Source organism: Aethalodelphis obliquidens, unplaced genomic scaffold (assembly GCF_003676395.1).
Source record: "Aethalodelphis obliquidens isolate GAN/ISIS:26980383/991018 unplaced genomic scaffold, ASM367639v1 scaffold68, whole genome shotgun sequence".
Lineage (NCBI taxonomy): Eukaryota > Metazoa > Chordata > Mammalia > Artiodactyla > Delphinidae > Aethalodelphis > Aethalodelphis obliquidens.
The window spans coordinates 4,337,176-4,472,490 of record NW_020838012.1 but is presented as its reverse complement, the minus strand read 5'-3'; the positions used below and the strand labels follow the sequence as shown (position 1 = coordinate 4,472,490).

The 135,315-nt window shown below is 36.8% G+C and overlaps 4 protein-coding genes across 11 annotated transcripts in view; all 4 read left to right on the top strand.

Annotated features, from left to right (window-relative positions):
• Positions 1-10,119: 10,119 nt before the first annotated feature.
• LOC113611165 (solute carrier family 7 member 13-like) lies at positions 10,120-12,667 on the top strand. Its single transcript, XM_027089783.1, is given in 3 exon segments — positions 10,120-10,285; positions 10,288-10,725; positions 12,483-12,667. Coding segments are annotated over 3 exon segments (789 nt in total).
• Positions 12,668-48,135: 35,468 nt separating this feature from the next.
• Positions 48,136-59,594, top strand: LOC113611163 (solute carrier family 7 member 13-like). The gene is made up of 4 exons (XM_027089782.1): positions 48,136-48,922; positions 53,389-53,520; positions 56,179-56,540; positions 59,307-59,594. The coding sequence occupies exons 1-4, from the start codon at positions 48,256-48,258 to the stop codon at positions 59,592-59,594; spliced, it is 1,449 nt and encodes a 482-aa protein (XP_026945583.1). The 5' UTR covers positions 48,136-48,255.
• Positions 59,595-75,182: 15,588 nt separating this feature from the next.
• LRRCC1 (leucine rich repeat and coiled-coil centrosomal protein 1) lies at positions 75,183-110,606 on the top strand. Of its 7 annotated transcripts, none has more exons than XM_027089697.1 (19): positions 75,183-75,414; positions 77,721-77,926; positions 78,238-78,303; positions 82,630-82,797; positions 84,770-84,945; positions 85,046-85,108; positions 89,500-89,696; positions 89,972-90,119; positions 91,071-91,219; positions 96,844-97,048; positions 97,563-97,702; positions 99,126-99,327; positions 99,868-100,053; positions 100,806-100,980; positions 101,843-102,006; positions 104,636-104,844; positions 104,937-105,074; positions 107,586-107,721; positions 109,541-110,214. In XM_027089697.1, exons 1-19 carry the CDS (start codon positions 75,326-75,328, stop codon positions 109,661-109,663), a joined length of 2,940 nt encoding a protein of 979 aa, XP_026945498.1. In that variant the 5' UTR covers positions 75,183-75,325; the 3' UTR covers positions 109,664-110,214. The 7 variants fall into 7 exon arrangements, with proteins under 7 accessions (XP_026945498.1, XP_026945493.1, XP_026945492.1 ...); XM_027089691.1 differs by having other exon boundaries at positions 75,266-75,414; positions 96,907-97,048; XM_027089696.1 differs by lacking the exon at positions 75,183-75,414 and adding an exon at positions 81,000-81,132 and having other exon boundaries at positions 77,814-77,930.
• A 17,561-nt stretch (positions 110,607-128,167) lies between these two features.
• The window catches only part of E2F5 (E2F transcription factor 5), a 28,827-nt gene continuing 21,679 nt past the window's right edge, over positions 128,168-135,315 (top strand). The window contains exon 1 of one of the 2 annotated variants that reach the window (XM_027089702.1): positions 128,168-128,677. In XM_027089702.1, the coding sequence (XP_026945503.1) occupies positions 128,447-128,677 (231 nt within the window). In that variant the 5' untranslated portion in view covers positions 128,168-128,446. The remainder of the gene's footprint in view (positions 128,678-135,315) is intronic. The other variant, XM_027089703.1, reaches the window with a different exon arrangement.

Genomic DNA, 135,315 nt, shown 5'->3' with positions numbered 1-135,315 from the left:
AAAAAAAAAATTCCAATGGCATCTCACAGAAATAGAACAAACTCCTATAATTTGCATGGAACCACAAAAGACCCCGAATAGCCAAAGCAATCTTGAGAAAGAAAAACAAAGCTGGAGTCATCATGCCTCCTGAGCAGTATCATATTGGCATAAAAACATATAGATCAATGGAACAAAATAGAGAGTTCAGAAGTAAACCCACACATATATGGAGAATTAATTTATATATTAAGCTATCATTCAGCCATAAAAAAGGATGAAATCTTCCCATTTGCCATGACATGGATGGACCTTGAGGACATTATGCTAAGTGAAATAAGTCAGTCAGAGAAAGACAAATACCATATGCTGTCACTTATATGTGGAATCTAAAAAATGAATAAACAAACTCATAAATACAGAGAACAGATTGGCGGTTGCCAGAGAATAGATTGGTGGGGGCTGTGTGAAATAGATGAAGGTGGTCAAAAGGTACAAACTTCCACCTATAAGTAAGTCATGGGGACAGACTGTAGTTAACAACAATGTATTGTATATTTGAAAGTTGATAAGAGAATAGATCTCAAAACTTCTCATCACAAGAAAAATATTGGTAACTATGTGTGGTGATGGATGTGAACTAGACTTACTGTGGTGATCATTTCACAACAAAATTGCCGTACACCTGAAACTAATATAATGTTGTGTTTCAATTACATGTCAATTAAAAGAAGAAGAACAGAATGCTTTGGCATATTTTTTACTGGTTACTTTTTCCCTCCCCCTGCTGGAAGCATAAGGGGATTTTTCTCTGATACTCATTGTGGGGACCTAGTAAAGTTCTTGAAAGTAAAACTCACAAAAGTGTGATGGCCCTCCTATGACTGGACCCCCTGAAGTTTTCCTCTCCCAGACTTGTCCACATGAAACTTCTAGCAATTCGTCGACTACATTTTAGTTTTTCCTACCCTAATACTGGTCCTTGCAGAGGTCTCTGCTGGTGAATTTCTGCTCTTGTAAGTTGTGATTCTCTGTATCTTCCTGTCTGTTTCTCATATTTTGGGCTCAACAGTTTTCCCGGTGACCTCACTTCTCTGAGAGATCTAAAAAGAGTTGTTAATTTTTCAGTTTGTTCAGCTGTAAAGAGCTATTGTTAGGACAAACTGAAGACTTCTCTGCTCTTTAGATGTCACACTAGAAACCAGAGCTCTTGAGGTAATATTTTAATTACCTTCCTGAGCTCCTTCGTCTGGGTGTTAATTTATAGTCCAGAGTCTCTTTCTGCTCTACTGAACTGTTCAAATAGCTCAAAATCACCATCCTCTATCTCCTGCTAGCAGCAATGTTTTACATAGATTTTCTGTATAAATCTATTCCCTGACAGGATAAGGGCACATAGGAACCTTCAGCTCAAGCTCACTGCTTCCCTTTTGTCCCCAAAGCTTCCAAGCCCTGAGAGGAGAATGTATATCATCCAGATCCTAATAAACTGGATAGTATGCTTCCTGGCTCTCCTAAGAGACCCACACATATCCTTGTCCAGACTCCTCTACTCCCTATTTTTAAATTACCATATCTGGTTTTGGTATCAACAATTCAGAGAAAAGAGAAAAACAGTCCACATTTCACTCCCACCCCCATCTCCAGCCATAGATGCTTCCACATGCAACTTTTATTATGAAAACAAAATGATTTAGAAAAAGGAGAAGGATAGGGTCTGAGTAACTCTAAAATTTGTTCTATTTGTGCCATCCCATGCTTTAGGAAGGAAATATATCAACAGACCAGACCAAGAATAAGGGCCTTAAAACACATGCCTTCCTAAAGTTCAGTATGTATTCCTCATCTGACTATGAAATGACATTAACAACAGAATTTACTTTTGTGTCATCAACTGTGCCATCCTCTTTCTCACAGATGGGATATAGGTACTGGCACAAAAGTCACAGACATAGGCACTCTGTTAGAACAGTGTGCATTCTTTCTGCATGAAATGATCCCAGGTGAGGATAAAAATTTCCTGACCATCTTCCCCACTCTCAAGCCATGGATTTTAAACAATGCCAGAAGAATTGAAGTTCTACTGTGTCTAGAATTTTTGTCTATTTTGTATACTGATATGTACAGAGCACCTAAAACAGTGTACATTTTAGGCACTTCACAAATATTTGTAGAATGGCAGAGAAGGCATTGGTTTAATATACCAAAACTTGGAGGCAGGGTTCTGGAGGTATAGCTCAAAGAAGCACTCTAATAATGTAAAAAAATCCATATTAATAAAAAGTCTGATTCCATTTTGATGTTTGACTGTTGACAGATTTTAAGTTCCACTACTCCCTTTCCTTTTCTTCCCTACATCTAGACAAGCTGATAAGAAAGCCTGCTGTTTCCTCCACTGGCACCAATAGGAACTTAAAATCACATGAGCACCATCCCATTCAAATGGGAACTCTCACCTCAGCCCTACTTCCTCACCACCATAGAACACCAAGTTAGTAGCTCCTGTCTGCCCTCTCAAAACATTTTTGGACCTGCTTGGGATCCTACCCTGCCTCCTCATGAGAGCCTCCTTATGAGAATAATGAATGCTTCCATATCCTCTTAGTGCATGTATGTCATCATTAGTTTTGATATCTGAACCAAATCTTGGATGGCAGGGGTAGTGTGTGCATCCCATCTCAGTGGGGTAACTACATCTTTTAAGATTAGTTTTTTATCTTTAAAAAACATGTTAATTTTATATTCTATCCCATAATATTTGCATGTTTAAAATAAATGCTTCAAGATAAATTTTGAATGCTTAAATAAATGCTTCAAAATTTTTCCCCAAAAAGAGTACTTTGAGTGAAATTGACACCTAAGGAAGATGAATAACATTCATCCCATGGCTTCCCATGACCTATTCCCTGGCATACAGATATTTGAGCAATGAGTATTTCAGTTGGAGAGGTATAGATGCAGTCCTATTCCATTAATTTATAAATGACAGAAACTAATGCCAAGAAAACAAAAGAAATTTCTAAGGTTACTCAGTCAGCCTGAACAAAGATCCTTTGACTCCAGTATGTCAAATATTTCCAAAATCTAGTTTATTGTTTTTATTTTGATATATATCTAACATTCATCTAATGCAATCAAGGAGTTTGTACAAGTTATTCAGAAGCACAGTCAAGCATAAACACCGATTACAAATTACTATTTTAGGAATTAAAAGTATCGAGACAAAGGGTGAGTTACAAGTAAACGGCTACCAAAAAGCAATCACCATCTTTTCATATACTTGTTAGCCATTTGTATGACTTCATTGGGAAAATGTTTATTCAAGTTGTCTGCCCATTTTCAATTGGATTCTTTGATTTTTTGCTATTAAGTTATATGAGTTCCTTATATATTTTGGATATTAACCCTTATTAGGTAGATGGTTTGCAAATATTTTTCTCCCATTCCATAAATTGCCTTCTCATTTTGCTGGGTGTTTCTCTTGCTGTGCAGAAACTTTTTAGTTTGATGTAGCCCCACTTGTTTATTTTTGCTTTTGTTGCTTGCCCTTTTGGTTTGAGCTCAAAAAATCATTGGTAAGATCAATTCAAGGAGTTATTTTCTGTTTTCTTTTAGTTTTACAATATCAGGTCTTATGTTTAAGTCTTTGATCCCTTTTCAAGTTAATTTTTGTGAGTGGTGTAAGATAGGGGTCTAATTTTGCATGTGAATATCCTACTTTTCCCAACACCTTTTATTGAGAGATTGTCCTCTCCCCGTTGAGTATTCTTGGCTTCTTTGTCAAATACTAGCTGGCTGTACATGAATGCATTTATTTCTGAGCTCTCAATTCTGTTCCATTGGTCTATGTGTCAGTTTTTTACACTAGAAAAAGAAGTACAGACTATTCCCAAAGGGTTTTGCTTGTAACTGTAGTAATATGTCTAGAGATCTTCAGAATACTGTTCTCACAGCCAAGATTTGAATTAAAGTCTGTTTATTGAGTTGCAATAACCTGTGCTCACAGGCCATTGTTATTGTGCCACTTGTGAGAGAGAGGAGAGTGAGGTTAATGACACACTCATGGCTGTGAGTCAGACTTGAGTGCTCCATCAGTCCTAATCCAGTCCCTGCACAAGGGGAGGTATCGCTGAGATTGGATAAACACAGGACCCATGAAAAAGTCACCAAGAAAAAATAAGCCAATTCTTATGGTTTATATTGTTGTTTCTTGGCTTCTTGTGGATTATGGATTTATTTATTTGTAAGTAAAATCATAAATATATATAAAAACATATACATAAAATACATTAAAATTAGTTAATTTAAGTGAATAGCTGGGTGAACTTGACAAATTAATTTCTTAATTTCCTCATCTATTGGTACTGTATCACAGGTGGTTGATTTGATTTAAAGAGTTAATATGTGTTAAACACAGTTCCCAGCACATAGTAGGTATCATGTAAGTATTAGCTATTATTAGTATTACCATGTTGAAGCTCACAACCAGTATATAAAAAGTCTTGGTTTATATACGTCTTCTTCTCTAAACAGGAGTTCCTGGAGGATAAAGATCATTAATTCAACAGATTTACTGAGACATACTGTGTTACCCCAAGCTGGGCCAGACGCCAGGGTAAAATGGTGAACAATATCCAGACCTTGGCTTAGTCATTCCTGCACATGCACTGATTCACACTGTACCAGGCAAAAAGCAGATGCTCAGAAGAGTGTGCCCTAAGTCAATAAGTAGCTGAAAATACAGAAAAAAGTAAATAATGCTGAAAAGATGAATCATGCCCCTATGTGGGACGCCGCCAGGAAGGAGCTGGATTCTTGGTCCAGAAGAAGGCAAAATTACATTGTTGCATATTGCTTGCACTACCCAGGAGTGCCGCGTAAGGCGCCACGCGTACATCCCGTGGATTGTAGGCGTAGCAATGAAGTGTCACGTGTACTGACACACACCAATCCAGGGCTGTTGTGTGGACCTACTGGCCAATATAAAGCCTGCCATATTCTACTGCGTAGGGTCTTCCTTCCATCTTTTTTCAACCAAGCTGTGCTCCAATAAAGTGTGATACGAGAAGAATCTTGCGTGTGGCGACTCGTTATTCTGCTGGTCGGAAGCGGCCCACCGCAAGTGGTGCCGAAACCCGGGAACTTCGTTGCGCCCTGCATGGAGGACCGATTCAGAACTCGACACACGGAGTGAACCGGTAATTTTATCGGTACGTAGCTTTTGTGCCTTGCACTATCTTGTTGTGTGTGTAATGGTGTAAATCTTTTAGTGAAAGTCAGTAAAAGTACATAATGGACAATACTAATGTTAACCCCACGGCAAATTTTCATGCCCCGATACAGACACTTTTACGGGATCGGGGGTTGATGTTATCTCACAAGACTATTGGCCGCTTACTGAATGATATAGATCAAGCAGCGCCATGGTTTGGAGTTTCGGGTACTTTGACTATCCCTTCATGGGAGAAATTAGGAAAGGATTTACACCGTTTTCATGAGGAGGGTAAGCTGTGCTGTGGGACTTTCCCTTTGTGGAATTTAGTTCGATCTTGCCTGAAGGAGGGAAAGTGTACAGACATAGTGAAACAAGCGACGCAAGTTTTGCGGTCATATCAAGATAGTGCTTCCGAAGCAGGCAGTCATAAGGCTACAGATGATAGGCCTACAAAAGTAGAATTAGGAGATAATAAGGAGGAAGTGTGTGTTAAAAAAAAGTTAAAATATAGACAACCAGACGCCCAAGAGACTGGGCGAAAACCATTGTATCCGCTATTGTCTGGCTTGCAAGCCATGTATTTATCAGATGATGAGGAGCTGGATCCCGGCGACGCTGCGGATTTGGCAGAAGCTGCTGCAAAATATGAGGAGGAGCATTATGGCCCTTTTGGGGCTTTGCCCCCTGCCTTAGGGAGTGTTGCTCAACCTAGGCGTTCTGCGCTTTCCATTCCTTCCCCAAAATGTACTTTTATTCCCCGCGAGGCTTGGTTCCAAGTTCCTTCTTCTTTGTCCAATGCATTTCCAGTATTTGAAGACCCGGCTACACGCCAGCGATATTATGATATGATAGATCATAAATTAATTAGAGATCTTGCAGAAGCTTCCAAACGAGATGGCATCTCTGCTAATTATACTATTATGCTTTTGCAACGGCTTACAAGAAATGCCTTGACCCCTACTGATTGGCAAGATATTGCTCGTGCGTGTTTAACGATGGGGCAATATTTAGACTGGAAGTCTATTGTTTCTGATTTGGCTCACAGCCAAGCGAGGGAAAATGCTGCCAATGGGCAGCCTGCCTAAAATGTAGATATGTTATTAGGACAAGGACAGTGGATAAATAATCAGACTATGTTCCCTGTACAAGTTTATAATCAAATAAATGAGATTAATATGCATGCTTGGCGAGCCCTCCCAAATAAAGGGGAGGTGTCAGGGAATTTAACAAAAATAATACAGGGAGGCACAGAGCCATTTTCTGATTTTGTAGCCCGAATGATGGAAGCGGCGGGAAGAATTTTTGGTAATGTGGATGAGGCGATGCCTCTAGTAAAACAACTTGTTTATGAACAATGTACAAAAGAATGCCGCCGAGCTATTACACCTTTTAAAGGAAAGGACATTGAAGTGTGGATAAAAGCTTGCAGGGAGATTGGAGGCCCTTTGTCTAATGCAGGGCTTGCCGCTGCGGTAATGGCAGCTGCTAAAGGCATGCAAGATCCTGTGCGGTCTGGGAATTGTTTCCATTATGGAAAACCAGGACATTTAAAGAAACAATGTAGAATGTTAGGAGTTAAACCTAAGACGTCCCAGTCGGCACGCCCTCCTGGGACATGTCCAAGATGCAAGAAAGGGAAGCATTGGGCTAATGAATGCAAATCTGTGAAAGATATTAATGGCCAGCCTTTACCGCCTCTAACTCAATCCAAGAACTTTCAATCAACCTTTGGTGATGCCCAGTCAAAAAACGGGTTAATGGGCCCACGGTCTCAGGGCCCGAAAATGTTTGGGGCCCACGAAAATGTAAACTTGCAGCCACCCAAGCCCCGCGGCAAGCCACGGCAGGTTCCACAGGGCTGGACCTCCGTGCCACCTCCCGAATGGTATTGACAACCAATATGGGCATTCAGCCTATAGATTCAGATATGCATGGACCATTACCCAAGGGCACGGTAGGATTAGTGTTGGGCCGTTCTTCCTGTACCTTGAAAGGTTTGATAGTTTCCCCAGGGGTAATTGATTCTGATTATACAGGTAATATAAAAGTGTTATGTCAATCACCTAGGGGAATAATAGTTATTGCCCCTGGTGATCGTATTGCACAACTTTTAATTTTACCCTCTTGCCATGATAAATATCCCTCTTTGCCCGCTGAACGGGGTTCTCATGGATTTGGGTCATCAGGCATTGATTCAGCTTTTCTTTCCTTGTCTCTTGATAATCGGCCAATGATGACTTTATGGATTGAGGGCCATAAATTTGTAGGCCTTGTAGATACTGGCGCTGATCGCAGTATTATTACCCAACAAGATTGGCCAAAAGCATGGCCCCTTCAACAGTCTTCACAAACTCTACAAGGTTTGGGATATGCTAAAACACCTAATCTTAGTTTAAAATTGTTGACTTGGAAATTTGAAAAGCATAGTGGTTGTTTTCAGCCTTTTGTAGTAGATGGATTGCCTTTTAATTTGTGGGGTCGAGATGTTCAATCTCAAATGAAGTTGACATTGACCAATGACTATTCTGAAGCAGCCCAGAAAATAATGCTGAAGCAAGGTTATGTTCCCGACAGAGGCCTAGGCCGGCGGTTACAAGGTATACAATCCCCTTTGGAATTGATTCAAAAAAGAGACCGGGCAGGCTTGGGTTTTTCTTAAGGGCCACTGAGTCTATGATTCCTATTACTTGGATGACTTTTGACCCTGTTTGGGTTCCTCAGTGGCCTTTATCCCGAGAAAAGTTATTGGCAGCCACACAATTGGTTACAGAACAGATACATTTGGGACATTTAGAGGAGTCTACTTCCCCTTGGAATACCCCTATTTTTGTAATTAAGAAAAAATCTGGTAAATGGCGATTACTACATGATTTGCGCGCCATCAATCAGCAGATGCAATTAATGGTATAATAAAGCAGACGTCGCTAGCATTAGAAAATCAAAATCGTTTTAATACACATTTACATGCTGGCATTTTGTCTTTAAATCAACGGATGGATTTGCTGGAGGATGCCTTTGAAGAATTGTATGATATGCTTCAGCTTGGTTGTGTTGCTAAATTTAATCATCTTTGTGTTACTCCCTATAAAATTATAGGACGCTTGAACCAAAGTAAATTGATTGGAGAATATTTAAAAGGAAATTGGTCCGAAGAAGCAGAGAGACTGCTGTTTGAACAACGACTACAGATTATTCATCTTAATACTACCGAGTTACACCCTGTTTCTTTTGGGAATTTTGCTTCATGGCTATCCTCTACTTTTCTTTTCTTTAAAGAATGGGTAGGCATGGGGGCTTTTGGCATCCTTTGTACAGTGGGGATCGCACTGTGCCTGTGGTTGGTGTGTCGTCTGAAACGTAAGTCACATACGCAGAAGATCATGTTGATGCAAGCCTTGGTGGCCATTGAAAACGGCCAGCCTGCCGGTGCCTGGATCTCCCTGCTAAACAAGTCCTAATGGCTGCCCCTGCACAGGATGGCCATGAGCCATTGCACTCCTAGTGGGAGCCTCTGCTTGAAATCAGCCCTTGCACCCCGCGCTGTAAGCAGCATTGCACTATGGGAGGGTGATTTCTGCCGCCCATGACGATAGCCCTTGAACAGCCATGTCCCCTTGGGGGCAAGACTTGTACGGGCGATCGTCGTGTGGTCTAAGGACATAAAGGAAAAGGGGGAGATGTGGGACGCCGCCAGGAAGGAGCTGGATTCTTGGTCCAGAAGAAGGCAAAATTACATTGTTGCATATTGCTTGCACTACCCAGGAGTGCCGCGTAAGGCGCCACGCGTACATCCCGTGGATTGTAGGCGTAGCAATGAAGTGTCACATGTACTGACACACACCAATCCAGGGCTGTTGTGTGGACCTACTGGCCAATATAAAGCCTGCCATATTCTACTGCGTAGGGTCTTCCTTCCATCTTTTTTCAACCAAGCTGTGCTCCAATAAAGTGTGATACGAGAAGAATCTTGCGTGTGGCGACTCGTTATTCTGCTGGTCGGAAGCGGCCCACCGCACCCCTACTAGATAATTAACCAGGGAAATGTAAAACCCTACATATGTGTACTAAGTGACCTGTTTGTCAAAAACTGAGTCTAATTTGCAACTAACTACAAAATGTTTTTAAAGGACCTTAGAGAAGCTGAAGCACTCTGTATATAATGCAGATAGTGAAAATTAAAATAACCAAATTATGAAACTAACATTTATGGATCCCTAAGGTATGTCAGGTATACTACCAGGAGTTTTGTATTAGTATTTGCGTCATCAATAAATTACCTTATTTAATTCTATTAAAGAAAAAAATAAGGATTATCAGTCCCATTTTTCAAAATAACAAAATTGAAAGTCATTGAGTGACATAGATGTGCTAGTAAGTGGCAGATGTGTGTGTGATTCAAACCAAGATCTGCTAACAAGTGGCAAACATGTGATTCAAACCTTGGATTTTTTGTCATTCTTTAACTTCCTTATGGTACAAACTTTAAAAATTACTTGTTTAAGGATCAAAATTAACGAGGTTACATATCCATAGAAGAAACCTGACTTGGAATTTTTCATCTCATTCCCAATTAGCTGTGTCTAAAATGTTTAATTGTGCATAACTGTTTAAATGCTTAACATGTAAAACATAACTCTACTATTATCTCAGACACTTTAGTTCAATTTACTCACAAGTTAAATTTTTTATTATGTTAAGGGCTGTGACAAAATCTATTTGAGTAAGAGAGGAGAAGGAAAGTAAAGCACTTAACTATAAGAAGATCGGCTGAAGCCTTTCACAAGTATGAACAGAGTAAAAACTGTGAATTTATGTTAGCTTTTAAATTTAAGTTTCAGACTTAAGAAAATGAAGATGGGAGAAAGTACTCAGCTTCAACAGGTAAAAAGGTATTTCCATGCAACGATTTTTTATTCAGTATCATAATGGGTGCAGGAAGATTTGCTGCTCCTAAAGGGGTGTTAACATACTCTTCACTCAATGTGGGGGTCTCCCTAAGTATTTGGGCTGCTTGCACCATAGTGTCTATGATGGCTGCCCTTAGTCACGCAGAGCTGGGGACCATATTCCCTAGAAGTGGAGCACAGTATTATTCCTAAAGAGATCTCTTGGACCCTTTATTGCTTTCTTCTATCTCTGGATCAATCTATTTAGTACCCCAGCAGGAGCTGCTGCACGTGGCTTTTTACTAGCAGGGTATATAATGCAGCCTTTCTACCCTGGATGTTTTGCTCCTGAGATGCCAAAGAAATGTTTACCATTGGCCATTTTATGGTGCTTGGGAATTCTGAATGATCGAGGAGTGAAGGAGGTGACTTGGTTTCAGACTGTCAGTACAGTTGTGAAAATGACAGTACTCTGCTTCGTATCTCTAACTGGAATCGTGTTACTGGTGAGAGGAAGAAAAGAGAACTTAGGCAGGTTTGAGAAAGCTTTCGATGCTGAAGTTTCAGATGCCTCACAGATTGCTGAAGCCTTCTTACAAGGATTATATGCATATTATGGCTGGGGAGTCCTTGTTCGAATAGCAGGTAAAGTCATTTTCTTAAATTATAAAAAACACCACCACACTATAAACATACAACAGTTAATCAGCTTAATTCTAAGAAAGGAATACTACATTGTTTTAATATAATGTGTTTCTCTCTTGCTTTTATCAGGTGAGTGGGTGGAAATGCATTAAACTCTCTACAAATGTGTCTTTCCAGCTTTGGAAAGTGAAATATTTTCCAGGTGTTTACAAATGGAAACATAGAAGTGACAGCTTAAGGACTCCAAGACAATTGCATTTTTTTACTGAACAAATATTTTAATAGTTTACACTTTGTAGTTATAACAACACTCATCAGAGAAAAATTTTAAATACAGAAGATATAAATTAAAATAAAGATTACCTGTAACCAATTATCTTGTATGTACACACATGTGGGGGTCACACTGCACATATACCCTTATAACTTTATTTTACCTAAAGCACATAGTGAGAATTCAAAATATTATTAAATATAAATGCTTTTAAATGAATACACAGTATTCTATCATATGTAATTTGACCATTTTTCAAACTTTTTCCCATTGTTGGATCCCAGAGTTGTTTCTAGTTTTCCACTTTAAAATTTTATACTTATTGTTCCAATCAGCATCCTTTTATGTAAATCTTTGTGGGTTTCTCATTGCTTTATTAGAAAAAATCTTGAAGTAAAATTAATAAGTAAAGCATACAAATATTTAGAAATGTCTTGAGAAATATTGCCAAATTGTCTTCCAGAAAGGCCCTACAAATATATCTATTAGTTGAATTAAAATGACTAGACTTGGCTTCATCAAACCTTGTTCATTCTTTAGTCACCTAAAGTTGTGAAAATCAAATTTCAGTGTTATAACTCATTTTTATTCAATTTCTAATGGGTGGGAAGGGTTTTGCAAATGTTCATGACCATTTATGTTTCTTCCTTGTAAGACAGGTAAATGGTTTTCCCAGTTTGTTTGCTTTTTATTTTGTTCATAAGATTTTAAAATTTCAGTTTTAAAGACTAGAATTTATTTATGTTTATTTAGTTATTTATATAATACCTACAAGTATCAAACTATCCATCTTTTAATTTTTCATTGTTTTCATACTTGAAAAGTCTTTCCCCATCTCAAGGTTTAGATAAATATATATCTGTGCTTCTTTCTCTAAATCTTTATGGTCTTATTTTGCATTTTACTTTTTAATACTTATGAATTATTTTGAAGGAGTTGCATACTGTGAGTTAATAATATAATTTTGTATTTTCCAAGTAAACATATATGTCAATTTTGGTGTTGGCAATATACATTCAAGTTTAATTTAAGGTTTAACTAGTCTAGAATCTTAATCCAAGGAGTGAAAAGAGCAGGAGAGTCTACCCTAAAGTCCTAGAATATTGTGACCAGATTAACAGATGAGCTATTCCAGCCCTTCATTAACACGTACTTGTAGTTCTATTGAATACAGTGATGGCCGTAAGGTAAGGGAAGATTTGCTCCAGTCCTCCTGGCCTAGAATCCAGGTTTTCAGAGTTATTTTCTTATCCAAAAAAGCTCATGTTGAGTATATCAGAGATACAACATTAAAATCCAGAATTTAGCAAAATTCTGTTGCTACTAGAATCAATAATTTGCCCAAGCTTGGTAAATAAGCATTCAACAAAAATGAACTCTTGTTGTGTGCAGTCGTTTCTTTACTTACTATGTGTTATATTGAAGCCACTTTCAAAGATTATATAATTAGCCATTTTTTATGTGTGGCACTTTTTTTTTGCAGGAGAGCTGAAAAGCCCTAGTGAGAATATCCCCAAATGTGTGATTACTGCACTTATCCATGTGGCACTGATCTACTTATTGGTTAACATTTCCCACCTAGCCGTCCTGACTCTGAAGGAAATCATGTCCTCAGGTATGGCTACACAGAACCAGAGGGAAGACACTCTGTTTCATTCTACTGAATAAAGGGAGTTTCTAATGTACAGTGGATTTTTTGCATACTTTAAGAGAATTATGCTAAATTAGTTCATGTCTGGTTATTTATTTATCTATTTATTTAAATGTAAAAGTTCAAAAGGTCAAGCAATCTCTTTTGAGCATATAGTAAAGGGTAAAGTTTAGGAGCAAAAATATGGAAAACACCAAGAATTGTAAAAGGAAAAAAAGCAGAACACAATGGAAAGAATAGAATAGAACAGAATAGAATGGAATAGAATAGAATAGAAAATATGAGAATACTTATCAAAATCCCTTGGAATATACTTAATAAGGTGCATATGGGTGCTCTGGGATAGCATTTACCTCCAGGAAATATAACTCATACTCTGTCTCTAGGCATATCCCCAAAATCTATACAGACCTTGAGTACTTAACTTTTCTTATTACTGAAGTAGAAATGAATCCTTCCACAATATATATATATATCTATGTAGAGATATATAATTTCAGTTTACCATAAAAATGATTCAAATTTTCAGAATTTTTAAGAATTACTACTTTATAGTAAAGAAACTAATTTTTTGCTCTAAAAATAGACAAACTGAAAGAGCCTCAATTCTCAATTGAACTTAATATACCTAAACAAATATATTAATAAAGTATATATGTTTAAAACTTTACATTTCCAGTTATCATAAGGCCCTAAAGATAAAAGAAAATCAATAATAGGCTCTCATTATAAAGAAAAATAATGAAAATAAAAATAAGGCCTATACTACATCCAAGCTTGAGGCTCCTCAGTTATCTCAACTCTAAAATGACACTATTTACAATAGCCAAGACATGGATGCAAACTAAATGTTCATCAACAGATGAATGGATATAGAAGATGTGGTAGATAGATAGATAGATAGATAGATAGATAGATAGATAGATGATAGACAGACACACTGGAATATTATTCAACCATAAAATAGAATGAAATATTGCCTTTTGCAGTAACATGGATGGACCTAGAGATTATCATACTGAGTGAAGTAAGTTAGACAGAGAAAGACAAATATATGATATCAGTTATATGTAGGATCTAAAAATCAATACAAGTGAATTTATTTTACAAAACAGAAACAGACTCACAGATATAAAAAACAAACTATGGTTACCAAAGGGGAAACTGGGGGGAGGAATAAATTAGGAAAATAGTATTAACAGATATACATCACTATATATAAAAGAGATAAACAACAAGGATTTACTGTATAGCACAGAGAACTGTATTCAATATCTTATAATAACCTATAATGGAAAAGAATCTGGAATATATATATATATATATATTCCAGATTTTATATATATAACTGAATCATTTTCTGTACACCAAAAAGTAACATGATATTCTAAATCAACTATACTTAATTTTTTTAATATAAAAAATAAAATGAGATGAGTATATTATTTGGTCATATCACTCATTAGTAGTAATAACAAATGTGAAAATATATGTGAAGGTACTCTGGAACACCTATTGCACAATAATATTCTGCTTCAGAAAGATCACAGATTAATTAAAACAGCCATATATTTGAAATAAAAAGACCTAACTGCAAAAATCACCTTTCAGATATTGCAGCTTTTTTCACTTGGTAAGGATTCAATAACTCTTGGTTTCAATTCTCATGTCAGTAAAATAGGGAGAAAAATTGTTGCCCTTTGTATTGCATAGCATAATTAGAGTAAGAAAAATCACTTTATAGAATCTACAAAATCAAGTTATGTGAATTATAGTGGTTAAAACACAAGGAAAAAATACTCTGTGGTGATCCTAAACATCCAAAGGAAAGTAATATTTTTCAGTGAAATTAGCCCTTTGATGTTAGAAAATAAAACCTGTGACTTCCCAAATTTTATAGAGTAGAAAGATAGTAAATAGTTTCATTTTCATTTAAAAATTTTAGACAAGACATGTTTACATTAGTAGACTCAGTTTGAGTCAGAGGGTGAAAACCCACAGAACTATCTTCGAAATGTAGTGAATTCAGTAGGACACATACAGATTAAGCCCATATCTTTGCTAGCCCGAGTTTACGGTCCAGTTTGGGGCTATCATCAAACCAGTCAATTTTCAACAAGTATGCCCTTGAAGTAAGAGTGTCAGAGAGGAGCTAGATAAACTCTTCACACATCCCTAGCTGACTGGGGAACTGCAGGGGAAAACCACGAGTGTCAGGAAGTTAGTAAAAGCCAAAGCAACTTGAAAACTGGCTGAACTTTGAATGTGCTTCCCAACATGGACACAGATTGACTGTGAAAGTATGGAAGCCTTATGGATTTGAGATGTTTGAGCATAAATTCTGCTCAAATCATTAACTGACCACTAAGCTATGCAGCTAACAGTAGCAACCTCTAGGAATCCAAACATGAAAATTAAAATTAAGAATTAAAATATGAGAAGACATAGTAGCTTCACACCATGAAGAAAACAGGATTTATGAGTTTACCAGGCAAGTTACAAAAACAACAACAACTCAGGAAAATGTATGAAGAAATAATGGTTTGGAAATTCTGAAAACTGATGAAAAACATTAATAAATAGATCCAAGAAACTCAATGACCCCACAATAAATACAAAGAGGATCAAACCTATACCTATAAAAGCCAAATTGTGAAAGCCAAAGCAAAGCAAAAGAGAAAGCAGCAAGAGAAAAACTACTCATTGTATACAGGGAAGTGATAATACAATTAACAATTGACTTATTTTTAAAAATGGAGGCCAAATAGCAGTGGAATGACAGTTAAAGTGCTGAAAGGGAAAAAAAAAGCCTGTCAACCAAAAATATGATATCAAGTGATAATATACTTCATAAGTGAAGGCAAAATAAAGACATCACCAGAGAAACAAAAACTGAGAGAATTCATTGCTAGCAGACTTACTGAAGGAAATTCTTCAGGCTGAAGAAAGTAATCTGAATGAAAAGGAAGGAAGAAAGAGAACCAGAAACAGTAAGTATATGGGTAAATATAAAAGACTCTATATGTGTGTATACACATTTTTCTTTGAATTTTAAAAAAATACCTAAGATTATTTTAAGCAATAACTCTGAAACTTAAGTGTAGGGTATATAAAATGTATAGATGTAATATATATGACAATAATAACACAAAGAAAACAGAAGGAAATGAGCTATAGTGGAGTAAATTTGCCATATTTTACTGAAATTAACTTGAAATTGATTTTGATGAAATTAAAGGTGCATGTTGTAATTACCAGACCAACCACTAAGAAAATAACTCAACAAATCAACAGAGTAATTAAAATGTCACATTAAGAATATCTGTTTAGGGACTTCCCTGGTGGTGCAGTCATTAAGAATCCACCTGTTAATGCAGGGGACATGGGTTTAATCCCTGGTCCGAGAAGATCCAAAATGCCGTGGAGCAACTAAGCCCATGCACCACAACTACTGAGCCTGTGCTCTAGAGCCCACAAGCCCCAACTACTGAGCCCGTGTGCCACAACTACTGAAGTCCATGTGCCTAGATTCCGTGCTCCACAACAAGAGAAGCCACAAAAATGAGAAGCCCGTGCACCGCAGTGAAGAGTAACCCCCACTCACTGCAACTAGAGAAAGCCCATGCACAGCAATGAAGACCCAATGCAGCCAAAACTAAATAAATTAATTAATTTTAAGAAAAGAATATCTGTTTAGGGAATTTCCTGGCTGGAATAGTTAGACTCAGCACATTCACTGCCAGGGACTAAGTTTGATCCCTGGTTGAGGAACTAAGATCCCACAAGCCATACGGTGCAGAAAAAAAAAAAGAATACCTGTTTAACACAAAAGGAGGCAGTAAAGGAAGAATAGAAGAACAAAAAGACATAAAAACAAATAGCAAAATGACAGATGTAAATACAACAATATCAATAATATTAAATGAGAATAGGTTAAACACTGCAATATAAAGGCAGAGACTGTCACACTGGTTAAAATCATCAATCAAACTATATGCTGTCTAAATGAGACACACTTTAGATTCAAAATCACAATTAAGTATAAAGTAAAAGAATGGAAAAAATTTATACATATAAACATTAACTGTAAGAAAGCTAGGAATAGTAATATTAATAAGAAACAAAATAACTTTAAGACAAAAATATTGCTAGAGACAAAGAAAGGCATTTCATAATGATAAAAGGGTCAATGTATAAGGAAGATGTAACAATTATAAATGTATACACGCCTAATACCACAGCCCCCAAATACATGAAGCCATACTAATGTAACTGAAAGGAGAAATAGGCAATTCAGCAACTATAGATGCAGATGTCAGTATATCACTCAATAACTAGATAGAAAGTCAATAAGGATATAGAAGATCTGAGCAGCACTATCAATCAAACTGATCTAATTGACATTTATAGATCACTCCACCAAACAGAAGCAGAGTATACATTTATTTCAAGCACTTATGGGACATTGTCTAGGATAGACCTAATTCTAGGATATAAAACAAGTCTCAAAAAATTTGAGAAGATTTCTATCACACAAAATATTTCCTTCAACAGCAGCAGAAACAAAACAGAAACAAACAACAGAATGTAATTTGGGAAATCCCACATATTTGGAAATTAAACAACACACTTCTAAATAACCCATGGGTCAAGTAAGAAATCACAAGACTCTCAACAACTATGAAGATTTAACCCTGATTGAAAGCTTACAAGTTAGTCTGGCACAGTTTCAGGGAGGCTGGAAATGGAGACAAAGACAATTTATTTTTCATAACAATAGCAGTAGCTAGAATGTCATTTTTATGCTGGTTCCCAAACCTCAATTCCCACAAGACAAAGCAAAGAAGGCCAGGTGATACTTCCACATGACAGTAGAAGATCCCCAAACTTAGGGAATCCAAATCTTTTATAATATCTTTTATAAGTCTTTCTTCAGAAGGTAGGTTCCAGGAATGGCTCTAAAAGACAAAAGATCATTATTGTCCTTCCATTCCCATATTTTTCAGAGTCTAAATGTTCCCTCCTGGGCTCCCACAATTGCCACTGTAATAGAACTTAGCAAAGCAGGTACTCAACCAAGCAGTCATTATCCTTGTAATCTATGACCATGTCAATCCAACAAGAGGATTCAGGTGGGATGTAGCTTATACTTTTTCATGCAAAACCAAAATGTCACCGGGCCAGGCTAGCAATGTTCTTGAATATGCCATTTCCATTTGATAAGAGAGATTTTTTGGGCTCTTCATATCTTTTTAATAATTGAATACAATTTGATTCATCCCAAAATGAGAATATTAGGCTGGAAAGTCACAAGGCCTCTATGAGTCAGGTGTTCAGTTTTACAATATCCCAGTATCAAGCTAATATTTTTTTCAAAAGGAGTTTACCTGGTAGCTGTGTCAAGGAGGAAACAAGCCAAAAACCTCAAGGGCTACCTCCAGCTATAAGGTGCCTCTCTGCCAGGAAATGCAATAAAAAAAAATCATCAATCACAGAGACTTCTAGGTCAAAGGAGTAATTATGGTTGCGGATCCCGAAAGGTAGAAAGTGTGCCATAGTTTGCTGGGCAGCTTTCAATACCGCCTGTTGATTTGTTCCTCCACTCAAAGGATACTGATCTGTGAATTAGCTAATACAGAAGACCAAGTAGAGTGCCCAAGTGAGACACATATAATCTACAACTCACAAAGTATCCGTAAGGTGCTGGGCTTTCTTTTAGTAGTAGGGGACCAGAGACAATATTTTTCTAGACTACCAGAGAGACTGAGTGTTGTGAATTTACCCACATGTTCCCCAGAAACCTTACTTGGCAAGCAGTACCGTAAATATTGTTGGGATTCATCAGCCTGTTGGTAGAAGTGTAACAATACCAACTCAGATCTGTTTAGACTGAGGCTTTTGACTTGCCCACCAACTGGACATGAACAATACAGTATAAACTGTGGATATCGGACGGCAGACAATACAGTATAAACTTTGGATATCTTGCAAAATCCTGAACACCAACTGGTGGCAAATATCAGGGGAGTTTAGGAATCCCTAGGGGAATACTCTGAAAGTATGTTGAGCAAGTGAGATAGCAAAGAAATGTTGGTAATGTTTGAGACAGAATACCAGCTGGCATCAATCTATTCAGTGATTTTTTCCATTACAGTCACAATGTCTGGAATAACCACAAATGGGGCTATAGGGGGAACAATTGAGCATTTGGTAATAATCCACTGTAAAGCTCCAGCTCCCAGTAGCTTTTGTCACTGGGCATAGTTATATTGAGATATTGCGTCTTTTACCACCCCCCCTGCTGCCTTTAAGTTTTCAATCAGGTCTGTGATCTTTCTCCTACTGAGATTCTATGTTGTTTTGTTGAACCACACAAGGAGGAAGAAGGAGAGGGTTTGGAAGGAACACACATGTCAAATACTCTCCACTTGCATCTCTACCTGAACAGGAGAATTGCCTCTGCACTTTTTGATCATTTATAGTACAAGCATCTAAAATATCAATACCAAAAATATATCCAAAAGTGGAAGCCATGATAATACAGTACTTTGAATTTGCCAAAAGTGCTTTATTCACAAAGGAATTTCTGTGGGTAGAGGGCTTCACTTCTGCACTGTGAATTCTATCCAGATCCCCTTAGCTGAATCTAGCCCTCACTCCCCATTCCTGGGTTTGTTGGTACTTGGGAACCCATATCTAAAAGCCTTCATAAAGTTTCCCAGTATATTTGGATGGGTATAGCCTCAGGGCAGGGAGACCTCAGTCACACCCCTAATCATCTTTCTCCTCAAGACACCTGAGGTTAAGGGAGAGAAGAGGAGAGACCATGGAAAAAGAGAGTGGCTTTGTGCCACTAAGATACATTTTTTAATCTCGAATTAACAAAACTGCCTCCAGAAGACAGAGAATATTGGAATAGATTTATATTAAGAAAACAAATTGAATTAATAATTTAAAATCTTCCCACAAATCAAATCCCAGGCCCTAGTAGCTTCTCCGATGAATTGTATCAAACATTTAAGAAAGAAATAATGCCACTCCTAAACAAACTCTTTCAGAAAACAGAAGAGGAAACGCTTCCCAATTTATTTTATGGAACAAGTATTTCTATGATACCAAGCCAGAATAATTCTTTTCACAAAGAAAGAAAATTACATACAAATGTTATATACAACATGTATTGTTCTATGAACTACAATGCAAAAATTCTTAAAAACATTGGTAAGTTGAATCCAGAAACATATAAAAAAGGATTATACACCATGAACAAGTGAGGTTTACCATTGGTTGGTTTAACATCCCAAAATCAATTAATGTTTTACTAATATGGTAACTAACAAAGATCACATTATAATATTGAGATTCATAAAAAGCATTTGACAAAATGGAACACACCATGATTTTTAGAATATTTTGGAAAAAAAGTAGGGATAGAAGGGAACTTCCTCATTTACATAAAAAGCAGTTTCAATGCACTACTACTACTCCTTTGTCTTTGCGACAATTACAATTTAATGTTTGCTAAGTTAATTAATTAAAAATACTATACAGTACCAACATTTTGTCAGTTACATAATTAGTGGTTTTTCTTTTTTTTTTTTTATAATCCTCTTTACTGGAGTATAATTGCTTTACAATGGTGTGTTAGTTTCTGCTTTATAACAAAGTGAATCAGTTATACGTATACACATGTCCTCATACCTCTTCCCTCTTGCGTCTCCCTCCCACCCACCCTAACCCACCCCTCTAGGTGGTCACAAAACACCGAGCTGATCTCCCTGTGCTATGCGGCTGCTTCCCACTAGCTATTTTACGTTTGGTAGTGTATATATGTCCATGCCACTCTCTCACTTTATTCCAGCTTACCCTTCCCCCTCCCCGTATCCTAGAGTCGATTCTCTAATAGGTCTGTGTCTTTATTCCCATCTTGCCCCTAGGTTTTTCATGACCTTTTTTTTTTTTTTTTACATTCCATATATATGTGTTAGCATACGGTATTTGTTTTTCTCTTTCTGACATACTTCACACTGTATGACAGATGCTAGGTCCATCCACCTCACTAAAAATAACTCAGTTTTGTTTCTTTTTATGACTGAGTAATATTCCATTGTATATATGTGTGACATCTTCTTTATTCATTCATCTGTTCATGGACACTTAGGTTGCTTCCATGTCCTGGCTATTGTAAATAGAGCTGCAATGAGCATTTTGGTAAATGACTCTTTTGACTTATGGTTTTCTCAGTGTATATGCCCAGTAGTGGGATTGCTGGGTCACATGGTAGTTCTATTTTTAGCTTTTTAGGGAACCTCCATACTGTTCTCCATAGTGGCTGTATCAATTTACACTCTCACCAACAGTGCAAGAGGGTTCCCATTTCTCCACACCCTCTTCCGCATTTATTGTTGGTAGATTTTTGATGATGGCCATTCTGACTCATGTGAGATGATATCTCATTGTAGTTTTGATTTGCATTTCTCTAATGATTAATGATGTTGAGCATTCTTTCATGTGTTTGTTAGAAATCTGTATATCTTCTTTGGAGAAATGTCTATTTAGGTCTTCTGCCCATTTTTGAATTGCGTTGTTTGTTTTTTTGATATTGAGCTGCATGAGCTGCTTGTAAATTTTGGAGATTAATCCTTTGTCACTTGCTTCATTTTCAAATATTTTCTCCCATTCTGAGGGTTGTCTTTTCGTCTTGCTTATGGTTTCTTTTGCTGTTCAAAAGATTTTAAGTTTCATTAGGTCCCATTTGTTTGTTTTTCTTTCTATTTCCATTTCTCTAGGTGGTGGGTGAAAAAGGATCTTGCTGTGATTTATGTCATAGAGTGTTCTACCTATGTTTTCCTCTAAGAGTTTGATAGTTTCTGGCCTTACATGTACGTTTTAATCCATTTTAAGATTACTTTTGTGTATGGTGTTTGGGAGTGTTCTAATTTCATTCTTTTACATGTAGCTGTTCAGTTTTCCCAGCACCACATATTGAAGAGGCTGTCTTTTCTCCACTGTATATTCTTGCCTCCTTTATCAAAGATAAGGTGACCATAGGTGTGTGGGTTTACCTCTGGGCTTTCTATCCTGTTCCATTGATCTATATTTCTGTTTTTGTGCCAGTACCACACTGTCTTGGTTACTGTAGCTTTCTAGTATAGTCTGAAGTCAGGGAGCATGATTCCTCTAGCTCCATTTTTCATTCTCAAGATTGCTTTGGCTCTTCGGGGTCTTTTGTGTTTCCATACAAATTGTGAAATTTTTTGCTCTAGTTCTGTGAAAAATGCCAGTGGTAGTTTGATAGGGATTGCATTGAATCTATAGATTACTTTGGGTAGTAGAGTCATTTTCACAATATTGATTCTTCCAATCCAAGAACATGGTATATCTCTCATCTGTTTGTATCATCTTTAATTTCTTTTATAGGTGTCTTATAGTTTTCTGCATACAGGTCTTTTGTCTACTTAGGTAGGTGTATTCCTAGATATTTTATTCTTTTTGTTGCAATGGTAAATGGGAGCATTTTCTTAATTTCACTTTCAGATTTTTCATCATTAGTGTATAAGAATGCAAGAGATTTCTGTGCACTAACTTTGTATGCTGCTACTTTACCAAATTCATTGATTAGCTCTAGTAGTTTTCTAGTAACATCTTTAGGATTCTTTATGTATAGTATCATGTCATCTGCAAACAGTGACAGCTTTACTTCTTTTCTGATTTGGATTCCTTTCATTTCTTTTTCTTATCTGATTGCTGTGGCTAAAAATTCCCAAACTATGTTGAATAATAGTGGTGAGAGTGGGCACCCTTGTCTTGTTCCTGATCTTAGTGGAAATGGTTTCTCTTTGTCACCATTCAGGATGATGTTGACTGTGGGTTTGTCATATATGACCTTTATTATGTTGAGGTAAGTTGACTTTATGCCTACTTTATTGATTTTTTTTTTTTATAAACGGGTGTTGAAATTTTGTCGAAAGCTTTCTCTGCATCTATTGAGATGATCTTATGGATTTTCTCCTTCAATTTGTTAATATGGTGTGTCACATTGATTGATTTGCTTATACTGAAGAATCCTTGCATTCCTGGGATAAATCCCACTTGATCATGGTGTATGATCCTTTTAATGTGCTGTTGGATTCCCTTTGTTAGTATTTTGTTGAGGATTTTTGCATCTATGTTCATCAGTGATACTGGTCTGTAGTTTTCTTTCTTTGTGACATCTTTGTTTGGTTTTGGTATCAGGGTGATAGTGGTCTCGTAGAATGAGTTTGGAAGTGTTCTTCCCTCTGCTATATTTTGGAAGAGTTTGAGAAAGATAGGCGTTAGCTCTTCTCTAAATGTTTCATAGAATTTGGCTGTGAAGACCTCTGGGCCTGGGCTTTTGCTTGTTGGAAGATTTTTAATCAGTTTCAATATCTGTGCTTGTGATTGGTCTGTTCATATTTTCTATTTCTTCCCGGTTCAGTCTCGGAAGGTTGTGCATTTCTACGAATTTGTCCATCTCTTCCAGGTTGTCCATCTTATTGGCATATAGTTGCTTGTAGTAATCTCTCATGATCCTTTGTATTTTTGCAGTGTCAGTTATTACTTTTACATTTCTAATTCTATTGATTTAGAGTCTTCTCCCTTGTCTTCTTGATGAATTTGGCTAATGGTTTATCCGTTTCATTTATCTTCTCAAAGAACCATCTTTTAGTTTTATTCATCTTTGCTATTGTTTTCTTCATTTCTTTTTCATTTATTTCTGATCTGATTTTTATGATTTCTTTCCTTCTGCTAACTTTGGGGGTGTTTTGGTCTTCTTTCTCTAATTGCTGTAGGTGTAAGGTAAGGTTATTTTTTGAGATATTTCTTGTTTCTTAAGGTAGGATTATATTGTTATAAACTTCCTGCTTAGAACTGCTTTTGCTGCATCCCATAGGTTTTGGTTCATCGTGTTTTCATTGTCATTTGTTTCTAGGTATTTTTTTAATTTCATCTTTGATTTATTCAGTGATCTCTTGGTTACTAAGTGGTGTATTATTTAGCCTCCATATGTTGTTATATTTTACAGGTTTTTTCCTGTAATTGATACCTAGTCTCATAGCATTGTGGTTGGAAAAGATACTTGATATGATTTCAATTATCTTAAATTTACCAAGGCTTGATTTGTGACACAAGATATGATCTATCCTGGAGTATGTTCCATGAGCAGTTAGGAAGAATGTGTATTCTGTTGTTTTTAGATGGAATGTCCTATAAATATCAGTTAAGTCCATCTTGTTTAATGTATCATTTACAGTTTGTGTTTCCTTATTTATTTTCATTTTGCATGATCTGTCCATTGGTGAAAGTGAGGTGTTAAAGTCCCCGACTATGATTGTGTTACTGTTGATTTTCCCTTTTATGTCTGTTAGTATTTACCTTATGTTTTGGGGTGCTCATATGTTGGGTGCATAAATATTTACAATTGTTATACCTTCTTCTTGGATTGATCCCTTGATCATTATGTAGTGTCCTTTTTTGTCTCTTGTAATAGTGTTTCTTTTAAAGTCTATTTGTCTGATATGAGAATTGCTACTCCAGCTTTCTTTTGGTTTCCATTTGCATGGAATATCTTTTTCCGTCCCTTCACTTTCAGTCTGTATGTGTCCCTATGTCTGAAGTGGGTCTTTTGTGGACAGCATATATACGGGTCTTGTTTTGGTATCCATTCAGCCAGTCTATGTCTTTTGGTAGGAGAATTTAATCCGTTTACATTTAAAGTAATTATCAATATGTATGTTCCTATTACCATTTTCTTAATTGTTTTGGGTTTGTTATTGTAGGTCTTTTCCTTTTCTTGTGTTTCCAGCCTAGAGAAGTTCCTTTAGCATTTGCTATAAAGCTGGTTTTGTGGTGCTGAATTCTCTTAGCCTTTGCTTGTGTGTAAAGCTTTTTATTTCTCCATCAAATGTAAATGAAGCCCTTGCTGGGTAGAGTAATGTTGGTTTTAGGTTTTTCCCTTTTATCACTTTAAATATATCTGGCCTCTCCCTTCTGGCCTGCAGAGTTTTTGCTGTAAGATCAGCTGATAACCTTAGGCTAATTTCCTTGTATGTTATTTGTTGCTTTTCCTTTGCTGCTTTTAATATATTTTCTTTGTATTTAATATTTGTTAGTTTGATTAATGTGTCTTGGTTTCCTTGTTTCTTCTAGGATTTATCCTGTATGGGAGTCTCTGCTCTTCCTTTGCTTGGGCAACTATTTCCTTTCCCATGATAGTGATGTTTTTGACTATAATCTCTTCAAATATTTTCTCAGACCCTTTCTCTTTCTCCTCTTTTCTGGGGCGCCAATATTTCAAATGTTGGTGCGTTTAATGTTGTCACAGAGCACTCTGAGACTGTCGTCAATTCTTTTCATTCTTTATTCTGTTCTGCAGTAGTTATGTCCACTATTTTATCTTCCAGGTCACTTATCCGTTCTTCTGCCTTAGTTATTCTGCTATTGATCCCTTCTAGAGAACTTTTAATTTCATTTATTGTGTTGTTCATCACTATTTGTTTGCTCTTTAGTTCTTCTAGGTCCTTGTTAAATGTTTCTTGTATTTTCTCCATTCTATTTCTAAGATTTTGGATCTTTACTATCATTATTCTGAATTCTTTTTCAGGTAAACTTCCTATTTCCTCTTCATTTGTTAGGTCTGGTGGGTTTTTGCCTTGTTCCTTCATCTGGTGTGTGTTTCTCTGTCTTCTCATTTTGCTTAACTTCCTGTGTTTGGGGTCTCCTTTTTGCAGGCTGCAGGTTCGTTGTTCCTGTTGTTTTTGGTGTCTGTCCCCAGTGACTAAGGTTGGTTCAGTGGGTTGTGTAGGTTTCCTGGTTGAGTGGACTAGTGCCTGTGTTCTGGTGGATGAGGCTGGATCTTGTCTTCTGGTGGGCAGGGCCACATCCAGTGGTGTGTTTTGGGGTGTCTGTGGCCTTATTATGATTTTAAGCAGGCTCTCTGCTAATGGATGGGGTTGTGGTCCTGTCTTGCTATTTCTTTGGCACAAGTTGTCCAGCACTGTAGCTTGCTGTTCGTTGAGTGGAACTGGGTCTTGGCATTGAGATGGAGATGTCTGGGAGGTTTTCACCATTTGATATTACGTGCAGCTGGGAGGTCTCTTGTGGACCAGTGTCCTGAAGTTGGCTCTCCCACCTCAGAGGCACAGCCCTGATGCCTGGCTGGAGCACCAAGGGCCTGTCGTCCTCATGGCTCAGAATAAAAGGGAGAAAATACGGAAAGAAAGAAGAAGATAAAATAAAATTTAAATAAAGTAAAATAAAATAAAATAATTAAAATAAAAAATAATTATTAAAAAAAAGAAAGAAGAGAGCAACCAAAGTAAAATACAAATACACCAATGATAACGAGTGCTAAAAACTATACTAAAAATTAAAAAATTAAAAAAAAAAATGGACAGCCGGAACCTTAGGACAAATGGTAAAAGCAAAGCTATACAGACAAAATCACACACAGAAGCATACACACTCAGAAAAAGAGAAAAAGGGAAATATATATATATATATATATATATATATATATATATATATCTTTGTTCCTCAAGTCCACCTCCTCAATTTGGGATGATTCATTGTCTATCCAGGTATTCCACAGATGCAGGGTACATCAAGTTGAGTGTGGAGATTTAATCCGCTGCTCCTGAGGCTGTTGGGAGAAATTTCCCTTTCTCTTCTTTGTTCGCATAGCTCCCGGGGTTCAGCTTTGGATTTGGACCCTCCTCTGCATGTAGGTCTTCTGAGGGCATCTGTTCCTCTCTCATACAGGACAGGGTTAAAGGAGCAGCTGATTAGAGGGCTCTGCCTCACTCAGGCATAGGGGAGGGAGGGGTACAGAGTTCGGGGCGAGCCTGCAGTGGCAGAGGCTGGCGTGACGTTGCACTAGCCTGAGGTGCACTGTGCGTTCTCCCGGGGACGTTGTCCCTGGATCCCGGGACCCTGGCAGTGGCGGGCTGCACAGGCTTCTGGACGGGAGGTGTGGAGAGTGACCTGTGCTTGCCCACAGGATTCTTGGTGGCGGCAGCAGCAGCCTTAGCATCTCATGCCCGTCTCTGGGGTCCGCGCTGTTAGCCGGGGCTTGCGCCAACCTCTGGAGCTCCTTTAAGCAGTGCTCTTAATCCCCTCTCCTCGCCCACCAGGAAACAAAGAGGCAAAGAAAAGTCTCTTGCCTCTTCGGCAGCTCCGGACTTTTTCTGGACTCCCTCCCAGCTAGCTGTGGTGCACTAACCCCTTTAGGCTGTGTTCACGCAGCCAACCCCAGTCCTCACCAGGGGATCCGACCTCTGAAGCCCTAGTCACGGCTCCCAGCCCTGCCCGCCCCAGCGGGTGAGCAGACAAGCCTCTTGGACTGGTGAGTGCCGATCGGCACCAATCCTCTACGCGGAAATCTCTCCGCTTTGCCCTCCGCACCCCTGTTGCTGTGCTCTCCTCCACGGCCACAAAGCTTCCCCCTCCGCTACCCACGGTCTCTGCCCACGAAGGGGCTTCCTAGTGTGTGGAAACTCTTCCTCATTCACGACTCCCTCCCACTGGTGCAGGTCCCGTCCCTATTCTTTTGTCTCTTTTTTTTTCTTTTTCTTTTGCCCTACCCAGGTACGTGGGGAGTTTCTTGCCTTTTGGGAAGTCTGAGGTCTTCTGCCAGGGTTCAGTAGGTGCTCTGTAGGAGTTGTTCCACATGTAGATGTATTTCTGATGTAGTTCTGAAGTATTTGTGGGGTGGAAGGTGATCTCCACGTCTTACTCTTCCACCATCTTGAAGCTCAGATGCTCATCTTTGTCTCCATTTTAATTATTCCCTCAGACTTAATCCCCATAAACTATGTGGGATTCACAGATTGGATTCAGCTTGGGCTAATGATGATAGGTTTGTTTAAACTGAGATTCCAGGAGTCCCACCTATCCAGACCTTATAAGGTAAATCAAACCTGAAAAAAATTCCCTTCACCTTTCTAAAGAGCATTTTGCACTTTTACTTTTTTCTTACATCTGCATGTAAAGCCTTTCGAGCCCATTTTAGGAACATTTGATCTAAAGAATAGATTTTATATTTACTGGTTCATAAGCTTCTTAAACCATTTTCAATTTGAAATCTCAAGAGAGAAAACATAGGACTGGCCCTTGTTAGTAAAGGCAGAGGATCCTTAGGCTTTTTTATATTATAATGCAACTAGTGAAATTTGAGTCCACAGGGACCATATGTGGGGTGTATGATGTTTGTACTAGATCTCAGGGGAAGAGATGGACCAATGTCCAGGGCCAATGATTATTTGAGTGTCCTCTTATTGGTACCAACTTAGATAACCTTGTAGGCTTGCCTAGGACTTTTCAGGCTTCTGAACTCAAATGTCTATAAGTGTATAAGTCTCCAGCTTTAATGGCCAATATAGAAGAGCTATACTCTAGATATTTGTGAAGGAGTATAATTGCAAACTCATTCATCTTTCAAAAGCTTACCTCAGAGACAGAATATGTATGAAGGACTGACTGAGGGATAAGTATTCTGTCAATTCCTCAAACCACCAAAACCTCTCTATATATATTAACTATATCTGAAATGCTTCATAGCATTTGGAAGAATTTTTCCATAGCCTCTGGAAGAATTTTTTTCTTCTAATTGTTTACTACAGCCCATCCATCTATATTGTAGATTTAACCAATGTTGTGTTTAACCAAACAACCTCTGGCAACTCATTCCTGTACTTACTGAAAGGAGATTAAGTGATATATTTTTACGTTATGCAACTGTCTCTCTAAATGTAGACCCATTGAAGAAAATTCTTCCTAATATTTGTATCAGAAATACTTGTGTTTCTAGGCAGATTATTAGTTTTCTTTACAGACACTGACACTGACAATCAGCCTCTATATACCGGCACCAAATTGAATCTCGGAGACAGAGTTTGGGTGAAGTAGAAAAGAACAGCTTTATTGCTTTGCCAGGCAAAGGGGACCACAGCAGGCTAATGCCCTCATAGCTGTGTGTGCCAACCTGGGGGGTTTGTGAGAAGTCTTATAGTCAAGGGGTGGTGTTGCTGATAAGGATCAGGGTACCTGCAGGGCATGAATTCCTTCAATCCAGAGATCCTCTGGCATCAGGTGGTCTAGTGATTCTCAAGGTTATGGAACTGTGACCTTCTCTCTGGAATGAAGAATACTTCATCACATAGTTAACATCTTCCATTTGGTGGGGGTTTTAGTTCTGCAGAAGAGCTCAAAGGTATTGTTATGTATATCCCTTGAGGAGGAACCAGGACCCTGGCCTAAGCTTGCACTATTGTTTCTTTTTTTATTACTATTTTTTACTGAAGCATAGTTGAATTGCAATGTTGTGTTAATTACTGCTGTACAGTAAAGTGACTCAGTTATACATTTATATACATTCTTTTTCATATTCTTTTCCATTATGGTTTATCATAAGATATTGAATATAGTTCCCTGTGCTATAAGGTAGGACCTTGCTCTTTATCCATTCTCTATATACCAGTTTGTATCTGCTAATCCCAAACTCCCACTACTACCCTCTCCCACTCCCTCCCCCTTGGCAACCACCAGTCTGTTCTCTATGTCCCTGATTTTGTTTCTGTTTCATAAATATGTTCATTTGTCTCATATTTTAGATTCCATATATAAGCGATATCACAATATTTGTCTTTCTCTTTCTGACTTACTTAGTATGATAATCTCCAGTTTCATCTATATTGCTGCAAATGTGGTATTATTTCATTCTTTTTATGGCTGAGTAGTATTCCATTGTATATATGTACCACATCTTTAACCATTCATCTGTTGATGGACATTTAGGTTGCTTCCACGTCTTGGCTATTGTGAATACGAATAGTGCTGCTATGAACATAGGGGTGCATTTGTCTTTTTGAATTATAGTTTTGTCTGGATATATGCCCAGGAGTGGGATTGCTGGATCATATGGTAACTCTATTTTTAGTCTCGTGAGGAACCTCTACAGTATTTTCCACAGTGACCACACCAACTTACATTCCCACCAACAGTGTAGGAGGGTTCCTTTTCTTCACACCCCCTCCAGCATTTGTTATTTGTAGACTTTTTAATGATATGGCCATTCTGACTGGCATGAGGTGGTACCTCATTGTAATTTTGATTTGCATTTCTCTAATGATTAGCGATGTTGAGCATCTTTTCCATGTGCCTATTGGCCATCTGTATTTCTTCTTTGGAGAAATGTCTCTTTGGGTCTTCTTGCACTATTGTTTCTTGACTGCTCCTCCCTTGTCTCTGAATCCCCTCCCTTTCCTGATTAGCAACTGTTTAAACCTGCCCTTTGGAACTCAGGGAAGGTCATGGGGGCTAAATTAAGCCTATTTCCTACAAACAGGAACCAGGAGACAGAGAAAGGCTTTTGTGCCCAGGAGTCCCACAGGGTCCTGCTTGGTTTCAATACTTAAGCTTTGTAAGATCATGCTTCCCTTTTCATGCAACCTGCTAGAAAACTTAAAGCTGAGTTAGTGGTTTGTCACTAACTTGTAAAATGGCTTATGGCATGCATATCTTGCCATATATCTTTTATTATTTCTAGGCTTATAAGTTATTTTTAATGAGGTAGGTTCCAAACAATCCTTGTTTTATCAATAAGCTGTATTCTAAAAGCAATCAAGGGGCCCCTTTTATTATGTATTAAGTTGGCCAAAAAGTTCATTCGGATTTTTCCATAACATTTTATGGAAAAACCTGAACGAATTTTTTGGCCAACCCAATACCTTGTATAAGATAAAAGGAGGTAGCAGAATACCCACAGGAATATCTCAGCAGAACACTAAGGTACAGGGTTGGACTAGAAATTTTAAAAAGACAACCAAGACAGTTTATAGCTAAGATTTTCAAACTAAACTGTGAAAAAGAATAACTCTGGGACTTCTTGTATAAATTCAGATTCCTAGACATCACCCCTGGGGATTCTAATGCTTAGGGTGAGGAACAGAAATCTATATTTCAAAACTGAAGAAAGGAAAGATAATGATAATCTTGCATCTGAGTCATTTAATGACTCAATAAATATGTACTAAGCAACTACAATGTGGAAGACACTACTCTAAACACTTTAAAGCTATGTAGATAAATCGGCCATTAATTATGCCATCAATAGATTCATAGTTTAATAGGAAAGAGAAGAGAGTTACACAAAATATAGTAACAGACAGTAATCAACAACATTTAATTAAGCATTTTATTGTTTGCAGGTACTATTCTTTAATTACATATAATAGTGTGTGTTTGTATATTCTTTAATTGTCCAAATTAAGATATACAAATTTGAAAGGTGTGCATTGTTAAGACCCATTTTAAGGGAAAGTGAGGATCAGAGAAAGTGAATCCGAACCCTGTGGTCATTTTACAATAAAAATGTACCCCAAATGAATTATGTATATGTTATATATTAGGTTATATATTAGGTTGAGGTGCAGAAAATATTAATTTTGATATTGCCTGAAAATAGAAAATTTTTATGGTGAAAAAATGCTTTATGGTAATAGTCTGGAATGTTTCATGATGTCTTCATTCAAGAGATCTGAATGGGCAAGTGGCACGGACTTATGAAAAAAATCAAAGGGTCAGCAAATTGGTGAAATTATTAAGTAAAAGCCTTCAGTTCTGCTATTTCACACCCCAAGGAGGTTCTCAGCAGATTATTTTCTCTTATATAAAAAGGAGGAAGACCTGGTAATATTTTTGTATTAATAAAACCAACTTCCTCAGTAGCAAACAAATGTCTGTGGATAAAATGTTTTATGTTATTATTTGTAATAACCTCCAAGGCCACTCTAATACAAATTTATGTTTGTTCTCAGGTACGTTTGCCATTTGTATTGGAACCATGGCCATGTCTTTGTTCTTGGTTTTGACACCCATTATCAAGTCTCCTAAGATGCACCATATCTATGTTCTTTTTATCCTCAGCGAACTTTTGTTTTATTTGCCTTTTGTTCATTTTAATTTGGGTCTACGTGTTTCAACAAGGTAACTTGCTTTTTACAGTTACTATTAAACGTTTCGCCTGCTGATGACGTTGATGAATATATTTCAACAGAAGGAAATTTACAGAAAAATCCACCTACAACTGCAACCAAAAAAGAATAAATTATGCATATTTGACAAATGATTGGTTTATTTAAAGCATCTTTCTTCTTTTTATGTATGAATTCCATACAGTTTATTTTTCTGGCCTTCACACAAAATCTTTTAATTATGTGTTATCATCAAGATTTTGATTAAAATTGTATTCTATGACAGTCATGATCTAAAGGATTACAAAGATAAAGTAAAATTATATTTGATCATACAAAATGAAATCAATGTCAAAAACAGGAAAATTTGCTTCCCAACAAATCCTTCCCTAAAATGGACCTCTAGAGTGAAAGTGCCTAAGGACCGTGAACATCATGACATACACAGGCTGGATACTGTACTGTTGCCTTGCCACCCAGGCTGTGTGGGCTCCTCCAGAACCCAGTGATGTGGGCTGGAGACTTCCCTACTTAGTTTACATCAGCTGTCTTTGAAATGTTTCTCACCAGCCCAAGAAAAGCAGGAAATCAGTTTAGCAGAGGGAAATAAACAGATGGACACAGTCATTTATTTTGAGGGGAACTCTGTGCTGTTTGAATTAAAGTAATGAGCACTTTATGATGCAGTGAAGCTGTTTTTGCATTTCATTTGAGTAATTCAAGATGTAAACAGAGCCCCATGGCAGATGAGCAGTACCAAAATTCCTCAGCTTCTGGATATTCTAATAAAAGATTAGGGAAGGGAACATCCTCCCTCTTACAGAAGTTAATAATAATAATAATAGTAATAAAGATGGTGATGCTCTCAATAATAGCATCTTCTTATCAACCATTATTATGTACAGGCCCCATGTAAGATACTTCTGTATATGGTATCTTTAATCCTCATCATACCTCTGCATGTTCCTACTTATAGATGACAAAACTGAGTCCGAGAAACTGGGAAATTTGTTATGGTTTCAGAGCCGGTAAGCAGTGGAGCTGGGATCTGAACAAACTTCCCTATTATTCTAAAACTCTAAACTCTTTCTGCTGCACCACAGACTGAGGAGGTTCTTCTGTCACCCATTCCCCCACTTTAGCATGTTTGCTTTGTTTTTTTTGTTGTTGTTGTTTGTTTGTTTTTTAACATCTTTATTAGGGTATAATTGCTTTACAATGGTGTGTTAGTTTCTGCTTTATAACAAAGTGAATCAGTTATACATATACATATGTTCCCATATCTCTTCCCTCTTGCGTCTCCCTCCCTCCCACCCTCCCTATCCACACCTCCAGGTGGTCACAAATCACCGAGCCAATATCCCTGTGCCAGGCGACTGCTTCCCACTAGCTATCTACCTTACGTTTCTTAGTGTATATATGTCCATGCCTCTCTCTCGCCCTGTCACAGTTCACCCTTCCCCCTCCCCATATCCTCAAGTCCGTTCTCCAGTAGGTCTGTGTCTTTATTCCTGTCTTACCCTACGTTCTTCATGACATTTTTTTTCTTAAATTCCATATATATGTGTTAGCATACGGTATTTGCCTCTCTCTTTCTGACTTACTTAACTCTGTATGACAGACTCTAGGTCTATCCACCTCATTACAAATAGCTCAATTTCGTTTCTTTTTATGGCTGAGTAATATTCCATTGTATATATGTGCCACATCTTCTTTATCCATTCATCCGATGATGGGCACTTAGGATGTTTCCATCTCCAGGCTATTATAAACGGAGCTGCAATGAACATTTTGGTAAATGACTCTTTGAATTTTGTTTTTCTCCGGGTATATGCCCAGTAGTGGGATTGCTGGGTCATATGGTAGTTCTATTTGTAGTTTTTGAATGAACCTCCATACTGTTCTCCATAGTGGCTGTACCAATTCACATTCCCACCAGCAGTGCAAGAGTGTTCCCTTTTCTCCACACCCTCTCCAGCATTTATTGTTTCTAGATTTTTTGATGATGGCCATTCTGACTGGTGTGAGATGATATCTCATTGTAGTTTTGATTTGCATTTCTCTAATGATTAATGATGTTGAGCATTCTTTCATCTGTTTGTTGGCAGTCTGTATATCTTCTTTGGAGAAATGTCTATTTAGGTCTTCTGCCCATTTTTGGATTGGGTTGTTTGTTTTTTTGTTATTGAGCTTCATGAGCTGCTTTTAAATTTTGGAGATTAATCCTTTGTCAGTTGCTTCATTTGCAAATATTTTCTCCCATCTGAGGGTTGTCTTTTGGTCTTGTTTATGGTTTCCTTTGCTGGGCAAAAGCTTTGAAGTTTCATTAGGTCCCATTTGTTTATTTTTGTTTTTATTTCCATTTCTTTAGGAGGTGGGTCAAAAAGGATCTTGCTGTGATTTATGTCATAGAGTGCTCTGCCTATGTTTTCCTCTAAGAGTTTGATAGTTTCTGGCCTTACATTTAGATCTTTAATCCATTTTGAGCTTATTTTTGTGTATGGTGTTAGGGAGTGATCTAATCTCATGGTTTTACATGTACCTGTCCAGTTTTCCCAGCACCACTTATTGAAGACGCTATCCTTTCTCCACTGTACATTCCTGCCACCTTTATCAAAGATAAGGTGTCCATATGTGCATGGGTTTATTTCTGAGCTTTCTATCCTATTCCATTGATCTATATTTCTGTTTTTGTGCCAGTACCATACTGTCTTGATTACTGTAGCTTTGTAGTATAGTCTGAAGTCAGGGAACCTGATTCCTCCAGCTCCGTTTTTCATTCTCAAGATTGCTTTGGCTATTCGGAGTCTTTTGTGTTTCCATACAAATTGTGAAATTTTTTGTTCTAGTTCTGTGAAAAATGCCAATGGTAGTTTGATAGGGATTGCATTGAATCTGTAGATTGCTTTGGGTAATAGAGTCATTTTCACAATGTTGATTCTTCCAATCCAAGAACATGGTATATCTCTCCATCTATTTGTATCATCTTTGATTTCTTTCACCAGTGTCTTATAATTTTCTGCATACAGGTCTTTTGTCTTCTTAGGTAGGTTTATTCCTAGATATTTTATTCTTTTTGTTGCAATGGTAAATGGGAGTGTTTTCTTGATTTCTCTTTCAGATTTTTCATCATTAGTATATAGGAATGCCAGAGATTTCTGTGCATTAATTTTGTATCCTGCCACTTTACCAAATTCATTGATTAGCTCTAGTAGTTTTCTGGTAGCATATTTAGGATTCTCTATGTATAGTATCATGTCATCTGCAAACAGTGACAGTTTTACTTCTTCTTTTCCAATTTGGATTCCTTTTATTTCCTTTTCTTCTCTGATTGCTGTGGCTAAAACTTCCAAAACTATTTTGAATAATAGTGGTGAGAGTGGGCAACCTTGTCTTGTTCCTGATCTTAGTGGAAATGCTTTCAGTTTTTCACCATTGAGGATGACGTTGGCTGTGTGCTTGTCATATATGGCCTTTATTATGTTGAGGAAAGTTCCCTCTATGCCTACTTTCTGCAGGGTTTTTATCATAAATAAGTGTTGAATTTTGTCAAAAGCTTTCTCTGCATCTATTGAGATGATCATATGGTTTTTCTCGTTCAATTTTTTAATATGGTTTATCACATTGATAGATTTGCTTATATTGAAGAATCCTTGCATTCCTGGAATAAACCCCACTTGATCATAGTGTATGACCCTTTCAATGTGCTGTTGGATTCTGTTTCCTAGTATTTTGTTGAGGATTTTTGCATCTATGTTCATCAGTGATATTGGCCTGTAGTTTTCTTTCTTTGTGACATCCTTGTCTGGTTTTGGTATCAAGGTGATGGTGGCCTTGTAGAAGGAATTTGCGAGTATTCCTCCCTCTGCTATATTTTGGAAGAGTTTGAGAAGGATAGGTTTAGCTCTTCTCTAAATGTTTGATAGAATTCGCCTGTGAAGCCATCTGGTCCTGGACTTTGGTTTCTTGGAAGATTTTTAATCACAGTTTCAATTTCAGTGCTTGTGATTGGTCTGTTCATATTTGCTGTTTCTTCCTGATTCAGTCTTGGCAGGTTGTGCATTTCCAAGAATTTGTCCATTTCTTCCAGGTTGTCCATTTTATTGGCATAGAGTTGCTTGTAGTAATCTCTCATGATCTTTTTTTATTTCTGCAGTGTCAGTTGTTACTTCTCCTTTTTCATTTCTAATTCTATTTGTTTGAGTCTTCTCCCTTTTTTTCTTCATGAGTCTGGCTAATGGTTTATCTATTTTGTTTACTTTCTCAAAGAACCAGCTTTTAGTTTCATTGATCTTTGCTATTGTTTTCTTCATTTCTTTTTCATTTATTTCTGATCTGATTTTTATGATTTCTTTCCTTCTGCTAACTTTGGGGTTTTTTTTGTTCTTCTTTCTCTAATTGCTTGAGGTGCAAGGTTAGGTTGTTTATTCGAGATGTTTCCTGCTTCTTAAAGTGGGCTTGTATTGCTATAAACTTCCCTCTTAGAACTTCTTTTGCTGCATCCCATAGGTTTTGGGTCGTTGTGTCTCCATTGTCGTATGTTTCTAGGTATTTTTTTTATTTCCTCTTTGATCTCTTCAGTGATCACTTCGTTATTAAGTAGTGTATTGTTTAGCATCCATGTGTTTGTATTTTTCACAGATCTTGTCCTGTAATTGATATCTAGTCTCATGGTGTTGTGGTCGGAAAAGATACTTGATACAATTTCAATTTTCTTAAATTTACCAAGGCTTGATTTGTGACCCAAGATATGATCTATCCTGGAGGATGTTCCATGAGCACTTGAGAAAAATGTGTATTCTGTTGTTTTTGGATGGAGTGTCCTATAAATATCAATTAAGTCCATCTTGTTTAATGTATCATTTAAAGCTTGTCTTTCCTTATTTATTTTCATTTTGGATGATCTGTCCATTGGCGAAAGTGGGGTGTTAAAGTCCCCTACTATGAATGTGCTAGTGTCGATTTCCCCTTTTATGGCTGTTAGTTTTTGCCTTATGTATTGAGGTGCTCCTATGTTGGGTGCATAAATATTTACAATTGTTATATCTTCTTCTTGGATCAATCCCTTGATCATTATGTAGTGTCCTTCTTTGTCTCTTCTAATAGTCTTTATTTTAAAGTCTATTTTGTCTGATATGAGAATTGCTACTCCAGCTTTCTTTTGGTTTTCATTTGCATGGAATATCTTTTTCCATTCCCTTACTTTCAGTCTGTATGTGTCTCTAGGTCTGAAGTGGGTCTCTTGCAGACCCAGCATATATATGGGTCTTGTTTTTGTATCCATTCAGCCAATCTGTGTCTTTTGGTGGGAGCATTTAGTCCATTTACATTTAAGGTAATTATCGATATGTATGTTCCTATTCCCATTTTCTAAATTGTTTTGGGTACGTTATTATAGGTCTTTTCCTTCTCTTGTGTTTCTTGTCTAGAGAAGTTCCTTTAGCATTTGTTGTAAAGCTGGTTTGGTGGTGCTGAACTCTCTCAGCTTTTGCTTGTCTGTAAAGGTTTTAATTTCTCCATCAAATCTGAATGAGATCCTTGCTGGGTAGAGTAATCTTGGTTCCAGGTTTTTCTCCTTCATCACTTTCAGTATGTCCTGCCACTCCCTTCTGGCTTGAACAGTTTCTGCTGAGAGATCAGCTGTTAACCTTATGGGGATTCCATTGTGTGTTATTTGTTGTTTTTCCCTTGCTGCTTTTAATATGCTTTATTTGTATTTAATTTTTGACAGTTTGATTAATATGTGTCTTGTCTTGTTTCTCTTGGATTTATCCTGTATGGGACTCTCTGTGCTTCCTGGACTTGATTAACTATTTCCTTTCCCATATTAGGGAAGTTTTCAACTATAATCTCTTCAAATATTTTCTCAGTCCCTTTCTTTGTCTCTTCTTCATCTGGAACCCCTATAATTCGAATGTTGGTGCATTTAATGTTGTCCCAGATGTCTCTGAGACTGTCCTCAGTTCTTTTCATTCTTTTTTCTTTATTCTGCTCTGCAGTAGTTATTTCCACTATTTTATCTTCCAGGTCACTTATCCGTTCTTCTGCCTCAGTTATTCTGCTATGGATCCCATCTAGAGTATTTTTAATTTCATTTATTGTGTTGTTCATCGTCGCTTGATTCATCTTTATTTCTTCTTAGTCCTTGTTAAATGTTTCTTGCATTTTCTCCATTCTATTTACAAGATTTTGGATCATCTTTACTATCATTATTCTGAATTCTTTTTCAGGTAAACTTCCTATTTCCTCTTCATTTGTTAGGTCTGGTGGGTTTTTGCCTTGTTCCTTCATCTGGTGTGTGTTTCTCTGTCTTCTCATTTTGCTTAACTTCCTGTGTTTGGGGTCTCCTTTTTGCAGGCTGCAGGTTTGTAGTTCCCGTTGTTTTTGATGTCTGTCTCCAGTGGCTAAGGTTGGTTCAGTGGGTTGTGTAGGCTTCCTGGTGGAGGGGACTAGTGCCTGTGTTCTTGTGGATGAGGCTGGATCTTGTCTCTCTAGTCGGCATGTCCACGTTTGATGGTGTGTTTTGGGGTGTCTGTGGCCTTATTATGATTTTAGGCAGCCTCTCTGCTAATGGGTAGGGTTGTGTTCCTGTTTTGCTAGTTGCTTGGCATAGGTTGTCCAGCACTGTAGCTTGCTGGTCGTTGAGTGAAGCTGGGTGCTGGTGTTAAGATGGAGGTCTCTGGGAGATTTTCACCATTTGATATTATGTGTAGCTGGGAGCTCTCTTGTTGACCAGTGTCCTGAAGTTGGCTCTCCCACCTCAGAGGCAGAGCCCTGACTCCTGGCTGGAGCACCGAGAGCCTTTCATCCACACGGCTCAGAATAAAAGGGAGAAAAAGTAGAGAGAATTAGTAGAAGTAGGAAGAAAGAAAGAAAGAAAGGGGGGAAGGAAGGAAGGAAGAAAGACAGAAAGAAAGAAAGAAGAAAGGAAGGAAAGAAGGCAAGAAGGAAAGAAAGGAGGGAGGGAGGGAGAAAGGAAGGAAGGAAGGAAGGAGGGAAGGTAGGAAAAAAGACAGAAAGAAAGAAAATACAGTAAAATAAAATTAAGTATAATAAAGTTATTGAATTAAAAAATAATTATTTAGGAAAAAAAAAAGGGACGGATAGAACCTTAGGACAAATGGTGGAAGCAAAGCTATACAGACAAAATCTTACACAGAAGCATACACATACACCCTCACAAAAAGAGGTAAAGGGGAAAAAATCATAAATCTTCTCTCAAAGTCCACCTCCTCAATTTGGGATGATTCATTGTCTAAAGGAGGGAAGGAAGGAAGGAAGGAAGGAAGGAAGGAAGGAAGGAAGGAAGGAAGGAAGGAAAGAAAGAAAGAAAGAAGGAAAGAAAGAAAGAAAGAAAGAAAGAAAGAAAGAAAGAAAGAAAAGTATAATAAAGTTATTAAAATTAATTATTAAGAAAAAAAATTTTTTTTAATTGATGACTAGAACCCTAGGACAAATGGTGGAAGCAAAGCTATACAGACAAAATCTCACAGAGAAGCATACACATACACACTCACAAAAAGAGGTAAAGGGGAAAAAATCGTAAATCTCTGGGGTCCGCGCTTTTAGCCGCGGCTCGCGCCCGTCTCTGGAGTTCCCGCTGCTTAAAGCCGCGCTCTTAATTCCCTCTCCTCGCACACCAGGAAACAAAGAGGGAAGAAAAAGTCTCTTGCCTCTTCGGCAGCTCCAGACCTTTTCCCCGACTCCCTCCCCGCTAGTCGTGGTGCACTAACCCCTTCAGGTTGTGTTCACGCAGCCAACCCCAGTCCCCTCCCTGCACTCCGATCAAAGCCCGAGCCTCAGCTCGCAGCCCCGCCCGCCCCGGTGGGTGAGCAGACAAGCCTCTCGGGCTGGTGAGTGCCGGTCGGCACCGATCCTCTGTGCGGGAATCTCCCCGCTTTGCCCTCCGCACTCCTGTTGCTGTGCTCTCCTCCGCGACTTCGAAGCTCCTCCCTCCTCCTCCTGCAGTCTCCGCCCGCGAAGGGGCTTCCTAGTGTGTGGAAACATTTCCTCCTTCACAGCTCCCTTCCACTGGTGCAGGTGCCGTCCCTATTCTTTTGTCTCTGTTTTTTCTTTTTTTTCTTTTGCCCTACCCAGGTACGTGGGGAGTTTCTTGCCTTTTGGGAGATCTGAGGTCTTCTGCCAGCTTTCAGTAGGTGTTCTGTAGGAGTTGTTCCACGAGTAGATGTATTTCTGGTGTATCTGTGGGGAGGAAAGTGATCTCCGCGTCTTACTCTTCCACCATCTTCCCAGCACCCCCATGCTTTGTTTTTATTTGAACTTAATTGGAAAGCATCTTTCTCTTTCAACCAGAATAATACTCCTTATGTATATGTATGTACATGGTACATATGTAAAACACAACCAGCACAAGATACCTAATGCCCAGAACTTTCACGCTTTAACTCTTCTTATCTGTAACTAAAGCCTTACTTCCCCAGTAATGCATGCTGATCTCAGTCTCCCAAGACTGAAGTAGATGTCCCTCTTTGTGCACTGATGCTTCTGAGCTTATTATGTCATAATCCACACTCTCTTTTAATTATCTACCTACTTTTTTTCCCTAAAGACAGTGAGCTCCTCTACGGGAGGGATTGTTCCTTAGTCTTTTTTTTTTTATTTCATTCATTTATTTAAATTTGTATGGTCACCCCCTCAGACAGCGTGTGGATAAGAATAGACATCTTATAAAATAAATATCTGAATGCACAGACAAATGAGTGAATAAGTGAACGGACTGTAGGTGTACATCCCTATAGGGGGCATCTCCCCTGATATTCTGCTTCAGTTTGGGTTCTTGGCAACACCTCAGAAGTATTCCATTATTGATTTTATTTCTACTTTTTTGCGTGACTGAGGCTGGAATGCCATATAGAGATAGTACCAAAGAAGAATCTACACTAGTTCTTACCAAATATTTATTTTCTTTCACCCCTTGACTGACTTCTCTGAAACTTCTTTTGTCAATATGACCCTACCAGTGTCAACATAAATGTTCCCATTTGTATTTATCACGATGCTCACTGGTGACCTGACACCACTGTTCTAAACATAATTGCAAACCACTTTTAGCGATGGCATTGAAATGATTAATACAAAATGAAAATTATATCCTAGAGAAGGCAAATACGTATCAGAGAACCTAGGTTGAGAAAAAAAATGGGCAATTAAGGATAAAATTGGATCTAGCATATATACTTGGACTAGCTTACTACAGGAATAATATATGGAGAGCCTTGTGATGACCTAGTGAATGATTAATAAATCAGAGCCCAACTCTTCTTTTCAAATTTTGTCTCAGTGAGGTTTTCGATAAAATGTGTCTGGCAAAGAAATTCACAAATAGCAGGTGTCTGAAGGGCATGTAGTCTATCTTTTGTTTGAAAGTTGATTCAAATACTCTAGGATACAGGGTTAAAAAGTTGATGTTTTATAATGATAACTAAGGAGTCTGGTCTTTAAAACACAGTTCAAAGGAAAACACCACATATGACACTTTTTGCACACTCTAAATAGTTTACAGGCACACGGCTGGTAGACTGAAGGTGGTCTTGCAGATTCTGGACAGCCCAGGAAGGTATGTTTGGCTATGCAGAGGACAAGTGGGCTGGTGCACCAAGGGTGCCACTCTAGGAGAGAGACCTGATGGTCTGCCACCTCACATTTCTACAGAGAGGTTGGAAAAGGGTAGAGATCATTCAACTGTGTAGAAAGACTCTGAGCTTGGCAGTTAAGGTGTCAATCCAGCAGACATGAACAAATACAAATTAGTCCCAGGACTTCTCTGGTGGCGCAGTGGTTAAGAATCCGCCTGCCAATGCAGGTGACACGGGTCCGAGCCCTGGTCTGGGAAGATCCCACATGCCACGGAGCAACTAAGCCCCTGCACCACAACTACTGAGCCCGTGTTCTAGAGCCCATGAGCCACAACTATTGAAGCCCACGCACCTGGAGCCCGTGCTCTGCAAGAAGAGAAGCCACCACAACGAGAAGCCCACGTACCACAGCGAAGAGCAGCCCCCGCTCACCGCAACTAGAGAAAGCCGGCACGCAGCAACAAAGACCCAATGCAGCCAAAAATAAAATATAAATAAATAAATTTTAAAAAAAATTAGTCCCAAATACAGCAGTTTATTGCTCCTCACCCCTATATCTCATTGCTTGTTAAAAAGAAAAAGATGTTTAGGGTTGATATGGAATTAAATGTTCAAAACAAGGATTTTCCTTTTAAATTTTCCTTTAAACTGCCTTTAAGGAGGCACTTCCCAGTTTTGTGAAATGTCCTTCTCTGATCAAAATCTTTCATCCCACCCACAAAGAGCCAGCCCATCCATTCCATGGAGTAGTATCCATAGTCATCTTCAATCAGGGCAAGTGAAAGCCCCCAGCCAAAGGGTAGGTATGAAAACAATGCCAAAACAGTAATCATGACCTGAATCTCTCACTCATAGGTAACATTTGTAGTCCCACAGCACAAAAGAGGAATTCACTTACTGTGGCCTTTCTAGAATTTCTGGATATCTATTTCTAGGGATAATAGTCACTAAGGATTCCATCCTCACTAACATTTGTTATTTCTTATCTTTTTGATGATAGCCATTCTGACAGGTGTGAGGTGATATCTCATTGTGGTTTTGATTTTAAAACAAACCATTTTCGAGTGCAGGAGCCCAGCAGTAATGAACTGCTCTGGATGCTCCACATACTACAAGCAGCCTCATAATTCCCATGTTTCCCTTGCACGGAAGACTTGCTGTTCCAGAGCTTCAGTTCTAAAGTTCTAAAACCACCATGTAACTGGCCAACCCTACTTGTCAAGTGTCCTGTCCTGGACTCTGAGGGGAATGCTTCTCAAACCCTGTATATCACAGTTGGCCATTTTACCGGGGTAATTGGTCCACATTTATGCACCTCAAAGTGCACAAGTCAAAGCTACTAATAACACAAGCTACAGTGCAGGGTCAAAGGAGTTTACAGATACAGTGCTGTGGGTACACGAGGGCCCCCAGACGCTTAACATCCTATGAATAAATGTCCTTATACCAGACATGGTACCAGGATTCTAATCCAGAGAAGGGCCCTCGATACTCTGAATACATATACATTTATAGAAAAAAAAGTGGGAGCAGGGACCAGATAAATAAGTCCAAAGCCTCTGAGGATTCTAGTATTCCCTTCACAATCATCCATATTGAAGCTAATACAAAATATGTTCGGCAGAAATTTAAAGCCAGTCCCTTTATCTCTACTTCCAACCAACAATCAAGGCACAGATGAACAAAAGAAATGAGTACTACTGACACTTTTAGCATTCAATCACCTAAAATTATTATGCTATGTAACTATTATGCTAATTATTAACCAGAGACTCTTAAGATGAAACCAGGCATCTAAAAAAATCTATGTAAAACTTAGTAAGGACATTATAAACATGAACACTTAGAAGGTTAATTTTTCTGAGGTACTAAATAAAGATCAAGAGAAAAAATGTTCTATATACAGGAGAGATGATTCAAAAATTATCCATCTGGCTTTAGCTGAGATGTCTATGACCATTTGACCCATATTTCTAACATGTAGGAGAAAATAAAGTAGCCTAATGGTTTGGACAGAACGGAAATCATTTTGCAAAAATTCATTTGTACACAAATAATTTTAAAATCTGAAAGAAAATCAGGTCAAATGATGTATATTAACTTTTCATCTTGCCACTTACAGGGAAAAGGTATTTAGCTACTATGGGAATGCAGTGAAGAGCAGTGGTTTAGAACATGAAATTTAGAATCAAAAGACCTAAGTTCAAATCTTGACTCTAACATGGCATGTGGATATTTGACAAGTTTTTTTTTTACATCTTTATTGGAGTATAATTGCTTTACAATGATGTGTTAGTTTCTGCCTTATAACAAAGTGAATCAGTTATACATAAAGTTCTCTGAGCCTATTTACTCATCTCTAAAATGAGGATAGGGAAATCCCTGGTGATCCAGTGGTTAGGACTCCATGCTTCCACTGCATGGGACACAGGTTCAATCCCTGGTTGGGGAACTAAGATCCCACAAGCCATAGGGTGCGGCCAAAAAAAATAAATAGGTAAAATAAGGGTAACCATAAATCAATTTGAGTACAGATTAAATGAAATAATTCCTGGAAACTTCTTAGCATAGAGAAGCATGAAATATTAATATATGTCTTAATTTCTTTTTCGAGAATCCACAGAATAAGGAAAAATGAACAGAGATTAGTACTATATTGCTTTTGTAACTTCAAGTGGACACGAACACCAGAGTTGGACAAAACTAATTTACTTGGGCATAATACAGCATGGCCCATCATTTCCCTGATCAGGTTCCAAGCCTAGTCATCTTAAGTTAAAAGACGCTTAACAGGGAGTCACTAACTGCTGAGAATGACAGCACTCTGCCCTGCCCAGTTCCTGAGGCATTAGAAATAAGAAGAGGAATGTATTCATTAGTAACTTCAATTCACCAGCTAGGAGGAACTAAACTAAATCCTCCTGTTGAGTCCAGAGATACTTCCTGGACACTTATGAGACCTCTAATTTATGCCTTCCCTTACCCGCTACTACATTGCACTCATCAGATCCCATCCCCCTTGCACTGGCTTTATTGAGGTTGCTAGTGTAACAATGCTAGGTATATTACTTATTAATTATTGTATAATAAACTACCCTCAAAATTTAGTGATTTAAAATTTAGTGAGTAAAAGCAAACATTTATTATCTCATATTTTCTGTCAGCTAGAAATTTGAAAGAGCATTAGCTGGGTGAGTCTGAATCAGAGTATATCATGATTTCAATCAATATATGGGCCAGAAGACTACAACCATCTGAAGCTTGACTGAGGCTGAAAGATCCTCCTCCAAGATGGCTCACTCACATGCTTTTGATGAGAGGCTTCAGTTCCTCACCAGATGGGTCTCCCCATAAATTCTCCTCCTGACATGGCCAATGGCCTTCCCCAGAGCAAGTAATCTGAGAGAGAGAGAGAGAGAAAGAGAGAGAGAGAAAAACAGAGGTTGAGAGAAGGAGAGGGGAGGGGGAACAGAATTTCACTGCCTTTTGTAACATAATCTTATAATTGACATACCATCTCTTCTGTATTCTATTGTCACACAGACCAACAGTAGTGGTAGCACAGTATGGGAGGGAAATACACAAGAGTGTATGGATCATCTCAGAGGTTGGCTACCCCAAAGAGGACCTACCTGAGTTACAGTACAAATACAACACCCATTATTACACAACTTTGTAAGGTAAAAACTAAAAGACCCTCCTTGATCATTATTCAGTCACTTGCCCCTTCATTCACTATAATCCAGACACAATACCTATCTTTCAGCTCCTGAGTACATCAAGTTGTTTTTCACCTATGAGGCTTTGCATATCTCTTCCTTCTTCCAGAAATTCTCCTCCCTCCCAATCTCTGCAACTTAAGTTCTCAGTTTAAATACTGCTTCCCCTGAGAGGTCTTTCATGATCAAATTATGTCATCAGTGATGTTAGTACTAACAATGATAATTGTTAATATTTACTGCATGGTTACTATATGCCAGGTACCATTCCAAGAACTTTTTATGGTCTAACACATTTAATTCTCACAATAACCCAATGAATTAGGTACTTTTATTATCCACATTTTACAAACGAGCAAACAGGCCCAAAGAAGCAACTTTCTTAAGGCAAGAAAACTAGGAACTGGTGAAGGATTTGAGGAATAGTGTGACTGACGTGTCCTGAACAAGAAGAGAGGGGAATGAGAGGAGATTGGAAAGAATAGTCAGGAAACTGATCTTGTAGAGCCTATAGACCATAGACTATAGCCTATAGCCATAGACCATATTATGTTGATATTTTATTCTAAGGGCAATAGTAAACCATTGGAGAGTTGTAAGCAGTACATATAATCTGATAAAGTAATACTTAAACATTTTTTAAATATAAAGAATAATAAACACTCAACCTAAGAAATTAAACACTACAAATATTGTTAAAGAGCCCTAGGCTACTCTCCTTTCCCCACTTACTCTTAGAAGGAGCCCCTATTTTGGGACTTCCCTGGCAGTCCAGTGGTTAAGACTCCACACTTCCAGTGCAGGAGGCACAGGTTCAATCCCTGCTGGGGGAGCTAAGATCCCACATGCTGCGTGACGTGGCCAAAGAGAATAAAAAGTAGTCCTTATCTTGAATATCATTATATTTTTATCACATATGTATGTATATTATGTATATATACAGTGCAACTTGCTCTTTTGTTCAATTTTGTGCTTTTAAATATATATACATTAACACTATTATCTCCAGTTCATTCATATTGACAGCTTTGTGATATTGCATTGTGTAAGTGTAGTAAAATATATTTTTTCATTCTCCCATTTGATGGACATTTTTATGGCTTTAACATTTTTACAAAGAGAAACAATACTGCTGTGATCATTCTTGTATGTTTATCTCTCTAAAGTATGTCCTAGATAACAAAAGATTTTAAAACAATAGAAAGGAAAAGAAAAAGGAAAAAACACCAAAACTGTCATTATCTACAGACTAAATGATTATCAGTATAGTAGAATTAATAAGAAAATAATTATTAAGCAATTAATCTGAGTCTAAGATCAATTATGAATTACACACCAGCATCAAATAGTATGAAAATGTTCAAAAGATAGAATTTACAAGTGAAAATAAACACAATGTACCTAATTCTAAATTTAATCAAAAAATGAAAGAACATTAAATTTACTTTTAGAGTTGTCTACCTTTTTCTATGGAGAATGGGTTGGAAAAGACAGGAGCTAAAGCAGAAAGATGAGTTCAGAGTTTTTCACCATTACCTAAAAGAAAAATGATAGTGACTAAGATCAAGTTGTTTGTAGTAGAATCGGAGACACATGGTCAAATAAAGATATGATTTGGAAATAGAAACAAGAGAACTTGGTAATGGATTGGATGTGGGGGGTGAAGGAAAGTATCAAAGATATTGAAATATAGAAATCTACTGAGGCTTGAGACAAATTAGAATGGTAACAAGAGTTCCACCTTAACATATCAGTATTGTAGTTGCCTGTTATGTACACGTAGATATAAGTAGAGGCTTCTGTCTCCAAGTGAGTGAACTAGCTTGTACCAAAACAACCCTCCTACCAAAAATAATTAAAAATGTATAAAATATTAAAATGTCTATTTGAAAAAATAAGAAATATAGCAAAGCAGTAAGGGTTTAAGCAGTCAAAATCCTGAAGAAAAAAGAAAACTGGAGAAGTGAGCCCGACATTCATCATCACTTCTCCCCTAGAAGCATTTGACAATATGTAACTGGTGAATCAGAAGATACATCAAAATAAAATACCTAGACAGAAACATGGAGAGAGAAGTAAAAGATGGAAATACAGAAAGCAGAGTAAACATGTATAATATGGGCACAAGTCTAATATACTTCTGGGATATAATTTCACATCCATCAGATCAGCAAAACCTTTAAGTCTGATGATACTAAATGTTGACAAAGCTGTGAAATTTGGAATCATCTAATAAAACAGCAGAACCCTGTGAACTAGCAATTCCATTCCTATGAATATCCTAAACTCAAATATGGATTAAAGAAGAAATTGTAAAAAATGTTCATGCAGCATTGAATTTAATAGTGAAAAAGGGTCATCAAAAGGCAGATAGATACATTCATAAATAGAAACTGTAAAGGCACCTTCATTCTTCCAGTTGCCAGGCCCACATACCTTGGTCAATCTTATTCCTTTCAATCTCTCATAACCCCACATCTAAATCATCAGCAAATTCTATAGGGTCTACTTTAAAAATATATCAAGAGTCCAATCACTTCAAACCTCCAATGCCAGCTATCTTGTCCCTAAGCTTAAATACTTGGTAGTTCTATATACTTGGAGTGGTCCATCCCCAGCTCCTTTCCTTTTTTTTTTTTTCTTTTTTTCTTTTTTCCCCAGCTCTTTTTCTTGTGTGCAGCTCTAATTCCAGAACTACAAGTAATACAATAAATAATCCAGACAGCCATCTACTGCATGCTTAGGAACATCCTTGGATGAGGAATCAGTAAATAGAAACCCCAGCAACCTCATCTATTTCCAATAGCAGTAAGTTCAATTCAGGCTAAAATTTTCCTCAAGAGTACCTGTGGTTGAGACATAATTCACATACCATATGACTCTCCCATTTAGAGACGGTTTTTGTATATTACAACTTTTTAAGACTTGTGGCAAAATACATATAACACTAAATTTGTCACTTTGACCATTTTTAAGCGTACAATTAAGTGGCATTAGTCATATTCACAATGTTGTGCAGTCATCACCGGGCATATTTGAATTTTTAAATAATTAACGTGAGAAACATTTTAACTCTGGCCTTAAAAGAGTTCACAAAATCTTAGAACAATTTACAAGTTAATCATTTTCAAAATCAAGTTAACGGCAGTAATAAAATGCTTATGTAAGGACAATGGTTAAATCAAGAAAGCACTTTGCAGAAGAATCATGGGGTGAATGTATAAGAGTTAGCAATCCACATGAAATTTTAAAATTATTTTTCAGGATTTAAAAAAAAAAACAGGAAAAAGGCAAAAGCATGCAACTCCTGAGGGCAATAGGATTCTTCCGTGGAAACATTTTAATATTTAGTGCCACAATAGGGGCAGGAATCTTTGTGTCTCCTAAAGGGGTATTAAAATATTCCTCACTGAATGTAGCTGTCTCCCTGAGTATTTGGGCTGCTTGTGCTGTGCTGACTTTGATCTCCGCTCTCAGTCACGCAGAGCTGGGGACAACATTCCCTAGAAGTGGAGCACAGTATTATTTCCTCAAAAGATCTCTTGGATCCTCTGTTGCTTTCCTCAGTCTTTGGATCAAACTTTTTACTCATCCCTTAAGACTAGCTACTGAAACCTTGTTACTATCTACCTATACAATTCAGCCTTTCTATGCCGGGTGCCCAGCTCCAGAGCTACCAAAGAAGTGTCTAGCTTTGGCTATTCTGTGGTCTTTGGGACTTCTAAATACTCGAGGGGTGCAAAGAGTGGCTTTGTTTCAAACTATCAGTACTGTGACAAAGATGACTGTCCTCTGCTTCATTTCCATCACTGGGATTGTGCTGTTAGGGATTGGGAAAAAAGAGAACGTGGCCAGGTTTGAGAACGCTTTCGACGCTGAACTTCCTAACGTCTCACAGATTGCAGAAGCCTTCCTACAAGGATTGTTTGCATATTCTGGCACGTCAATCCTGAACAGCATAGCAGGTAAATCTTTTTCTGAAATAGTTTTGTCACAGGCATAAAGTTTTGTCTACAAGTCTGTGGAGAAAGATATATCTGATTTGTTTATTTGTGGGGAATTGAATTAAATCTGTTCTGCCTGCTCTACATGTATGTAGTTTAATCATCATTAAGACTTGGTAGATACTTATCTATATAATATACACAAAATTTAGTGTTTTTCAGGTCACTCCCCTATCACAAACTTGGGAATTTTATAAAGTTTTCAAGAGAAAATTAAGACCACTCTCAGATTTTACCGTACTTTATTCTAACAATTTTTCAAGACATTTTGAGTTAAATATCAATTATATAAGAAATATATTAACATAATCCATTTGTAAAAAATTAAAACTATCACAGATTTTATATATCCCCTACCACATTGGTAAAATTTCACATCCTAATTTTGATTCCACAATATGTCTTAGAGAAATTTCCATATGAGTTCTTAGTCATCTAACACATTCTTTTAACTGCTGCATAATATTCCTTAGAATGGCTTTACCGCACTTTCACATTAGAGGTATTTAAAATGTTTCCCATTTTTTACAATTTCAAGGACTGGTGTAATATCCATGCTTCCCTGCTTATATACACTGTTGTTTCTGCAGGACAATGCTGCCCCCTCTGATGTCATGGTACCAAATAAATTTGGTAATAGTTGCATAGCTCTCTACAGTAAACAAAAGAAATAAATAGAAAACAATTCACTATATTTCTTTTACATTTTAAACTTATAGGAATATTAAAATTTAAGGAATATATTAAATATTGAAGTTATATAAAACTTCCAAACAAAATTTTTGCAAAAATTTTAATAAGAAACTGGAGTTTGTTCCTCTAAATATAATGTTGCTATAGATTTTATGTTTGAAATGTCCTTAATACTTTATCAAAACTTTTAGTGATGATTTCTTCAAATTCTAAATTCTTGAATTATTGAATTTTTTTTATGTTCCCCAGTCAATGAGACACTTTGCTCACTCATGTAGATTACTAAAAATTTAAGTTGATATGATTTTTAAGTACTTTAGCATTTTCCTTTTTTAATTGACAAATGTAACATTGAAATTTCTTGCAATAAAATTAACAAATTTTTAAATATCAAGCCTTTTCAAATAAGACTTTAATTTACCTAGCACAAATTAATTATGCCAACAGTCACCTTACTACTAGTTTGGCCATTAAAAGGCACATGAGTCATAAGTGAAAATATTGGATATATATGGAGGCAGGGTTTCATAGGTCACTGCTTTTGGAACTGCATCCTCCAAGGGTCACCTAGTCAGTGGGCCGTGGTGGGTTCTGCAAAAATAAATACCCAGATGTTGGTGCACCCCTTGGCTAAAGTAAAGCATCGCACTAGAGCAAGCCCAGATGTTCTTGATAGTGACGATTACCTAAAGACACAGCGCAGTGCAGCTTTAGACCCAATTCTGTCTGAAGCACTCATCTCATTCTCCCCCTACTCCTTGGTTTGATTTGTTATCAAACAAGTTAAACCTTGAATTAAGGACAAGAATCCCATAACGGGAACTGACAGAGAAGTGTAACTTCAGATCAATATGGTTGTGTTTGAAATGTCTAGTGAAATTTTCTGGATCTGCAGACTATTAGAGCAGAAGGTCGAATGCGATGAGTACAGTAACACGGCCAGAACTTGTGGCTAATTGAATGGGGCTGGCTATCAGAACCAGCACTTCATTAACTTACCAAATTTAGAGATCTGGCTTCTTCCATCTCAAAATGGGTGATCCTCCCTAGAAAGAACTCTCTCCCTCAAGTTTGGTTCTCCGAGTTCCTGAGCTGTCATATTCCTAACTAATTGTAAACAGAATAGATAGCTTGTGTCTAGATTCTTACCACCAGCCACATGTGGCTAGTGAGCATCTAAAATGTAGTTAGTCAAAGTGAGGTGCTCCATAGGTGTAAAATACACACCAGAAATCAAAATCTTGAATGAGCAAAACAATGTCCAATAGCTCATTAATACTTTTTTATAAATGTTACACACTGCAATGATAACATTTTGGATATCTGGGGATAAATATATATATTAATAATTCCATTTCATTTGTTTTTTTTATGTAGCTACTAGAAAATTTAAAATTACATAAATGGCTCACCGTATATTTTTATTAGACAGTACTATTAGAATAGGAAAAATACTAAATGTTCCCAACTAGAGTCATTAGGCTTTTGTACCTTTTATCAGTTCATAAATGACTGTGGGCTGCTTCTGAGGGGAGAATGTAAACTTCTAGATTTTTCTAAGCAAGGCAGCTTCCTCCCCTCCCTGCCAAATCACCCAAGGACTAAGGGCAATTCTCAGGAGAAGGGTTCAGCTATGGGGAACTAGCAGCCATTATTCATAGAAGCTGGAGGAGAGGAGAACCTGCCAGTCAAGTTGTAAAGTCATTTACCCACACAGGGGATCAGGGTCACTGTCTCAGGTGATTGAAGCTGTTGGGTGGACCATCCCAGCTTACACAGTTACTTACACTTCCCAGATTCAAGATAAGACATGTGATCTGAGCACTTGATGCTTCAAGTCACATATGCACAGGCTGGTTCTGTCACACCGTTGCTATAGTAATAGCGGACCCCAAGACCTCACAATTCAGCTGACATTGATTTTATATCAATATCACCTGATTTCTTTCCATCGGAATTTGGATGGACAGCCGGTCTCGCTTCTACATGGCTTACGACAAACTTCCTTCACTGCTTGAGTAGATTCAAACAATCTCTTGATTGCCTGATGGACTCTAAATTGTTTTCCTCTTATTATTTTATTCATAACCCATAAGACTCTGAATTCTATTCACACCTTTCTTACTTATGATGACCCAGTAGTCATTTTAATACAGTAAATTTGCCTAGGTAGGAAAAGTTTGCTTGGGAGAGTAAGGATGAGAAAGGTACTTCCTCAGAGGTCAATTTGCTTGAGGGAAAGAGATGAGAGAACCATTACTTCTGAAAAAAGGAAGAAATTACATATCTCAGATGGGATGAAGAGACATGCTACATACCAAACAGTCTTTTTTTAAAACAACTGTACATTTTTTATTTGTACAAATCTGTGGGCTGGCAATCTTTGTTGCTAACTGCAAAACCTGTTTCCCAAAGTCCATTAAGGGTCACAGCCAGGTTAGAACTCCAGACCATTTAGGTCCAGGCCTATGCTCTTAACCACTCCCCTGAACTTCGTTTTTAAGATAAACAGTATGATGTTTAGGAATTTTGAGATAATATGTCAATTTTAGGATAATAATTTTTGAGATAATATGTCAATCCACTGTTGATGCAGTGTCTCCTCCCCTGAGGTAAGGTCCTTACAATTGACAGAAACTGACTAAAAGGCCCCTACAATTGACAGAAACTGACCCAAACATTGTTAGGTGCCTTGAGCTCATCCCTGCTTTTGGTTTAAAAACTTTATTATGTATTGGAGCTCAAAGATTTTCCCAACTGAGGACGTCTATCCAAGAGGGTGGGAGTAAGTGTCAAAAAGAACTCTGCACCTTCTGTCCAAGAAATCCATCACCTCAAGGTCCAAGAGATCTAGCTACATGAAGGCTGGAGGGTGCAGTGGTTACTGTCTGGTGTCAGACCAAACTTGGTTAAAATCCTGCCCTCACCACGTATTTGCTGTGTGACCTTGGGCAAGTCTCTTAACCTCTCTGAGTCCCTGCAGTTTCCTCTGTATTTGAAATGTAGACAAAGCACAGTATGTCCTTGATGCTATCATGGGTATTCAATACTACACTTTGGAAGCCTCTGTGACAAAGCAAGACATAGATGTGCTCACAAAAGGCTGCCATGGCATGGGGAAGGGGTGCATCTGTTTTCTTTCTGCACCAACTGATCCCTTTGCATAGAAGACTGCCCACTGAGTTCTTCACATAGTTCCCTCCCTCACTTCCTTTAGGTCTTCCCTCAAATGTCATTTCTCGGCTAACTTATTTAATGCAAATTTCCTCCCGCCCCCCACTCTGCTTTCATCCCTGTTTCATTTCTTTCTCTTTTTTTATTGAGGTATAGTTGATTTACAACATTATATAGGTTTCATGTGTACAACACAGTGACTCACAGGTTTTAAAGGTCATAGTCTATTTATAGTTATCATAAAATATTGGCTATATACTATGCACTGTACAATATACCCTTGTAGCTTATCATTTTATACATAGTAGCTTGTATTAAATAGTCTTTTCCATCACTGTAAATCCATAATCATGAAGTAGTTGGAAAAATTGAATTTTTAGTATAAGATGGTAAGAAATCCAAGCTTTCAGGCAAAACTTGCAAAGGAGTAGAATCAGTCAAGCAGATGAGGAAACAACAGACACATGAATAATACTTTCTCATCCTTTTCATTACAAAGAAGTCTTCAAAAGTCTCATAATAATATGACCTTTTCTGATGAGTTTATTTGTGTTTTTTAGGAGAGATAAAAAATCCTGGTGAAAATATTCCCAAATCTCTGATTACTGTCCTTCCCATGGTGGCTGTGATCTACTTACTGGCTAATGTATCCTACCTGGCAGTTTTGACTCCCAGGGAAATCATCTCTGCAGGTATGAATGTGTCTAGACAAAGAGGAAATAGTCACTACTACCTCCTCTGAATAAACAGGGACTCCTATATACTGCTATTTTTTCGATACACCCATAAGAGTGTAAATGTGATGTGGTCCTGCTTTGGTTTTCACAAGAAAGGAAAAATAATCATCTAAACAATCTATTAAAAAAAATGAGCACATGCTAAAGACTAAGGTCGAAGGGTAGAAGAATGTGAAGAAGCAAGAATTGAAAAGAGAATGAGGAAGAGGAAGAAGAGGAGGAAGAGAGACATGGAGGAGAAAGAGGAAAGAGAAGAGGAGAAACAGGAGCAAGCAAGGCAAGAAGGCAAAGAAGAAACACTTTGTTAGAAGGTGTTCCACCCTTTAAGGTGCACCCAGGTACCTGCCCTCAAAATAGTTGTTTGGAACAAGCAGTACCACCTTCATTATCTTCATTTTTCAGATGAGGAAACTGTAGCGAGGAAAGTTAAATAATGAACAGCATTGATAAGATTCAAAAATAGGTCTCAGTCATGCTCTTCTAATGATAAAAGATTACTTCTTGTTCAGGTTATTGCTAGTAATGGATTGTAAATGTGGACATCAATTTGCGAGATCTGACCTTCAAAAATATATTCTTCTCAATTCCATCAAGCATGGTGCTCAAAGTTACACAGCTAGTAATTGAAAAAGACAGACTCAAATCCAGGTTGTTTGACTCCAAGACTTGTGTTCTCAACCACCATACTAAAATGCCTCAACACAAGCAAACCAAATCAAAGCATAACCACCACTAATAGGGCCTATTAGCAAAGCAAGCAATAGTATGAATATTTATTAATATATATTAGATGAATTTTATTAATACATATAATCATATAACATATACATGACTAAATGGAGATACAACAAAAAGTTAATAGTAAATGGCACCATCTGAATGATAATATTGCAAGATATCTTTTATTTTCTTTTTTATACCATTCATATTTTCCACAATTAGCATGTTGTACTGACGATCAGAAAAAAAAATTTTAATACCAAATAATTATATTTCCACAGAATCAAGTGATGAATTTTTATGACACCACTGGGTCTTTTTTAAAAAATGTTAAATTATGTTCACTTTACTTTAAAAAGGCAGAGTAGAATTTAAAATATATTAGAAAAATTCTACAAAATTTTAATTTTTAAAAAATAATTACTCCTGAAAGAAGAGAAGTTTGGTTATCTAGAAAATTCATTTATTGAAAACAACTAGCTCTTCAAATATTCTGGATAGAGGTCAAATAATACATCAACAGAAACACAGACTCCAAAACTATTGTATATACAAATAGGCACAGGGGTCTATGAACACGTATAGGGTGTGTGGTTTTGGAGGGGCTGACTGTGTCACTCCAGTAACTAGAATTCCCCTGTAATGGATGTGTTTTCAAGGCCAGAGGTCACAAAGAGGATCAGACTAGTGAGCCACACCACTGAACTGGAGTTCTGCTCTATCATCTGCATTCAAAGCCTTTACAAAACTAAGAAGCTTTGAAGTGCAGTTTTTAAAAAAACGATATTTTACATGGTCCCAAAAGTCAAAAGGTGCATTTATGCATCTTCTCTGAGACTAGTATAAAAATGTTATGTTGATTCTAAAAGAAAAAGAGGAATATAAATTTCTAAAAGTAAAAAGAAACACGTTGCTTCCCACAGTTTGGTCTCACAGGAATACAGTAACACACTAAAGGAGATTTTTTTAACTATGAAAATGAGGGGGAGAACTATAATTTGCCTTTCACCCTACATCCAAACCAGGCAGCAAGTTCTGTAAAGACCCACGTCACTAACATCTCTCTTTGGGTGTTCCCTCCTCTTCTTTCCCCTACTCAGTGCCCAGGCCCTTATTTTTCTTACTTCATGTACAGCAATAACCTCCTAATGTATACGCTCACCTCTAACTTCCTCCTTCCAATCCAGCCTCCACTCAGTCTCTAGAGATCACTCTATAAAACACAAATCTAATCCTGTCATCTCCCTGCTTAAATATTCCACCATCTTGTTTTCTTGCATCTCCTCCCAGTCTCACTCTCACAGCTGCTGCAACCACCACACCATCACTCCATCATCACATTCCTTCAGACCAACTATCAGCTCCTAACCTGACCATGGCAGGTTCTCCAAGATCTGACTCAAGCCTAACTTTCTATCCTCATCTCCTGCCTTCCCTTGCACACACACACACCCTCACCACACGTCAGACTTTCTAAACAATTTACTGTGTTTCCAGAATAAATACTATCTCTCTGCCTCCCTCGCAATGCCATCTCACCAGCCCCCGCCTGATTTAGATGCCTTTCTCATGCTTAATGTCCCACTTATAAGATTTATTCTAAGTTTAATACACTTTGAGTCCTGAAAAGTGCCTCCTAAATCCCATGCACAAGCTAGTCTTAGAAAGTTTGAAATGTAGTGGCAAATCACCCCTTCCAATGCATTCTACTGACCAACACAGACCACAAGGCCAGACCGTATTCAAGAATAAGTAAAGAGACTTCCTTTCTTGGAAGGAGCTGCAAAATCATATTACAAAGGGTATGGTTGCAGAGAAAGTGAAGAATTATTGGCATAGTTTCAATCAAGCAAAGGGACTGACTTTTTTGAAATTTTTCTAAAATTTTCATAGATGCTGTTGCTGTCACCTGGACGGACAAAATAATCCCTTCCATGCAATGGGTCATTTCTTTGGGAATTTCAACTTCAATATTTAGCAGCATGTGTTGTACAGTGCTTTCAGCATCAAGGATGATCTACACAGCAAGCCAAGAAGGACAACTGCCTTTGATCTTCTCGATGCTCAATAACCACTCGTGTCCAACCATGGCTGTCAGCCAGATAATCATCTTAACTTCAGTTGTTATTATAACCTCAGATTTGATCAATTTAATAAAATATTCAGGATTAGCAATATGGTTTTTAAGAGGGTTACATATGATAGGTTTACTTAAACTAAGGTACCAGGAACCCAATCTACCTAGACCTTACAAGGTAAGTCAAAATTAAAATGTTAATATTAAATTTCTATTCTCTGTCTAGGAATATAATTTCTTATTCTATATGGGATGCTTCTAACCAGTCATGAGTCAAATTTATGAAACATCTGAACCAGCCCTCCATTTCCCAGCTTACTGATGTGTAATTGACTGTATGGGCTGCTTTTGGTCTGATTTTTCTAGAGTAAAATGTCAAAACTGATTCTCCTCAAGGAAGACAGATGTTATCCTTTTTGTCATCTTTCAAGAGCTAGGTAATAACACTTCTGAGGGGAGGGCTTTTTGCCCAGCTCAAAAGCATCTCCTCAGTCCATGAACAAATGAGGGTGATGTGGCATACTCTTCTTGTGTATGGCCTTGATAGGGTCTTTATTTTATACAATAAGATGTTAATCTAAGCCTCAGTTTAGGTGATGACAAAAATTTTGAACCTGAACTTAACTAGCAAGATAGAATCACTATCCTCTAGGTAATGTCAGCAGGGCTACTGTAGGTTCCTAGAGTGTCTTTGTGCAAAATATAATAAAGCACCCCTCCCTCTAGGCAGCCCCAGCCCTGTGCCCAGGCACAGAGCCTGGTGAGCTAGATATCAGCCCCCTTTTGCCCCCTCAGATGGGTATGCTTGTATGAGTGTGAACTGCCTAAGCAATCATATGCAAAAGAAATAAAATCAGACTCTCATTTGAAAAGACCATTCTGACAATAGTGTAGAAAGTGAATTAGAAGGAGGGGTGAGCAGTTTCAGGTCAAACAGCTGGTATAGATTTTCTTAGCTTTACCCCCTTTTAACTCAGGAGAATCCTAGATCTCAGAGATTAAGTAAATTACCCTAGATAAAAGGATCAGGGCTGGGATTTAAACCACACATTCTGATTTCAGAGACCAAATTTTTGTTATATTTACTGGAAAGATAGTGATGAATTTTTTATTCTATAAAGGATCCACTGAGGAAATTTTCTCTGATCTTAGCATCAGGAATACCTGGGCCTCTTCTAAACAACTGATTTGCTTATGCCTTTTGGTGGCCTGCTTTCAGAATCTATGTGGGGCTTTGTGGCATGCATTTTGTGAGCCAAATTTATTGTTTATCCATGTTTCTTTATTTCCCTCATTTCTTTTTTTAATTTTCATTTATTTTGTCTTGGTATAAAATAAGCCATACCTTGCTATAATGTAAATCCTAAAAGTTTCCAAACAGTCTTTGTTTTATTCTTTAATCATGTTATAAATATAATCCGGTGGCCCATATAATTAACATACTTCCTGGTTGTAGAGATTGTATGGAAAATAAAATGATAGTCCCATATTTCATGCCAGCAACCATAAAACCACTTGAGTGTGCTTGTTAAAAATCTGAATTCCCAGTCTCACCCCTAGAGGTTCTAATTTAGTAGGTCTTAGATGGGTCTTAGGAATCGGTATATTTATCAATTATCTTGGGGATTCTTATGCAGAGAGGTCAATTGACCATATTTTAAGAAACACTAGCTTAGACAGTTTTGACTTTCTTCCACCCCCAAAATATGGATCCCTCTTGGCCATGTCCCAAGTTGAAAAAAGAAAACAATAATATCTTGAATTTCAGTCATCCATTTATTCAACAAATGTGCAGTGACTATCTGCTATGTTTCAGGCACTCTGCTAGGCAGTTCAGAGAAATAAAGATGAATCTTTCCATCAAGAATCTTCTTAGCCTCATAGAAGAGTAAGAAATGTATACAAATCACTGTTATAAAGTTAATTAAGAAATGCCATTTGTTGAGCACATTTTACTGAAGTACACTGTATGCAATTCTGACAAAGATTTTAGGAGACAAGCATTAGATAAAAAACTCATTTTGCAAATGAGTCTAAGAGGACCCTTTTTTTTCAACACTCAGACTTTATATTTAAACTGTAATAACACACAACACACACATATTTCAGGAATATTTGATTAAAAACCTCTGAACATAATTATCCATTAGTACTCGCCGACCCACCGTGTCCTTCCTTCAGTTGTGGTAGGGGTGCGGGGCCCTGAGGGTCTCACTGAGCCGTGTTTGGGGTCCCTGTGGAACAGGCACTTGGGGAACCACCTTCTGGTTGTTCTCTGCAAATAGGTCTGAAGATCAGATTAATTAGGTAGACCAAAGTTATACTGCTAGTCAGTGTCACAAGCTCCCTGGAGAAGAACCTTCTTTATCTGTCCTAAATACCTCTGTATCCTTAGCATAGCACATGCCACTAAGCAATTCAGTGAATATTTCTTGAAAGAATGAGCAATTAAAATAACAGAGATTGCATTTCTAACCAGACTTTTCTGATTCCAGTATTTCTGTTGTTTCTATTACTTGATGGTGCTGCCCTAAGAAAGACTGGCACATGCTCCCTTAAAGAAGCATTATAAACAAATATTTCAGTTATGATGTTACTGGATTTTCAAATTCCCAAAACTAAGAATGCTTCAATGATTAATACTAGAATGACATAGTTAATTTTTGATGATGTTTAAATGTATTTTTTCTATGCCTGAAAATGAAGCACTAATTTTAGTAAATAAATGACAATATCTGATGAATTGAGTAGGCATTCATGAAAACTATAGAATGAATAAAATACAGTTCCACTTTTTTACAATCATTCAGTCTGCCATTGATTTACTTTCTGTAATGTAATAGTTTGGAAACATCTGTTCCATAAGAAAGAGAATGTTCTTATGTTGTTTATAGAAACCTGAGGACAACGTCATCACTAATCTTAATCTTTTTTTTACTTTCAGGTGCCTTTGCCATTTATATTTGGATGCATAGCTATATCTTTGTTTCTGATTTTGACGCCATTGATTCAGGCTCCTAAAATAGAGCATGTCTATGGGCTTATCTTTATGTTCAGTGGACTCCTGTGTTACTGGATTCATGTTCACCTTAATCAACATTCTGTCTGTTTTGTCAAAATCACTTGTTATTTACAATTACTGTTTAATGTTTCACCACCTGAAGACCATGATGAAGGTACTTCAACAGGAAAAAATGACCTTAAAGAAATCTTTGTAAATAAGAAAATGTAAAATGTAAAATGTTTAATGAATGAATACATTCTTAAAGGTAACCTTTGCTTTAAAATATATACACACAAACACAAAGCCTCTACTTCCTGCCCAACCTCCAGCTACACATATCAAATCCACCCCCCTAGCTACATATTCAAGCTCTTTACAATTCAAATTATTCTCCTGGTGACTGAAGCCTTAGTTCCATAGTGCCCAACATGTTTCTCACCACTTTCTTCTTGGTCAAAAATTTTAAATGCGTGCACACGCACACATACACACACACACACAAACACAAAATTTAAAAGGCATAATATGCCTTAGTCACTTAATTACTGCCTACTTCCATGTGTAAAAATTATTATAATGTTGTAAACAAGAAACTAATATAATGTATGTCAATTATATATCAATAAAATAAACAAGTAAATAAAAAAACAAAAAGTCATTGCCAGGAAGATAAATTCATAGGTGCCTAGTGTATAGTAGATACTTAATATCTGTTGAATGAATGAATATAGTTGCATCAGCAAAAATAAATAAAATATTGTAAATCTGTAATTGATATTGATAAATACTATGCATTACTTTCTACTCACTGGTCTAAACTCTTCACAGTGATACAAATTAAAATAACATATTTTACTTTCAAGTCTCTGTGTTTAGCCTTTATAAAGTGTGATACGCTAAATCATGGCCCTCAAAAATACGTCTAGGTCAATTAAGTTCATATCTAGTAAGAGAAGTTTATCAAAATGTTTCCCAAATTTTGTGGAACCCTAAAATCAATACATTAACTGGCATTAAAAGGGAATAAAAAAACATAAAGACACTAAAGTTTCTAAAATCCAGTAATAATAATAATGATTTTATTTTGTTCCTGTAAAAATAAAAATAATCAAGGCATTATTTAAAAAAAAGAAGGGAGAGAATGTCATGAAAACTTGTTTAAAGACTTTGAAATCGAGGTGGGGAACTTATTGGATGTCCTGTCTAGTATACCTTTCTTAGTTACTTGCGCTTTTAATGTCTTTAAGCCATGTTACAACTCTAAGTTGTAGAATACTCATAATAATGCAAATGATTTTTGACAATAGAAATATAAGTGAATTTTGTCTAGTGGATGCAGTGATTACCATGAATACTGACCACTTTTACTTCTACTTGTAAATTTATTTCGACATTCTTGACTGCCTATGTGTGCACATTGTTTGAATTCTCTTTTAAACTGGTTATAATATCTCACTGGTTCCCTCATTAAATAGTGAGTTAAATATTTTTTAAAATATATATATATGTATAAGGTTATATATATTTTTTAATATTTAACTCATTTTATAGATATAGATTATAGATATTGATATAGATAGATATAGATCTCCAGGCCCTAATCCCTGGAACCTCTGAATCTTACTTTATATGGAAAAAGAGTTTTTACAGATGTGATTAAGGATCTTGAGATGAGGAGCATTTTACTGGATTATCTATGTAGGCCCTAAATGTAATCACAGATGTATTTATAAAAGAGAGATACAGGGAGATTAGATACAGACAAAAGAGAAGGCAGGGGGAGACCTTCAAGATGGCGGGGGAGTAAGATGTGGAGATCACCTTCCTCCCCACAAATACATCAGAAATACATCTACACGTGGAACAATTCCTACAGAACACCTACTGAACGAGGGCAGAAGACCTCAGACTTCCCAAAAGGCAAGAAACTCCCCACGTACCTGGGTACGGCAAAAGAAAAAACAGAGACAAAAGAATAGGGACAGTACCTGCACCTCTGGGAGCTATGAAGGAGGAAAAGTTTCCACACACTAAGAATCCCCTTCACTGGCGTAGACGGGAGTGGGAGGGGGTGGGCGGGGGAGGGAAGCTTCGGAGCCACGGAGGAGACCTCAGCAACAGGGGTGCGGAAAGCAAAGCAGAGAGATTCCCTCACAGAAGATCTGTGCCAACCAGCACTCAGCAGCCCGAGAGGCTTGTCTGCTCACCCGCTGGGGCAGGCGGGGACTGGGAGCTGAGGCTCGGGCTTCAGAGGTCGGATCCCAGGGCGAGGACTGGGGTTGGCTGCGTGAACACAGCCTGAAGGGGGCTAGTGCGCCACAGCTAGCTGGGAGGGAGTCTAGGAAAAAGTCTGGAACTGCTGAAGAGGCAAGAGACCATTGTTTCAGGGTGTGCGAGGAGAGGGGATTCCTTCCCCATGTGCCCACAGAAGGCAAAGTGCCACCTAAACGAGCTCTAGAGATGGGTGCAAGCTGCGGCTATCAGCTTGGAACCAGAGATGGGCGTGAAATGTTAATGCTGCTGCTGTAGCCACCAAGAATCCTGTGTACAAGCACAGGTCACCCTCCACACCACCCCCAGGCCCACCCGGAGCCTGTGCAGCCCGCCACTGCCAGGGACCCATGATCCAGGGACAACTTCCCTGGGAGAACACATTGCTCCCCACAAGCTGTTGCAACATCATGTTGGCCTCTGCCACCGCAGGATCCCCCTGCATTCCAATTTTAACTACGTACCCCTCCCTCCCCCCAAAACTGAGTTAGCCAGAGCCCCTAATCAGCTGCTGCTTTAACCCCATCCTGTCTGGGTGGGGAACAGATGTCTGAGGATGACCTACATGCAGAGGTGGGGCCAAAACCAAAGCTGAACCCCAGGAACTGTGCAAACAAAGAAGAGAAAGGGAAATTTCTCCATGCAGCCTCAGGAGCAGGGGATTAAATTCCCACAATCAGCTTGGTGTACCCTGCATCTATGGAATACCTGAATAGACAACGAATCATCCCAAAATTGAGGTGGTGGACTTTGGGAGCAACTGTAGACTTGGGGTTTGCTGCCTGCCAATGACTTGTTTCTGATTTTTATGTTTATCTTAGTATAGTTTTTAGCACTTATTATCATTGGTGGATTTGTTTACTGGTTTTGTTGCTCTCTTCTTTTTTAAATTATTATTACTTTTTTTTTTTTTTTCTGCGGTACGCGGGCCTCTCACTGTTGTGGCCTCTCCCGTTGCGGAGCACAGGCTCCGGACACGCAGGCTCAGTGGCCATAGCTCATGGACCCAGCTGCTCTGCAGCATGTGGGATCCTCCTGGACTGAGGCATGAACCCGTGTCCCCTGCATTTGCAGGCGGACTCTCAACCACTGTGCCACCAGGGAAGCCCTTTATTTTTTATTTTAATAATTTATTTTTTTCTTTTAATAATTTTTTAAAATTTATTTTTCCTTCTTTTTTCCTCTGTTTTCTTCTGAGCTGTGTGGCTAACAGGGTTTTGGTGCTCTGGCTGGGTGTCAGGCCTGAGCCTCTGAGGTGGGAGAGCTGAGATCAGGACGTTGGACCACCAGGGACCTCCTAGCCCCATGTAATATCAATTGGTGAGAGCTCTCCCAGAGATCTCTATCTCAACGCTAAGACCCAGCTCCACCCAACAGCCAGCAAGCTCCAGTGCGGGACGCCCCATGCTAAACAACTAGCAAGATAGGAGCACAACACCACCCATTAGCAGAGGCTTTATAAAATCATACTAAGTTCACAGACACCCCAAAACAGACCACCAGACGTGGTCCTGCCCACCAGAAAGACAAGATCCAGACCCAACCACCAGAACACAGGCACCAGTCTTGTGTTCCAATAGCCACTGAACTAACCTTACCCACGGGGGGCAGACACACAAGAAATGAGAACTACGAACCTGCAGCCTGCGAAAAGGAGACCCCAAACACAGCAGGTTAAACAAAATGAGAAGACAGAGAAACACACAGCAGGTGAAGGAGCAAGGTAAAAACCCACCAGACCAAACAAATGAAGAGGAAATAGGCAGTCTACCTGCAAAACTATTCAGAGCAATGAGAGTACAGATGATCCAAAATCTTGGAAATAGAATGGAGAAAATACAAGAAATGTTTAACAAGGACCTAGAAGAACTAAAGAGCATACAATGATGAGCAACATAATAAATGAAATTAAAAATTCTCTAGATAGGATCAATAGCAGAATAACTGAGGCAGAAGAGTGGATAAGTGACCTGGAAGATAAAATAGTGGAAATAACTACGACAGAGCAGTAAAAAGAATGAAAAGAATTGAGGACATTCTCAGAGACCTCTGGGACCACATTACATGCACCAACATTCGAATTTTAGGGGTCCCAGAAGAAGAAGAGAATAAGAAAGGGACTGAGAAGATATTTGAAGAGATTAAAGTTGAAAACTTCCCTAATATGGGAAAGGAAATAGTTAATCAAGTCCAGGAAGCACAGAGAGTCCCATAGAGGATAAATCCAAGGAGAAACAGACCAAGACACATATTAATCAAACTATCAAAAATTAAATACAAAGAAAAAATATTAAAGCAACAAGGGAAAAACAACAAATAACACACAAGGGAATCCCCATAAGGTTAACAGCTGATCTTTCAGCAGAAACACTGCAAGATGGAATGTTCTATGTATGTCTAGATATGTTAGGTCCATTTGGTCAAAAGTATAGTTCAAGTCCAACATTTCCCTATTGATTTTCTGTCTGGATGATCTATCCATTGTTGAAAGTGGGATATTGAAGTGCCCTACTATTATTATCTTATCTATTTCTCCCTTCAAATCTGCTAGTATTTGCTTAATACAGTCAGATGCTCTGATGTTGGGTGCACATATTTATAATTGTTATAACCTCTTGATAAACTGACACCTTCATTGTTATATACTGACCTTGTTTGTCTCTTGTTACAGTTTTAAGTTGAAGTCTATTTTGTATGATATGAGTATAGCTACTCCTACTTTCTTTTGGTTTCCATTTGCATGGAATATCTTATTCTATCTCTTTACTTTCAGTCTATGTGTGTTTTTAAAGCCATGGTGAGTCTCTTTTAGGCAGAAAACAGTTGGGTCTTGATTTTTTTTTTATCCATTCAGCCCCTCTATGCCTTTTGATTGGAGGATTTAATCCATCTACATTTAAAGTAATTATGACAGGTAAGGATTATCTGGCTGTTTCATAGTTCCCTTGTTCCTTTCTTTCTCTTATGCCGTCTTTGTTATGATTTTCCATAATAGTATACTTTGATTCCCTTCTCTTTATCTCTTGTGTATCAACTGTAGGTTTTTCTTTGTGGTTAGCATGCAGCTTACATAAAACATCTTATAGATATAAAAGTCTAATTTAATCTGCTAACAACTTTTTTTCTGAGTAATGATATTATGCCTTAACTTTGTTTTCTGTTATCTACATTTACACACACACAAAGTACTTTCTTTTTTCCTTTTTTTAAATTGAGATATAGTTGACTTACAATATATATGTCACAGGTGTACAACATAGTGATTCACAATTTTTAAAAGTTATACTCCATTTGTAGTTATTATAATATACTGGCTATATCCCTGTGCTGTACAATATATCCTTGTAGCTTATTTATTTGGTAGATAGTAGTTTGTATCTCTTAATCCCCTACCCCATCTTGTCCCTTCCACTTTCCCTGTCCCCACTGGTAACCACTAGTTTGTTTTCTATAATTTTGAGTCATTTCTATTATATTTTGTTCATTTTATTTTTTAGATTCCACATGTAAGCAATATCATACAATATTTGTCTTTCTCTGTCTGACTTATTTCCCTAAGCATAATACCCTCCAAGTCCATCCATGTTGTTGCAAATGGCAAATTTTCATTCTTTCTATGGCTGAGTAGTATTCCATTGTATATATATACCACTTGTTCTTTATCCATTCATCTGGTGATGGATACATAAGTTGCTTCCATATCTTGTCTATTGTAAATAATGTTGCTATGGACACTGGGATACATGTATCTTTGTTAATTAGTGTTTTCATTTTCTTCAGATATATACCCAAGAGTGGAATAGCTGTATCATATAGTAGTTCTAGTTTTAGTTTCTTGAGGAGCCTCCATACTGTTTTCCATAATAGCTGCATAAATTTACATTCCCACCAACAGTGTACTAGGGTTCCCTTTTCTCTACATCCTCTCCAACATCTGTTATTTGTGCTCTTTTTGATGATAGCCAGCCTGGCAGGTGAAATGTGACATGTATTTTGGTTTTGATTTGCATTTCTCTGATGATTAGTGATGTTGATCATCTTTTCAGGTGCCTGTTGGCCCTCACTGTGTCTTCTTTAGAAAAATGTATATTCAAGTTTTCTGCACGATTTCTAATGTTGTACCAGATGTCTCTTAAACTGTCCTCATTTCTTTTTATTCGTTTTTCTTTTTCTGTTCATCTTCAGTGATTTCCACTATCCTGTCTTCCAGCTCACTGATCCATTCCTCTGTATCATTCAGTCTATGGTTGATTCCTTCTAATGTATTTTTCATTTCAGTTATTGTATTATTAATCTCTGTTTGGTTGTTCTTTACACTTTCCAACTCTTTGTTAAAAACTTCTAACTTCACACTCTGTGCATTAATTTTTCTCCCGCGTTCTTTGATCCTCTTTACAATCATGTCCCCAAACTGTTTCTCAGATAGGTTGCCTATCTCTACTTCACTTAGTTCTTCTTCTGGGGTTTTATCTTGTTCCTTCATTTGGGACATGTTCCTCTGTTGCCTCATTTTGCCTAACTTGCTGTCTTTATTACTGTGTACCTGGTAGGTTGTTTATATTTCATGACATTTGCCAGCACCAGTGTCCATGTGGTAGAAAGAACTTCCAAAAATGGCTGCCACTACTGTCTATGTCCCCAGGGTGAGCTGCAGTTGCATCCTGCTTCTCCAGTAGAATCCCCTAGTAGGTCTGACCTAGATGCCTTTCAAATTACTGCTTCTGCCCTGGGTCCCTGGGCATGTGCAATTTTGTGTGCACCCTTTAAGACTGGAGTGTCTTTCTCCCCCAGCCCTCTGGGACTCTGGGACTCCCCAAAGTAAGCCCACTGGTCTTTAAAGCCAAACGTTCTGGGGGCTTGTCTTCCCAGGGCAGGAACTCTGGGCTGAGAAGCCCAATGTGGAGCTCAGACCCTCACTCTTTTGGGAGAACGTCTGCAATTATAATTATTCTCCTGTGTATGGGTCGCCCAGCTGGGGGTATGGGTCTTGACTATACCATGACTCCATCCTTCTTACCTGTCTCATTGTGGTTCTTTATATCTTTAGTTGCAGAACATCTTTTCTGGTAGATTCTGGTCATTTTCATCAATAGTTGTCCTGTAATAGTTGTAATTTTGGTGTGCCCAGGGAGGATGTAAGCTCAGGCTCTTTCTACTCTTGGCTGTCTAGCATCTTGGCTGATATCTCAATAACAACTTATCTTTGATTGCACAAAAAAACCCCAACCTTTTACTCCCCCCCTCCAACCTTTCAGTTTGTTTGTTTGTTTGTTGTTGTTGTTTTGTTGCGGTATGCAGGCCTCTCACTGTTGTGGCCTCTCCCGTTGTGGAGCACAGGCTCCGGATGCGCAGGCTCAGCGGCCATGGCTCACGGGGCCCAGCCCCTCTGCGGCATGTGGGATCTTCCCGGACCGGGGCACGAACCGTGTCCCCTGCCTCGGCAATCAGACTCTCAACCACTGCGCCACCAGGGAAGCCCCAACCTTTCGTTTTGATGTCACAATTTACTTATTTTTATATTGTCTAGCCATTAACAAATTATTGTAGCTATAGAAATTTTTAATATTTTTGTCCTTTAACCTTTACACTAGAGTTAAGTAGTTAGCACTCCACATTAAAGTATCAGACTATTCTGAATTTGACTATATACTTTTTACCAGGGTGTTGTATGTTTTCATGTTACTAATTAGTGTCCTTTCTTTTCAGCTTGAAGAATTCCTTTCAGCATTTCTTGTAAGGCAGTTCTAGTGGTGATAAACTCCCTCAGCTTTTATTTGAGAAAGTCTTTATCTCGCCTTCATTTCTGGAAGACAACTTTGCCAGGTAAAGTATTTTTGGTTTGCACTTTTTTACTCTCAGCACTTTCAATATGTTATCCCATTCTTTCCTGGCCCAGAAGGTTTCTGCTGAGAAATCTACTGATAGATTGATGGAAGTTCCCTTGTATGAGAGATTTTTCTTTTCTCTTGTTGCTTTAAAAATTCTTTGTCTTTAATTTTAGACAGTTTTATTATAATGTGTCTAGGAGAAGAGTATTTTGGATTGAAATGTTCGAGTACCTATTAGCATTGTGAACTTGGATGTTTAAATATCTCTCCAGATTTAAGAAGTTCTCAGCCATTATTTCTATAAATAAGATTTCTGTTCCCCTTCTCCATCTCTTGTCTTTCTTGGACTCTAATAATTCATAGATTATTTCTCTAATGGTATCCTATAGTTCACGTAGGTTTTCTTCACTCTTTTGCATCCCCTATTCTATGTTCTCCTCTAAGTGGATAATTTCAAGAACCTGCCTTCTACTGCACAGATTCTTTCTTCTGATTGATCTTTTTTGTTGTTGATACTCTCTACTGCATGTTTCTATTCATTCACTGTATTCTTCAGCTCCAGAATTTCTGTTTGGTTTTTATTATTATTTCTATTACCATGTTAAACTTTTTATTTTATTCATTTATTGTTTTACTGTTTTATTGATTTCCTGATTTCACTGACTTGTCTTTCTGTGTTTTCTTGTAGCTCACTGAGCTTCCTTAGAACAGCTATTTTGAATTCTATATCTGGTAAGTCAGAGATCTCCATATCTTTGGGTTACTGGGAGAGTATTGTATTCCTTTGGTGCTGTCATGTTTCCTTGATTTTTGATGTTCCCTTAAGTCTTGTATTGCTATCTTTGCAGTTGAAGAAGCAGTCACTGTCTCCAGTCTTTAATGACTTGCTTTGAGATAAAAATCCCTTCTGTCAGACCTTGTAGAGATTCTGAATGCATGGTAAGCATTCAACAAAAATGATCCAGTAAGCTCACACTATTTGCAAAGTCACTTTCTTTTATACTATATATTACAATGAAGCCACTTTCAAAGATTATATAAGAAGTTATTTTTTTATAAATGGCCTCATTTTTTTTACAGGAGAGCTGAAATACCTGGTAAAAATATCTTGTAGTTGAGGAAATATTTATCTGCCAACTATTAACCCTTTCCTTCCACACAGACACCAACACCACTACCTCTTCTGCCTCCACACAGTCACCATCCATCACTCATCACCACCTGACATATTATACATGTGTGTTTACTTGTTTGCTTACCTCTCCTCTGACTAGAACAAGAAAGTTCTTTGTCCTGACTAGAATATAGAAGGTTTGACTGTTTTGATCCTTCATATAGTGGGTACTAGATAAATATTTGTTGCATTTTAGGGGGTCTAGAGATTTTGAGCCTGATAAAGGGGAAGGATAAGATCAGCTTGTGATAGCACATACACGACTTACTTGGGCAGCACTCTTACTGGTTTGCAAGTGAGAGAAGTCACTCACAGCATGAGACTTCCCAGAGGCCATGGCAGGCCACTGGAGGGGAGGAAGGCAAGAAAATTCCTGGGGAAAGGAAAATCAGACAGAGGCTTGTGCATCTAGAAGATGTCATTCAGCAGCACAGCCTGCAGTCTCTGGATCAGAGAGTTTCCAAGGGCAGCAGTGATGTAGAGTCTTTATTGCCCTGAGCTTACCTTACTTGTGCTAACAGATGTTGTGTGCAGTTTCGCAGGGCATGCAAAGCAGGCAAGTTCTAAATGGCTAAAATATGCTTATTTGGACTATATTTAAAACAATGGAATGTTTAAAAACGTGCTTGCTGGCTTTAGAGCTAATGGGTTTCAGCCTGCTGTGAGGAAGCAGACAACCTAGAGTCCAGTAGGCAGAGGTCATCTTTGGCTCCTTCACATACCATGTGTGAAATGAACAAAACATCATCACAAGTTAATTTCTCTATAGCTGATCCTGCTACAAAATTAGTGGAGGAATAAATGTTTGAATTAATGAATAAATACACATTGGGTAAATTAATACCTATAAACTGGTGGAAGAGCAGTAGCCTTACATAAATTTAATATTAGACTGGTTTGCATGTATACTCAGGCCCAATATAGATACACTAATTAATTCTAATTGTGGTGTAATTAATCCTAATATGTGAGGTAATCCAACAGGTGTTTCACATATATTATCTCATTCAATACTATGGAGCTTATACTACAATATTAAATTGTTATCCTCATTTCATAGATAAGGAAATGTGGATTCTAAAAAAATAACACAACTTGCTAAAAACCATGCTGCAAGTAAGTGGAAGAGTGGGATCCAAACCTTTGCTCACCTGAATGCAAAGTTTACATTCTTTCCATTAAACTACAACTTCTTCCCTAGATACTCATCTACAAAGTATTATTTGAGTTAAATAATATCATTGTTATACCTCCAGTGGAGACTTCTCCACCCAGAACCTTTGAAATCGTCCTTTCTTAATTAGCTGTGACTAACTTGTTCAGTGGCATAGACAATTTTTTAAAAATAATTAACGTGTGAAACATTTTAACTCTGGCCTTCAAAGAGGTCACAACATTGAATAACAATTCACAAGTAAATCATTTTTAAAACCAAATTAGGTTTAATAATAAAACACTTGTGGAAGGATGAGATGGCTAAATTAAGGCCATGTCACTGTTTGGGGAGCCTTTCAGGAATATGAAATTTTAAAATTATTTTTTTTAATTACAGCAATCCACATGAAATTTTAATCCACATGAAATTTTAAAATTATTTTTCAGGATTTAAAAAAAAAAAGGCAAAAGCATGCAACTCCTGAGGGCAATAGGATTCTTCTGTGTAAACATTTTAATGTTTAGTGCCACAATAGGGACAGGAATCTTTGTCTCCTAAAGGGGTATTGAAATATTCCTCACTGAATGTAGCTGTCTCCCTGAGAATTTGGGCTGCTTGTGCTGTGCTGACTTTGATCTCCACTCTCAGTCACACAGAGCTGGGGATGATCTTTCTTAGAAGTGAAGCACAGTATTATTTCCTCAAAAGATCTCTTGGATCCTCTGTTACTTTCCTCAGTCTTTGGATCAAACCTTTTGTTTATCCCTTAAGAATGGCTGCTCAAATCTTATTACCATCTGGCTATATATTTCAGCCTTTCTTTCCCAGGTTCTAGGTGTCCATGGAGCGCAGGTGAGGAAGCAGTGAGGATAGACAGGAAAAGACTGTGAAAAAAATAATTTTATAAATTTGTTTTACTTTTTACTTGAGTGAGCAAAGTTTCTCATTGATGGTGACCATCAAGAACTTGAAGAAAAAAAAGGTCATGAAGAACCTAGGGGTAAGACAGGAATAAAGACACAGACCTACTAGAGAATGGACTTGAGGATGTGGAGAGGGGGAAGGGTAGGCTGTGACAAAGTGAGAGAGTGGCATGGACATATATACACTACCAGATGTAGAATATATAGCTAGTGAGAAGCAGCCACATAGCACAGGGAGATCAGCTTGGTGCTTTGTGACCACCTAGAGGGGTGGGATAGGGAGGGTGGGAGGGAGGGAGACACAAGAGGGAAGAGATATGGGAACATGTGTATATGTATAACTGATTCACTTTGTTATAAAGCAGAAACTAACACACCACTGTAAAGCAATTATACTCCAATAAAGATGTTAAAAAATAAAATAAAAGAACTTTCTGCAAAAAAAAAAAGAACTTGAAGAGATAATCATAAAACTTTTTGAATTAAAATTTTATAGTCATTTCAAATATAAAATCTTTTTCATTTTCAAAATTAATTTTTGAAACCATATACATTTGAGAATAATTTTGTCAAGTTCTATAAAAGATTCAGTGGGGATTCTCGTGATGGAATTTTATTTGAAGTGTATTTGGGGAAAATTGACATCTTTATAATAATGATGAAAGGTTTCTCTTGATTAAACTTTTTGATAAACTTCAGTTTCTTACACAAAATTTTGCATACTTCCTGCTAATTCCACAGTTTAAAATTTTTGTTGCTATGTTGATTTAGAAAATTCAAGAGAATCTATGAATAAAATTATATCTTTTGCAAATAAAAACAGTTTAATCTCTTCTTTTTAAATTATTAAAAGATATTTTACTTTCTTACAGCATTGGTTCTAGTTCACTTTTAAAATAGAGCAGGAATCCTTGATTTGTTCATGACTTTAATGAGAATACTTCTAATATTTCATATTAAGTATGATGTTTGCTGTAGGTGTTTAGAAAATGCTGTTTAGTTACAGCACCATCGTCTACCCTTCACTTGCTAAGATTTAAATTATGAAAGAATATTGAATCTACTAAATGACCCTTGCTTCATTAAGATAATTATGCTTTCTTAATCAACTAATGTAGGGCATCTTTTTTAGCTTAATGAGGCTTCCCTCTTTTTTTCTGTTAGTCTAACAGTTTCTCCATTTTATCTTTTTGAAAAACCAACTCTGTTTTGTATATTTTTCCTAGTGTTTTTCTAGTTTTTAGTTCTCTTTCTGCAGGAGCCCATAGTCTTATACTCCCTCTGGTGTCCAACTGATGTACTAACTAGGGGCCAGGATGGAAGGCAGTTCCACTGCTCTCCCTGCTTTTCTGTGGAGAAGCCTCAAGCCCTGGCCTTCTCCCAACCTAGCAGAGCTGTGCCTGGGTGCACAGCAAGGCTCTCATCCCTTTTCCTTTGTTCTTAGCTGCCCCAGCAAACTATGACAAAACCAGCCCCACTGGCAGTGCCATGAAAGGCCAGGACATTCTGGCATGCTCTACCCAGTGTTTGGAGGGGGTGGTACATACAACTAAGTAACTAGAATTCATGAGTGATGCAAATTTTTTCAAGGCCACAAATCACAAAGGGGACTGATCTTGTGCTCCCATGCCATTGACCTGATGTTCTGCACTGGGATCTGAATGTATCAAGTCATCATAAAATTTTTAAAGCTTTGGGTTTTATTTTGAAAAAAGCTTATATATTTTTAGATGGTTAAAAAGCCAAATGATGCTGCAATGCTATCTCACCAGCCCCAGCCTGACTGCCTATCTCATACTTGATGTCACATTGGTAAGATTGATTCCAGATATATTGCCCATTTTGCACCCATGAATACATCATAGATATCATGTAAAGCAAGTCCAAGGCAGATTGAAGTACAATTTAAAAATATAAAATAAAACTGCAGAATATAGTTATTGAAAAGAGTTGATTACAGATTATTTACAGTTACAATTATTTACAATTAAAACCTATTAATGATAGGTTTTTTGAATTTTAGAACTGAGATCTCCTATAGAAACTACTTTAATAATTTTTGTTTTGCAGATGAAGAATTAGAAGCAAAACTGCAGGTTTCTAAGCACTTGTGATTTTAACAGGGAAATAATAGAAATACAAATTCATCAAATTATCATTCTGAAAAGACAATCAACCTTTAAGTGCTGAGGTAACCCAGATACAATCTACAATTTTTAAACTCTACTAACTATAATAAATATCTTGATGAATTAATTTAATTTATAATTAATTACATAATTTTGGAGGAAATATCCAGTACATTTAATATCATTGCAGAATGACTTGTTTCTTATGTCAGTTGTTTGTTTTAGGTTAGACTATAATACTTATCCTCATTGAAAAAAATCTCTATTTTAATTGATATTCAGTTATCGTATTAGTGACTTATCTGTCATCTAATCCTATCTCTTCCAGAACAAAACAAAACCCTTTATTTAGCTCCTACTTCTGTTATTTGGCAATTTGCACTGGTTCAGCTAGCTGCTTCCAGGCTCACGCATGCATCTGTGTGTCCTTAGCTGGGGTGACTTGTTTCTGCTACATGTAGCTTGCTCAAATGGCAGCTCAGGCAGTCTTCCAAGAGAGGGAGCAGAAGCCTGCAAGACGTCCTGAGGCCTAGCACTAGATGTCTTGGGACTAGCACTAGAATTCCAATGAATTCTATTGACCAAAACAAAAACTAACATGTAAGCCCAGAATCAAGGATCCAGTGAAGAGTTTATACCTCCACCTCTTGTTAAAAGGAGCTGCAGGGCTTCTCTGGTGGTGCAGTGGTTGAGAGTCTGCCTGCCGATGCAGGGGACGCGGGTTTGTGCCCCGGTCTGGGAGGATCCCACATACCGCGGAGCGGCTGGGCCCATGAGCCATGGCCGCTGAGCCTTCGCGTCCGGAGCCTGTGCTCCGCAACAGGAGAGGCCACAACAGTGAGAGGCCCTCATACCGCAAAAAAAAAAAAAAAAAAAAAAAAAAGGAGCTGCAGACACATGGTAAAGCATGTAGCTATAGGAAATAGTGAATTGTGGCTACAAGTTTTAGAATATATTAGGTACAGCTGAACAACAGGAGACTAATGACAGTTAAGTCTGGATATATCTTCAACATTAGAAGGTTAGGCCTTTATTTGACGGCCAATGTTGACACAAATAATCAATAAATGATCTATAATAAAAATAGGAAAGAGTTTTATTCCAGCCAAACTAAGAACTATAGCCCAGGGGACCCAGATTCAATAAGTACTTGAATTATGTTCTGCTGGGCAACAAAATGGGGAAAGCAAAAAACAGCAAAATTATATAAATTGTCAAGAATTGGGCTTGGAGCTGGTAAGAAGTAAGGGTGTTTGTTAAGCAAGGTTAGGTTGAGGTCTGAAATGGTTGCATAGTTACAAGGGGAGACTTTGAGATCATAATGTTGCAGCTGGCAGCTGCTAGCAGATATTGTTTTGAAAACAGCTGGTGGTGTCCTTGAGTTTGATACAGTTCAGAAAATTCAAGTTCTGGAAGATGCAGGAATGTGTTTGAAACCACATCTACGAGGCCGCTCAGCTCCATTTTGAATCTGAATCAGTTAATCCATTTTGATTTTTAAATGCATTCTTTCCTTTAATGGTTAAAGCAGATGTACAATGCATGTTTGACGTAAGGTAGGCTGTTCCAGTTAGCATAAAGCCAAATCATCTATAAGCCAGAATGACTTCCCCATGCCTCAGTATGTGAAAATTTCTTCCGTCACTAGTGAGGAACCACGAAGATTTTAGTTTAGGATAGTGACTGGTCCAGGGTTGAGATAAATATTTTGTCTCCATTTAAAAATATTCCCTTGACCCAGAAAGCAATGTAACCAGGAGGGTTCTTGGACCTTATTTGGATATTGTTTTCCTACCTGGAATGCCATTCTGTCCAGAACACACTGTGAGCTAGCAAGACTCTGTTCAGTCATCTATGGATGACTTCCTTTTATAAAACATTCCCACTACCCACAGGAATATACAGTTGGCTTAAATGCTTCTGTGCTATTCCTAGCACTGGCCCTGATGCACAGCAATTCTGTTTCCTCCACTGAACTATGAATGCTTCCAGGAACGAGAATGGCCTTCATCTTATTCCTCACTGCATAGGGAGGTGCCTGGCACAAGTAAGGCATCCAGTAGACGCAATAACCTGGGGGAACAACTTATAGGTCTGTAAGACTACAGGTCTGTAAAAACAAACTGCTGTGAAATCGCCTTCAGAAGTCAGTCGCCTACAATGCAAAAATCATACAGAAGAGCCACAAAGGAAAGACGCATTCCTTGCCCAACCACCACAGGCCAGGCAAAATGTTTCGCTTTACGGCAAGTCTCAGGAGTCGCGCCGTAGATACCGTAAAAGGGAGGGAAGGCCTCGTTGGGGAAGCTCAGGCTTCTGGCTTTGCGACACCGTCGGGGCGGGAAAGTGCCGGCTGTCGGTTGGAGGAACTCGGCCCGCCCCCTAGGGCCGGACTTCCGCGCACCCCGGAGGCGTGTTCCGGCCTTTCAGACCCGCCGCTGGGCGCCGGTTAAGACCCATCTCGCCGTCGCCGGTGCCATGGAGGCGCCGGTGGAGCCGGAAGTCGAGAATGAGGACGGCGAGAGCCGCTGCGGGGATCTGTGCTTCATGGACAAAGGCCTGCGGAGGTAAAGGGCAGCTTTACCGGAGACCGCACGGCAGGGGCCGAGGGCGGCGGGCGGCCTCGGTGGAGCGGAGGCGCGGGGCAGCTTTACCGAGACCGCACACGAAGGCGTCTGGCTGTCGCCCGCCGTTCTCCGCCACAACTGCGCTGCTGAAGTGCCAGATCCAAATCCAATGAGCCCCCTTTCCTTTCCTCCAGGGACTAATGAACACCCTGGAAACTGCCCCACGTCCTGGTTCCCTGCCGGCGTTTGACCATCCTCCCTTCTTCGCTGGTTCTCCTTTCTTTGCTGGCAACTATTTCTTTGCTTGCCCTGTAATTGTTGGTCTTCGCGGGTTCTGTCCTATCCTTTGCTCTTTCTCTATGACAGAAAGTGGCAAAGTAGTATCTCTGGCAGCCGTAAAGCAAGAGTTTGCTGCTCTTCATTGGTTTTGCCTTGATTGTCTTAGCTCCTGGTCCAATTACTTTGCAGAGCCCTGTGATACATATACTGTTATACTTCTTGAAAATACTAAACATAACATATTTAGTTCACTGCTTTCCTCTTTCATGCAGCCCAAATTTGTTCACGATACTAGGCTCTTGGTTCTGCGTTGCTGATTGGTCCCTCGCTGCCTTTTCAGTCTTACCTCTTACCCTTTCTCCGGTTACACCCTGTGATTAGCCACACTAAGCTACAAGCGGGCAGTTCCATAGTAGGCTTCTCTGTGCCTTTCCACATACTGTTCCTTTGTTGCCTGCCCTCTCTGTGCACCTTGCTGATACTTAAAGCAACTTGTTCTGGATCCTGATCTAAAATTTGCCAGAAAGCCCCAGGAAGGTGTTTTTCAAAAGAATATTTATATTTAATAATAGCTGCCATTTACTGAATGCCATTTATGTGTGCATGTTACATATATTATCACAAATCCTCACAACAATTCTGCAAGGTAGTAACTTTACGAGGGACAGATCTGAGATTCAGAGGATCTTTATAACTTTCCCAACATCGTGCAGCTGGTGGATTAAGTTTGAATTCAAAACCATTTCTATCTAATTCCACTGTCTGCTTTTTCGGCTATACTACATTATATGCACAATACTAATTTCCAGAAACCGAAATGCTTCAGAAACTAGATGGCTGTCATTAAGAGCATGTGTTAATAGCATAACGTCTGGTATTAAATAATAGCTCAGTAAATGACAGAAGCAAGATAATTGGAAAATATTTGAAACAGTCACATTTAGAGATTGCCAGTTTGAAATTTAGAAATGCTTTATCTTTTCTGCCAGGGGTTCTTATGTGCTTCAGACTGAAGACTAAAGGATAAGTTGAATGACCTTGTGACTTATTCATACTTTTCATGTTTTAATTTTAAATTTGAGATTCTTAATGCAAATTTGGAAGCAAACTTGAATTCCTTGTTTTCCCTTTACTCCCTGACTGGTAAACTTCTCATTTTCCTGCTACTAGATTTCCTACAGCTTTACTATAGCTGCTATAGAACATAGAACAGATGCCAATGACATTGTGTGTCCCAGTTCAAGCATCTCTGAATTATGTGCACTGTAGTTTATATTCCTGGAACTCCTATCTTCAGAAGAGGTTCCAGTTAAAAATAGCAGTAATTGACAGAATGAAGAGATGAGTTCCATTTAGAGGAGATGCTTTCCAAATTTCAGCAAGGGAGGACAGGGACTGTTTCACTACGAATAGCAATAACTAATGGTTTATTTTGAAATCAACTACATTCTGGGTTAAACAGACATAGCAGACAGTGATGAGAATAAGATTGTAAACTCCAGTGCCAGATCTGTATTTATACTGGCTCAATTTGGTAATAGCTACAAGAATTTGGACAAGTTATTTAATTTCTGTAAACCGTGGCATCCTTAGATACCTACTGCTTGGAATTGTTGTGAGGATTAAATGGGCAGAGGAAACAGGTTTAGAGAGGTTAATTCATTTACTCAAGTAACACAGCAAAAGTGGTAGAGTGCAGATTTGAACTTGGGGTGTTATGATTCCAGGAACTGACTTCACAAATAACTGCTTTCACTCAGTGCTGATGACTTTGTTTGCATATAAAAGCTAGAAATGCCCGGTATCCCTTGCCTCTCTTGATAATGGTCCAAAATACTGGTTAGTTGTAAGAAGCAGTGTACCTTATGAGACATTTCAAGGCTACCACAAGTAGGAAGGATTTTATTATAGAATGAATAGAGTTCATACTTACTATCTACATGCTGTTTGGTTAATTTTATTTATTTGGTCATGATTTTTAAATCCATTTTTTACTTGTTTTTGAAAATACATATTTTCCTTTGTAGCATATCAGAGTTATCTTTAGATTCAGCCCTTCGTGCCATCAATCTTCATTGCAATAACATCTCGAAGATCAAAGCCATTGATCACATTTGGAATTTACAACATCTAGATCTGTCATCTAATCAAATAAGTCAAATTGAAGGGCTAAACACACTGACAAAACTACGTACTTTAAACTTGTCCTGCAATTTGATCACAAGAATAGAAGGTTTGTAAGTGATTTTCATCTAATACTTTGCATAAGGGAGTTGATTTAAGTCCATTTTTCATCTTCTTCCCAAAAGAGTGGGATAAGTATTATCATAAACTTTTCAAAACTGACCCTAAAACTCTACATAAAAGTTTTCTTCTAGAAAAGTTATCAATTTAAAAAATATATATTTTGTAAAATACCAACAGAATTGATTTCACTGTTATCAGACTGTAGATTTGCTTCAGAGCAGTCTGAAATAGTATTGTAATACTATATAACTAATTAATTGATTATTTGAATCTTATAATGGCTTTATTTTGTTTTAGGACTTAAAGCACTAACTAATCTGACTAGACTGAATTTATCTTATAACCACATAAATGATCTTAGTGGTAAGTTGATATGCTTATGTTTTCTATAATGCTGAGTATTTGCCATGTATAATGAGTTAGACTGAGCTGTGCATGTTGAAGAACTGAATAATCCAATTTTTGACCAAAAATCTTATCTAGAGGGTGTTTCTCAGTCATATTTGTTTTTTGTTGGTGCTAAAGCTACAGCTGAATAAAAAACTAGGAATAAAAACCAGAGTAATCAGTAACAGAAAAAACTTGGTTAGAAAGAACCTACTTTGGGAGAATAATGTTTTAATCTTAGATAATTAATATACTATTATGTAGAGAGAGATAGTTCCAGCAGAACTTTTTACAATGATGAAAATATCCTGTATCTGTGCTATCTGGTATGGCAATCAGTAGACAGATATGGCCTTTGAGCACTTGAAATGTGGCTAGTACACTGAGGAACTGAATTTGTAATTTTATTTAATTTTAATTAAATTTTTATTTAAATTTAAAAAGCCACATGTGGCTAGTGCTACCATATTGGACAGTGTAGGTATATAGCATTCCAAAGGCTATAGCAAATTAACAATCAAGGTTTTTCTTTCAAAGATTTATTATTATTTATTTAATTTATTTTTTTGGCTGTGTCAGGTCTTAGTTGAGGCATGCGGGATCTTTTATTGTGGTGTGTGGGCTTCTCTCTACCTGTGGCATGCAGGTTTTTCTTCTCTAGCTGTGGCACGTGGGCTCCATAGTTGTGGCACATGGGCTCCATAGTTGTGGCACGCGGGTTCCAGAGCGCATGGGCTCTGCAGTTTGTGGCATGCAGGCTCTCTAGTTGAGGTGCTCAATAGTTGTGGCACGCAGGCTTAGTTGCCCTGCAGCATGTGAGATCTTAGTTCCCTGACCAGGGATCAAACCCACGTCCCCTGCATTGGAAGGTGGACTCTTTACCACTGGACCACCAGGGAAGTCCCAGGATTTTTTTTTAATTTTCTTTTTGACTTTACCATATATAAGAAGGTTAAAACTTGTTAATCTTTTAATTGATTAAAGTGATACACTGATAAAATGAACGGAGTTTTATGATAATTCTTAAAATTATCTGTCAGAACTAGCAGAATTTCTCTAATTATCTTCATAATCCTTATCAGTATTTGAAACAGTCTTATTCATTTGTTTGTGCTTCTCCCCTGCTAGAAAAATACGACCCTATGCCAGGTATTTAGTACACAAAAGAATAAAATACAATGACCTAGTCCCTACCCTTAACCAAAGTAGCAACAGTATTTTAATTTTTAAAAACCTTTTTCCCCCAAAATGTGGAAGTATTAGAATTGAGTATTAACTGTAGCTCTGTCTCTGCTGTGTGATGCTGAGCAAAGTATATTGTTCTTTGGATGCAATTTCCTTAACTGAAAAATGTCAATTTTGGATAATATAGTTCATTCATTTACTTCTATAGTGATGAAAAAATAACAACAACAAATAGATAAAGTTCTTATCACAGGGCTTACATTGTAGTGGGGAAGTAAAACAAATAAATGAGATCATGTCAAACCACCCCAAAAAATAAGCAAAAGATTTGAGCAGACCCTTCCCCAAGAGGATATCCAAGTTGCAAACAAGCCCATGATTTAAAAAAATGTTTAGCATCCTTAGTAATTAAGGAAATGCAAATTAAAATCATAATGAGATCCACTTCATACCTACTAGAGTAGATATACTTTTAAAAACTTAAAATACAAAACACTGGTGAGATTGTGGAGCAACTAGAGCTTGCATACATCACTGGTAGAATTCAAAATGGTAAAACTACTTTGGAAAACAGTTTGAAGGTTTCTTATAATGTTAAACAAATACTTAGCGTATAATCATGCATTTCTACTTCTAGTTGTTTACCTAAGAAAAATGAAAACATGTCTAATCAAAGACCTGTACATGAATGTTAATATGATTATATTACTTTTTAATATAATCATGTTTATATGATTATTCATAATCTCCAAAAACTAGAAACCACCCATTTGTCTATCACCTGGTAAATGGATAAACAAATTGTGATACATCCACAGGATGGAACACTACTTGGCAATAAAAAGGAATGAACTATTGATACATGCGGCAACATAGATAAATCTAAAAATAATTATACTAAGTGAAAGGAGCCAGACACAAAAGATTACGCTGTATGATTCCATGTATATGATATTCTGACAAAACCAAAGATACAGGGGCAGAATGAGATCATTAGTTACCAGGGGTTGAAGATGAGGAGAGAAGATTGATTTACATAGGGACACAGTGATTTGGGTGATGAAAATGTTCTGTGTCTCCATTGTAGGGGTTACATAACCATATATGTTTGTTAAAGCACATCAAACTCTACTGTATATATTTTCTGCAAACCTATAAGTTCTAATAGATAATTCTTAGAATGATAATATTTTATATGTTCAGAAACACTTCAGTAAGTAAATAATGACAGTTCATACGATTAAGAACATACAAAAACACTAAGGCATGATCAAGCTTGCCATGATAAAGGCAGTAAGAAGGCTACTGTGGCTAGAGCATAGCAAATGAGGGATTAATGTGCTAAGAAAAGAGATAACAAAACAGGCAAAAGTCAGATCACGTACAGCATCGTAAGCAGGGTAAAAAGTTTGTATATTATTCTAAGTACAATAGGAAACCATTGGAAGGCTTTAAACAAGTAAGTAACTCAATACATCTGTTTAAAGGATCACTTTGGCTGCTGAGTGGGTGAAGAATGGACTTCAGTAGGACGGTGAAAGTCAGGTGGCAAGAAGCTCTTCCCGTGGTCTGGATGAGAGATGATGGAGACTTGGACTAGGATGGAAACAATGTAGAGGAGTAAATACATTATGTTTTGCATGTGGAGTTCATAGAACTTGCTGATGGATTGAGATGAGGAGATGAAGGGAAAAGGAACCAAAGATAATTAAGAGTTATCTTTGTAGTAACAGGTGGTTGATAGTACTATTTCCTGACATGGGGAAGATTGGAGGAGGAACAGGTTTAGAGATGAAGGGGTAAGAATGAAGGATCCTATCTTAAATTCGAGAGCCCTATTAGATATGTGTGTGTGTATGTGTATGACCTGCGATTTGGGGGTAGGGCATCAGGGTTGGTGTTGTAGATTTGGCACATCAGTGCTGTTTGTTGCTGTGACACTATAGGAGATTCTGAAGAGTGTATGAATAGAGGAGGGGGCGACCAGGAATGCGCCCTGGGGCACTTTAAAATCAAAATGTAAAAGGGACATGAAGTTGCAATATAAGAGAAAGAACCAGTAACATGGAACAGGAACTTAGAAATGTGGTAGTAAATTAAGAAGAAATGCTGAGTACTCATAAGAATGCTTGACGGGAAATCTGATCCTGTAGTGAGTGGTCAAAGACTTTTCTGAGGGTGTGACAGATGAACAGAAGTTAGTGATGAGGACTATGAAGAAAATAAGAGGCAACCCTGTAAAAAAGATGAGTAGAAGTTAGCCAGATATGATAAAGATCATTGAGGAGAGAAGAGTATTCCAGTCAGGTTGAAGAAATTGAAGGGGGGGGGAAGGTGAGTAAAGTTGAATTTATACATGGAGAGTACTAAACTAGGCAAAATTGAAAAATAAGACCTTCATCAGAACAGTGTAGAGTGTATCTCAGAATGGTCCTTCCAAAAGAAGGAAGGCTAGGGCATTCAGCCATGGATGATTCTCCTTTTGTTGAGGGGTTCCTGGAGGTGTTAACTCCTTCACATTTCTGAGCTAAACTCTTGCTCAGCAAGCTCCATTTTAAAGAAAATTCTGAGACATGGCCTCTGTCCACCACAGCTGCAGTGAAGTCAGGCTGGCCAGGGAGATGTGCCAGGAACCAGTAGCCTCTGCTACAAACCTAGTTTCTAACATTACCATGCTCTAGATAATCTCATGCAAGAAATGTTACCAGGGAGCTAAATCAAATGGGTGCTATTTATATTTATTTTATGCTCAAACCAATGAAATTGGAGTGTTAGCTTATGTCTCCTAATTAAAAATAGTGTGTTGATTGAGAGCCTGAAGCCATCGCTTTATTCTTATTCTCATAAAAGTACATGGGCCTGGGGAGGCCCATTTGTTTTGTTTAAACAGCCCAGGTACGCCTGGGCTAAGGCTCAAAGAGATGCCAAACCTTTGTTTCTTCAAAACAACAATTGACTTTGCTGATACCCTGTTCATTAGATATAGCTGTTTACAGAAGGGTCTTATTAATGCTACTCCTTTGCCTCTTGAAATACAACCTATATAAAAATTATTTTTAGTTAGCTGTTAGAAAAATTACTGTTGTGACATCAAAAACATTTTTTTTCCTGTTGCAGGTTTGATGCCCCTTCATGGAATTAAACATAAACTTAGATATATTGACCTACATAGTAATTGTATAGATAGTATCCATCACCTACTTCAGTGTACGGTAGGATTGCGCTTCTTGACTAATCTCATTTTGGAGAAAAATGGAGAAGATAATCCTGTCTGTCATTTGCCAGGTATGATCGATTAATTTAATACTTTTTGTAACAGTTGATTTTCAGAGCTCCTTTATTTCCTGCAACTTGTATTTATGACCTTGAATTTGTCTTAAGCTTTGCAACTTTTTATTATGTATTTGGAAAAGTATAATTGCAAATAAATTATTTTATTAAGACAAATTAAATTGCTGTTAAAAGAGGAACACAAGCTGAAGAGATAATTCTCTTTAGACAGTTTTATATTTGATAAGTGAATGCCTCAAAATTAAATTGTGCTTATGATATATTCTTATAGTATAACACTAAGCAGCCATAAAAAAGAATATAGAATCTCTTTAGCTACTGATAAGCACTTATCTCCAAGATATATTACTGTTAAGAGAAAGAAAAGCAAGTTGCGAAACATTGTGTATAATACGCTCCCATCTGTGTGCAAAGGATAACGTGTGTGTGTGTGTGTTTGCTGAGTATATATATATATAAAATACCTAGAAGGATACACAAAAATCTGATAATAGTGGCTAACTTCAGTATTAGGTAGGTAGGGATCAGGAAATGAGAAAAGGGCATCTAGGAATCAGGAAATGTTAGGAAAACTTTTTACTGAATACCTTTTGAATTTTACACCATGTGAATGTGTTAAATTATTAACAAATAAATGACTTTTTTAAGAAGAAATCTTAAACTTAATATGAGCTTAGACTTATTAAGATACAAGATATATAGAAGATGCTGCTGAAATGCCATTTGATCTAATTCAAAATCATTGAGGTTGGCAAAGATAAAGCAGACCAGACTGCCATTTCTAGAACTTATTTATCTCAAAGTGCTTAACCCAACAATAAGATACAAACGTAGAATATGAATATACATTCTAAAGATGTGTTTGGGTAGAAGTTGGCTGCAGAGGCTGTGTTCTCATTAATATGCAGCTATGAGAAGGCTTTTCCCAGAATGGAAACCTATTTTGATAATTTTACTTTGCAGAAGAATATATTAGATTTGAGATCAACTATTTTCCTAAGCCCATATAATGATAGAGTCTCCCTAAAAATCAGAGCAGATTTCCATTTTGGGGGGAAACTCTTTTCTTGGGAAAAAAACCTTATTCCTAAGACAACTTTAATTTACTGACCCACAAGTTGGATTTTTTTCCTAATGATCTCGTCTCAAGAACCTCTAGTTCCTATAGTTTGAACCTTTGTTTTTCACTTTCTTTCCTAGATGAGGTATTTCTCTGAACACAGTTGCCCTCCCCCCAGAATTATTACTGAAATTACTTTTCTTTCCTCAAAATTTCTAACATGAATTTTCCAGACTTCTTTGTAGTTCTTCCAACCACTTTATTTTACTTGGTTTTAAAATTTATCAAAATTGAAGTGTTTCTATTAGCCTAAACACCAAATTAATGTTAATTTGCCAGACTTCTCATATGTAATTAGGGAAAATAAACATATTCTTAAATACTTGATAGATTGTCTGTTTTAATCCTAGTTATATAGAATTTAAGAGGAGAAAGTAGGAATGTTTAAGTTTGTTAATGCTTATGGCCTCACTAGCAAAATTCTTGCTTCTCTGATTGTTATTCTCATCATCCTGATTTACATCTGTACTAATCATATTACAAATAAACAAGAGCTATATTTGGTTTTCTGTCTGGAATAAATTGCTACTGGTTTCATGCATTTATAGCTTTACAGCAATTTTATAAAAGATAGATCCAGAAATGATGATTTTTTAACTTTCTGACTTTCATCAGGAGGGTTGTTTGGGAGGGATTGGGGGGTAGTGTTTTGTTTGTTTTGTATTTAATGATTATGTACTGGAGAAGAACTAAGTAGTTTTTTATTACACGTTTATTAGTTGCATTCCAGGACTAATTTTATCATTCAGGTGATATACCTGGTAGCTGATAAATTTACTTCATTCTAGAAATAATTAACCTTTCTTTTTATGCTTGAGTTTTCATTTTGAATGATTTGTTTCCAAGGGTACAGAGCAGTTATGCTCCAGACTTTGCCACAGCTTAGAATCCTAGATTGTAAGAACATATTTGGTGAACCAGTAAATATGGCAGAAATAAACTCATCACACCTACAGTGCTTTGAAGGTCTTTCGGATAATTTACTTTCTTCTGACTCTCCCCTAAATATAAGTGAAAATGAGGTATAGTATGTTTTTTTTTCCTAATATAAAAGATATCTTCAAATTTTAATTAATAAATAAATGTAAATTTAAAGGATTTTGGTTTGTTTCTGTGTCCTAGATCTCTGATGGTATGCCAGTGGTAACACCACCTATCGATGAGGTAGCTCCCTTGGATCACTTTGTAAGTACACCAGCAGATACTGGTTTGACATCCTTTATATCTGTGTGTCCTTCTGAGCCAGAGAAAGTTAATAATGAAAATGATTTTCAGAATGAGATGAAACTTCAGAAATTAGATGACCAAATTTTACAGCTTCTCAGTGAAGTAAATATTTTTCCTACTTTTCTAAGCAGTGTGTTTGTTGGAGAAAAAAATAGTAAAACAAATGTGCAATAAAATTGCATACAAGCTGACCCACCAGAAACAGTCTATATTTATTGCATTGGTGTGTATGTTTATTTTTTTTCTTTAAAATAGGATTCTATTGTAATAGTAGTGGTAGAAAAAACATACTTTTTTCACTCATTTTCCTTAATGTCCTCCTTCAAATCTTCATTATGTAATTCTTTTGTTGTTCTGCAACAAAGGAATTATTTGTTATTATTTCCACCCACCCACCTTTTATTTCAAGTAAATAGAACTCTTTGGATTCAGTGCTTATTAACATAGAGGATATGTGAGCTACTTTTGGCCTCTACTTTCTCTTCAGTTGTTTCATGGTCAAAGCCACTTCTATAACCTATAGCTAAATGGCAAGTTATTTTATATAATTCCTGCTTCAATTCCTGTTTACAGCAGACCCTTACCAAATAACCTCTGCTTTCTTGAAATACTAATCCTTTTTTACCCCTGCTACTAGTTCTCTGGTTTTTAGAAATTTTGAACTGTGTGGTTGATCCGTAATTCCTAGAATTTACTACTATTTGAGTCTCCAACCTTCTCTCTAGCATCCTTGCTCTGACCTATACTGACAGTTGTTTCCTTGAACACTACACCTCCCAGAATGCAACGGATTTTTCCTTTATCCCCTACCTGGACATGGAGGAGAAAGACTGTGGGATAGGCCCAAAAGGCTATTAGTCAAAAGTCAGTTTGACCTAGAAATTTGTAGTTGAATTTTAATATTTAAATTTTTTCTCAAAATGGGGGTGGGTAGTGGAAAATGCTTATGGAATGATTATGGTTCGATGGGTTGTTAATAATCCTGAACTATTGTCGTAGCTATAACATTAGCAATGTTTGATAAACATGAGGTCTACTTTAGGTGGGTACGTGAATAAGACTGTAAGGATTCTGTGTGCCAAAAATCCCTAGAGATTTCAATTTGGGCCACAGAGGTAGATTGTAGTAGAACTGGGACAAGAATGCTGGCAGATGCATTCTTTGACATCATTGATAACATATTACTGAGGTACTAGGCTCTTCATCTCTTCAGGTTTCATCTTCTATCTTAGAACGGCTGACTCTTCTTTCTCAATGTCAGAACTTAGATTTAAGCTTAATAACCTAAATTTGAAGTGAAATTTTCAGCTTCTCTTATGCCATCCTCATTTCATTCTCACAATAACTCAATCAAGTAGATAGAGATTAGTATATCGTTGTTCTTGTTATATAGAAAAGAAACTCAGTTTATTTAAGAGTCCTTTATTTTAGTGAGGCAGAGTTGAACTTCAAACGCAAATGTCCTGATATCCAATCTGGTATTCTTTCCATTGTCATGCTTCTTATTCAGTTAGTGATAATTCTTCCTACTTTATAACTACGAATAGGAGTCTAGCTCTCTGGAGGAAAAAGGATGATTTGTTGCTATGCATATAAAATTGTTTAGGAGAAGGACTTCTTGTTTGCTAACTTACTTGGTATAAAGGGTAAACATACAATTTGAATTTCAGTTGATATATACACTTAAATTATAAGTGAAGTCATAAAGTTACTGAAAATATGCTATAATATAATGATGGTTATTCTTCTTAATTACTGGACTTATAATTGTTACACTGATTTTGAGAATTCTGTCTGTGAAAGGCTGTTTTGTCTTTAAGTTTTCATTTTATCCCCACCATTTTATTATGAACATTTTAAAACTTAGAGCAAATTTAAGAGAATTTCTTAGTGAATTAGCAGGATACCCACCAACTAGATTCCACCATCAACATTTTACTCTACTTATTTCATCATATGTCTATCCATCTACTCATTTATCAAACTATCTTATTTTATGACACATTTTAAAGTGAATCACACGTATCAGTATACTTCCCCCTAAATACTTAAGCCTGCATATCATATCATTATAGTTCAGTATTTTTTTACAGTTTTTTTTACTTTCACTTTTTTTTTTTTTTTTACTTTTGATGTAAAATAGAGATGTGTGTATTCCCTGAATTGACAGTACATAGGCCTGTTACCCAAACGTTTATGAAGGTGAGCGTCACTGTCCTAAAATGTTCCCTTGTGCTGCTGCTCACAGGGGTTCCTCTACTGCACTCCCCACCCTCGCCACCACTTTTCTCATTTTTTTTGACTATAGACTATTTAATACTCCTTCCAGAACCTACTATAAGTGGAATCATACAGTATATACTCTTTTGTGTAAGGCCTCTTTCACTCAGAATAACCTTGAAATCAGTCCATTATTATGTGTATCAGTAGTTTGTTTTTATCGCTGCGTGGTATTCCGTTGTATGGGTATACCACAGTTTATTTTTCCATTATCCCTATTGATATACCACTGGGTTCTTTCCAGGTTTGTGGATAAAACTGCTATGAAATTACAGTACAAGTCTTTTTGTGAACTTAGGTCTTCATTTCTCTTCAGTAAATAGCTAGAACTAGAATTTCTAGATTATAGGGTAGGTGTTTGTTTAGTTATATAAGAAACTGCCAGAGCTTTCCCAAGGTGATTGTTCCATTTTATTCCCATCAACAATGTAAACTGACTGTTCCAGTCGTTCCATATCCTCACCAATGTTTGGTGTTAGCACTGATTTTATTTTAGCCATTCTAGTGGGTGTATACTGATATTCATTGTGACTTTAATTTGCATTTCACTAATGATCAGTGATGTTAAGCACTTTTTCATGTACTTATTGAATCTTTTGTGCAGTGTTCAGAAATTTTGCCCACATTTTTATTGAGTGATTAGTCTATTACTGAGTTATAGGAATTCATTTTATATCTTGAATACTAATGTTTTGTCAAATATATTTTCTCCCAATCTGTGGGTTGCTATTCACTTCCTTAAGGGTCTTTTAATAAGCAGCAGTTTTAATTTTACTGATTTTTATTGTCTAGTTCTATCAGTTGCATGTGAGATGTTAGATTCTTCAACTATGATTGTGGATTTGTCTATTTCTTCCTTTAATTCTCTCAACATTTGCTTGTCATATTTTAAAGCTCTCTTACTAAGCACATACACATTTATGACTACTTTTTCTTCCTATTTAACTGATTCTTTTATCATTATGCAATGTAAATTTATGTTTTCACTCAATTTCGGAATTTTTGGACATCATTGCTTCAAATATTTCTCTGTCCCATTCTCTTTCCTCTTTTTTCAAATTCCATTTAGACCTTTTGAGGTGTCCCACAATCCCCTGATGCTCTGTCGGTTTTATCAAATTTTTTTCTCTGTATTCTTCATATTGAATAAGTCCACTGAACTCTTTTCAGGTTTACATATTCTTTCTTTTATCACCTCATTCTGTATTAGTCCAGCCAGTCAATTTTTACTTTAGACATTGTATTTTTCAGTTGTAAAATTTCCATTTTTTAAAATAATTTTTACTTGTCTGCTGAATTTCCTTTTCATTCATGATAAGCACTTTTTATATCATTGAGCATACTTATGATCACTGTTGTAAAGTTCTTCTCTGCTTATTTGAACATTTAGGTCCTCTCAGGTCTCCACTGATTGTCATTTCTCTTGAGAATAGGTCATATATTCCTGGTTCTTCCTACTGTGAGTAATTTTGGATTTTGTCCTGGACAGTGTGAATGTTACTTTGTGGAGAATCGAGATGCTGCTATAGGCCTCCAAAGAGTGTTAATAGTTTTGTTATAGCAAGCATTTAACTTGCTTTGACTAACTGCTGCTTTTTTTTATCCTTTGCTGGGCTGCTTGCAGTCTATTCCATACTATCCTCAGATTCTTCAGACCCAAAAGTTTGTGGGTTTCCCACTTGAGTTTTAAGACCCCCTACGTAGTGCCAATTGTGCTGTTTTCTTAGGATAAAAGCCATAAAGCAGAAACAATCCATTCTGGTCATATTTCCAGGTGTCTACTCTCCTCTAGAATAAGACTACTTTTGTTCACTTTCCAGGATTCCAAGTAGTGTTGTTGTTGTTTTGTTTGTATTTTTCCCCAGTTTGTAATTGTTATCTTGAGAGCGTCAACCTCATAGGAGCTTACTTGTGCATACCAGAAGTTGAATCCTTTGTCTTTAATTCCAAACATACCTAGTTTATAAATCTTTAATCTTGTAAAAAGTTATAACATTTTAGAAAATGTCAAATTATGTTCTTTTATACCGAATTAAACTTTTAAAAAACTTTGTTTTTTTTTATTCTAGACTTCTAATTCTTTAATAGATAATGTTCCTGAGAAAGATCTCAGACCAAGAAGAGACACAGATGTGACTTCTGAAAGTGACTGTGGAAACAGAAAAGAATGCAATAGAAAAATTCCTCGAAGATCAAAAATCCCATATTATTCCAAAACTATTCAAACTGTTAAGCGCCACAGTAAAAACAACAATGCTTTTATAAGGTACTTCTTTTAGTTCTAGGAATTCAGATAAGGCACACAGAAGTTACTATTGCTGGCTTCTTTCTTAAAGCTATCTCATGGTAATATTTTTTTTACTATTCTAATGTCAAAAGATTTGACTTTTCAGCCTTGCAGCCTCAAATTTAGTCAGTACTTTCATATAAATTTATAGAAAAGGCTCTCTTTATGCTGGATTGTCATTACCTAAGTTGTGAAAAATAGTTATAAGTATTATACATTTCTTTGAGTTATTTTTTGTGTTTTTTTCTTTGCAGTTGTAATCGTAAAATGAAACCACCTTTCTTTAAAGAATTACACCTAAGATCATCTTTAGTGAACAATAATATATTAGAAGAATCAGAAAAGCAGAAGACTGAAATAATTAAAGTAAACAACGGTAGCTCAGAAAATGCCACTTACCGGGTATGATTTAAGAGATTAAGAAAAATTGGATATGAATAATCTTATTTTTAAATTCGAAGTTAGTCCCAGAAAAACTATGCATGTTTTTATGAGCAAAAAAATATTTTGTGTAATTTTATTGGGGGTTGCGGTTGGGTTATTTTCCCCTTCCTGATTTCCAGATTTTGTGTAATGTTACTATTTTTGTAATTTTTAAAGGAATGGAAATTACACATTTATTTAAGATCAGATTTCAGTGAAATCATTTTGTTGTATGCTTGTGGAGGAGAAAACATGTCTGAATTTTTGAATTCTTCCTAAAGCAGTGGTTCCTAACTTATGAGTCTCAGACTCCTTTAAATATCTAAGGAAATCTATGGGTTTTTGCAGAGAAACTTCCTTAGAGAAACTCATAAAATGTTGTATATAATTTCAGGGTATTCATGGGCTCTCCTGAAACCCAGTTTTGGACCCATGGATTCCAGATTAAGAGGCATTCAAGAATTTTAAAATTCTTCAATATTTTCCTTAATCATTCACATGTTGTTAAGAATTTTTAGCACACATTGATTTATTTTATATTTTTTATTAACTTACCCTTATTTTACTGTGAACAACTGGTTATACTTAGGATTGTAATGTGCACTATTCTTCCAATAGTATGATTACTTTTTGAAACAGTTCACACCTTTCATGCTATTGGTTTTGTCTCCTTATTCTTAGGTATAAAGGCCTTAATATTTAGAAAATAATAAAAATCATTATGACAATAATAATAGCAGCTAACATCTATTGAGTGGATATTTTGTGCCAGACACTGTTCTGCATGCTTTACTTCCATTCTTTTGGTTAATTCTCACCACAGCCCTTTGAATTAGATGCTCTTATTCCCACATTATAAATGAGAAAATTGAGGCAGTGAGAGGTTAGGTAACTTTTCCAATTTCACATAACAATATTGTTTTCTTTCAGACACTAGTTGAGGAACTAGATCAAGAGAGAGAGAAGAGATGGAAAGCTGAACAAACTGAAAAGAAACTTATGGATTATATTGATGAACTGCATAAACATGCAAATGAAAAAAAAGATATTCATAGCCTGGCTCTTCTTACTACAGATAGGTAAGGGGAAAGTCTGTAAACCTTAAGTTATCTCATAGCACAAAGAATGCTGAACTTGGAACTGGAATGCCTTAGTTTAAACTAGCTGTAGTATGATAAAAAAAAACTATGCATATGGTTTTAATTTGAACTAATTTAAAGATTTAGGGCTTTGTCAGTTTTTTACATTAACGAAGGATTCAGGATATTAATTTGAGCCCTCAAGCTGGGAGATGTCAGATCGATAAAAAAAAAGTATTATAAGTGAAAAACAGGAAGAGTGTAGAGCTGGGATTGGCAGACTTTTTCTGTAAAGGACGGGGCTTGGCACATTTTTTCTTTAGGCATTCTGGGTCATAATCAGTCTCTTGCATATTCTTCTCAACAATGGGCTTCAGTACCAGATAACCCAAGTTTCTTAATTCTAATGTTTTCATTCCATCTTATTCCATTTCCTGTTTTATCTTTTTTTTCTGTAGTAAATTATGTAATACAGGATTGTCTTATTCCAAGATGTGCGAATACCAAACGGTTTTCTGAAATAACAATAACTTTTTTCTTCTGTTTCCTATAGGCAATTATTTCAAAAGTTATGCTTTTCCTTAAAAGGTTATAAGATTTTTTCCATGGGATTCCTTTCAATTTTTATCTCTTCTCCTTGAATGAGCACCGGGTTTCTAGACTTGGTGTCTGCCAACAAATAGGGCTTAGGAAGTTGCTCTTGGTTCCATTTCTTAGCTGCTTATATAGTAGATAATTCCCTTCCTACAATCTTCATTCATTAGTAAGTTGATGTACACGGCTCCCAGCCCAATTCCCAGGTTCTTTTAAGCATTTAACTAGTAAAGTTGTGTGGTACTGATGTGGTATTTTCTACCCCTCACTACCTGATTCTCTGATTCTTTGTACTTATGGAATATAAGGAAAATTACAATACCAAACGTGTTCCATGAAAACCTCTGTAATTACGCAAGCTACGATGCTTTGTGCTATTACTAGCCAAACCACCACTACCCACCAATTTCTTGCCTTATACAAGACAGTGCTGGACAGGAGTAAAGGAACAGAATGGATAAAATAACTGTCCTCTGACCATCTCAGAAGAAACAGCACTTTTGTTTGCAGTAGGTGCATAGGTAGCCAACATAGTTTAATGATAGATTTATAGAGACTGTGTGACTCAATGAGTCACAGTCATAGAATGAAAGAGAGGGTATATCTTTTTTTTTTTTAATCCAGAAAGATACAAGGCAAAGCCTGAGTGTTCTAAGAGCTGTTATTATTTTAAGTTAGTTCCATTTGCCTTATTGTTGAAATTCCTCCCTGATTTTGGCACTATGTTTTCTCTTGTTTAGAGTCATATGTATATGAATTTTTGTTTTATTCTGTTTTGTAGGTATTATCTAGTGGAATATTAGAGGAAGTTATGTCTGGGGTTACTAGCCAAATTCTATTTTAATTGGAAAGCTTTGGACACACCTCATCTTTATCCTTCTTTAACCTCTTTGCTGTTGTGCCATGTTCCCTGTGTTACATATTTGTTGTTCTCTTGGAAATTCATCTTCAATCTTTTCTGATTCTTTTTTCATTTATACCCCAAATGTTTTTTGGGGATTAGATCCTCACCAATCTTCATATTCCCTTATGTGACTTGGTAGGGACTCTGTTTTCCTCATACCTAAGGCAGGGTCTAGCATCTAGGTACCATGCTGTGAATATATATTATCTCAAAAAGTGAATCTTCTTTACTATGCTTTTAATACCTAACCAATAAGCTCCCAAACCTTTTATCTGTTTTATAGGCCTCCTTGATTAACAAATTGTTCATCTAATCATCTACTAAAAATTTCTTGTCTACATTGCTTGTAAGTGTCTTAAGATCAGCATGTCCTTAGGTTGACTTTTTCCTGCTCCCTTATTCTGTATTCTTTGTTCTAGTAAATGGTGTTCCAGTCAGCCACCAAAGCTAGAAATTTCAGAATGATTTTTTTTGCTTCCTTTCTCTTTCTCAAACTTCATAACCAGTTGGTATTGATACCGTCTTCATTCTGCTTAAACGGTGTTGAACTATCTCCTCTCTGTCCCCAGACGGTTGCATCAGTTTAGGCCCTTATCTCTTGATTAGAGGATTTCTCTAATTTTACTGATCGGTAGCTTCTCTGCCCCTTCCACCATATGGTCCACAGAATAAAGTCCAATATTCTTTCATATAACATACCAAACCAGAGTTGAGAGAGTGAACAAAGGAAGACCAGTTTGGAGACGACTCTCAAAGGCAAGAGGACAAGAATTGGAGAAATGACTGTAGTATAGAAGCTGATGAGTGTAGGGATTTTTCTCAATTATGGCTTGGCAATTATAGTAGGTACACATTGGAGTGGCTGCCTAGCTCAGAAATTCCTTTATGAGGCTATGTCTTTGCTATTCGTTGTCCCCTTTTCAAACACTTGACTTCTGTTCTGTCATGAACTGCCTCTCTGCCTATAATATTGGTTAAGAGGTGAGCCCCTGGCCTTAGCCCACATGGCCACAGTGACCGCTGCATGGAGTGGGCATATGAACCAAATTGGACTAACCAAAGCCTTTCCCAGAGCTCAGTTCTAAGTTGAGCTAGAGAAAGGTAACCTTTTCTGTTTGGTTGTCACTGCTGTCAGAGATGTTTATAGCCTTCCCCATCTCCCTGGCATGTTACAAAGAAGCCTGCCATTGGAAAAACTGAAACGAGCCTGTAGGGAATCAGAGAGAGGGACCTGATGGTATTCATATCCTTGGTTTCAGCTGTGCCTTGGAATAGTGCCACCCCAGCCCCTGAATTGGTTATGTGGGTCAATAAATTCTCCTTTCTTACTGAAACTAGTTAAAGAATTTTTAGTCAAAAGGCTCTAAGTAACACAGAGGTAGTATAGTACTAGGATATAATACTTAGTGTCTGGGGAAGATACAGGGAAGTCAGAGTTGACTTCAGGTATCTGTTCAGGTATTGTTTCTCTCCTGTAGCTTTCTTTATAAATGCATCAGTGTCCCCTCTGCTAGATATTAAGCTCCTTGAAGACCAGGCTGTATCTTATTCATCTTGCTTGCTTTTAAGCTGATATCTAGCACAATGCCTGAAAAAATGTGTTTTGTAGTTTTGCTGTTGAATAGTAAAGTTCACATAAGATAAAGTTTCATTAATTTATTTTTTTTCTCAATCTCAATATTTTATTTTTCAGCTTTGTTGAGGTATAACTGACAAATAAAAATTGTATATATTTAAGATGTACAATGTGATGTTTTGTTATACATTGTGAAATCATTACCACAGTCAAGCCAATTAATATATCCTTCACCTCATATAGTTGTTTTTTTGTGTGTTGAGAACACTTAATATCTACTTGCTTAGAAAATTTCAAGTATATAATGCATTACTTTTAACTTTAGTCACCATGTTGTACATTAGGTCTCTGGAACTTACTCATAACTGAAAGCTTGTACCCTGTGGCCAACATTCCCCCCACTCCTGACCCTTGGTCGCCACTATTCTACTCTCTGTTTCTATGAGTTCAACTTTTTTTTTTAATATTTATTTATTTATTTTGGCTGTGCCAAGTCTTAGTTGTGGCACGCGGGATCTTTAGTTGCATCATGCGGACTCTTAGTTGAAGCATGCATGCAGTATCTAGTTCCCCAACCAGGGATCGAACCTGGGCCTTCTGCATTGGGAGTGTGGAGTTTTACCCACTAGACCACCGGGGAAGTCCCATGAGTTCAACTTTTTTGAGATCCCACATATAAGTGATATCACCAGTTTTTTCACTTAGCATAATCTCCTCCACGTTCATCCGTTTTGTCACAAATGGCCAGATTTCATTCTTTATTAGGCTGACTAATATGGCATTTATTTATTTATTTATAACCTTTTCATCCATTCATCCATTAATAGACATTTAGGTTGATTCCATATCTCGATACTGCAAATAATGCTGCAGTGTAGATGGGAATGCAGGTTTCTCTTTGAGATACTGGTTTCACTTCCTTTGGATATATACCCAGAATTGGGATTGGTGGATCCCACTTTTATGGTAGTTCTGTTTTTTAATTTTTTGAAGAACCTCCATGCTATTTTCCATAATGGCTGCACCAGTTTAAATTCTCACCAACAGTGTATAAGGCCTCCCTTTTCTCCATATCCTCACTAAGACTTGTTATCTTCTGACTTTTGGATAATAGCCATCCTAACAGGTGTGAGGTAATACCTCACTGTGGTTTTGATTTGCATTTTCTTGATGAATAATGGCATTGAACATGTTTTTTATACTTTTTGGCCGTTTGCATATTTTTATACAAATGTCTGTTCAGGGGTTTTGCCTATTTTAAAATTGGTTTATTTGTGGTTTCTCTGCTTTTGAGTTGTATGAATTCTTTACATATTTTGGATATTATCCCATTATCATATATATGGTTTGCAAATATTTTTTCCCATTTGTCATGTTGCCTTTTTAGTTTCTTGATTGTTTCCTTTGCTGTGCAGAAACTTTTTATTTTGATGTAGTCCTACTTGTTTATTTTTGCTTTTCTTGTTCATGCTTTTGGTGTCCCCATGGAAAAATCATTTCCGAGATCAATATCATGGAGTTTCCTTCTATGTTTTCTTCTAGTAGTTTTATGGTTTCAGGTCTTATGTCTATGTTCTTAATCCAGTTCGTGTTGATTTTTGTGTATGGTGTAAGATAAGACCCAATTTCATTTTTTTTCATGTAGATATCCAGTTTTCCCCATACCATTTATTGAAGAGACTGTCCTTTCTCCACTATATATTCTTAGGGTCTTTGTTGAAAATTAGTTGACCATATATGTGTGGGTTTATTTCTAGGTTTTCTATTCTGTTCCATTGGTCAATGTGTCTGGTTTTGTGCCAGTGCCATACTGTTTTAGTTACTACAGCTTTGTTTTTTTTTTTTAATTTTTATTGGAGTATAGTTGCTTTACAATGTTGTGTTAGTTTCTGCTGTGCAGCAAAGTGAATCAGTTATACATATACATATATCCACTCTTCTTTAGGTTTCCTGCCCATTTAGGTCACCACAGAGCACCGAGTAGAGTTCCCTGTGCTAAACAGTAGGTTCTCATTAGTTATCTATTTTATACATAGTAGTATATATATGTAAATCCCAGTCTCCCAATTTGTCTCACCCCACCCCCCTTGGTAACCATAAGTTTGTTCTCTACATCTGTGACTATTTCTGCTTTGCCAATAAGTTCATCTGTACCATTTTTCTAGATTCCACATATAAGCAATATTATACGATATTTGTTTTTCTCTTTCTGACTTAAGTTCACTCTGTATGACAATCTCTGGGTCTGTCCATGTTTCTGTAAATGGCACTATTTCATTCCTTTTTATGGCTGAGTAATATTCCACTGTATATATGTACTACATCTTCTTAGATAAAGTTTCATTGATTTATGTAAAATGTTTTCCCTCTTGGCCCAATGCTAGTTTCAGGGATGGGCGAAAGGCGTACTGTTTTTCAACGTTTTTTATCTAAGGAGAATTTGGAACATACTTCAAATCTTCCTCTCTACTGTAACTTTTAATGTTTAGTACAGTTTTTATCTTTCTATATGTGTAATATACTTAAAGCAACGTTTGATTTATGCTTTAGGCTAAAGGAAATTATTTTTAAAGAGAGAAATTCCAAACTACAACTCGAAATTATGGTTCACAGGCTTCAAAATGAAATTAAAAAACTAACTGTTGAATTAATTAAAGCAAGAGATCAACAAGAGGATCATGTTAGACACTTAAGAACCCTGGAAAAAGCATTAGAAAAAAAGGAGAGACAAAAAAGGCAACAGCAAGCAGCACAGGTATTTCTCTATTTTACTCTCAGTCCCATGAATTAACACATTCATAGCTTCTGTCCTGAAACAAATTATGTCATTATATAGTAAACATAAAGGATGTTAAGCTGAATGCAAAAATTAGTTTAAATGTGCCAGTAATTTAACCTATGGAATCATTTCTTCAATTAGGGCTGCCAACATTCACAAAGCAGAGTTGGTGGAAATGCTGCAGGTTGTTAGCCTTGTGTTTAAGAGCCAGTTTTTAAATGTCTCCTTGGGGTACTTGGAGACTTTTAATTTTCATGCCTTCTGAATGGAAATTTTCAATAAAGTCTGTGGTGAAATAAGAGTTAATGCTAATGTGTTTGATGCTTCTAAGACTACACTTTATGAGACCATAGCATTTAATAAATTTTGAAAATCAACTTAGTCCCTAGGTCCTATTATTTAGAAGGCACTTGTCTTTGGGCAACTGACATTAAAATAGAAGCAGAGGAGATTATTATCTAAATACTGTAATGGTGTGTATTTTACTCAGATGCGACTTATCCAAGAGGTGGAACTCAAAGCTGTAGCTGCTGATAGAGAAATAAACTTACTTAGAACTTCTCTTCATCAAGAAAAGGAACACGTGCAACAACTTCATGAACTTCTTACATTGAAAGAACAAGAACACAGGTAAATGAAATATGTATATTTTAGGAAAATATGGACATTTAAAAATAGGAAAAAGTTATTTGGTTTTACCCCCTGCCCCTGCCAAGACTAGACAGTGATTGAGCAGTGGTGAAGTCTGGCACAGTTAGCTCATGGAGAATGACATGTTTATGTATGCTTTAGAATCAATCTTAGAGTTAGAACTAGTAGCTTAAAAACAAATCAGTAACTTTATTGAGGTTGAGGTATGGGCTTATAGCAATGAAGCTCATTTTCCATTTCTCTAAGCCCAACTAAAAATTGATCATTGTAATATAGAGAAAGCTGTTTTAATTGACTTCCAAGTAACTACTTGTTAAATTATCAATATTCTTTATCCCTTTGAAGCAGGGTTCAACAAACTTTCTCTGTGAAGGTCCAGATAGAAAATATCAATATTTTAGGCTTTTCAGCTATCTATCTCTGAATAGATACCACAAAGCTATCTCTTTGTACCACAAAAGTAACCATACACAGCACATAAATGAATGGGCATGGTTGTGTTTCAGTAAAAGTTTACTTCCCCACAAGAAGGACAGCAGGCCAGATTTGGTCTATGGGCTATAGTTTGCCAACACCTGCTTTTTAAAGTCCACAGTAATTTAAGCACATTCAGCTAGTTATCTGCTTACTACCAGTTGAATTGTATGATTGCCATGAGTTAATTGTGTTTGTTCTCAGGCCTGTTTTGGTTTTGTCCTTGTATAAATCAAATTTTAATATATAAATTAAATTTTGATGCTCTGGGGAAAATTGTCATCATATATGTGGTCAAGACAACTATAAAAGATTGGGGGGCAAATAATCACAAAAATCTAAAAATTGGCACCTAATTTTCTTTTCAGATATCTTTTAACTTGTTCTAGTTTAAAGAAACCAAAACCAGAAGTAATGGGTTTTGTTTTATGAGTTTGATTTATTCAAGAAAAATAATGGAGAACTCTGAAGAATGAATTCACATTGAAATTAAAAAACTGGCCCTATATTAAAAGATTGGTGAAATTTCACACATAACTGTTGTTTTCAATTAACCAGCCACCAGGACCAGTCAGACTGTATTTATTTTATGTCAAAGACTCAACCAAAGTAGAAGATGCAGTGAGACAGAACCTGACTTCTGTGAATGCACCCAAAGAATTTTAGAAACCATAAAATGATTCTGAACTATCTCAGTGAAGTTAAGATTTGGCATACTCCTCTTACCCCTGTCACCACCGAATACGCAATCAAAACTCATATTCTTTCTGTATCTACCATCCTATCCCTAGTTTTCTGTGTGTGAAAGTGAGGAGCTGATCTTTAACAATAGGGAATATAGAACATTTAATAACTATTTAAAAGACCTTTAAAGTTTTTCTTTCTAGATAAACAGCATCCTGTGATTTTTATTTGTTTTTCATCCCAGGAAAGACCTTGAAACAAGGGAGTTTTTTAGTGAAGCTGAGTTCCAGGAAGCCTTAGCTAAAGAAGTTGCTAAAGAAGAGAGAAAACATGAACAAGTTATAAAAGAATACCAAGACAAAATTGATGCATTAAACCAACAGTATATGGATTTAGAAAATGAATTCCGTATTGCTTTAACTGTTGAAGCCAGAAGATTTAAAGATGTAAGAATGGCGTCTAGCTTTTTATTGAAAACAGAATCAACAAGATATGGTTTGATAAGACTACGTTTTAGAATTCTAGCTCTATTTGCATGTTGGCTATATGATCTTAACCAAATTACTTAAATTCTTAGAGCCTTATTTTTTCACATAAATAATAGCTAATCTTCAGTGCTATTGCCAAAGCTAAGTGAGGTTATAAATGGTCAAGTAAAGAGAGCACGAATAGGAATTAGGAAACCTGAATTCTCTATTACTATAGAGCAGGGATTGGCAAACTAAAGTCTCCAGGCTCTATTAATAAAGTTTTATTAGAACAGAGTCGTGCCCACTTGTTTACATAGTATCTGTGGCTGCTTTTATGTTATAATAGCAGGGTTGAGGACTTACAACACAAACACGTATCGCCTGGCTAGCCTGCAAAGCCAATTATCTGTCAGTTTTATTCTGATTCTAAAAATGAAAGAAGTAAGCTGTTTCCAGAAACAGGTATTTTCCAAATATTTGCAGAACTGCTATTTATAATGCAATTTTGAAATATAGGTTAAAGATGGTTTTGAAAATGTTGCAACTGAATTAGCAAAGAGCAAGAATGCTCTTGTTTGGGCTCAACGAAAAGAAAATGAATCTTCCTCTTTAATTAAAGATCTAACCAGTATGGTGAAGGAACAAAAAACAAAACTGGCAGAAGTTTCTAAATTGAAACAGGAAACAGCAACAAATTTACAGGTAAGACATTGTAACATTATATTTCCTTTTTAATTTTTTATGTCATTTTCTCAAGACTATTGTGATGATTTGAGGAAGTACAAAACTATGAACTAGATAACACTACTTATATATTCTTAACGTGTGTGAAAAGTAATATAATTAGGAGATAAACCATGATTGCACAGATTGTATTGCTTACACTAAAATAGTATTTAAGTAAAATACGTGAATTAATTTTAAGAAGCATACTAAGTAAATGTACCAGTTTTACAGTGATACAGGTGGTTGAAGTTTGGGAAATACATGAATTGTTGATATATTAATTTTGTGGTAGTGGTTGTTTTTACATATACCTAACTATAATAATTTTTTAATTACTTTATTTCTATAGTCTCAATTTTAAATATTAGTGGTATTTTGCCCAAAAGGACTCACTTTCTATAAGTAACCTTTAGACTATTGATATAAATATTGAATATTTGGTGAGAAATTTTGAGTATTACATGTGTAGTTGCTCTTTTAAGATATTAAATAAAATTCAGAGCATTTAAAGGAGTAGGCTCTTAAAATTTGACTTTTTATTTCATGACCTACATTTATCTTTAGTTAATAAAATTTAAACATTTTTTGATGTAAAATTTAGGAACATTTACTTTGTATTTGCTTAAATAGCATTTTTTCTCATTATAAAATGCAAAAAGAAAATAAAGAAACACTTAAATATAATAATTACTTTGCATTTTTTTCCAATGTGTTTTGGTGGTATACAGAATCAAATCAACACACTTGAAATTTTAAGTGAAGATGACAAGCAGAAGAGTATTCAAATAGAACTTCTCAAGCATGAAAAAATGCAGCTTATTTCCGAACTAGCAGCCAAGGAATCGCTAATTTATGGTTTAAGGACAGAAAGAAAATTATGGGGACATGAGTTGGCACAACAGGGTAAAATTCTCAATTTTCAAAGGGAAAAAATAGCCCATTCTGCTAATCCAACAAATCTGGGTATTAGAAAAGGAAGGGCTTAACTCTGCCTAGACATACCAAGAAAGAAGGTGACACTGTATATGAAAGGAGAAGTAGTCATTTGCCAGTCAAACAGGAATGAAATTATACTTAGGAATTGGGAAGTAGTTTATTACACCTGTTATGAAGTTATAGCTCTGATTTTTTTGCTGTTGGTTTTCTTCCCCACTATAATTTGATTACGTTTCTGAACAGGTATACATTTCTTTCTTATCTAGTGATTTTAAATTATTTGTACATATGCAGCATTCATTTTTTTTTAGCTAAAAATGTTGCTAACATTTATGTTGTTATATGTGGAGAAATGTGAAATCGTTTATGAATGAAAACCACTTTAGGTTCAGATAAACTTACCTTCAGTCTCATTCCCTTTCCAGTCACCATAAGGCAAGAGATATACACCATTTTAAGGCATTCTTAGAGACTTCACAAATTATGAATAGTAGGTGTTGGCCTAAATGGAACATTGTTCATTTGTCCATTCCATATAGAAATCTATAATATGATTTTGTTTGGACAGCATAACATGACCCATTAAATATTTCATGTCTGAGTTACTTGTTCATGATTTGTGGTTTTAGGTTCTCAAATAGCCACAGTTGTTTAGAAGGCCTTTTTGTTCTTTTCCCCTTTCCTCTTCATATTGTACTATTATATATTTTGTTTCTTTATTCAGCTTTTCTTTTTATTTACTATATTATACATTGTAAAATTAGATGTTCATAAAATATAAATTCTCCAAGGTCTTTTTAAGTTTTTACTGATGATGTTTGTTTTTTAGAATCTTCTCTAGCCCAAAATCATGGGAGACTAGAGGCTCAAATTGAAAGTTTGTGTAAGGAGAATGAATCTCTGCGAAAGGCAAGTGAACGTGATAATGACACATTAAGAATTAAGTGCAAAATCGTAGAAGACCAAACTGAAACCATTGGAAAATTAAAAGAAGTAAGTTTGACATTTTATTATAGGAAAAGAACATGTGGAAAGTTTGAAAAATCTGTGGATCATAGTATAATAATAAATATTTGTCTCAGTGCATCCCAGCTGTTATGGAATTTAAGACATATTATCATGTTTTTTCTTTTATGTTTTCCTCTTTGCTTTTAAAAGTTATATATGACATTTATTTATTAACTTATTAACTTGAAATTACTTTTACCTCAAAATTTTACGGAAAATGTTATTATGGCCCTTTGAAATAATTGGAAGTAGTGTCCATAAAGGGTTAGGAACCACAAAAACAAATATTTTATTTAAACTTTTCATTGTTTAGTATCTTCCAATATTGCTAATTCACATATCGAAATTATGACAGAACCTGCTATCCTATATTTTAAAGTATCTGAATAGAAAGAATGTAAAAGATTCTTGCTTGTTCCCAAGGGAAACCGTTTTTACCCTTTTCTTCAATATGGCCTATCTTAAGAGAGAATACTAACAGGATCACTTGTTTCAAAGTATCTTACATGAAAATTTCCAGAGAAATATTCTGAAAGTTAGCTTGAACAGTGAATCAAATTTGAACTCCAAAATTTTCTTCTAGAGATTATCTTTAAGGTATAAAAATAGCTGAGAAAGGGTTTTTAAGAAACTTGTGAGATTATCACCCATAAAGTTAGGAACTCATTCTTTACAGTAATTATAACTACCTAAGATTTGATTTTTTTTTCCCTTAGTCATTTTTAAGAAACTCCTTGAGAACTTAACTTCGTCAAGTACAGAAAATAAAGAAACATATTTATCACCATGTTGCTATATCCATAGCTAGATTTAGGCTGTGAATGATTTAACTGTATAACCCTAAACAATTATACTTGTTTTCTGGTTTTGCATGAAACCAGAATTTCAATTATATCTGTCATACATGCCAAGCTACACTGAAAATTATTTAAATTTTTTAGCAGTGAGCATTTTTTCTTGTTTTAAAAATCTATACTTGGTATATAATACTTGTGGTTGACATAACTGCTTCCACAGTAAGACTACTGCTTATTAATCTCTGAGCAGAGTTTTGGGAGGAAATGACTAGAAATGAATAAATAGTGGAGCCAAAAAACAGATGACTTTTAGTCTTAGATTTTTGGTTAAAAAAAAAGTTTTCAGATTTTCAACTCATCATTTTTCTTTTCACAACTTAGTACATTTACTTTAAAGAACACTGTATCAGTCTCAAAGATATGAGCATTAATGGTACATTCCATCTAATCACAGAACATACAGAGATAGCTAGGCATAATTTCTTTTAGCAGTAAATTCATCATAGCTAATAACTTGAAGGGATAATGACCTAATCTGCAAAATTTGGAGTTTAATGTTTTCAATTAAGTAGATCCTGTAGTTAGCTTCTGACTATGGAAATTAGAAACAAATCTTTTGAGATTTGGTTTCCTCCTGTGTATTATTTTGGTACTATTAAGTATGGATCACAAAATTCTCTGATGCTACAATGTTATTCTTTTTATTAATGGGGTTTTTCATAAGAATCTTCTATAGCTTTTGTGGATTCCTAATATAATGTGTCAAGACTGCTCTCCTCTAAGTACTTACTTAAGTATTACTCTTAAGTACGAGAGTTGTGAGGAGAAAATAAACAATTCATGGCCTTTTATGCAAATGTTGGTCAAGACTAGAAGACTACCTGATATCTTTGCTTAGAATTTTTAGATATATAACACACTGAGGAATTGAACCACATATTTTAAAATAGTGATGAATTCATGCCTAAATTAGCCTTGTTCAGTATTTGTTTGTTTGCCTCCATCTTCTTCCCAAAAGGGAAAAAAAGGCAAGGTGGGGCAGGGGAAACAGGGTAAAAACAAAAACTGCCAATTTCATCTTTTCTCACTTTCAGAGACTGATATCAGTAGTTGGTGTTATAGCAGGGCTGTTCCTGCCGTCCAGGCATACCCCCTTAAAGCAAACATGTTCATTGAAGTAAATAACCCATATAAGGCCTAATACCTGCAAACACTTAACAGTGCCTAAGGCGGTCTTGAGCTTTCATTATCCTCTGATTTGTAATATGCAAATAGAGGATAAAGTATGACTCACAGTATAGAAGATATAATAAAAGGAAGTTTGGGGGGATGTAGAGCCTATTTTCATGTGACATTGTAATAGTGATGAAATCATACTTTATTTTAAAGTATTTGCTCATCCTAATGCAGAAGATGCTTGTTAGCATAGTAGAAATAGCATTTTAATTTGTATCATACATGAACAGTGAACATAAGTCTTTGCTGTATTCCATGTTAATTGAAATTTTCATTGCACAGTTTTCTTTTCCTTCTACTCCCTCTGTGTGGTTGGTAGTTACTAACTTAATGAAATAAAAAGTGTAAATAGTGCATCTTTCTTAGTGGCAGTTAAAACATAGTAGTAGTGCTATTCCTTATTGATTGTGATTTTTAAAATGTTTTGTAAATCTTTTCTAAAACATTCTTTGTTCAATTTATTTTTTAATCTATAGTTTTTATAACTTTAAACCATATTGAATTAATTAGGAAATGAGACATTCAAGATTAATAAAAATAATTATTTTTTTAAATAATGATTTTTTTCTGTAAAAATGAAGTGTTTACAGGAAAGAGAGGAACAAATCAAAATATTACACGAAAAGATCACTGAAATACAAAAATGTACCCAAGAACAGCTTGATGAAAAATCTTCACAACTGGATGAAATAATTGAGAAACTAGAAAGACACAATGAAAGAAAAGAAAAACTAAAACAGCAGTTGAAAGTAAAGGAATTAGAACTTGAAGAAATTAGAAAAGCTTACAGGTATTTCACGAATTTCCTGTTGAGAAATTACATGTGGCTTAATAATTTCATATAACCAATTTTATTTTTTAAATTATTTCTTCTCATATTAGTACACTTAATCAGAAGTGGCATGATAAAGGAGAGCTTCTGTGTCATCTTGAAATGCAAGTAAAAGAAGTGAAAGAAAACTTTGAAAACAAAGAAAGGAAACTTAAAGCAGAAAGAGACAAAAGTATTGAACTGCAAAAGTAAGGATTAAGTCCTAAAGTATGTGGGATATCTTTAAACATAAAACTGAATTGGGATGGGTGGGTTGTGTAGGACGGCGGGGGGATGGGGGTGAGGAGGGTAAAAACATGCTGGACATAGGTATTTGCCAAGTACTTTATTTCCATTCCATCTATAAAATGATTATAATAGTCCCTACTTTAATGTTTGATGTGAGATTTAAACTTTATATATATGTGTATTTATGTATATATATATATGGTTTGTATGGGTTATTTAGCATTTAAATAGTGCCTGACACATAGTAATTGCTGTATAAATATTTCATTTTTATTACTGTAATTATTATTTTCAAACTCTGTTTGAATGAAAGCAGCAAGTGATATTTTTGGCTGTTGTATGTGGAGTTTAGAGGAGGAAATCACTGACTACCAGGGACAGTGAGCTCCTGAAGAAGCTAAAACAGATTTAGGTAGCAGTTGGCCTGCACCAGCTGAGGATAAGAGTTGATTTTAAAGAAGGGGAAGGAAATGTATACATATATGCCATTGTTTTATGGATTTTATAAAATACTCTAGAGGAAATGAGGGTTTTACCTTGTAAGCTGTATAACTAGACTTGTTAAAATAATTTACAAAGTTGACTGCCTTAAAAATTAGGTAGCATGGTTTAGTGACCAGTGCTCATGTCAAGATACAGAATGACATAGATAACATGGCATATAGGTAGCCCGAAAATCTCATATAGAGAGAGATAGGTTCCCATTATATCAAGTCTAATAGAACCTGGAAATTTGATTTCTCATATTTTAATTCTTTGAAAAGGTGTTATTTTACTCCCCAGAAAGTTTTGATTGATAATACAGTCATTTGTTTATTTGCTAATGGACCCTGTTCCACTTTGCTTTACAACCAAGCACTAATACAGAGACCTTGACTTGGAACCTATTGCAGTTTTCTTTCCTGCTGGTCACAGCTTTGCAGTTTGGAGTCCTTTTGATCCTAAAAGAAACAATCATTTCATATAACTAGCAGTTCCTAAACTTAATAAAAATCATAAAGCCTGACAGTTTTTAGAATCTCTTATATTGCATTGTTTATCATGTCTTTAAGAGCAAAACAATAAAGACCTGATTTTATACATTAATGCTTTTATGACTAAGATTGATAATATGATTTTTAATTTAATGGAATTTTAATAAAATAAGTAAATTATTGTTCATAAGAATAGATTTTATTTGCATAGTTTCTTATAATGTATAAATTGATTTTTTTCTTATATCTTATTTTGAACCCAGCAATAATTTTGTGAGGTTGGCTGAACAGGCAGGACTATTATTGTGTTTTATAGTTGACAAACTTTAAACACAGAGTTTGTGACTCGCCCTTAGTCACGTAGCTACCAACTGTTGCAACTGGGAATAAAAAAAAAAGACTTTTGATTCATGGTCCTGATGCTGAAAACTCATCCTCTGTACACTGGTGCCGAATCAAGTCTCAGAGACAGAGTTCGGGTGAAATAGAGAAGAAGGGATTTATTGCTTTGCTGGGCAAAGGGGGACACAACAGGCTTGTGCCTCAAAAAACTGTGTCCCAGCCTGAGAAGTGAGGAGTTTTATAGCAATGGTTCAAGGGCGGAGCGGCTAATAAGGATCAGGGTGTGTGCAGTGCCTGCACTCCTTTAATCTGGCCTCAGGTGGTCTCCTGATGAGCTTCTCTGGTTCCTTTAATCTGGTGTCAGGTGGTCTTCTCCCTAGTCTCTGCATCCCCTCCCTTCCCTCATTAGCAACTGTTTGAATCTGCCCTTTGGAACTCAGGGAAGGTCATGGAGGCTGGAGTCTATTCCCTACAAACAAGAAATGGGGACACAGAAAGGCTTCCATGCCCAGGAGCCCCACAGGGTCTTGCTTGGTTTCAGTCCCAATGTTCAATCCACTATTACAATGGGCTGTGCCAAAACCAGGAAGTTTGTTCATTATGGACTTAACGTTTTTAATAAAATTATTCATACTTAATATAAAGGAATGGGTATTTGGCCTATAAGAAACTTTTAGCACTAAAATTTTGTGAATACTGTTTATAATTTATTAACATAGGGTTTTACCCATTAAGCATTAACATAGGGAAGTCAGACATATATGCTTACAAACTTGAACCTTCCTATAGTATATATACCTCAAATTATTATCACACTGCTAATACATGGAGGAAAAAAAGATTGATAGTAGCATCTAAGAAGGTGCTTATAAACCATATTCTTAGACTCAAAATAAATGAGAACCAATGTACTCTAACTTTCAGAGGGTAATAGTGTAACAAACTTCCATTGATGTTACCTTACTCTATTCTGTTACTAAGATTCTGTTGGATGGTGAACTACTTATATCTTTAGTTACCCAAGATAGCCCTTTTCTATTTAATGGAGTTATGCTTCCATTAAAATATGAATGTAAGAGCTTCCATCTAAAAAGACAAAAAACAGCCTAATTTTTATATGTACCAGTAGATATGTGGGTTTGTTTTGTTTTTAAGGGATGCAATAGAAATGCTTCATAGTATGGATGATGCATTTAAAAAACAAGTTGATGCAATTGTTGAAGCTCATCAAGCTGAAATAATACAGCTGGCAAGTGAAAAGCAGAAATGTATCGATTCTGCAAATTTAAAGGTACTGTAAGTAAAATTCACTTTGATAATCAGTATTAAATTGTTATAGCTAAGTAAATAGGATCTTTGACAATGATAACAGAGAAAAGGAAGCATGATTTAATAACCAAATAGATGTGAAGAAAATTGCCAGTACAATCATGAAGCCAGACCAAAATGTCGGTAATACTTAGATTAGGTGTAGAATATAATTTTAATGAAACCAAGATTATAAGTTGATTCTGATGTGCACCTGCTCCATGAACTCTGGATAAAAATTTCTGTATCCCTAGCCAATTTCAGCTGGAAGCCCCTTTGGTTACACATAGGCAAGATGAGAATGTGAATGTATTAAATACAATCCATCACTACCTAGGACAAGTTCTCAAGGAGTGTTTTATTATCAGTTAGGGTTCAAAACTATCAAATTTCTCATTTTAATATCATTGACAAAGGAATGGGTTAGGATGATAATAAATCAGAGGCAAACATCAAAATTACCTGCAGAGCTTTTTAATAATACATATGCATGTGCTTCCCCCTCAGACTTTCATTCACTAAGACTGGGATCAGACCCAGGTATTTTTCTCAACAGGTGCTTCTGATATGACCCCTCTGTTAAGATCCACTAGATGAGCAGACAGTTACAAATTTCCATTTTTCCCTGATTTTGAAGTAATAATAAGAAACAGATAAAAGTCTTTAAGACTGGAGATTTATAAATCAGCAACTGGAAAAGGAAAAGAGTTAATAGAAAAGGAAAGTGATACTTCATATATTATAATCAAGGTTGTATAATTAAATGACATTACTATCAGGAGTCTGTGTAACCAGAAAGGGGGATTTAGGTCTTTGGAAATAATCACAATGAATAAGGAAATATAACTTGTTCAAAATTTAGTTCTTTATTTCATTTCAAGTTAACAGATGTTTCAGATATTTTATTTAAAATCTACCGATCGTTGAACAAGAGTACATTAGGTATTACTAAATAAAGTATAAAATTAGGCCTTTAGCTAAAGGGAAAATACTGTGTTTGATTATGGACATCTTGCCAATATGATGTAATATCAAAGGGAGGTGTTTGTTAGAGAATAGAAAAATTTCACCAAAGATTAAATGCGGTAATCATGAAAAAAGATTGTAAGGCATCACATAGAGGTGATCATTTAAATTAGGAAAAATGTTTTCAAAGGGAAAAAAAATTAGGAAGTCTGTATTAGAGATTAGGAAGAGGGAAGTTAACAGAAAGGGATGATGATATTGGTAATACTCTCAGGAGTGTTGTATGATAGGAGAGAGAGTTTCAAGCAGAAATTAATAGTATCAAATACATTGAATCCTAGGAGAATGTAGGTTAACAATAAAATCATAAGATGATCTCTCAAAAATATGGTCATTTATAACCACCACCAGCAATTTTAGATGGAAACGGAGGTTTTTCAGTTTTTAAAGTCAAATTCATGATTCAGCATTCATAATCAGCACAGGACAGTGGAAAGATTAAGTCAGAAGACTGGGTATCATCCAAATATGCTCCTGAGAAGCTACACAACTTGAACAAGTTTTCTAAATTATAAAATAGAGTTAAAATAAATTACCATGTGTTAATCACAAGAACCTATAAGAAATAAATGGATAATACACATGTAAGTACTTTGTATACAGTATAACATTTTCCCTATTAGTATTTGAACAAGTTAACATTTTATTAACCTCTGCTTTAAATGGACATCACAAAATACAAAATGTATAAGAATAAATTTTTCACTTTTTTGCATTTTTTAAAATACATTTTCATTAAGAAATGTAAATGTTATAAAATTTATATGTTGATTTAGGTTCATCAAGTTGAAGAAGAAATGCGTGGACTTCTGGAAGAAACATGCAAGAACAAAAAAGCAATGGAAATAAAAATTAAGCAACTTGCTTTTGCTCTAAATCAAATTCAGCAAGAAATGTGATGGTTCTGAGAATGGATTGAATTGAAATGAACCAGCAGACCTATTGTAAAAATGATTAAATATTGTGATAGTAGTAACTGCTATGACTTTGAAATGTCTTTTTCTACACATTTCATTCTGATTATATTTTAAAAGACTTGATCAAGTATTTATTAATTGTATATGTAGGGTTTTTTATAATAAGTTGTTGACAATTATGTGTATTAGAAAAACCTACCAAAATAACTAAACTTAAAACACTTTTTCTTGTTTCTGTGCTGTACATTGTTTGCTAATTACACATTTGCCTATGAGGGAAAGTATTTTAATATTGTTGTTAACCTTACTGTGTTGATGAAGAACTAATTATATTTATTGGTTGTCCTTTAGTTGACATAGCGCCATTCTTTTGAAAGGCTCATAAATGTAGCTAAAAAATATTTTAAATCTGTATAAGGGATGTGGTATTTTTAAGAATGCATATGTAAGTATCTCCACATCACTCATAATGACCCCTTTTTATATAATGCATATGACTTTTTCATTAAAGATTACATTTAAGGTTTTATAAACATTGTCTCAAGAGGAACACTTCCACTGTCACTCTCTCATTTTTCCTTTTTAGTTACTATTTATGAAGAGAATTCTTATTTTGTAACTGGAAACGGTTTTCTTCCATTTCATATCAGTTCACTTATTACTATTTCACTTTTGTCATCTCTTATGTTCCTCTGTATTCAGAACAAAGATGTAAATACTATTCTCCTTACTATTTCTGAAAGAATATAATACCTAATTCTTAACTAATAGCCAGTGAACTAAGTTTTGAAAATTAAATGGAATCAGAAAAAATGTAAAGAGAGGGCCCCATTTTGTTATAGGCAAGATTTATACTGAAATCCGTGGGACATCAAGCATGTCAATATATGTAATGGGAGTCTGTGGAGGAGGGGAGGACATAAGAAATATTGGGGAAAATAATAGCTGAAAACTTACTAAATTTGATGAAAAAGATTAACCTACAGATTCAAGAACTTCAGTAAAACCCAGGATAAGCACAAAGAGAACCACACCTAGACACTTAAGAGTCAAACTGTTGGGAAAATCTTGAAAGCAGTGAGAAAATATGATTTATTTCATATAAAGAAACAATATAACTAACAGTTGACTTCTCATCAGAAATAATGGAGACCAGAAGTCAGTGAAAGACATATTTTAGGTACAGGAAGAAAAGGAACAGTAAATCAAGAATTCTACATCCAGGGCTCCCCTGGTGGCGCAGTGGTTGAGAGTCCGCCTGCCGATGCAGGGGACACGGGTTCGTGCCCCGGTCCGGGAAGATCCCCCACGGAGCAGCTGGGCCCGTGAGCCATGGCCGCTGAGCCTGCGCGTCCGGAGCCTGTGCTCTGCAATGGGAGAGGCCACAACAGTGAGAGGCCCATGTACCGCAAAAACAAACAAACAAAAAAAAGAATTCTACATCCAACAATATTATCCCTCAGTATAAATGCAAAACAAATGAGACTAGAAGCAGTGGGCTGACAGAGTACTCAAAAAAAATTAGCTAAGAATCTTATATCCCACAAAACTATCTTTTAAACATGAAACCAAAATAAAGTCATTCCCAGGTAACAAAATGTGTTCCTACCAGACCCACCTTAGAACAAAGGCTGAAGGAAGTTCTTAAGGCTTCAGATCCTTTCAGAAGGTGACCCTAGAGAGTAATTTGAATACACATGAGAAGAAAAAAACACCAGTAAAGGTAATTATAAAAGAATATAAATACATATTTCTTTTCCTTTCATCCCTTAGCTGATTAAAAAAGCAAATATGTAAAACAATGTGTATAATTGTATTATTGGGAGTAAAACAAAATGTACTATTTCTCAATATCAGCACAAAGGTGGGTGAAAGCAAAGCTGTACGGAAGCAAGGAAGTAACAGGAGACAGTAACTTGAAATCATAGGAACAAGTGACACCAGTAATAAATATGAAAATGTAACTATATATATTTGCTCTTCTTAGACTTTAAGTTATATAAAACAACTATAAAAACAGTTGCAATTATAAAATTGATGTAACATGTATAACAGAAAGCACAAAAAGAGGAAGAGAATAGAGCTATATAGAAGATTCTATATTTCATTGAAACTGGGTTAGTATAAATCTGTTGTATATTCTGATAAGGTAGGTATAAGCCCTTGTGAAGCCATTAAGGAAGTAACTCAAAATAAATAACTAAAAAATAGAATTAAAATGTTATACTAGAAAATATTTGTGTAATACAAAAGAAGAAGTAGAGCAATAAAGTATAAAGCAATTATTAAATGCAATAAAAAAGACAAGATATTTAGAAAACAAAAAATGGCAGAAATAAGTTCAACTCATGTATAATTCAACTACATCAATAATTATGTTGTGTGACTGGATTAAATAATCCAAAAGACAAAAATAGACAAGAAAACAAGATCCAGCTGTGTGTTGCCTACAAGACACTTTCAAATATGCAAATAGGTTGAAAGTAAAAGAACAGAAAAAGATATGTAAATAGCAACCATAAGAAAGATGGAGTGGCTATACTAATATCAGACAAAATAGACTTTGAAACAAAAATGTACTAGTAGGAAAGATGATAAAATGTCAATTTATCAGGAATGTATAATAATTATTAACATGGATGTACCTACTGGCATATTCCCAAAATTCATGAAGCAAAACTGACAGGCTTGAAGGGAAAAAAAGGTAATTCAACAGTAACAGAAAATTCAATACTTCACTTTCAATAATGGATAGAACAATGAGGCATGAGATCAACAAGAGAACAGAAGACTTCAACGACACGGTAAACCAACTAGGCCTAACAGACATCTGCAGGATGCTTTCAACAACAGCAGAATCTTTACATTCTTCTGAAGTGCACATGGAACGTTCTGCAGTATAGATTAGATGGAAGGTCAGAAAGCAAGCCTCAATGGATTTAGAAGTATTGAAATCACACAAAGTATGCTCTGTGACCACAGCAAACTGAAATTAGGAAGGAATAACAAATTTGGGGAATTTACAATTATGTGGAAATTAAACACACTCCTAAATAAGTACTGGATACTGCCAGTACTGCCAGAATACTGCCAGAATATAATACCTGGGGCAGACACCAGCCCCAGGACAACTGCAGCCCCACAGCCTGTGGACCCAGCCCACCCACCAACAGCCCAGCCCCAGCCCTGGGACTGGCTGGGCCCTGGGCCTGCCCACCAGCAGGCCAACCCAAGCTTCAGAATACCCCAGACCCCACACCCAGGGGTGTCAGGAACCACTCCCATCCAATAACAGCTCTGGGACACCCTGGGCCCTGCAGGCAGAACTCAGGACATCGCTCTGCCTATGGGTAGGTTATCACTAGCTCCAGGACATGGCTTCACCCACCACTGGGCAGGAACCAACCCTGAGATCTCCTGGAAGCTGACAGCCCATCAGTGAGCGAGTACTAGCCGTCTGGGGTTCCACCACCAGCTACCTCATGACACAGCCTCAAAAACCAATGGTCAGCAGCCTCCAAACAAGGAGGGCCTGGCAACCAACTGGACCAGGGACCAGCCAGGCCTACCAGACTTCCCACAGTAGTCAGCCCACCACCACAGAAAGACCCAAGCAGCCCACATAGGGGGCACCCCTAGAGCATATAGCTCTTGTGACAAGAGTGGAGTGCACTGCTGGGATGCATAGCTACATCTCCTACAAAAGGCTACTGCTGCAAGGCTGGAAAATGTAACCAAACTACCAAATACATAGAAATAAAAACAGCAAGTTAGGCAAAATAAAGTGACAGAGGAACATGTTCCAAAAGAAGGAACAAGATAAAACCCCAGAAAAAGAAGTGAAATAGAGATAGGCAATCTACTTGGGAAAGAGTTCAGGGTAACAATTGTAAAGATGATCAAAGAACTCAGTAGAAGAGTGGATGCACAGATTGAGAAGTTAGAAGTATTTAACAACAAAGTGTTAGAAAATACAAATAACAACCAAACAAAGACCAAGACTACAATAACTGAAATAAAAAATACACTAGATGAAATCAACAGTAGACTAAATTATACAGAGGAAAGGATCAGCAAGCTGGAAGACAAGGTAATGGAAATCACTGACGCCAAACAAAAAAAAGAATGAGAAGAAATGAAGACAGTTTAAGAGACCTTTGGGACAACATCAAGTCTACTAACATTTGCATTATTGGGGTTCCAGAAGGAGAAGAGAGAGAGAAAGGGACTGAGAACATATTTGAAGACATAATAGCTAAAAAATGTCCTAACCTAGGAAAGGAAATAGACATCAAAGTCCAGGAAGCATGGAGAGTCCCAAACAATATTAACCCAAAGAGGAACAACACCAAGACACATTGTAATTAAAATGGAAAAATTAAAGATAAAGAGAGAATATTAAAAGCAACAAGGAAAACAAAAAATCTATAATAGATAACACACACAAAAAAAGGAAAGAAATCCAGGTATAACACTCAAGATAGACACCAAATCACAAGAGAATAGAACAAAAGAAGACAAAAGGAACAACAACAAAAACCCCACAAAAATAATCCCACAACAATTCACAAAATGGCAATAAGAACATACATATCAATAATTACTTTAAAAGTAAATGGACTAAATGCTCCAATCAAAAGACATAGAGTGGTTGAATGAATACAAAATGAGACCCATATATATGTTGCTTACCAGAGACTCACTTCAGATCTAAAGACACACAGACTGAAAGTGAGGGCATGGAAGAAATTATTCCATGCAAATGGGAATCAAAAGAAAGCTGGAGTAGCAATACAAATATCAGAGAAAATGGACTTTAAAACAGACTGTTATAAGAAACAAAGAAGAACATTACTTAATGATGAAGGGATCAATCCAAGAAGATATGACAACTGTAAATACATATGCACCCAACACAGGAGAACCTAAATACATAAGGCAAACATTAACTAACATAAAGGGAGAAATTGACAGTAACACAATAATAGTAGGGGACTTAAAACTCTGCTTACATCAAGGGACAGATCACCCAGATAGAAAATCAATAAGGAAATACTGGCCTTAGAGGACACATTAGATCAGAAGAACTTAATAGATATACATGGAACATTCCATCTAAACGCAGCAGAATACACATTCTTTTCAAAGGCACATAGAACATTCTCCAGGATGGACCACATGCTAGACCACAAAACAAGCCTTGGTAAATTTAAGAAAACTGAAACCATATCAAGCACATTTTCCAACCAAAATGCTATGAGACTAGGAATTAACTACAAGAAAAAAAAACCTGCAAAAAACACAAACATGTGGAGGCTAAATAATATGCTATCAAACAACCAATAGATCACTGAAGGCATCAAAGAGGAAATGAAAAAAATGTCTGAAAGATGAAAATGAAAACACAATGATCCAAAAGCTATGGGCTGCAGTAAGAGCAGATCTAAAAGACAAGTGTATAGTGATAAAAGCTTACCCAAGGAAACAAGAAAAATCTCAAATAAACAAACTAACCTTACACTTAAAGGATCTAGAAATAGAAGAACAAACAAAATCCAAAGTTAGTAGAAGGAAAGAATGCATAAAGATTAGAACAGAACTAAATGAAACAGAGACTAAAAAAATAGAGAAGATCAATGAAACTTAAAGCTGATTCTTTGAAAAGATAAACAAAATTGATAAACTTCTAGCCATCATGAAAAAAAGAGAGAGGGCCCAAATCAATAAAATCAGAAATGAAAAAGGAGAAGTTACAACCAACACCACAGAAATACAAAGGATCATAAGAGACTATTATTAACAACAATATGCCAACAAAATGGACAACTAGAGGAAATGGACAAATTCTTAGAAGTGTACAATTTCCCAAGACTGAACCAAGAAGAATTAGAAAATAGGAACAGACCAATTACCAGTAATGAAATTGAATCAGGAATTTTAAAACTCCCAACAAACAGAAGTCCAAGACCAGATGGCTTCACAGGTGACTTCTACCAAACATTTAGACAAGGGCTAACACCTATCCTTCTCAAACTATTCAAAAAAATTACAGAGAAACAAATGCTTCCAAACTCATTCTATGAGACCAGTGTCACACTGATACCAAAACCAGACAAAGATATCACAAAAAAGAAAATTACAGCCCGATATCCCTGATGAACATAGATGCAAAAATACTCAAGAAAATATTAGCAAAGTAAATCCAACAATATTTTGAAAGGATCATACACCATGATCAAGTGGGATTTTTCCCAGGGATGCAAAGATTATCAATATCCACAAATCAATCAATGGGACAAACCACAATAACAAACTGTAAGATAAAACCATATGATGATTTAAAAGATGTAGAAAAAGCTTTTGATAAAATTCAACATTTTTTATAACAAAAACTCTCCAGAAATTAGGCATAGAAGGAACATACCTCAGTATAATTAATAAAGGCTATATGTGATAAGCTCACAGCTAACATCATACTCAACAGTGAAAAACTGAAAGCATTTCCTCTAAGGTCAGGAACAAGACAAGGATGCCCACTTTCACCACTTTCACTTTTATTCAACATAGTATTGAAGTCCTAGCCATGGAAGTCAGACAAGAAAAAGAAATAAAGGGAATCCAAATTGGAAAGGAAGAAATAAAACTGTCACTTTGTGCAGACATTATGCTATAGAATTCCTTAAGATGCCTCCAAAAAACTACTAGAGCTCCACAATGAATTTGTTAAAGTTGCAGGACACAAAATTAATATACAGAAATTGGTTCCATTTCTATACACTAAGAGCAAGCAATCAGTAGGAGAAATTAAGGAAGCAATATTTACCATTGCTTCAAAAAGAATAAAATACCTACAAATAAACTTACCTAAAAAGGTAAAAAGAACTGTACTCAGAAAATTATAAGACACTAATGAAGGAAATTGAAAACAACAAAAACAGATGGAAAGATAAACCATGTTCATGGATTGGAAGAATTAATATTGTTAAAATGACCATACTGCCCAAGGCAATCTACGGATTCAATGCAACACCTATCAAAATACCAACAGCATTTTTCACAGAACTAGAACAAATAATCTAAAATTTTGTATGAAAACACAAAAGCCCCTGAATAGGCAAAACAATCTTAAGGAATAAGAACAGAGCTGGAGGAATCATGCTCCCTGACTTCAGACTATACTACAAAGCTACAATAATCAAAACAGTATGGTACTAGCCCAGAAAATAGACACATAGATCAATGGAACAGATTAGAGAACCCAGAAATAAACTCTCACACTTATGGCCAATTAATCTACAACAAAGGAGGCAAGAACATACAATGGTGAAAAGACAATCTCTTCAGTCAGTCGTGCTGGGAAAACTTGACAGCTACATGTAAAAGAATGAAATTAGAACATTTTCTCATACAAAAATGAACTCAAAATGGATTAAAGACCTAAATATCAGACCAGATACCATAAAACTCCTAGAGGAAAACATAGGCAGAACACTCTTTGACATAAATCATAGCTACATGTAAAAGAATGAAATTAGAATATTTTCTCATACAAAACTGAACTCAAAATGGATTAAAGACCAAAATGTAAGACCAGATACCATAAAATTCCTAGAGGAAAACATAGGCAGAACACTCTTTGACATATATCATAGCAATATTTTTGTTTTGATCTGTTTCCTAAGGTAAAGTAAACAAAAGCAAAATTTAGTGAATAGAACCTAGCTAAATGTAAATGGTTTTGCACAGCAAAGGAAACCATCGACAAAATGAAAAGACAACCTACTGAATGGGAGAAAATATTTGTAAGTGATATGACCAATAAGGGGTTAATATCCAAAATATATAAACAGCTCATACAACTTGATATCAAACAAACAACCAGCCAAACCATTGATTAGAAAATGGGCAGAGGATTTGAATAGACATTTTTCCAAAGAAGACATACAGATGGCCAACAGGTACATGAAAAGATGTTCAACATCAATAATCATCAGAGAAATGCAAATCAAAACTTCAATGAGATATCACCTCACACCTGCCAGAATAAACTATCATCAAAAAGATCACAAATAATAAATATTGGCAAGGATGTAGAGAAAAGGGAACCCATGTACACTGTTGATGGGACTGTAAATTGGTGTAGCCACTGTGGAAATCAGTTTGGAGGTTTCTCAAAAAACTAAAAATAGGGACTTCCCTGGTGGGCCAGTGGGTAATACTCTGCGCTCTCAATGCAGGGGTCCCTGGTTGGGGAACCATATCCCACATGCATCCTGCAACTAAGAGTCCACATGCTGCAACTAAGAAATCCACATGCCACAACTAAGAGCTCACATGCCACAACTAAGACCTAGCATGGCCAAAATAAATAAATAAAAAATAAATACATACTTTAAAAAAACTAAAAATAAAACTACCATATGATCCAGCAATTCCACTCCTGGGTATATATCCAAAGAAAATGAAAACACTAATTTAAAAGATACATACACTCCAATGTTGATAGCAGCATTATTTACAATAGCCAAAATAGGGGAGCAACTTAAGTGTCCATCACTAGATGAATGGATAAAGACAATATGGAATATATTTACTATGGAATACTACTCAGCCATAAAAAAGAATGAAATTTTGACATTTTTAATAACATGAATGGACCTGGTGCGTATTAGGCTTAGTGAAATAAGTTAGGCAGAGGAAGTCAAATATTGCTATGGTATCACATATATGGAATCTAAAAATAAAACAAACTTAGGGAATATAACATAATAGAAACAGACTCACAGTTATAGAAACAAACTAGTGGTAACCAGTGGGGAGAGGAAAGGGGGGTAGATAAGATAAGAGTAGAGGATTAGAGATACAAACTACTATATATAAAATAAACTATAAGAATATATTATACAACATAGGGAATATAGCCAATATTTTATAATAACTATAAATGGAATATAATACCTTTTTAAAAATTAATTACTATGTTGTACACCTGAAACATATAATATTGTAAATCAAATATATCTCAATAAAAAAAATCACAAAGTGTAGAAAATATTTTGAATTGGATGAAAATGAAAATAGAACATGGAAAACATTATGGGATGCAGCAAAACAATGTTTAGAGAGAAATTTATAGATTTAAATGCCTATGTTAGAAAGAAGGAAAGGTTTCAAATCAGTAATTTAAGTTTCCTTTTTAAGAAATCAGAAAGGGACTTCCCTGGTGGCACAGTGTTTAAGAATCCACCTGCCAATGCAGGGAACACCGGTTTGATCCCTGGTCCGGGAAGATTCCCACATGCTGCGGAGCAACTAAGCCCGTGTGCCACGAGTACTGAGCCCGCGCGCCACAGCTACTGAAGCCTGCATGCCCTAGAGCCCGCACACCACAACTACCGAAGCCCCTGTGCCTAGAGCATGTACTCTGCAACAAGCCGTCACAATGAGTAGCCCACACACTGCAACGAAGAGTAGTCCCTGCTCGCCACAGCTAGAGAAAGCTGGCATGCAGCAACGAAGACCCAATGCAGCCAAAAAAAAAAAAAAGAAAGAAAGAAAAGAAAGAAAGAAAAGAAACCAGAAAAAGAAGATCCACTTAACCCCAAGGATAAAAATATTAAATCTCAGAGCAGAAATCAATCAAATAGAAAAGAAACAAAAAAAAGCAATAGAGAAACTAGCAATCAAACCAAAAGTTGGTTCTTTGAAAATATTTTCAAAAAATGATGCACTTTTAACAACTCTGGGCAATAAAGAAGAGAGAATAAAATTTTCTAAAATCAAGAATGAAGAAGGGTCAGCATTACAGACTCTAAAGATGCTAAAAAGGATTATAAGAAATATGATTAACAACTTTATGCTGACAAATTAGATGACTTAGTTGAACAAATTTTTGAAAAGATACAAATTACCAAAACTGACTCAAGAAAAAATAGAATATCTGAATAAACCTATAATAAGTAAACTGAATTCCTACAAAGAAAAGCTCAGGTTCAGACAGCTTTGCCAGTGAATTCTGTAAAATATTTTAAAAATAAATAAAATCAGTCCATAACCATACTCTTTCAGAAAAGAGAGAAGGAAAGAATAGTTCTCAACTCATTCAATATGGCGAGTAATAAGTTGATAATTTCTGGTGGCCATTAATTATAAATAATATTTATAAACTCACTTATAGTAAGTCTCTACTAATATGTACCCCCTATGATGTGTATGTCAATGTTAAAGAATGGCTTTGATGGCCACACCAGCCTGGATTTCTTCTCTGAACGATTAGATACTTGATATTTCACCTCTGACCATACTGTTGGTGGTAGATGGCCATGTGCACTTCTTTCCCGTTAAAAGTCCCCTGTCCACAGTAGTCACTGTCAAGCTAATTATCAAGGAGACTTTTGTCTACTTCAACCTCCTGGAGGAAAGAGTAGTTCCTTAATATTGCGTGGATAGGTAAAAGTGAGGATACAAATCAACTGTGATCCATAGATATTGTTCAGCCAAATATCAGTCAGCCCCATTCATAAATCATCAAGTTTTTTGCCTGATGATGAGCTCAGCATGTGGTTGATCCCAATTTGTTAAAATAGATGATATAATATGAAGGGACACTTCAGGAAGATTTTGGAATCCTTAGTGTGCACTAAGGTAGCACATGCTCCATCAAGCTTGTCTAGTTATTACCATTTATCTAATCTTGATTATTCCATTTCTACTAGCTGCTAGAGTACTAGGCTTACTTATCTGTGAGAAGGAAGAGCTAAGAGCCCTCAATTCATAACAGGCAGTTTAGGCCGTTGTGTGATACAGAAATGGGCTCTGTATTGACACATGCTGTGTGTGTGTGTGTGTGTGTGTGTGTGTGTGTGTGTGTGTGTGTGTGTGTGTGTGTGTGTGTGCCTTTTGTCTAAAGATGATTGAAAAGATGTTAGAGGTTTAAAAAATTATTTGACTTTCTGGGTCATGGGACCTGACCTAAGAAGGGTTGATTACAACTGAAGCTTATTCCTGAATCCAAAATCTTGATTTAAAAGTACCTCAGCTTGGGCTTCCCTGGTGGGGCAGTGGTTGAGAGTCCGCCTGCCGATGCAGGGGACATGGGTTCGTGCCCCGGTCCGGGAAGATCCCACATGCCGCGGAGCGGCTGGGCCCGTGAGCTATAGCCGCTGAGCCTGCGCGTCCGGAGCCTGTGCTCCGCAATGGGAGAGGCCACAACAGTGAGAGGCCCACGTACTGCAAAAAAAAAAAAAAAAAAAAAAAAGTACCTCAACTCAAATTTACTAGACTTCCAGCTTAACTAGTACATACAGCACATCAAATTCCCAAGGCCAAGATATGCTGGCTCAAGGCTGCTGGCTCCGTCAAGGTTGGGATGTTAGGATAGAGGTTTCAGTTTAATATTCTGGAGTATAATTAGGGAAGATATTCTACCTTCTCTCATCCATTGGAATTCCAGTATGTTCACTTACATGGCAAGATCCTAAGTTTTTTGGAGGGATAACAATTTATCCCTTCTCCTTTTTGTTGAGATGTTAGTGAATAAGAAGTTGATATCTTGCTTCATTAAATCCTACTAACATTTAAATATCATCAATGCGGTTGATGATAGTAATGTCCTTAGGTTGATCTCATCATTGAAAGTCCCAGTAAATAAATCTGTGACAAATAGTAGGTGAATCCAGATTTTATAGGGGTGGGAGAGCAACATTGCCAAAGTTGTGATTGCTTAATTCAATTGGTAGACTTTTATCAAGAAATCTTGATATTCCATCTGATTTATGATTTATCAGCTGGCCATACTGGAGGATTGAAAGGAGATAGAGTGGAAATACCAAAGGTGGTCCTCAGTTATCTATTTTTTACTTCCTCTGGAGAGATGGTATTGCTGCTTACACCTAATGTACATGGCTTGAATCACAGTGATCAAAGGAGATATGACCAGCTAAACACATTTTATTAATATAATTGACTCAATTATGTTAAGTGAATGTAACCACTGCTTTTGTCCAAGTGTCTCCTCGGGAGTACATAAATTTAAGACAGCTGTTTTAGGGTGCCTAGATTCTGATTGAGTTCTTTCATTACAGCTCAGTCATGCTCTTATTCCCACCATCAGTGGCACAGCTTGGGTCTAAGTCAACAGTCTGACCCAATTGCTTCCCATCAGATAGCTCAAACCTTGTCCTTTCTAGAGCTCCCTACCAAATCTCTTACCCCATTATCACTCTTTGAGAGGTCTATTGAATCAGGCATACAGCCACCTACAAAGCAAAAGAAACAAACGTCTATTTATTAGAACTTATGAAACAAAAGCTAGAACCAATCCCCACCCTCAACCCTTACCTCAGGATCTAGCTGAGGATATGTTCAGGCTTTAAAGAAAGGGTAAGCATCCTTCCCACGTGGCCACTCTCTTTGGTTTGATATACATACTTAGAGGAAATTATATAGGGTGGTCAGTCTGTGGGTCTTAACCTGAGTCTCACCAAATCAAAACACTCATTTCCAGGGGCTGCTGTATAGTTTTCCACCATGACTCCTACCAGGTTTTGGAAAGGAATTTAGAAGTATAGTTGTTACATCTGTAAGTAAACTGAATTTTTTCTTATACTTCCTTCAAGAAGTATATAAGCTGTAGTCTGCTTATATACACATGGATCTAAGTAAGAATGTGATTTATAATTGAGGTTGGATTTTTATTTTCCATTTTATCAAATTCTTGGAATACCTTTTACTTAAACCTAAGGAAATGGTTGTTCTTATAATCTTGAGAATTTGGAGTCTAGTTCAATATCATAAGAATTGTCAATATCTTTCTAGGATTTTGACTACTGTCTGGCAGTACTGCCCACAGTAGATAATTACTCTTGACTCACTTGATGGTTATATGCTTCCCAACCACCTCCCACCTTGCAGTAGGCTGTTCTCATAGCTGCCGCAACTTTCAATGGATTATCTTATTTTTGTTCCCCAGTTTTTCACTTCCATATACATACTGCTATATTTGTTGGTAATGTACCTGTCTTGATTTTAGAGTCTGTTTTCTTAGGATGTGTTCCCCTGAGAGTAAGGGCACAGTGGGAGACTTTGAAGATTGGTCTATACCACTTCTTTCCATTATCCTTAAACCTTTTTGGGGAGGGGCTTCTTGACTGAAAGATATTTTCTTCTGGACAGTGGTGAAGAGAACACTAGTTTATACTTTCAAATCCTGGACTCTCCCTCCTACTCAGTGTTAACAATGCTGGCAGGTATCACCTACTATTTTGTAAACATTACTGATCTTATGAAATCTGTCTAGTTGCTCTCTTTACTGATAAAACCCACATAACAATTCTGAACTTGGAGAGGAAATTCTTTGCGATGCATAATTGGCTAAAAACTACAAGAGTAGTTTAAGTTTTCTAAATTGTTTTCTTCCTGTCAGTTAAAAGATAAGTGTTTACCAAAGTTCAACTGATTATGATCATTGAATAAACTGACCATATAAAAATTGGCATAACATCGTTAATTTCACCTTCATGATTTTGGGGTTTCACACTACCCAAACTATTAGTTTCTTATCAGTTTTCCAAAAATGGACTTACTTTTAAAAATTAAATATCTCTTTTAGCCACAACTTAAATAACATAAATGAAATCACTAGTTTAATGTTTTGGTCATGTTTATTTTTAATTTTTGCCTAATCCACATTAAATTAATCATGAAAGTATTAAAATAACAAAAGATTTACCATGTATCAGCTACAGTCATTCTGTTAACACTAGTAGTATGCATATCACACAATTACAAAAGACAGATAGATTGTTGGATGATCTACTGACTGAGGAAAGATACCAAAGGTAGTTTTTTTTTCCAGTTTACAAAACATTTTTTTTTCAGAGATTCTAAAAGCATGTATTATTTCATTTTGTAATGTGTATGGCTAACATGACTTAGTTGGGAGATATCCACTGAGAGTCTGAATTTAATTTTTGCTGAATAAATTCCTTAATTTTTATAAATGGCACACATATAATTAAATAAATAGGTATTTTTATAAATAAAATAGTCAATTACAGTAGAGCAAGATAGGATGGTACATTTATTAACATTAGATAATTCTAGGGTACCTATAATCATTATCTTGAGGGATTTATTTTAGAGTGCTTTATTTTTTCATTCTAGGGAATAGATGTGACACTACACAAGGAATTGAATGATGTGGGGACCATTCACTGGTGAGAAATTCTTTTGATAAAACCACTTTTGACTTAGAATTACTCTCTCGGTGATAAATTCAAAAATTGTCAACTCTAGGTTGACACAGGGTATTAGTTACCAAAGGGTTTGTATCAGAGCGTATGATTTTTAAGTTTGTGTCTTAATTAGGGCAATGTATTGTGAATAGGAGGTCTTTATGCTATGGCTTATTATTTGCACGGCAGTCATCTTGCTTTGGTAGTTTAGTGATAAACACTTTTACCTTACTGAAATTTCAAAAAAACAGTGTTATCAACAGTGTTTCCAGTGGGAGAGTTGCTGAGCAACTTGATTTTTCAGGAAGGTCTAAGTGACATACAGTTTCTGTAAATGTTTGACCATATTTACCTTCCCTTTTTATACACAAGAGCAGTCAGAGGACTGTTCAGGTGTTAGTAAATAGAAGCTTCTAGTGTATATTAGTTGAGTTTATTTTTGTTACAACAAACTTGGATCTCTTGTTCTTACATTTGAATATGTGTGGTTGAAGTTCAAACCCCAACATCAAATCGTAAGTTTTAACTTAATGAAGATGAGAATTCGAATTTTCAGTCTGACTCTTCAAGAAGATTTAGAAGCAACTATTTGTTTCTTTTAATATCATGCCATATTTTTTAATGTAAGCTGCCTTCTGAATGTAAGCTTCCCTCTTTCGGTAAGCTGCCTTGATAGGGCAATAAGGTAGAGTATAAGTCACTAAATAAAATTTAAAATCTCTTTAATGTGTGTGAATTATATTTCTATAGGTGTTTGAATGTAATCTTCATTTCCCGTTTCTGCTTACAGGGTACACACTTCTGAAGTCAAGGTCTTTGGGTTATCTATCATATTATTACTATACCATGCAGGTTATAGGTAGGTAAAAAATAATGTTGTTTGTCATAATGTGACGATTAATAATCCTTGAAACATATGTGTTTACCTAATTTTTTTAATCTTGAAAATGCATAAGATAGATGTTTGTGTGTTGTAAGATTTGGAAGGAAAAACAGAAAGCCAAATTTTATCTTCATTAACTTAGAACAGATTAAACAAGGGAGTAATAAAGCTGATGTAAGCAGCCTTTTGATGAAGTTTCTTAGCTCAAAGGAGACCTGAGAGTTGGAAGTTCCAACCTATCACTTCCAACTGATAGGCTCATGCATTTGAAAATCAGTACGCCACCATCAGTAAACAAAATAAAATTTGGTTGAATTTTCTTGAATAGTTAACTACTATATTATGACACAACTGCACATATATTAAACTGATCCTGGACTTCTATAAAAATAACATATGTGAAATTCCACAAATGTGACACTCAGTCCAGTGAACTATGGGCTAATAAGTCATTCCGTCGAATTCAAAACACTGAAGTTCTCCCTCCTACTCCTGAATTGGCTAAGCAGCTGCACTTCCAAAATGCATAAAAATAATGAAAATATAATCAGGAGCATATAAACAATATTATAATAGATCATAATATTTGCCCAGTTAATCTGGTGTAATTAGTCTGAATTTAACAAAGGATTACCGTCATGCATTTAGTACTACATAGGTCAATGCAATACGGTTTAGTTTAAGTGGATTATTCTAGTGCACAAAAATCTTACCTACTTCTTGAGAATATGCTATGAGTCCTAACTTTTGATGGAAAGAATTATTAGGCTTTTGTCAGAATTGGTACAAAGAACTAGTGTAGCAATTGATAGCCATTTAGAGTTGTCTCCTTTATAGCCAAAAGGATACAGAAATCAAATTCAGAGTAATATACTTCAAACAGTGACCAATATCAGTTTCTTAAAGATTATTTATATTCTGATTTTTAAAAATCACATTTTAAAATAATTCATTAGCAGAAATTCCAAAAAGTTTCAAAATATTAAAAAGACTTTTGCATTATCAGGCTCTGATCTTTAGCAGTTTTAGGAAAAATGATATATTTTATTATTTTTCATTGTGTTATTCAGTGTTTCTCAAAGGGGTGACTGTGTGCATGAGAATTACCTGAAACTATCTGTGAAGAAATGCAGATTCCCAGGTCAAATTCTCATATCAAATGCTGATTTAATCTCTGAAATTTGGAAAAAAGAATCACATTTTTAACAAACACCATAGATGATTTTTCTCCTTAAAGTTCGGAAGCCACTGGTGTAAGTAATTTGTAGTTTCTCTGACAGACATAGGATTTTGAAGGCTAATTGAAATAGCTGCTAACTTGTGAATGTGTTTTAGTTGAATCCTACTGAGTTTAAACAAATGAAAAATTCATTGTGAAAAACACAAAAATATTGCAAAATAAATTTCAAATGACCTATTAGCATCATTAATAATAACTGCGTTGTAGAAAAACTTTAAAAACTGAAATTAAAAAGAACAATTAAAAAATTACCAAAATAGTTATTATGATTTAATACTACATGCTATGGAACGAATTATGTCTCCCCCAAATTCATATGTTAAAGCCTTAACCACATTTGGAGAGAGAGCCTTCGAGAGGTATAGGTTTAGACGAGGTCACAGAGTGGGGCCCTCATGATGGGATTAGTGCCCTTATAAGAAAAGACATCAGAGAACTTGTTTGCTCTCTCTCTCTCTGCTATGTGAGGACACAGAGAGAAGGTAGCTGTCTACAAGCCAGGAAGAGAGGCCTCACCAGAACCTGACCATGCTGGCATCTGAACTTCCAGACTCCAGAACTGTGAGAAAATAAATTTCTGTTGTTTAAGTCATCTTGTCTATGGTATTTTTGTTATGGCAGACCAAGCTAAGACACATATAAAAAAGTTTTTTAAAATAACAACTTTATTTTTATCAATTCCTGTCCCTGCATCTATAGCACAATGTTACCACTTCAAATTAAAACTAAAACCTCCTTAAGAAACACTATTGTATTTATTAATTCTATTAATTTATTAATAATAAATTAAAACTAATTTGCAAATTAATTTAATTTGTAAAATAATAATTTTGCTAATGCCAAATCACATAGCAGAACCCATTTTGAGATAACTTAAATTGAGTGGTTTTATTAATTGAATTTTTCATGTTTTACTAAAGTTTTTTTTTTTTTAGTTTGCGGTACGCGGGCTTCTCACTGTTGTGGCCTCTCCCGTTGCGGGGCACAGGCTCCGGACGCGCAGGCTCAGTGGCCATGGCTCACGGGCCCAGCCCCGCGGCATGAGGGATTTTCCCGGACCGGGGCACGAACCCGTGTGCCCTGCATCGGCAGGCGGACTCTCAACCACTGCGCACCAGGGAAGCCCTACTAAAGGTTTTTAATTTCAAGTTTTGCTTATAGAGTTCTTTGATTAAATAAAGGTTGTCTGGTTATTAATGAAGTTCTGTACCTATGAATTGGAAGCATAAATATTTTGTTATAAATGGTGTGCCCGGTTTTACTAGCTAATGCTGCTATTTCACTTCATTCCAGTGACCCTTTTTTGCTAGTTTATTGTTATTTTAAATTTAAAATATTTCTTGCATGAAACTTTCTTGATTAATTACCATCATATGGAATTTTCATTCACCTAATATTTATTGAGCATCTACTATATCCAAAGTGTTGTGTGTGACACCAACTCATTTAAAATTTAGTTCTGACTCTCGAGAGTTTGTAATCAAATGAGAAAAAACTTTTACCCAGATCTGTGTGTTATCCCATTTCCCATCAATAGTTTGGGGTATCACGAAACACAAGAACCTGCGGGTGCCTAATATTCTAAATAACACAATATAATTTGGTTCCAGTAAGGTATTACGAACACTGTTCTAAATGCAGGAGATCTGGAGTCCAGCGGCGAGTCTGAGCAATTCAGGACCTCTCCCTCCACACCCCAGTATCTCTACCTATGATTCCATGATTCTGTTTTTCCTGTATTTCAAATCCAAAAAGATAATCTATGGAATATAACCCTGCATTTGGTCCGAGTCACTGAAATATTTGCAAAGGATCCTAAAGCTCGAAAAGAGCAGACAGCAGAAACCGCCCAATCAAGGTAAGTGACCGAAGGCTAATCTCGTGTGGCTCCACGGACCCAGCGGCTCAGAAATTGATGGCCACACGGCAGGGTTTTTTCCTGCCCTGAAGCCCTTGTTTCCTCCCGGCGTTGCTGCGGGAGGTCGCCGCTCCCGGGGTCGGCTCGCCAACAGCAGGGAGGCAAGTGTGAAACCCAGTCACCGACGCTGCCCTCCTCTCCGCTCGCCCCTCCTTCCTACAGAAAAATGCGTTTCCAAGCAACGGCGGGCCGCGGCGTCACTTCCTGCCATTTAAACTCGGGTCCCCACCCCTAGCCGCCCCTTCTTCTCGCTTCCACTCCCCCTCCCCTCGATCGTGGGCTTCCTTCTCGCGTCCCCAGGCTCGGGGAGGGGGCGGAGGCCCGGCGCGCCGAGCGGCCCCCGGGCGGGTGGGCGCAGCGCACCTGTTGTTTGCAGGAGCCCGCGACCCTTCGTCCCGCCCTCGGCGGGCGGCGACGGCAGCGGCCGCCGCGGAGCCGACCCGGCAGGTGGCCGAGCGCGGGGGCCGCACCACCGCGGCGCGGGGACGCGATGGCGGCGGCCGAGCCCGCGGGCTCCGGGCAGCCGGCGCCGCAGGGCCAGGGGCAGGGCCAGCGGCCGCAGCCGCAGCAGTCCCAGGCGCAGCCCCCGCCGCCGCCGCCGCCGCCTCTCGGGGGCGGCGGGGGCGGCAGCAGCAGGCACGAGAAGAGCCTGGGACTGCTCACCACCAAGTTCGTGTCGCTGCTTCAGGAGGCCAAGGACGGCGTCCTGGATCTCAAAGCGGTGAGTGCGGGAGGCGGGGAGGGGGCGGACTTCCGAGCCCGCGGTCCTGGGAGAAGACCACCCCCTTGTCGCGTGGGTTGGGCGGCGCGGCGTGGACGCGCATCCCGGAGACCGGGAAACCCGCGAGCAGGGGCCACGTGGCCGGCGCCCAGGCCCTGGACGCCGGGATGGGGGAGGGACGCGGGACCAGGATGGCCCGGACCGACCGCGTTAACCAATGGGGCCCGGCGCTGCGCCGGGCTCTCGACAAAGAGCCCAGGAGCTCGGGCGCGCCCGCGTGGCTTCAGGCTCTGGGCGTAGGGACCCGAGGGCGACCGAGTGTCCTTGTTGCTCCGCGTCCACCTGTGGCAGAGCCTCAGGGGTTACCAGGGCGCTTTGCCCCGAGGCACCCTTGGGATTGATTTTGCTCTTGGGAATTGATGGTTTTAATAGGCGATTCTTGCTGAGACCGTGTTTCGGTTGTTTAAAACGAACAAGCAAACAAAATCCGATTTTGCCACCTCTTCTGGATGACACACACACAAAAAGGTGAACTCTTCAGCCCTCCCCGTTAAAACAATAATAGTAATTTAAAAAACCTCTTCCTTGTGCACTTCTTTTCATCATCCTGATGATTAAGAGGGATATTTGACTTGTGACTTAATTTGGTATCTGATATAAATTTCTAAAAGCGAGATTTGCCATCACACGAAAAGGGGGTGTTTTATAATTTTCACCCCAAAAGATGGAAGCGCTCAGTAAACTCCTATTTCACGAGACCGTGTGCTTCGTCTTTTACTACAGTTTGGAATTTTCAAACAGCAACATGCATCAAAAGCTGTTCCGTTAAACAAAATGACTTAACCGTTCAAGGCAGGACTTGGAAGGATTCCACAGCGCTGAGGAACAGTGCTGTGATCACACTTGAATTAAAATTCAGCCAGCACACGCAGTTTAAGTAAGAAGTAAAGCAATAAAAACAAAAATTACTAACGAGTCAGTAATCACTGCAGAGGATTGGTCCCAGCGCCTAGGGGAGGGTCAGGACCACCTTTCCTAGCTTGAGAGTGTGACTGCAGTCATCAAGGCTGTGCCTAAAGTAACAGAAGCAGCATCTGAGCAGGAGAGCATCTTCTAGTTCTCCCTGACCTGAACTCACAAAGGCCAACTTGATGGCCTCTGCTAGGGGCCCTCCTCTCAGTGTAGTGCAGGAGGTGAGGTATGTCACTGAATGCCGTCTCCTTTCCCTGGGTGTTCAGTATGTGATTGTTGAAATATCTGAATTGTTCTAGTTTATACAAATGAGGCACGATGCACATATTTTGCATTTCCGGAAGTAGTTTCTACTCTCTTCTTTTTGAAGTGTTACTCCTGGAATTTTCCCACACCCTTGGAAATTCTTGTTCTCGTTTTTTTTCCCCCACCCACTCTTTCCTCCATACCTCCCTCCCTGAAAGTGCTTTATGGCATATATAGTATTTAAATTGTTGTGAACTAAATTGGATTCTGTTTAAAGAATTTCACAGGAAGTCATGAGGTCATCAGTGAAAGCCAGGGATGTTACAAAGCATAGCTTGCAAACTACTATTCAAAATCTAGAAGTTCAGTTGTAGCCTGTGACTTCAGTAAGGAATCAGGAAAGTTTGGGATTTTCCAGATGAAACTGAACTCTGAGGGCTGACTGTGAAGGCTTCTGCAACTTGCCTTGGAATGGTGGAACTTTGCCCTTGCTTTCCCCTAAGTTCTTTGGCTTCTTCCTGCTTCATCTGTGGCCACATTTTGCTGTCCAGAAGTCACAGAGGCAATGAGTGGGAAATGGAGTTTAATATATCATAACAACATTGTTTCATCCATCCTTTCTTAAAAGTTCAAAGGTTTCTGCAGTGACATTAGGTCTCATTATATTAATGACATTTTAGTTGTAGAGAACAGTTTGAGTATCATTCTTTTTCACATAAATATGGATAGATATCATTTATTTACATATGTTTACATATATATATGTGTAAAATCTTATATTGTAAAAATCTTATATTGAAATCTTTGCAATGATGTTTCTTATTGTACACCATAGTAAAAGATCATAAAGACTTTTTCTGACATGTTGAAGATGGATTAACACTGACAATTATAAAGTTTCTCTAATTTGAAATTATAAAATCACATTTTTTCCTTATATTCTTACTTGGGGGTGGTGTATTTCAGCATAAGTTATTGGTACTTTTGCATTATACACTTGATATTTTTTAAGAAGCAATTAATGAAACATCATTTTTGTGAATATCATGAAGATAAAAAATATCAGCCATCACATCCAAATATCTTAGATATCCATAATATATCCAAACCACTTAGATGCTATTTCTTTTCTAACTTGTGACATATACTACTGAAGAATAAGAACATAATGCTGTATCTTAGTGATACATTTCTTAGTAATTTAACTAATTGAGGACATAGCTTAACAAAACAAATTCTAATAATTTGTTACAATAGTGGGAGTGGGGTAGTTACTCTCTCTTTATTCTAGTGAGATGACAAGTTATGTCATGGTCCTTTCCAGTTATGTGGTTTGCCAATTTATGCTGTTAGTAGCTGACATTTATTGAGAGCTTAGTATGTGCCAGGCATTTAACATATATTAACTAATTTTATCATCCTAACAGTTGAAATTTGGACTTACCATGCCCATTTCACAGATGAGAAAATGATAGGTTAAGTAACTTGCCCAATGTCACACAGTAGAAAGTCACAGCTATGACTTGAAACTAGACCATATTTTCTTATTCTCTGTGCTATACTGACTTTCAGTATTCCTAAAAAAAAATAATTTCTTAAATTTTTCATCTGTGTAGGGCATGGAATCTTTCTTGTAAAGAAAAATGCATGATTATTTTTATACCTCTACTCATGATAGAAGAGAAGGTATTGAGCTTCTGCATTAAAATGAGGATATTGATGACAAATTCATATTACTTCACAAATTAAACTAGGGTTCTATTTTTATAGAACTAAAAATTTAAGTAAGTTAGGATAGTCATGACTATATGTGTTGTTTTGAAAATTCCTATTAATTTATAACTGAGTTTCTAGATTTGCCATTTTGATGCCAACTTCAAGTTTTTAAAGTATGCTCAAGATTCCTTATCTTGTTTATTATAATTGTTCAAGTTACCAATTGCCTGAACGATACCTGGATTAATATGATAAAATATTTATGGTGTTTCTTATCTCACAGGTCCCTGACTCATACCCATTTATGATTTGCTGATTAATACACACTGTGGAAGAAATAAATAATCTAAGGTCTTAGATTGTGATGTCACAGAATAAAGCAAGGATTATCCTAAGGAGAGAGATATGAGTAGGAGAGCCAGAACTTCAGTGCATGCTTAAAAATTCTCAGGACAATTTCACTTCTGAGTATATACTCCAAAGAATTGAAAACAGGGTCTTGAACAGTTATTTGTATACCTATGTTCATAGCAGCATTATTCACAATAGCTAAAATGTGGACACAACCCAAGGGTCCATGAACAAATGAGTAGATAAGCAAAATGTGGTATATACATATAATGGAAGATTATGCAGCCTTAAAAAGGAAGGAATTTCTGATACATACATAGATGAACCTTGAATACATTAAGCTAGTCACAAAAAGACAAATGCTGTATGATTCCACTTTATGAAGTAACTGGAGCAGTCAAGTTCATAGAGACAGAAGGTAGAGGAGTGGTTGCTGGGGGAGGAGGGAATGGGAAGTTGTTGCTTCTTTGGCATTTGGGGCTGAATTGTGTTCCCTCAAAATCCATATGTTGAAGTCTTAACCCCCAGTAGTCAGAGTGTGATTATATTTGGAGATAGAGCCTTCAAAGAGATGATTAAGTTAAAATGAGGCCACCAGGGTAAGCACTAAGCCAATCTGACTGGTGTCCTTGTAAGAAGAGGAAATTTGGACCCACAGACACTAGGGATGCCTGTGCACAGAGGGGAGCCCATGTGAGGACACAATGTGGGAGACCATCTGCAAGCCAAGGAGAGAGGCTTCAGAAGAAATCAAACTCGCCAACACCTTGATCTTAGACTTCAGGCTTCCAAAACTGTGACAAAATAAATTTATGTTGTTTGAACGACCCAGTCTGTGGAATTTTTATTATGCAGCCCTAGCAAACTAATGCTGTGTGTATAGAGTTTCAGTTTTGCAAGATTAGAAGAGTTCTGGAGATTGGTTGCACAACAACGTGAAGGTACTTAAAACTACTGAATTGTACACTTAAAAAATGATTATGATGCCAATTTTATATTATGTGTATTTTACTGCAATTAAAAAAAAATAGATAAAACAATACTGCAGTACCACTACATACCTAATAGAATGGCACAATTCCAAAACACTAACAACACCAAATGTTGGCAAGAATGTGGAGCAACAGGAACTGTCTGTCGTTCACTATTGGTGGGAATGCAACATGTTGCAGAAGTTTCTTAAAAAACTGAACATACTTTTACTGTATGATCCAGCTGTCACACTACTTGGTATTTACCCAAAGGAGTTGAAAACTTATGTTCAGACAAAAATCTGCACATGGATATTTATAGCAGCTTGATTCATAATTGCCAAAACTTGGAAGCAACCAAGATGTCCCTCCGTAGGTGAATGAATGAATAAACTATGGTACATCCAGACAATGGAATAGTATTCAGTGCTGAAAAATATGAGTCATTACCATGAAAAGACAAGGAGGAACCTTAGATGCATATTACTAAGTGAGAGAAGCCAGTCTGAAAAGGCTACATCCTATATAACTCCTACTATATAACATTCTGGAAAACACAAAACAATGGAGACAGCAAAAGATCAGGGGTTAGGGGAGTAAGTTGAACAAGTGGAACACAGGATTTTTAGGGCAGTGAAACTACTCTGTACAATACTATAATGGTGGATACATGTCTATACATTTATTAAAACCCACAGAATGTACAACACGGACAGTGAACCCTAATGTAAGCTATGGACTTTGGGTGGTTATGATGTGTCAGTGTAGGTTCATCAGTTGTAATGAATGTATCACTCTGATGAGGGATGTTGATAGTGGGGGAGGCTGTGCATGTGTGGGGGCAGGAGATTTATGGAAAATCTCTATTTTTTACTCAGTTTTGCTGTGAACCTCAAGCTACTCTAAAAAATAAAATATATTAAAGATGCATATATAAAGCTTCTCTGGATACATCTATTCCAGGGTCTAATTATTAAACATCTGTTAAATACAAGATGCATGACCAAATGGGAAAAGAAAATTCTTAGGAGACTAAAGCTCTACAACACTAATAAAAATGATTACTAGTAGCTAATACTAAGTGACTGACACTATGCCAGATGCTTTACTTGTATTAGCGCATTTAATTCTTGTAACAAAACTCTAAGGGAGATATTACATCTCCATTTTGCTGATTAGGAAATTGAGGCTTAATGACGTTATCTGGTTACAGCCAATATCCACAGTAAAGGAGATAAGAGCCCAGATAGTCTGATGTCAGAATTGATGCTATGCTATGCAAAGTGTACCTACCTCTGAAGTTTTGGTATAATGTGAAGAATAGCTTTTCTAGAGAACAAGAAAGTAAAAAAAAAAAAAGCCAGCCATTGCGTTTTTCAGTTCTGGACAGGATAAATGGGCATATAGCTAAGACAGTACTAGTGAGTTCTTGGTCTTGATTCTGCCACCTATCAGCAGTGTGTCTTGGGCATGTTCCACATCCTTTATATCTTATCCTTAAAGTGGAAGGAAGGAGGGATGAGCCACCGTAAGTGGTGGCAGTAGTTGTGAACCGAGAAGCCCCAGGCAGATTTTATTTTTGTGCTAAGCTGTACAGTCTCTCCACGCTCACACTTCAAGAAAGGGATTCCACCAGCTTTCTCAATGTGTAGACCAATGGTCAAATATGTCAGCATCTTCTGGATCTTTAAAAAAAAAAAAAAAAAGATTCTAATGTCAGACCTGGGAAATCAGGTTCTGTAGGGCCAGGGGATGAGCCTAGGAATCTGCATTTTAAATACATACCCAGGTAGTTTTGATACCTACTGACATCTGAGAACCATGGAATGAGCTACTGCCTCTTCTTTTTCAATCATATTATTCACGCATCAAAAAGAACTGTTCTGGTAGTAGAAGGAATTAATGTCAAACAGAGTTGACCCTTTAGGAGTTCACTAAGATTGATGAGAGCTACTCTTGGGGAAATGTTGGAGGCTAGGGATGGAAGAAATTCCCCATTTAATTGCTCTGGAATAGTCTCTGCTCATGTCTGAATGGCAGCATATTACGGCATTCAAATCTTACATTACTAATTAAGGGACCTAATTTCTAGTGGAAATGAATAAGCTTTGAGAGTCATTTCTATAATGGAATAAAGTAAAATCCACTTTTACAGTAAAATTCTGTTTTACTTACAGGGGAATAGGAAAGTTATAAAGTTTTTAAATTTTGGATTTAATTTTTAAAAAGAGCAAGGTCAGGGCTTCCTTGGTGGCGCGGTGGTTGAGAGTCCTCCTGCCGATGCAGGGGACATGGGTTCGTGCCCCGGTCCGGGAAGATCCCACGTGCCGCGGAGCGGCTGGGCCTGTGAGCCATGGCCGCTGAGCCTGCGCGTCCGGAGCC

Excerpts from the sequence above, each read along its gene's own strand:
- LOC113611163 (XM_027089782.1), top strand. The coding sequence starts at position 48,256 with ATGCAACTCCTGAGGGCAATAGGATTCTTCCGTGGAAACATTTTAATA. Across the intron at positions 53,521-56,178 it reads CAGGGAAATCATCTCTGCAG|ATGCTGTTGCTGTCACCTGG; the intron begins GTATGAATGTGT and ends AAATTTTCATAG. Across the intron at positions 56,541-59,306 it reads ATCTACCTAGACCTTACAAG|GTGCCTTTGCCATTTATATT; the intron begins GTAAGTCAAAAT and ends TTTTACTTTCAG.
- LRRCC1 (XM_027089697.1), top strand. The coding sequence starts at position 75,326 with ATGGAGGCGCCGGTGGAGCCGGAAGTCGAGAATGAGGACGGCGAGAGC. Across the intron at positions 97,049-97,562 it reads GGCAACAGCAAGCAGCACAG|ATGCGACTTATCCAAGAGGT; the intron begins GTATTTCTCTAT and ends TATTTTACTCAG. Across the intron at positions 107,722-109,540 it reads TCGATTCTGCAAATTTAAAG|GTTCATCAAGTTGAAGAAGA; the intron begins GTACTGTAAGTA and ends ATGTTGATTTAG.